We start from the raw sequence: 120,526 nt of genomic DNA on the forward strand, positions 1-120,526 counted from the left end.
TACAGGGACAGCAGTGCAGAGGCTTCAGAACTTGCCTTAGAATCCTTTGATTTAAACAGTTTCTTCAGCAGTAATGTAATCCAGTGATTGTTGTCAGGATTTCCACTGTTACACAGCAAACAATAATTGTTAATTATTAATTCGGCAATCTTTTTTTCCAAATTAAGACAACACTGCTGCAGTGTAACTCAGTTTAATGATGTAGCCTGAAGTGTCTTTCAAAGTGACCAATAACATCAGTAACCCGTCCTCCTTTGGGCTCCGCCCCCCAAACTTTCAAAAGTTGATTCTCTCTGGATTATGTTTTTCCTCATGCTTAGGTTATGATATAAAAATTATTCAATAGGTTTGCGCTAAACTACATTCTTCAAAAGCACTATCAAAACTGCATTTTAAATTGTGCCCAACATGATTTTACTATGTTGTTTCGTGCATCTAAAATAACAAGTCATGAAAAATATCTTCAGCACCAAAGCAGCAATTATAAATAGGAAAAAACTGAAATTAAATGTTTGGCACATTGAAATTAGTTTTCATCCTGTCCCATCATATTTTAATTTCTCACTGAAGTGATCATTCGCTGAAAAAAGGAATGTTTCCTTTCCTTCATAAAGAATCTTTTATCCCAACCAAGCATCGGGCCCTTTATTACTGTTAATAATACTGATTACTAAGCATTGATACACCTATAAATCTTTATCTCATGAAGATAAAATAAGACAGAATAGCTACACATGTTAAATGTCATATTACACTTGAAATTAAAAAACACTTACACTGAGTGTTTTTGCTTGTAATAAGAATGAAATCTGTGAGAGGAACAGCTAAAAATTGCTCGAGAATGTTTTAATTGTATGCATTTGTCAAAACACAACTAGTCCCTTATCAAATCATTATATCATACTACAGCAAATCTTTATGAGATAATCAGACTAAACATTAAATGTATATGACAGTTTTTTTGTTTGTTTGTTTGTCTTTTTCTACACATAATGCTGAGGTAGACTGTCCCTAGGTTGATTCAGTGTCACCAAGTGTTTGCTCACAGGCGGTCACCTGATTGTTGCGGTTTTCTCTATATTATTGTAGGGTCATTATTTAAAGTCCATTGAGGTGAATGTTGTTCTGTGATTTGGTGCTATATAAATAAAACTGAATTGAATGTACTTTTTTCTGTCAGGGGGAAATGCCTCCAGCGTAGAGCTGCAAGATGACCAACAGACACTCAATGAGACTATTACCAGAGGTAATGAAAAAACACTTCAAAACTTATTTAATAAAAAAAACAAAAATATGCAGCACCTGGAACACAAAAATGTGAAAATGGACAGGTACATAAATCAACAATCTTTATGTGGTGTGCGTGCGTTCATGTTAATGTGTGTGAGAGAGAGAGAGGTGGAGAGAGTGACAAGTGGGGAGTGTGTATGTGTGTGTGTCACAAAATGTACTTGAAAATAAAGGTGGGAATCCAAAATAATGGCTCCCAGGAGCCAGAGGCAGACAGAGATTGATCAAGGGGAACTGGATCATCTGCAGTCCACAAGAGTACTGAAAACCTCACCTTTAATGGCAGATAAGTTAGATAGTTACAGTTAGGTGGTCCATTTCCTACTCTGGCTCTGCTTGCTGGACATCCCGGATGAGTGACTTAATCTCCTGGGTGAGGGATCGGATTACACATGAGGGAAGCAAAATGGTCTCTTCCTTCACAGACTCATCGAAAGAAAATTTTCAAGACAAAGTATTAGGCTTCACATTGAGAGAACCTGGTTTATAGGTTATTAAAACCTATAAAACCTGCTATCTAAAACCTGCCGGTGTCCTGCAGGTTTTAGATATCACCCTGGGTCAACACACCTGAATCAAATGATTAGTTCATTACCTCTCTGGAGAACTTCAAGACATGTTGAGGAGGTAATTTAGCCATTTGAATCAGCTGTGTTGGATCAAGGACACATCTAAAACCTGCAGGACACCGTCCTTTGAGGCCTGGAGTTGCCCACCCCTGGGTTATGGTAAAGCTAAACTGAGTAAAAAATGAGAGCCCAGGATGGTTCCTCAGGATGAACCAGGATCATAGTAGAAGCGAAGCATTGTTTCAGGGCGTCGAGGCTTTGTCAAAACGAGTTATCCCAGTGGAAGGCAACCTTGAGGAGCTAAGTGGGTGAACAGCAAGGCAATCTCGCAAAAATCCAAATACTCACCAATAATAAATCGTTGGTAAAAAGGAGCAAAGCCCAAAAAGTGTTGAAGTTGTTTGCTTTTGAGAGGAACTCACTCAACCAATGGTTGGACCTTGGCTGGCTCTGCCCTTAATTGACCCTTCTTATTCATGAAACCCACAAAGGAAAACAGATTGGACATGAAACTTGCACTTCTTACTAGAGATGGACCGATACCGATAAGTAATATCGGATCGGTCCAACTCTACTTCTTACATTTTACATATGTCATCATTTATTGTGCCCGCCAGTATCTCTAAAGTTACTGCTGGGCTTAACCTGCTGGCACACGAGGCAGTTCGACAAAACTTCATCTCATTCCACAGTAGAAACACTCATCAGAAGTTAGGTATCTGTCTCTTCCCAATGGACAGACGAGCCTAACCGAGCTGCATGATGGTTTGCTCGCCGCTCTCTTCTGACTCACTCTCTCAGGGATGGAAAACTTCATGGAGGACTCCCAAAAAGTTGATTATGTTTATTTGGATGTAGCGTTTTCAAGTTTCATCACTTATCCAAATGACTTCTTTAGTCTCAGCTAAATGCAGTTTTCCTCAACCTTTTAAACAGTACATCTGCATAATGACTGAAACTAACACCATGGGCCAACAATGAATTGTGAGGTCAATTTCTTGGTCATTAATATGAAAATGTTCATGACATTGATCAACAACCACTGATCAAAGACAATTGATCAGCACCATTCACAGACTTGAGAAATGGCTGCAATAACAGCATTGTAAGATGGTGAAAGATGTACCCTTATGCCTCCTCTTCGATTCAGAGATGGTCTTTCCCTTTTTACAGAAAGCCTCCTTGAATCCTGGGCTGAACTCACTTTATTAGCTGATAAGACGCTGTGTTAGGGTTGGATCCTTTGTCAAAAACATGTCTTGGTCTTAAACTTGCTAAACTCCTCAAAAGACTGTTCAAGGTTAGCTTTTAACACTACAAAACCTAACACCTGTGCCCACTTCAAAGCTCATCCTTATAACACAATCATAAAAGTTTTCTAAGGTGCTTGGAAAGAAAAGCTACTGAAATTCTGTAAGATTCTTGAAGGTGGTTCACCTTTCATCCGAGAAGCTTCTTTAATTCTAAAACCAAATGGTGGAGAGTCCCAGGTCTGTTGCGGGAGTTCTCCCTTAAGATCATTTACCCATTATTGATCATGCGTCTCATTACATGAGCCAAGGTGTGAAAAAGGAAAATGAGTAAAGTCAAGGGTTGAAGTGAGATCTGGCATGCGGGGAAAACCTTAAGGCCATGTCCATCTTTTTCTCTCTTTTTTGGCTTTCCTTCCTCGCTGAGACGGCGTTTTCGTTAAGGAAAACGCTCTCCAAAGCGTATACATTTGAAAATGCCATAGGGTGGGCATGATTAAATTATGGTTGCCGGCTGTGACAACCAGCCTCTCCTGACACTACACCCTGCCACAGTGACCGACTGAGAATCACTTTAATAAAAATTAAAGCTCAGTATTATACAGACACAAAAACATTCCCCATAATATATTCATATCCATATATACCATAATATCCGAATCATATCTCACACATGCAAAATCAATTAAAAAAAAAAAAATCATGATTAATGAAAAAATGTTTTAGGAAGTTATTTGCTCTTGGCTGCCGTAAGTTGGTGCTTAGTTAACTTAAGCTTTGTGACGGCTCTGATCCCAACCGTAAAAAAAATGACTTGCTTCCTTTCTTATTTTCCAGTTTGTACATTCCTGATTCCTCTTCAACTCCTCTCCTCACATCTCAAGTCCTTGTATACAAAATAAAAGTCACAAGAAGGGAGAAATTGAAGCAATTAAAAATGAGGCTCTGAAGCAAGCATTTCTAATTTTGTTAAAGTGATGTTGGTTAATTAATTGACAATTGGCACAACTTGCACTGAGCACATGTCATAGATGTAAAGAGTCAGGAGGCCTTCATTTGACCATTGGAATCACTCAAGGAGTTCATGTAATGTGCATGAAGTCTCTTCCTGACAGTTCAGAAACACATGCACATGATGCTGTAGCCTGCTGGAGGTAATTTTGTAGGTTTTTTTTTAGGGCTGTTCCTGGTTGTATTTGAAATAGATTCACAATGGTTATGCCTCCTAACCATATAGACTGAGATCCCTGAATTTCAAAAAAATGTTGTTTTATACTGTGGCATGTGAAACCCCCAGCAGCATAGACTTATAGCAGCATAACGTTGGAAGGACTTAGGGTCACCTAATCCAGACAGGATGTTTATGAGCGTTTCTTTCTTTATTATATGTTTATACACCGCTGTGCATTTATTGATGGCAGTGTGTCTTTTGTCTTGTCTTCCTTCCGTCACCCCTAACCTGTTGTGACAGGGAAAAGGGAATGTCCACACACATGTTCCACTTCTCCAAAACCACTCTCCTCTTCAGTCACTCATGTCTCCGCACGCTTTGCCACTCAGTTGCTCCTGGGAACAATCACACAGGGTTACAGGAGCAGGTCCAGGGAAAATCTATTTACAAAGAAACACAATCAGAAACTGACTTGTAAACACAGAGTTTTAGATACTGCTTGACCGGGTAGACTAACGTAGGCTACTCAACAATCCGGCGACGAGTAGGACAGAACGGCCATTCTAAATAGTGCTCAGGATTGCAGGAGATCAGTGGCAGGTGTGATGATTAGCACAGGTGCGTGGGCCAGAGGCAAGAGCAGAGACAGAGGAGAGAGAGCGAGGGAGGGAGAGAGAGCACAAAACAAAACAAAAATAAACATGTTGCCTAACACCGAACCAGCCAGTGAGACACGGGGGCCATGACAGAAAAGGAGTTTTTCCTTACCACTGCTGCCTTACCAAGTGCTTGCTCAAAGGCAGTCATCTGATTGTTGGGGTTTTCTCTATATTATTGTGGTGTCAATACCTTACAACATAAAATGCATTGAGGTGACTGTTGTGATTTGGTGCTGTATAAATAAAATTGAACTGAATGTACTTTTTTCTGCTAGGGGGAAATGCCTCCAGCATAGAGCCTGAAGATAACCAACAGATGTTCAATGAGACCTTTACCAGAGGTAATGAACAAACACTTCAACAGTTCACAGAAATTCAGTTTATACATTTTAAAATGTTTTTTTCTGCCACTGTATTGTTTAATCAAGTCATAGAATCTAAGAAACTGAAGTGCTTCAAATAAAATTCTGCAAAAAAAATTTGGGGGCTGCAATTTATCAATATTTGTAATGAAGGGGAATTGTGAGATGAGTTAATGGGATATTATGAGAAGATAGTTGCATAAAATTATAGCTATATTGATAAGCAGGGTTTTGTCAAGGTGCAGCTTGGAAAAAGCAGGACTCAGGCACAGAATCTCTAAATGTAACAGTGAAATTTACTGTTTAATTTACTGTGAAATATTGCAACAACAGTTCAACACTAAGGCCTTTATAGAAATGACCACGGTTCAGTTTTTTTTCTTTTTAAGATCCCCTCTGGCAGCTTATGCAATCAGAATTATGATCTGAATGCACTGTTGTTCCAAACACATTTTGCTTTTCCAAGATCATCATATCATTGCTTTCGATCCCAACTTCATTATATACTGTATCAATAAAAAAATTAAAATATTTAAAGCATCGTCCTGGTTGTGGAACACTGGATCAGCATTTCATCCTCTCAAGGATACTTGAGGGTGCATGCGAGTTTGCCCAGCCAGTCTACATGTGTTTTGTGGACTTGGAGAAGGCATTTGACCGTGTCCCTCGGGGGGTCCTGTGGGGGGTGCTCCGGGAGTATGGGGTGTCTGGCCCATTGCTACGGGTCATTCAGTCCTTATACAACTGTTGCAAGAGCTTGATCCGCATAGCCGGCAGTAAGTCGGACTTGTTCCTGGTGGTTGATGGGCTCCGCCAGGGCTGCTCTTTGTCACAGATTCTGTTCATAATTTTTATGGATTATGATGCGCTTAAGATGAGCATGAAAGTTAGCGTTTTTATACCATTTTTATATTCATTGACAATGTGTCTTTATATCATTTCAGAAAATGAAGAGAATAGTACTAAAAGCTGCAGATATGTTGACATTATTAACCGCCTGAACTTGACCCAAGACAAGGATATGTACATTATGACAAGGCCTGTGGAAAATTACAGAGATGCTACACCCGTATACCATATTATGGGAGTTAAAGCCATCTTAGATGTGGTAAGTTGTTCTGGCTAATGTTGCTGCCTTTCAAATAATGAATAGGTCATTGTTCTGGGTCTTTGACCCAATGTTTTGTGTTTTTTGGACTTCTGAATTCTGTTTTCCATGATTTGTTTTCAGTGTGACTATTAGTTTCCTTACTGTTTAGTTTTTTGACATTTATGTATTTTCTTTTTAATTAAACCTGACAGAATATTTGTTTCTTTTTCTTTTATCTGTAAACGTCCCCTTCTAAAACAAACAAACAAACAAACAAACAAACAAACAAACAAACAAACAAACAAATCATGAGCTTTTTCCACTGGAAAATGTTGTCGTCCACATTCAGTCAACATTGTAGTGTACTGCCTCCACTTTTGTTTATATGCTGTATCATAAAAGTAGATTCTGAAAATAACACACACAACGTGTTAAACTGTGCAACACATCAAGGGTGTTAAGCTTTTAAAACACTTTTTCAGTGTTTACACATTCTTACACATTTTTTTATTCCTATCTTTCATAACTTTTATTTGACTATTTTTGGGGACTTGCTCACCCTTCCTTCCCCACATGTGGAAAATCAACTTTGAAGCCTGGCTGAACTAACAATATGTTTGTTTTCTTTGCTCACAGAGGAAAAATGACCAGAGCCTTGTTTCTTACATTTGGGTTCAATATGTGAGTATTCTCTTGGAAATACACAATTTTCCGTTGTTGAAATTCAAATGTGTTATAATCATTTCTTTTAATCCTTTCTTTCTGTTTTTCTCTGCTTGTATCTTTTTCTTCTCTTTCACACCATCCTGTGTAGCATTGGTGGAATCAGTTCATATCTTGGAACCCAGATAATTTCTGTGGACTTGAAAATATAAAATTTCCTGCTGCAAATTTGTGGATGCCAGATATAACTATTGAAGAAAGGTAAATTTTATATGGAAACGCACCCACACTTACAGATGCACATATAGTCACTAATGATGAAGACTAAGTATATATTTTTTAATTTATCAAATGAATTGCAAACTGAAAAGGAATATAGCCAAGACAAGGTTAGAATTAACAACTGCTAACTTAAATATTGACATTGTGCTTTTAAACATCACTCTTATAAATCTCAGCCTCACAGAACCTTGATGTTCTAGCTGTCTGTCTGTTGAATATTATTTTGAAGTATTTTGCAGTGTGCTTTAGTAAAGTGCCTCCCAGTTGTCAGTTTCATAGGCATTAATGCACCTCCATACCACACGCAGGTGTTTTGAGTTGAGTGCTGACAACAACCCATCCTTGTTCTCTTTAGTCCAGAATATGCTGTGTCAATGATTTTAGAAAAAGAATATAACCAGGACTTTAATGATGTTAAATAGCGTGTTTCTAAGCGATTTGAAGAAAAAGAGCGAACATGTGTAGGTTCAGTCCAGACGGTTCTCATATTTCCTCTTTTTCCGAGGTCGTCATTTAGGAACGTGGTGGGTAGCCGAAAACGTAATATGGTGACGATTTGTCACCTAGCGTAAAATGTTACTCTTTGGGAGTGAGAACGGGTTGTTCAGGGAGAAATGTGAATGCAGCATCTGGGAGCTCAGGCTCCGATGAGTTTTCCTCTCCACCCCAACCCGTTCTCACTCCCAAAGCGTAACATTTTACGCTAGGTGACAAATCGTCACCATATTACGTTTTCGGCTACCCACCACGTTCCTAAATGACGACCTCGGAAAAAGAGGAAATATGAGAACCGTCTGGACTGAACCTACACATGTTCGCTCTTTTTCTTCAAATCGCTTAGAAACACGCTATTTAACATCATTAAAGTCCTGGATAAGGTCAGGAATAAGGTTATGGTCAGGGCTAGGGATAAGGTTAGGTTTAGGGCTGGAATACAGGGCTGGAACGTCTACTACCGCGGGAGCGTCATTGCACTGGATTCCAGCAATAACCCGCCGCGTACCATAAGAACGCCGAAGGTCTCCTTTCGCGTTCCTCAGGAACGCCGCGGGACGTGACAAAACGTCGACATGTTACGCCTCGGGAGTGAGAACGCTCTGCCCTGAAGTACAGACTGACTCTGGGTTAACACTTTAAGTCCTCACAACTCTCTGGTTGCTTTGGAACTAATCCTAGACTCGGAGGCAGCAAGTTCAGTCACGCAAAAAACAGAGTTAACAGCCTCAGAGGGGATTACTGTCTCTTTGGACTCTGCTAGTTGAAAAGCACAGTGGGTTTTGGAATGATATTCAGAACTCCCCATCTTCCCCCACTAGAAACAGTCTTTGACATTGAATCAACAGGGTTTTCAGTAGAGTCAGATGCCAAATTAACACAAACAGAAGCAAAAACATAATCGTTAACGGCAGAACTAGATCACAGCATCAGAGTTGACTGTCTCCTGATTGGTGATTTCAGTACTGGAGCTAAACAGTTCAGAAATATGACCCCTATTATTTTCAAGGGAACGAATTCAGTCTTTGAGTTCATAACATAATCACAATCGTCATTGCTGCTATCCTGACCAGGAACGCTGAAACCAGGCGAATCGTCCATGTTGAAAGCAGCCAACCCCTACTCACTCTCTTGATTCTACATCTAAGGGTCTGGAGTAAATATCAGAAATACTCACTACTAGACGGTTCGTGGACAACAACACCACCGGTGGCGTTAGGTGTGTTGCAGCAGGGACACATGGAAAAGTTTCAGGACACCAGCCCTCGATGATTGGAGTTTGAGACCCCTGCGCTACACTATATGTGCGTACCATATTTTGTGCCGTAATCTGTTTTCATTTGCTCTCATACAGGACAGACAAGGACAAAGAGACTAAAAGTCCTTATCTCTTAATTCACTGGTATGGTTGGGTCGAATACACAAATGAGCAGGTGGTGACAACTGCCTGCAGGATGCGTGTCTACAAATTTCCCTTTGACATTCAAAGGTGCAACATCTCCTTCAAGTCTATCATGCATTCTGGTGAGTCAATATCAAGTTCTACTTACATGTGTTTTTCGTACTCTCATATATATAAACCATGAAATATCACAACACATAGTCCTTTGTTCATCTGCTCACATTTATTTTTCTATTCCATTTTAGATAATGAAATAGAATTAATTTACAACAAAAACAATGAATCATTGACAACTTTGACACGCAGCATGATGTGGACCCAGTACGAGTGGACATTCGAGGACTTGACACCCACAAACAAATCAAGCATTATGTATCCACATCAAACTGTAATTATTTACACGGTAAGTACTTCTTAACCTCTTAGGTCCTGGCGTCCACATATTGGGACATCACATTTTAGGTTTAGACCACAATACTAAATTTTGCAAAGATTTCCAAATAGCAAAGAGAAATTAAAAATGCATGCCATGAAAGGGTTTGGGTCTTAGGAGGTTAAAGCAGAAACACAGATGTGGAAATTGAGTCATTAGCCACATTTTAATAACATTTGTAATGAAAACAAAATTGCAGTTTGTTTTGAAAGGGTTTTAAAAACTCAGCAAAAAAGTTGTTTTCCTTGTGGTTTCGTTCCCCCTGAAGCATACACAGCATTTATTGGACAAGTACTAGATTTCTTTATCCTCCTAACCCTCTTTTAAGTACAATCTAAAAAGGCCTGCAGCCACTTACCACATCCTCAGCACATCATGGCTTATACTGTAAACTTGCTGTTCCATACAGAAGATTATCAAAGTTTACTCCTGCTATGCTGGAAAAAAAAACCACATCTGTATCCAATAAAACTTTAAAGCAAAGCATTTGTCCTTGTATTACAAACATTATTTTATGTTATTATAAGTTATTGGTCATATTTGATAAGTTCTTAGAGGAGACACAATTGCAGGCAGCAGAAGAAACCAACAACAGCTAAAAGGCAATAAGGAATTCTTTATTATTATTATTATTATTATTATTATTATTATTATTATTATTATTATTATATTTTATTGCACAGATCACGATGAGAAGGAGGTCAGTCCTCTACATTGCCAATTTCATTTCTCCAGTGCTCTTCTTCTTGGTTCTGGACTTGGCCTCTTTCCTGATCCCAGATGCTGGAGGCGAGAAACTCAGCTTCAAGGTCACTGTCCTGCTCGCTGTCACAGTGTTGCAGCTTATTCTGAATGACATTCTGCCCAGCACTTCAAAAAGGGTTCCACTTATAGGTAACAAAGTGGGGTTTATTTGACTGAATGCATTAATAAATTACATTACTGACATAGTCTGCTCTCCTCAGCTATCTACTGCATTGGGACTTTTACCCTGATGCTGCTCAGCCTCCTGGAGACTATTGTGATGATGTATCTGATTGAGAAAGACTCTGCAGCCCATCACAATGAGACAGATGAAGAGCAAAACCTGAGTGTAAATTGTGGAGACAAATGGTGCAAAGCCAACTTCTGTGTTAGAGGTGAGATTATCTAAACTCATGAAAACAGGTTTATCTTTAGTTATGGTTAAAATACCCACACATTAACATTAGCATTTACATGCCATTTAAATCTATCATTTTAATTGTGTACCCTTAATCATTTTGTCTTATATCCTCCCAGGAATAAAATCCAGTGACTGTGCATCTGTTTGTGATGAAAGTGCCGATGAAACACAATCTGTGACTGAAAAGGTGAGACTTTAGCTACACTTTAAAGGGCTATTTATTTAAAGTGAAGTATAAAAATCATTGAGCTTGCATTTGAGAAATTACTTAGAGAAAGAGATCAAGATGTTTGTTTGTATATTAGTAGAAAACCCTTTTATTTCAGTCACAATGGAAACAAACCATTGTGTCAAATGTAGTAGCAGTCAGTGGCCTAAATTTGTTGATAACTTTCTTTAAAATGTAAAAACAAAACTTTTGCAGAGAAGCAGCGACAAGCTGACAGAGGTGTCCCTTGGTCTTGAACAAGTCTCAGATGAACTGAGAAAGATTGGGAAAACAATAAGTCTGCTCAGCAGTAACGAGAAGGAAGAGAAGTTCGGATACTGGGCCAGAATGGTAAAAAAAATCAACAGGGCTTACTTCATTTTTTATGTCACAGCAGTCACTGTATTTTTGTCAGTTCTTCTTTCAAGGTGGACCAGCTGAAGTAAAATAAAATATGAATTCATTAAAAGAGACAGAACTTATGTATTATTTATTTTTTTCATAAATGTCATTCATTTCAATCAGTCCGAAGAAAACAAATGTCCCATTGAGTACAGGTTGGTAAGGTGTTCACTTCTTATATTTAGTGATCTATTTAGCATCATCAGAAATACAGACCCACAGCTGAAGAAAAAAATCAGATATTTAACAGTGATTTCTGCTCCACTTTACTGTGGTGGTTTCAGAGCCCCAGCGTAACAAAAGCTGCAAGGAAATGACATTGTTATTTGTCGCATATTGTGTAGCATCAAAATTGTGAAATTCAGCATCAAAGGTTTGGTTTCAACCAGTTATGAGGTAAACTTGTGTAGTAGTCTTCATGACTATTTTCAGTGCTCCTTATCGCAATAGAAAAATTCCAACATTTAAAACATTATTAAAATGTACATTTATATTTAAGGTGGTGCAGTATGACAAATTATATCAGATGATGATATTAAACTGTCTATTGTTTTATATTATACTTAATTCTTCATTTTGTGCTGTGTAAAAACAGTAATGTGATCCTTTGCCCTCCAGCCGAACATCTTCGAGTTTAACTTAGTCAAAATGCCAGATAGTTGCTGTGCTATCAGATGCACTAACTAGCATTTATTTAAAGCTGTCACAAGAACATCAAGTTCAGCAACAGCATATGAGACACCCAGCTAACCCTGCCTTACAGCCCCTATCACACAAATCCCTGCTTTTACCTGACACTGAAAAAATACTTGATCAACTTTATGTTATGGCACAACATTAATGTGAAAATGAATACTACCGGAACATTTCTGGCTATACAATGTAAATGTCCAGGTCAGCAAAATGTAAGATTTATGTGTGGTAACTGTTTAAGCTAGCTATGTAGCATTTATCTTTGCTTTAAAGATAAGCTGTTTCTTTTTCTTTACTTCCCACATGGCGATATTATTTACCCATTATTTACAGATGGAAAATATATGTAGCCAGGGCTGGACTGATGATCTGTGATATCAGGCATTTTCCCGCAGGACCGGCACACTTTTTATATGTATATATCTGAATTTACAGAAAATGCACTATATTTAATGTATGCTTTTATTGCAATATGAGACCATATCACACAGCTTTATATTTCTACTCCTTAGCCTTTAAATGATTTTCTTGTAATTATGGTGGACCTCATGTCCAATTTAAATTACATTTATTCTTTGCTTTTTGCAGTCAAAAATAATGTTTCAATATATATTTAGGACATATATACATGTTTAATGTTCAGTAAGCTTCACCACAAGCCTCTCAGAACCTACAGCCCCTTTATGCACCTGCATGCTTTTGTTTAAATAATTATTGCACACTTTCTGTAAATCCAATCAACTTCATTTCACTTCTGAAATATCACTGTGTGTGTCTCCTATATGATATATTTAACTGACATTTTTTATTGTAACAACCAACGATTTATACAGGAAAATAATGATTATTAACAAGGTTGCCCAAACTTTGGCATCCCACTGTATTAGTAAACTTATATCTTAACATATAAGGAAATTAATGTATGCTTAATTATTTCTATTTCTTGCTTCTTGGCAACAAATCTTATACTGCTCAAAGCTTGTTTATGTCCCCTGAAATGGTCCCACATTTGTAAGTGGGTTGAGCAGCAGAGTTGGTTATGTGGATTATGTTCAAACTGGGAGCACAGACACTCCTAGAGTGGTTATCTTATGTCTGTTCCAAGCATTCCACATTTGACTGATTTGTCCTATGGCCTGTGCCATTCAAGTTGATGTTCTGCAAAGCCAAGTTGCAGTATTATTTGGAGTAAGCCCTACAGATTTGCAGTCAAAGTTTACAGGACGACATGGCTGACAGCTCTCTATCCAGACAATTTGAAAGACACTGCACACAGTCAATCTCCGATCTCGTAGGGATGGCAGGAGGCCTGCCATGACTGCCGTTCACCATCAGGTTTATCCAGTGTCTGCAACATGTGCACTGGAATTAGAGATGGACCGATCCGATATTACGTATCGGTATCGGTCCGACACTGACCTAAATTACTGGATCGGATATCGGAGAAAGATAAAAAATGTAATCCGATCCATTAAATATCACGAAAGCACCTCACAAAACTTGCAACACGCCGTAACTCACCTCAGAACGTTAGCACGTCGGAGCAGTATGCATCACATGATAGAGCGGCTGTGGCATGCGGGACCTGTCGGTGGTCTGGATAGCATGTGGAGCTTCGCTAGCAACCCGGCATTTCATCTCCGACAAAGTTATCCCGAGAGAAGTAAAGCAAGTTTGTAAGTCCATCTCTGAATGTTTGTAAAGCATTCCTGCGTTAAGCTTAACAAGCGACTGCCTCTTCTTGCTGCTACTTCGATCATGAAACTGCTTAATGATCAGCTGATCGGCTTTTCTGTCGCGAGTCCGTGTCTCTAGTTTGCTTTTGGCCCACTTTGCACCAGAAAGAGGAAACCAGCGGCTGAACAACAGCAGCACGTTTAAGCTTGATCAGCTGTTGTTAGAATGTATTTAATATTAGTTTCTACTCGAGGATCTTTTTCTACGTAGCTGACGGCTGGTAACTGTGCAGGGGCGGATCTAGCAAAGTTTAGCCAGGGGGGCTGATAGGGCATTAACAGGGAAAAGGGGGCACAAAGACATATGTTAGAAGATTTTCTACATTATACATTATAACCAAATCTCTATAATACAATATAATCAAGTGAGCCTTATATTCTAACCAAGTATGCCTTATATTTTGTGTGTTCATATATTTTCACATAACCAAGCCTATTGTTGAAGAATTACCTAATCAAGTTTATTGTTAAAGGAAAACTGATACATTCCTTACCTAAGTGTCTGAAATGTTTGACAGCATGATATAATGATGCATTCTTTCCTATAGTGTCTGTGATGTCAGATAAAGCATGATATACTTCTGTATTTTTATCCCAGTGTGTGAAAGATCAGATAAGCTGATTTAATGTTTAACCTCTCGTCAACATCTGTTAAAAGAGGAAGTACTATGTAACCCATTTTTGCCTTATAAATAAAGCAAGCGAGCCTGTGCTCGGTGTGTGTGTCTTCTCAGAGAGACATTCACCCGTGCGCACGTTTTCTAATTACTCTCTGAGTCGGTCTGCAGTTGTCTCATTTCTCTTACTTGTGTTTTGAACAAATGTCTACCCCTGACAACATACTTTTCTTTCTTATTCTCATTTAAAATGTCTAGCTTTTAATAAATAATTATCTGACACCCAAAGTTTTAATTTGATGCAAAATGAATAGAAGTCCATTACTGTATATAGTGACTATTAAGTCTAATATATATACCCTAGTAAGCTATAGTACTTTTTACTTTGGGAAGGTACCATCTGTGCAGTCTGCAATTTTGTTGAAGAAAGATGTTGAATCTATTTAATATTTCTTGAAAAATAATTGATTTCTGTGCATTTTTTTCACACTGCATCAAATTAAGGTTGATTACGTCGATTAAGCATCATGAGGTGGAGCGTGAGGGGTGGGTCCCTATTTTTTATTTATTTATTTTTATTGTTGCTGGGAGTTGGAACCCTATTAGTTAGGTTGCTTAATATTTATGCTAAGTACTCTTTAAAATACCAGAATAGGGAGGATGGTGCAGGTTTAAGTTTATTAGATTGATCAGAATTGCTGAACTATGAAATATTTTTTTTGCATACAGGTATAACAGAATAGCTTTAGTGTAGTTGTTGTTTTAAACTTGAGTATGAACTTATACAAAATGCAGCAAGATATTTAAAAAACAGTTTTGTTGATTAAAAAACACTATATCGGATTCATATCGGTATCGGCAGATATCCAAATTTATGATATCGGTATCGGACATAAAAAAGTGGTATCGTGCCATCTCTAACTGGAATCTGAACATTTGGAAGAAAATTATGCTCAGCAATGATTCCAGGATGGAGAAGTGTGGAGAAGATGTGGAAAATGGAGTAACAGCTTTTGGCGGTGACAGTGTGATGGTGTGGGGCAGCATCTTCCTCACTGAATAAACAAGGCTTGTCATCACCGGAGGCAATCTGAATGCAGAGAGATATCGAGATGAGGTTCTGCAACCAGTGGCGATGGCATATTTCCCCAATCTGGGACCAAACTGATGACAGTGCTCGCCTCTGAAGAGCACGGCTATCAGAGGCTACCTCCAGAATTTGGGAGTGGTGATGATAGAAAGGACTGCCTGAAGTCCTGACCTAATACCTATTGAACACGTATGGGATCAGCTTGGGCATGCTGTTCTTTCCAAAATCACCAACTGTGGCTGTACATGGCTCTCATGTTACTGAGCCCCCCATTTGATAAATTAATGAATTATTAAATTGCCAGTATGTCTTGTTTCTCCAGACTTCAATCAGACAATCCAATAAACAACACCAAACATAGAGTCAATAGCAGAATAAACTGTTTTGGCATTGGTAGAGAGAATTTTGGTGAGTTTGTAATGGGCACAACCCAAATACTAGACTTTACAGCTCAATCCAAATCCAAATGCATTTTCCTTACAAACATGGCACCATTTAAGGGGAAACAAACAGGCTTTCCTAGAGTATAAGATTTATCACCAACAGGAACTGTTACAACATAAGAAATAATTAAGCAAAAATAAATGTATTTACTTTTTCTGCTAATTTTATATGCACACATAATGGATATTTTTGCATGTTTTACACCATAGATACATAACACATACTCATTTATGGCAACAGTTGCAGTAGTTAGCAATGTGTACCTCTTAAGTAATATACTGAGTGTTAATATTCTTCTGATCTTGATCTCAAATACACAATGTATATATTAAATATACTGAAAGTGTAGCTCTTTGAAGACTCGTAACTCATGTGTTGTGGGAATATAAAACAATATAGTTGATTCCTGTTGTAAATTCTACATTGACACCTGTAAACTATATAATTCATGTATTAGCATGATGGAATTAAAGTCATATTATTTGGTTCTAAATACATGTACAGAACATGTAGTCTTGAGTCACTTCTGTGTTATTTTATTTCTCTCATTCCAAGAGGCTAAAGAATTGTTTAGCTTTCTGAAGATCTTTCAGAGTTTTTCTTTGGACTTTGGCTGCTTTTCCACTTATTTTCAGTCCAGTCCTTAATGGACTGGTAGCTGATCATTTTCAGAATTAATGTGTTTTGTTAGTTTGCCACTTAATACTCAACTAAAAAAAAAAAAAAAAAACTCAAGGGGAGAACTACTGCTACATTTACATATAGCATAGAACTTGGCAAAGATCCAATTTAATTTTAAATTGTATATTTAGACCCATTGTTGCTAGCAGCCTGTTCTCAAAAAAAATGCTCCAGATAACAGTTTGGCAGGTGTAAAACAGAAGCTTAAGTAATTATGTTTTTGCCGAAAAAAGGTAATTCCCAAGAACCTAGTACTTGAAAACGTGGTATGGACAGACTTGTAAATCCAATTTTTAGATTGCAGTTGCTCAGAAAAGGTTAATCTTCCAGTCCAGTCTGGTAGTTAAAATCCAAGTGCAAACCTTTGATCTAAATATTTGTGTTCCTTTGTGTTTATAAATATTTTGATGAACTCAGACAAGTGGAAGTGGACAAAAAACAACAACAATCAACAATCTGACACAAACAGATGCATCAGGCACTTCAGTTGACCCATCTGCTATTTGCTGAAGTCTTATCTGAAATTGTCTCAGTGGAAGGGCAGCTGTCATGTCGATCTTAAATAGAAACAGGGAGAAGATAGTATGCCAAACTAAACAATAATATTTAGTGGAGCTCTATGCCGTGCTACCCAGAACATGTGTGACTGGCAAAGAATTCATTTTTCGACCCAACAATGATCCCAGTCTCACTGTGAATGTAGCAAATGCACACCTTTACAGGGAACGCACACAACAGAACACTATCAGTCCCAGATTGGTCTCTCTAGAGCACGGACCTAAACATTATTGAAGCAGTGTGGAATCATCCTGACAGAGAATTGACCCAAAAGCAGCCAACATCCAAAGAAGAGTTTTGAGTGCACTTCAATGGTAACTGGACTCTTTCTTATATAGCAATTATCTATCTCTATCTTAAAGCGATTTATACAACTTGCCTCATTCACCCATTTACACCCATTCATACAAGCACTGTCTTTCTATGTAAGTGCTTTCTATCTATCTAATATCATATTCATACTACGATGAATGTATTGGAGAGCAACTCGGGGTTAGTATCTTGCCCAAGGATATTCGGCATGGAGACTGAGAGTAACGTATTCTGAATACTTTGGATTACTTAATATATTATCATGCTTTCTACAACTTAATGAATGTACTATTGCTGTGTGATTTATTACTTTTACTGAAGGTTACTCGTCATACCAATACCAACTACATTTTTAAATCTTAATATAAAACGAATAACAGTAGGGTGGACAATAGGTAAGGCTGCACTTTTTGCAGCGATCTCGTATAGAAAACTATTCCGCATGTATATAAAACAGGTCTGTGGCTCCGAACCGTAAAGGCGTAAAACTGTAAAGGGACCATAAAACATGAGACGAGGTACTTTCAGAGAAAGAGAAGTACAACAAAATATGGCGCACACAGTCAGGAGACTACCAAAGTAAAACAGGAAGTAATGCACAGAGATGCAGACAGACACAGAGGCTATGTCCCAATTCATAGGCCGCATGCTTCGGAGGCTGCATTTCCAGTCCAATCCAATTTTATTTATAAAGCACTTTAAAATACCCAGCACAGGACCAAAGTGCTGTAAAGAAAATAAGTTAAAAACAATAGAATAAAAGAAAACAGCAAAATTAAATAAATAAAACACATAATGCATAAAATTAAAACAGCCCTATATTAAAAGAAAAACAAGAGAAAACAGCATCAAATCAACTAAAAAACAACTAAAATAAAAATAAAAATAAAAACCAACATCTTACGGTGTCACATTTGAAGGCCGATTACGTCACAGCCAGGCGACGAAGGCTGTCCCAATTCGAAGGCTGCTTCAAATGCGGCCGAAAAATGCATCCTTCCTTTCCCCGAATTTGAAGAATGGGTCGGGTGTATCCTTTGTGGCCCAACCTATCCCAGAATTCTTTGCGCAGCCCAGCCAATTCCACTTTCCAACAATGGTGGCAGCTACTTAGTTTCTGGGTCACAAAATAAACTTTTAATATATTTTCAGACGAGAATGTAACCTGACTCCTTAACTGTTATAGAAAACAGATTACACAAATTCAGTGTCCATTCAGATGAAAATCTCACACACCTTTTACATGTGGAGAATGTTCTACACGACAGCTTATTTCAAAGTCCCAAATAAAACATGTCCAAGGGTTATAGTCAAAAAATTCCCAGGGTGTGAAAGAAAATAGGATGAGAAAATGTCAGTCAGTGGTTTTTTGTACAACCAGCTGTGTGCGAAAGTGTGAGTGATACAGTCCTATCACACAACAAGGTGCAGCAGATCATTAAGTGGAAAAGAAGGGATTCCCAGTCTCTCTTAGTCCAGGTGGGAAGGCTCACCATGTAATTCACTGGAGGAATCCACCTCAGGAACAATCCAGCATAATTAATTCAAATATTAATTATGCTTTTCTAGCAATTAAAATACTCAAATTTGAAAAAATAAAACATCTCTCTTATATAACTATGCATTACTGCAATATATTGTCAAAACTCTTTTTTAAAAAATTGTAAAACAAACACTTTTCTAAATACAATATGAAAACATTACACCGTACTGATCAAACTAAGTTATTGCATATGCGACAATTATTACTATGAATAGGTTTGGCATTTGTGGATTTAAATGCTTTAGCGTCTTAATGCATCAGAAATGCTCTCAAGCAATTCTTGGAATGATTGCAGGAAATTGGTCTGATACCAAGTTGTATATTGCGCAACTAGTCATCGCTTGTTGTTTGCTTAAGATTATTATCAATTGTTTTGCTTTTATGTTATCATTATTGCTATTATCATTATTATTATCACGATCAGTAGTTAACACGGTTCAAGCGGAACAAGAGGAGTAAAACTGTCAATTCAAAAAGTAAAATAATATAAATGACTATTAGAAAACATACACAATGTGACATACCAATATTTCTGATTTAACTTGCTTTATATTAAATTTTCTTTGTATGTCATTAACCTGTGATTTTGTCAGATATTTTTCAGTTTTGGCCTAACTGATTTACTTTACAAAAGACAAAACGCCTTTAAACGTATGTGTGCTTTTCATCAACTTTTTATCGACAGCATCTGGATAAGATAATACAATTTTATAATTTTTACAGTTTCATACAGGCAATAATTTCTGCTGCTTTACCATTTAAGCCTTTTTTCTGGCCAAGAAGAGATGTGTCCTGAGTGCTATTACAACATGCACTTTGTATGTTGCAATGATGCTTGGGACACACCCTGTCTTTGTGGCTAGAAAAATGCTTGTGAAGCATGAGAGTGTATAAATCGAATTGAAACATCTTGCTTTGATCATAGTACAATATTTGACTACCATACAAAAGTAAGACTATTTGAAAAATTAAAAATTTTCATATTGTCCTCTCTTTTTCCTAATTAAAAAAAAAACTGAGAACCCATTAAGAGAAACTTGTTTGTTCTTAACATGAATATTACACTGAATTTAAATGTGAATATGTTTTTTTATGTATGTGTGTATGTGTGTGTGTGTGTGTGTGCATGTGTGTGTGTGTGTGTGTGTGTTTGTGCATGTGTGTGTGTGTGTGTATATATATATATATATACACACACACACCTTTTGTTTATGTCATATATTATGTCATGTATACCTACCATATGACACAAACAGTTTATGTCATAATTACATTAGAAAAGTAGTTATTTCAAAAACGACCTTAAATGAGGCAAGCCTGTAATTCTACAACAATTTTAAAATTTATCATCAAAGTGATTACGTTTATAAAAAAGTTCATAACATTTTTAAATAAATTTTATAAAAATGTTATTGCACTGTATTTTTGTGTCTTTGTGTGGAATAACAATCACCATTGTCAAAAAATAGTTTATTCACAATTACAGGTTGCTTATGTTATTTTATATTATATGTGCTAATTCACATATTATGTGTTAATTATTATTAATATAATTAATTGTTATTTCATGCATTTAAAAATAACAGAAAAAATAACAGAAATCTGTAATTATTTTATATTGTAAAACATATAGAAAATAATTACAGATCTTTTTTAGGATGCATCTAAAAGAACAATTGGTAATTGGAAATGTGATAATAAAGTACAATGAAATTTTTGGTAGATTGACATTTGGTACTTATTCTGTCCTCTCATATTTTGTTTTCCTGCTGGAGTAATGCTCCACAGTAAACTTTCCTTTTTAGATAAATTAATTAATGATAACTCCTGAGGCTGAGATGCAATAACAGACATGAGTGATGCAAACTGATTTATAGTGAACCTTCAATTTCTTTTGATTATTTTAATAGCATAATGATTTTATATGAAATAATAATCTTATTTTTTAATAATATCTTAATTGTTATTATCTTAATTATTAAGATTAATATATATTTTTAAACAAATTAAGATCCTAAAAAGGAGTACCAGATATGGTAGGTTGGTGCTGCTGGTAGGTTGATGCCCTACAGCTCTGTCCAGCTCTCCTTGTGTTATGGCTCACCTGTTAGTATCTCCTCCATGCTCTGTCAGAGACACAGACTGTGGAGGTAGCTGGACTACCTGTGCAACTTGAATGGGCTGCAGTTACCATGTCATGCTACCAACAGGGACAAGAACAAAAGCAAAACTAGAGAAAAATCAGTCAGGGGGAATAAGGACAGTGCAGCTGTCTGTAGCCACCATCTGCAAAACTCTTTCCCTTATGGGAATTCTCTTGTTGCATCTGCAGTGCACCTGTTGTATCTTTCACCTGCACCAAAGAAGATGAATTGGAGTCATAATGGTTTATAGTTCCTAATTGGACAGATTGATAATGATTAATTTAAGCTAATTGTCCTTAAGCTCTTCGGCAGGGGCATATACATATATATACACATATATTTACATTAGGGGTGGAGCCGGACCCAAATACTGTATTAGGAAAGGCACGTGTTACGTTCTAAGTCTAGGTGTGCATTGAACGCAACAAGAAATTGGCCCCACTCACGCACCACCCAGGAAAGAACACAAACAGTAGTATCTTTCAAAGTGCTAAGCAGCCCATTATTTGCTTCAGTAGTGAGCAATGCCAAAAATAACAAACAAAACTCCCTATGCTTTCCTACACACACACACACACACACACACACACACACACACACACACACACACACACACAGGAGGTTATACTTGCAAATCAACGGGCAAAGAAACAACGAATCAAAAACACACGCTCTTTGTTGGATGATGGAGGCTAGGAGAGAGGGGGACCAGGTGGCTGTCATCTGGTGGTTAAATACTGGAGGTGATCAACCAATTATTCAAGGGCGTAGATTTGGTTTTGGCATTGGTGGGGACGGATGATTCAACCACCGAACCCTGCCCTGTTTCTTTTTTTTCCCTTTTCGTCTTTGCTTCTTGATAAAAAAAAAAAGGAGAAATATACTTGCCTACATATGCTATTCTACATGCTTTTAAATACATTCATGAGATATACTACACCAACATCTCTTATACATTAGCACTAAGGGAGCACTGAATGACCTGGTGGTTTTTGTCCATAAAACTACTCATCTAAGATTACCACAAAGTAACAGATCTCTTAGCAAAATTATGCAACATTTTAGGCACACTATTGCCCCTATCAAGTCAGTGAGCTGGGATGTTTTACTCTAAACATGAACTACTGTTACAGCAACAGACATGGACTACTGGTGTCCCACACAACAACTCAATGTCCACTATGTGAAGGAGCCAAACACATGCCTGCTCCTCTAATTAACTGAGATAAACTGCTGGCATATTTGTTTTACATCTATGCTGTCCAGTCTCTCCTGGTGGACATGGCAACACGTTGTTCATGGTTACATACAATTTTAGACTGATGTGGGCCAAAGCCTAAAACGATGTGCCGGGAGTTTGCTGTTCTCCCCGGTTCAGATATTTGAAGTTTGCACAGCTACATTCTCGCCTGAAAAATTTTATACGTTTATTTTGCAACCCAGAAAGAGTAATAAGGGGGGCACTGAAATTCGGGATTGTCCGAGAAAAAACGGGAGGGTTGGCATGTATTGCCTTGCATAGCCTGTAACGTTATTATGATGGACAGATTTTATGAGTGAACTTGACTTTAAGTGACTTACAGGTTTCTTTGAAAAATACTTTCTTATATCCAGGTGTGGATAATAGCAAACACTGAAATACATTTTTTGCACGCAGCAATGAAGTTTGTTCACTCAAATTTAGCTTTTCTTCGCTCAAAATAAAATTCTCCTCAAAATGCAACACTTGCAACTGCAAATTTTTTTTACGTGCGCTCAAATTTGTTTTTACGTGCGCTCTGAATAGTAGCACAAAAATAACGCTATACTCCTCCCCCCTCTTTCCAGCGCAAAGCACAAGGCTCGCGTGCGGAGTGAAGCGGGAAAAAAAGGGTGAGAGAAAGGGTGAGAGAAAGAAAAAAAAAAAACAACCCCACGGCTCACGTCGTTCACTTCAAAGAGTTTCGTTCGCGACCGACACATCACTACGGCAAACTAAGTGAGAAGACAGTGCTACCATCTGGACTAGATATCTGTCAAAAATTAAAACTTACAGTAACGTGAAGACAGTATATTGATCAGGGCATTTATTCCAGATAGTTTAACTACACAGCTGTGACAATGATGCCGGGTCCTGGGGCAGACACTTTGAAGGCTCCAGGATGTGTACACACCCATCATTGAAAGAGTGTTCACTGGCCTGTAGGTGTAAATAGACTGTGGAGTCCTTTGTTGTGCCATGGTCATGACAGTTTGCATATTAATGATCAAGGAACTAACCTCCGAGCCCATTGTTCCTTCAGTGGCGCTAGTTTCAGTCATTATACAAATGTACTGTTTATAAGATTGGGGAAGCCTACAGTCAGCTGAGACTGAAGAAGTCACTTGGATGAGTGACAAAATGTTTCTCCCACTGAAAACGCTACGTCCAGATGAACAGAATCACCTTTTGGGGACATAGCTTCTCACATTTCTCTCTCCCTCTCTCTCTCTCTCTCTCTTTCTCTCTTTGTGGAACAAACACATGCAGCAGCATGACTGAGAGTGAGAAGAGGAGGTAGACCCTAGCCAGTGATGCTATACTCTCCTGGCTGTGCCTGATGAAGCCCAGAAATGATGAGCAGAGAAAAAGACTTGTAAATCCAATATTTAGATTGCAGTTGCTTGGCCAGGATGAATTGGTAAATGATAAATGGCTTGTATTTGTATAGCGCTTTACTTAGTCCCTAAGGACCCCAAAGCGCTTTACACTATATTCAGTCATTCACCCATTCACACACACAATCACACACTGGTGATGGCAAGCTACATTGTAGCCACAGCTGCCCTGGGGCGCACTGACAGTCCGGTAGGTAATTAAAATTCAGGTGCAAATCTTTGATCTAATCCATTCTTCAAGATGATCTTTCTACTGATCTGAGGTCTGGAGAAAAGTTCTTTATAACAGAAGCACCACTTTCTATATTATTCCAGTGATTCCTGTGATTAGGGACGAAACAGGTTTTAATTTTCTAAAATATATTTTTGGATTTTTCAAAAACACATTTACATATAATTGTTACACAAAGTTTTGGCTGTCTCACCATGTTTTGGTACAATCTCCCAGGTGTAACATTTTTTAATAATTTATGTTTTTGCTGGAGAAGTGCAAGGTTTTTCTGAACACCGTCAGACACAAAGAAATGCAAAAATATATATTTTAAATTAAGTTGTTTCAGCTATTTTGACTATTAGCAGCTTCTCTATTCTATTGTTTATGCACATATGTTTTCAAAGTAATTATACCACATTTAAAAGTAAGATTGTTTTGGCTTTTTATTATTAGAGTTACAGTCATACATATTTTCAGAAGCTTGTATTTAATCTGTATAAGAAACAGTCATATTAAGCAGGATGCAAATTACACATTTATTGAGAAAATTACATATTTTTATTGGAAGATCATGAGGGAGGAAACTATATGGTTCTCCAAAAGAGAAAAATAAACAAAAACTCCATATTATGGAGTTGACAAGGTGCTGACGGTGGTGACACACTAGTAGAAAACAAGATATTATTTCTTTCAAAATGACAATTAAACCTTAACAACCTTCGTAATATCACAAGACACATCATAATAATTCTGTTTTTGCACATGTCAAGTTCTACATCTTAATAGTTCACCAGCAAGTAGCTGCCTACTACTCCTTGATTCCTAAAGTTCTCTGTGGTTGTGTGTTTAGACCCTGCTGGACTTTCTCTCCTTTTGTCTCTGTGCTTGTTTCCAAAACCTTCTCTTCTGACTTTTTTCTCTTCCTTTCAGATCACTGGTGTTCTTTATTTTTCTCTTTTTTCCCTCTATTTCTCCATCTGTCCCTTTCCTTTATGAGAACCTCTTTCTTCAACTCAGGCTAGCTGTTAATTTTTTCTCTCTTTTGTTTTTGATCATCCCTGTTCCTTTGCTATTTTAGCCTGAAATGTACCATTTTGTAATTACTATCATTTTTCTGAACCTTATGCTTTTTCACAGATTAAGGATGGATATTCACAACACAATTATGCATTAAGCAATAGGAATGCTATCCGGCCATTAAGTTTGATGTCATTAGCCATTTCCAGGTCCAAACTCCGCTGCAGATCCCAAAGTCGAAGGAACTCTGTGGCATCACTGAGAGTTACAAAGTGTCTAAATTCTTTCATCTTTAATAAAATGATCAGTGTGGCTGCTCTACCAGGTGTAACATCCAGGCATCCATGAAAGCAGAATATATTCCTCTTCACCCTCTACACCACAGACTTCAGCCACTGCACAGAGACCTGCCATCTTCAGAAGTTTTCTGATGACTCTGCGGTGGTTGGATGCATCAGCAGGGATGATGAGACAGAGTACCGGGCTGTGGTCGACTCCTTTGTCACGTGGTGTGAGCAGAATCATCTGCAGCTCAACGTGGCAAAGACCAAGGAACTGATCGTGGACTTCAGGAAGACCAGGAAACACTTGACCCCTGTTTCAATCCAGGGGGTCAGTGTTGACATTGTGGAGGACTATAAATACCTTGGAGTACACATTGACAATAAACTGGACTGGGCTAAAAACACCACAGCACTTTACAGGAAGGGCCAGAGTCGTCTCTATTTTTTGAGGCGACTGAGGTCCTTCAACATCTGCCAGAAAATGCTGAGGATTTTCTATGAGTCTGTGGTGGCCAGTGCGATCCTCTATGCTGTTGCATGCTGGGGGAGCAGGCTGAGGGTCGCAGATGCCAACAGACTTAATAAACTGATCCGTAAGGCCAGCAATGTTGTGGGGATGGAGCTGGACTCCCTCAAGGTGGTGTCGGAGAGGCGGATGCTGTCCAAGATAAAGACAATGTTGGATAACACCTCCCACCCACTCCATGACATGCTGGTCAGTCACAGGAGCTCGTTCAGTGAGAGACTGAGATTACCGAAAAGCACCACTGAACGACACAGGAAATCATTCCTGCCTGTGGCCATCTCCCTGTACAACGCATCCACTTAACACACTGTTTGCTGCTACAACTACACATGTTTCTTTTCCAAATATTTATTTATAAGTGACTTATGTATGTATGTATGTATATATATGTATATATTGTACTATTCTTAGTTAGCGTATTGTCTGTCTTGTCTTAATGTTGGTTTAAAATGGAGCACTGTAACAAAAAATAATTTCCCCCAGGGATCAATAAAGTATTCTGATTCTGATTCTGATATATGAAATTTAACAGAGTTAGAAGTTAGATTGCTTGTTTCCACCTGAACATGATACACCAGCTCTGCTACCACTTCCAACATAAATGGAGACAGAAAACTAAACAGCAGTGACTTCTGTAGGGTTACTGAAGTTGGGCTAGCTGGTATATAGTGATGTGCTACGTGATCGCTAGCGACACTGTGTTAGCATAACATAAACACAGTGAAGCTGGAGGATGAATGCTAACTTTTTTCCACTTGATAAAGGTTAACGTGAGGGTTCCCGATGGTTAGGCTGACAGTGATCACTGGCTGTTTTTAGGGGTTTGTTCAGATGTAATAGAACAAGATAAAAAGCATTAAAACATTTTAACAGCACAACAGGCTTAATAAACACAGAGTAGTTTGGGCCCGGAAGCAGGATTCATACATCATCACTTAAAGAACAGCTCCCGGGGCACAGCTAGCACAGTAGATGCCACATGATAGAAAGGTTGGGCGTTCAAATCCAACGAACAGAGGCTATCCTGGATTGGTAGCTGCCCACTGCATCACTCAGTGAATGGGTCAAATGCAGAGGACTAAGCATTTTCCTACAGGATTAATAATGTATACATAAACAATGCACGGCATCTGTAATCATGACTTGCCGGCAAAAAAAGGTTGGCTGTTTGTCTGTGTTGTTGTTGTTCATGGGAGTCGGGCTGTGAGCTGGAAAGCTACAGCCAACTCAGTGTATTTGTAGCAGCAACCGGAGTACTGTATTTTTCAGACTATAAGGTGTACTTAAAACCCTTTAATTTTCTCAAAACTCGATAGTGTGCCTTATAATCCGGTGCGCTTTATGTATGAATTCTGGTTGTGCTTAAGCCGCACCGCTTGATGGATTGTTGGAACATTACGGCTAACAATCGGGAGCCTAGCGGCGTGCTATGTACTGTGCTTCAACAATTATTACTGTATTGTGTGTGTATAAGGACCCCAAATGGCACCTGTTAAGAGACATGCTTACGAAGTGGATTTCAAACTCAAGGCTATCAGTCACGCAGTAGAACATGGGAAGAGAGCAACTGTGAGAGATCAACATTTATGAATCAATGGTGTGTTGAAATGTTTCGTCGTTCAGACAAAATTTACCAGTCAGACTATAATTTACCAGTCAAGATGTGTTTATTTTCCTCTCACACACTAAGTAAACAACCTAACCCTAGTTGAAGAAACCTAGGGTTAGGCTGAGCAGAGAAAAACTCCTCAGTAGTCCTGCTTCTCATGTAATGGTCTCCCCACTGTTGAGAGCGTGGTGAATACGGTACTGCCTATATCTATTAGGGTACCTAACTTAAGGTAAGTGTAATGTTTCACTGAAAAATAAAATTTTGTGCATTTGGCTTTGTAAAGATGGTAAATAACCTGAATATTAGCATAAAAAACAACTGTTGTTCACTGACATCTGAGCGGAGTCCAGCAACAATAAACTCATTATAAATAACTTGGTTTTTGTTTTTTTTGTTTTTTTCAAACAGGATCTTTCTACTTCCTCTAATGGAGCACTTAGCAGTGTTTGTTCTCCAGACTGGTATCTCGTGCTGCCATGGTTAATGAATATGTGAAAATCTAAGAGCTTTCCAACCCACATCCTGTCCAACATTAATAAGGAAATGTACAGTTGTCTAGATATTTTTCAAAGATCTCTAAATAACAGTAACTTTAGGACAAGTTGTGCAATCTGACACATTTTTTTACATTATTATTTAAACAAATACACCTGAACATGAATTGCTTTTTATTTATTGTCTTTATTGTCTGGATATATCACAAATGCTCCAAAAGAGTGTTTGGATTACTGTAGAGTCCTCTAGTTTCATAGACAAGACCAGAACAATAAAGATTTATTTTTTTCTGTAGTAGAATAAGAAAAAAACCCAAGTAAATCTGTGACAACATCTGCTCAAAAAGACAATTTAGTCACTGTATCTTGAAGTTTATTGGGTTTTTTTTTTAAAATTTTGTTTTATTAAAAGCTAATGTTAATGCACTTCAGCTGTTTGGATTTAAATGAAACTGATGTCAGTCTGATTCATTCACTTTTAATGATTAACCCTACTGTCAAAAACAAAAGCATCTGAAACCTGTCAGAGTAGAGTGCGGACACTTTGGCAGAAAACAATTTTAAAAAATTTATCCAAAGTAGCAAGAAAATAAACTATTCAACCTGACTGATGCTAGGATGATAGAGGCTTGGGCTGTATATCAAGAGTTTGGTTAATAACATGAAGTCATTATTAGTTGCTGTTATATCAGCTGTTATGCTGATGCATAGTGTGCTGATCCCACTGTGTTAGGATCGATATGCGGGTAGAAACACAATTGGTCTTTACATTTGCTCTGAAGAGGGCAGGACAGTGACATCAATAGAGTAGGAAGAATCTCTGAACAGCGCAGAGAGGGTGAAGATGCTCTCTGATCACTCGAGGCTACAATGATTGCAGGTTTCTTCTTGCTGCTGCTACTTGTGGGTAAGCTGAGATCATTCGAATTTAATGCAGATGACAATTTGGACCATTTTAAATAAAATGTTGTATTATATTTTATTCAGCAACACTGTTTTTACTTGGAATAGATAAAACGTATTTCAGCAGAGGGGCTGCTTGGCTCTATAAGTAGCCAGTAAATACATCCTTTTTACTAAATTAAATTCCACATTTAATCAGTTTACTAAAACCAGCATCTTAGACTGAAAAATGAATAAATATTGGTGAATAAGTTGCCTGCCTTCTGATAACCCCGATAGATATTTTCTGTAAAATTTCTGCTGCAACCTCAATACAGGGATAATGAAAATGGTCTATTGGACAACACAAAGCACATAAATACCAACATTTTCAATAGCTCACCTTATGATATGTGCAGATTAGCAGTAGGAGTGTGAATGTTGTCTTTTTCCCTGTGTGCATAGACTACCGCAGTCTGGCGACTTGTGTATGATGCACACTGACTCTGGCACTATGTCAGCTGGTGTAGCCTCCAGCCCCACCAACATCCTGAACTAGATGTGTAAGAAAATAGATAAATGTTTAATTTGGTATGAAATCTTACATCAGTTGGAGTAAACCAGCTTAAGGAATAGTTTCACTATAAATTTTAGGGACATTTTTTTTAAAGAAACTGAAAATGCAACCGAAAAGAAAAGAAAAAGTCCTGCTGGAGCACAGCTTGCACTGAGATGAAAACAAACAAATATTCTGTTTATTCACATTAGTGGAACAATAGGAACAGAAGCCAGGGCAATAAAATCGGACCATGGAAATTTGGTTAATAGCTGGGAGCCAGAGGTTATGGCTGGTCCAAGCACAGGAAGGAATAGTTGTTCCTGTAGCTGCTGTAAGGTCCTATGTTGTGATCTTCACTGTGACAGCAAAGCATTTTATGCCTCAGGAAGCAAACCATCTCAAATGTTTTGAGACAAATATTGTCCTGTTTTTTGTCTAATATGGGATTCTAGCTGATAAACAGTCTTGGCTTTGCTATGTTGTATTAAATGTTCCATGGTGCACCAAATATTTTCATTCGGTGAAAAGTGTGGTCTGCATGGTTGCCAGTTCACCACCTGGATTCGTCTATCATTCTATTATGAATGATGTTATAGATACAATATGTAAACTTTTGAATATGTGATTGTGTTGCTGAAATATGTAAGGCTTTTCCTTGTAAAGCCATCATCTGGGAGCATACATTTCTGGATATTTTATACCTTTAGGCATAAATTACTGTACTCTTCCATGCCAGGTGAAAATGGCTCCAGTTCAGAGCTACAAGATGATCAACAGATGATCAATGAAACCACTATCAGAGGTAAAGAGTAAAGACAGTCTATCTATATATCTGTCTGTCTGTCTCTGTGCAAACGTCTGAACCACCCCTTAGTTTGACTGCTTTTTCACTCATTTTCAGTCCAGTCTTTGGACCTAACTATTTTATGAGAAATGTTCTCTTGTTTCTGTGAGCCCACTTACTACTGATCTATGACAAGGCCAATAAAGAGGCAACTTGCGTCTCACAAAAACACAGGATAACACAGTTGAGGACATAAAAAAAAAAAAAGTTTTCAGCAAACATACGAATTATTAAAGAGCTATTAGGCAAAGACATATGTCAGCATGGTGTGCAGTGTGTACTTAAAATCTGAAAAATTTGAAAATGAAACTGATCCTTCAGTCCAGTCTGCCATTTTGCCAAAGCCCATCAGAATGGTTTTAGTGGAAGATTGGCTTTGTTATGGTTTATGGCTGTATTTCAGTGAATGGTGTTAGGGATCTTGTCAAAACTGATAGAAGTATGAAGAGTACTGTTAGTCCTGATCAATGCAATGCAATCTGAATAGGCAACAGCTTCATTTTTCAACATGGCAATGATGCCGAATATCCTGCCAGTGCTGAAAAAGCACAACTGGATATTAAAAAACAAAACAAAAAGGGATACTATCAGTCATGGATTTTTGCCTTTCATGAGCCCAAATCACCAATTTATTGAGATAGTATGGGATCATCTTGAAAGAGAATGGACTGAAAGGCAGCAAACCTTCAGAATGCTTTGAATGTCCCCCAAGATGCCCTGATAACTATTTCTGAAGACTACTTGAGGAAATTGCATTAAGACTTGCCTAAGAGAGTCCAGATTGTGTTGAAGAATAAAGGTGGTCATACCAAATATTGACTTTCAAGCTTCTTAGAATTGGTTTTGTCTCATATAATGTATTCTCACACATGTTTGTAGTTGTTTCAATAGTATCTCCACCCATTACCCACTTTTTTTTTTTAGCAAAATATAAAGAAAAGATGGTGACTCAAGACTTTTGCACAGTACTAAGCATGTCAATAAGTGATGTAGTATTCACTCAGGATCTAATAATCAGCAATACTAAAATATAAAATAATTTTATGTAATGGAGAAAATAATGAAAATCAATGTCTGTAAATATCAATCTATTTAAAATATTTTTATTAAAGGATTGATTAAATAAAACTTAATCATGACCTTTTAGTGAACAAAAGGCCTCTGGATATATCAGGGTTTGATTAAAAGGTTCTGAGGTATTACTTCATCTGTTGCAAATACGCCAAAAGCTAATAAGCAATAATGATGTCTGGTGAGCAACAGACTTCTGAAGTTTGTTTTTTTTTTGTTGTTGAAAATCAGAAATGGGAGTTTCTTTGTGTTTTTCATCTCATAAAAGAAATCGCTGATATAGAATGTGTTTTGATGTCATTTCAGATAATGAAGTGGAGAAACTCTGTAATTTTCAGGCGATTGTACGCCGCCTGAACCTGCGCAAAGACAGTCTTAAGTACACTATGAGCCGGCCCATTATAAACAACAGCCATCATACAGATGTGTTGCTTGAAATGAAACTCTATGCCATCCTGGATATGGTACATTGTTTAAGCTACGTGCAATTGTGTGTTTTTCTCTGAATGATAATGAATATTTTCATTGCCAAATAGTTTGTGTGTGTTTCTTAATAATGGCAAAAAAACCCATCTGCCAAAGAGGAGATAATCATTTAAACCATTATGTAGTCCTGCTGAAGCCTATCCCAGATACCATAGGCATTAGCAGGGTACAGCCTGGACAGGTTGCCAATCTGACAACCATTCCCACTCAAATCTATGGGCAATTTAGAATCGCCAATTAACTGAACTAACTAAAAAAGAAGCTGGAGTCGGGTTGAAAAGCAGCTTGCAGATAAGCAGCAACAGTGTACAGGTTAAAGAAAATTTTATAGCTTACCCAATATGAGATTCAATTTAATTCACTTTTATTTACACAGCACCAAATCACAGCAACAGTTGCCTCAAGGCGGTTTGTATTTTAAGGTAGACCCTACATTAATAATTCACAGAGATGTATTTGCTGATGCTTTAGCTGAAGTGTGAAGCTACCTAAATGAACATTGTTATTTTTTTCAGAGAGAAATTGACCAGACCTTAATTTCTTACATTTGGGTTTATTTGGTGAGTTTTCTCTTAGAACTACAATTTTTTTCATTGTTTTGTTGAAATTTAAATTGCTTGAAATGACATCTTTCGATTTTTTTTCTTGATTTGATCACTTTCCTCCCATTGCCCTGTGTAGGAATGGACAAATGAGTACATTAAGTGGGACCCAAATCAATTCTGTGGAATTAAGGATATGACAATTCCTACTGCATATTTGTGGATGCCCGATATAACTATTGTAGAGATGTAAGTTTGACATATATAAGCATAAACTCACACTCAAAGACCCACTCAGTCTCTCCACTTGATTATGTTGAGGTGGGTTGTAATTAAGATGTGGCTGTTCAGTGCATCATGTCATTTGATTCTTGCAGGAAGCCAAAAGTCAAAAGTAGCATTTTTAGTGCTTACAGTCTGTCAATGCTCATAACACGGGAGGAGTGACCGAAAGAGAAGAAAAGAACTAAATGTCATGTATTTGTTTTGTCTTTTTCTGATGCTGCCATTCATAACATAATCAATTCTCATTTCTTCTCACACAGGACAGAGAAGGATAAAGCCTCTCCGAGTCCTTATCTCTGCGTCAACCACAATGGTGTGATCGAATACAGGAATGACCAGGTGGTGGTGAGCACCTGCAAGCTGCACGTGTACAAATTCCCCTTTGACTTTCAAAAGTGCAACATATCCTTCAAGTCTATTATGTACTCTGGTGAGGACGTAACAGGTTCTGTTAATGTATGCTGTTCATAAACACACACTACCACATGCCAGAACATATATTCTTTCCTTCTTGATCTTCTCACAGTAATTTTTTATGTTCGACTTCAGATGCAGAAATAAAGTTACAGCCCGACAACAGCAATAAAACAGTCACAGAGTGGTCTCGTGACTTTATGCAGACACAGTATGAGTGGCTCTTTGTCAACATGTCAGTCACCAACAGAACTGTCAATGAGTTTGACTTCAATCAGCTTATGGTTGTCTACACTGTAAGTATTTTTGGTAACAGAAACACAGAACACATGAAAGCTGTTCTGTTACCCATTACCCTGGTTTTTGTTTAGAATAGGATGACTCTGGATATCAAGAAGAGAAAGCAAATGAAGACAGAGGCAAGGATTAAATGGTAGAAGTTGAAGAAAGAAGAATGTTGCATAGAGTTCAGGGAGGAGTGGAGACAGTGGGAGAGAAGAGAGTTGTAAAATGAGTGAGAAAGTGCAGCTGAAGCGGTGAAAAAATATGAAGCTCTTTCTGCATCTTTACATGTATGAAGTAGGATGATTAACCACCTTATTTCACAGATTACCATGAAGAGGAGGTCTGTCCTCTACATTGCTAATTTCTTGCTGCCAGTCTTCTTCTTCTTGGTTCTGGACATGGCCTCCTTCCTTGTATCAGACAGTGGAGGTGAGAAACTTGGCTTCAAAATCACTGTGCTGCTTGCTGTCACGCTGATGCAGCTTCTTCTCAATGAGATCTTGCCCAGCTCTTCAAACAGAATTCCACTTATAGGTAAAGAAGTGTGGTGTATTTGACTGCATTTAATGAATAAATCATGCTACTGAGTGATCAAGTAATTTATCCACATTAATGCTGGCTGCTTTCCTCAGCTGTCTACTGCATTGGGGGGTTTTCTCTGATGCTGCTCAGCCTCTTGGAGACAATTTTGGTGATGCATCTGCTTGACAAAGACTCTGCAGCCCAAGATAATGAGACAGATGGAATCCAAGGTGTGCTTGATAATAGCAATCACTCTACAAATATTTGGATTTAAACTCTATCGACCACTTTTGCAGATTTGTGTTTAGTGGCAGGTTGTATCCACCAGTTAATTTTAATTGTGTTTGATTTATCTTTGTTTCTCTTACTCCAGACATAAAGAGAAATAGTCATTGTGCCTCTGTCTCTGGGGTATCTGCTGAGGAAACACCATCTGTGTCTTTGTCTGTATCATCTCTGACCCAAAAGGTTGGAATTCATTTTATTTAATTTCAAAAAAGTATAATATCAAAACTATTGAAAGGGATTATGCTAGCATTATCCTTAACTCTAGCATATATATCAGAAGCAAACACTTTTATTTAATCAACGTGGAAACAAACCAGTGTGTTGAATCAAGAGTTGACCTAAAATCTTGTCAATTACCTTTCTACAAAACCTCCTTTTTTAGGGTAGCAGCAGTAAACTGACAGAGGTGGCCTTTGCTCTGGAAAAAGTGTCAGATGAGCTGCGGGAGACTGGGAAAACAGTGACTCTACTCAGCAGCAACAAGAAGTCTGGCTACTGGACAAGAATGGTTAAAAAAATCAACAAGTATTTTGTGATTTTTTATTTGACAGCAGTCACTGTGTTCTTAGCAATCATGTTTTCAATGTGGATCGATGTTGAAGACTAGCAGGACTGAAGTTTGAAAAACAATATTCAATCATTAACATGAATATGATGTATTAGTCTCTCTTTTATACCTGTAGTTTCCATTGGTTACTTGTGGACTTCCTGCTTTGCTAAAAGGTTAAATTTTAGTTATAAAGACCATCACTAAAGTCTCCATTTGGGTCCCTTTGCATGAATTCCAATATATTTGCATTTTATTGGGTGATGAACATAAGTCCACGTTGAACTGATATTAATTCATTGCTTTTATTAGTAAAAATAAATAAAAAATAAAAAATGAAAGCCTACAGACAAGCCTACATAATATCATATTTGCATTTTTAAACATGCTTTTTTCACTTTAATGTGCTGTCCCAAAGTTTTTTGTTGTTGTTTCTTTCTCCCAGATAACTGCAATTCACAGGGTATTTTGTCTTTTTTGAACCATTCTCTCTAAACCAAACAGATGGCTGTGTGGGAAAATCCCAGTGGATTGGCAAATTCTAAAATATGTATCCATGTGAAAATATGTTGTAGAAGAAAATTTAATTTAAGGGATTATTAACTTTTTTCAGTCACAACTGTTAAAATTATACAACCATATGTAATTGACATAATTATACATTTCAGTCCTAACAGAGTTGTAGTTTGTCTATAGTAATTATAGGCATTTTCACACTGGCTTTTGTTGTTGTTTGTAAAAAAAAATTTGATCACGTAAACAATATACAAAGTTCATTTGGCAAAGAAAAGAAGAAAAAATGCTACACAAAATAAAGCTAATACATTTCAATATTGCTTTAACTGTGCTGATTCAGTTACATATCGAAAAAGAGTGAGAAGAAGTACACAGTTATTTAATCCCACAGCTTTGCCATTTAGTTAGCCTTCTTACTGGTTGTCTTCAAATCACAAATACTACTACTAATAATAGTAATAATATGCTTTTATTCCATTTATTTCTTTCCCGCTTATCCTATTAAAGGTTGCTGGAGCCAAACCTATATCCCTGCTTAGTGATCGAAAAGAAAGTATTTTTACTATCAAATTCCGGTCCATAAGTCTTCATTAATAGGGGTTTTTGACCAACAAAGATCATGCAAAAACTGACAACGAATAAAGGTCTGTTGTTTGATTTAATTGACTGGCTTCGAGTTATCTGGCTAACCTCCACACCGTATGCCCGCTGGACCTGCAAGCCGCTCCTTCCTCGCCAGACTGCTGTTACACTGCGCCTTCTTCACTGTTTTGTTCATGTGAACTGACCATGTGAGATCCTCCGCCAGATGTACACCTAGGAAATGGAAGTTGCTCACTCTCTCCACAGCAACGCCGTTGATGGTGATGGGGGTGTGTGCTTTTATACATCAGAAGTCCACTATCAACTCCTTTGTCTTTGTGACGTTGAGGGTAAGATGGTTCCTTCGGCACCAAAGTGTCAGGGTGCTCTCTTCCGTCCTGTAAGCCAGGGGTGTCCAAACTCCGGCCCGCGGGCCAACTGCGGCCCGCGATCCATTTTTAATTGGCCCGCAAGTAATTTTATAAATAGAATAGAATATGGCCCGCACTTCAACTTTTGCTTGAGTGTATTGCACTTCTTAGTTTTAACACCAGGGGGAGCTACTGTTGATCAAGGCAGTTGCTCCACCAAAAAGGACAATCACAGAAGAAATTTACCCCAAGTTAGTTACTAAACATGGCAGAACCAAAGAAGCGAAAGGTAGAAAGTGAATGCAGAAAATTTCAGACATGGTGGGAGAGTGAATATTTCTTCAAAGAATTCAAGGGGAAGTGTGTCTGTTTGATCTGTACTGAAATTATGGCAGTTATGAAAGAGTATAATGTACTACGTCATTATGAAACCCAACATCAGGCCTATGCATCCTACACTGGTGCTGAGAGAGAGCAGAAATTAAAGCACAGGGTAGCTCTCCTGCGTGGTCAGCAACAGTATTTTTTTCGTGCTCAAAAGGTCCAGGAAAAGGCTACAATAGCCAGCTATGAGGTCGCCCAACTCATCGCAAGCCATGGCAAGCCTTTTTCAGATGGAGACCTCATAAAACACGGCCTCGTTAAAGTCACCGAAATAATGTGCCCGGAAAAAGTGCAGGACTTCAACAACGTCAGCATGTCCAGAAATACAGTTGTGCGACGCATTGAAGACTTGTCAGCCAACATTAAACTGCAACTGTCTGATAAAGCTGTGCTTTTGATTTTTACTCCATCGCATGCGATGAGAGCACCGATGCCACAGACGCCGCACAGCTGCTATTTTTTTGCAGGGAGTGGACAGTACCCGTGTGTTAATGTGCAGGTACACATGCTTCAAATACCGGTATCAATAATGCGCATCAATTCTGTCACTACCCTGCTTTTGCACACCACTTTCTTATATGCGCTTTTCTTGTTAACACACAGTACACACCGCTGTGCACAGCGCACGCACACGCAAAATCAGCTGATCTCATCTGATGCAGATTTGCTCCTTGATCATTTGTCCGGATTTTTGGCACGAGTGACGATCAGCACCGCGGCTGGATGGCCCGATTTACATACCCAGCGCAGCTGATACTCCAGAATAATTTACTAAAATTATATGCACTCCTGCTATTAAGTCCAGTTCAGTCTGTTAATGTTGATAACGGTTTCAAACGAACGTTAATAGGTGTGTTGCTAACCCTAATAAGTTAAATAACAAACTTGAAATGTACCCGTCCCATTTTCCCCTTTGTTGTTTTTTCTCTGTGCTGTAAATCTTCTGTCTAAGAAGAAATCTGAGGCTGCTGTTCTGAGAATGAGCTACCAAAGCTTTTTCTGAATAAATCAATAAAGATCCATTTATGGAAAGCTTTGATGAAGGCAGTTTTGTCTTTAATTATATTCAACAATATAACATATTCGACCACTTTTAAGTGATTTTTCTAACTTTAATACACTAAAGTTAAGGTTATATACCTAATTTCTAGTAAGTGGCCCAGGCCCTCCTATATTATTATGTATGTGGCCCTCAGTAAAAAAAGTTTGGACACCCCTGCCCTAGCCTCTTGTGTCACTTAGCAGTTTTGTCTTATTATTGTCTTATTTTTGAAATGTAGGGACTGTGAGCACAAGCAGACGTATTTACTTTAGAAGTGAACATAACCTCATTTTCAGAGTCGTCTCTAACATTTAATGGTTGTGAAATTTGTCAAACATATGCACCATTCTTCAAGGGGTGTGCAAATGATGCCATCTCATATCATATTGCAACTGATTCAACTGTTATTGTATCCTTTCCTGTATAAGACATCTGTTGCTGTTGATAAACCAACATTATATGCTGATGCCTAATGGAAAAGTATTATTTTAATGTCCTTTTAAGATATTTGCCCAGTAACCTAAGTAGAGCTGATAATGTCAGTAATTGACTAAAGTGGATGCATTTATCATGGTGAAAGTAAATGGCAGCATGAAGGGAACTTGGAAATTGCCATGAAAGTTTTTGTGCTTGATGAGGGAAAAAAACATAGCTGTCTTGCCTTTCTTAAACATGACCCAGCTGCCTCTTCTGATGGAGCACTTAACTGAGGTCTCTCCCACTTCCCTGTTCTTTCATGTTGCTATTGTGACTGTATGAACTTCTGGAAGCTTTTGCCCACATCTTGAAATCTGTGGCTGAATAGATTTTGAAGTTCTGTATGTGGCTCAGGACCATCGACATGGACACTTTTTACAACCAGTTCCAAAAGATTTGAGACGTTGTGTAAAATGTTAATAGAATCCAAATTTGGAATTATCTCATAAATCCAACTAATGTTTTTCACAGCTAATGATAGAAAATATCATGTGTTTAAACTGAGAAACTGTACGATTTTAAGAAAAGAAAACTATTAGGTAATTTTAAAAATGGTGGCACAAACATTGCACAAAAAGTTGGTAGTTTTACTGTGTAATATTACAAAGAAACAGCAGGGGAAAAGTTCTCAAATTGTTAGGTTAAAGGGTCAGTAACAGGTTGAGCAGAGATTCAATCAGCAAGAGCGGTGTCTATAAATTATGGAACAGAATAATGATCTGCAATGTAAAATTGTTAAGACTCTGAATATATAATCTACGCATATTATATCACGGTACCTAATATCAAAGGTCCACTACATTAAAATAGGTATGGTTAACTGGGTATCAATACACTGGCAGAGAAACATTTCCAGACACCACTGGGCTTCATTCACTATTGTTCTTACAAACAAATTCGTTTTCATAGAAAAGCCATCATCAGAAACATGATCTACGTACAATGGCCAGTTTGGTTCTTACAGCTGTGCCTATGTTAATGAATGAGACTCATTCAACTCGATCCACAGGCCTATGCTATCTGCCTACAATTTCCAGTGTGTGCATCTGATGCCCCAAAGCTGACTCAGAGCCGTAACACCATCAATGGCTGCAGTATGGAACAGATGTGGGTGTGTCCTCATCTCCCAGAGGAGTCCAAATCGTCATCAAACAGCCCTACAGACACAAAAACGTGAAAATATAAACAACCAGACTAGAGCTGGGCGATATATCGAGTTTTTAAAAAATATCGATATATTTTTATACGAGATATAAGATGTGACCATATCCTTTATATCGATATAGTCTATGTTACGTTATAATTATACTTGCAGAGCCGCAAGTTTGCCTCTCTTTCGTCCACTTTCGTCTTTACGCAACGTTACTCGGCCTCGCCTCTCCTTCACTGAACACAACTCCCCCTCCTCCCCCATCGCTTCACCTGCAGGAAGCGACAAGATGGACACGGCAAATCTCCGTTAACGAGTTACTGCGCATCGCCCCGTGCGTGGGGCTGGACGGCGTCAACGTGTTAGCTAGCTAACCACGCTAACGAGCTAACCACGCTAACGCCATGCAGCCCAGAGGTGCTGCACGGACTAAAATCCTTTCATTTTCTCAAAAGTTGACAGCGCTCCTTATGTATGAATTCTGGTTGTGCTTGATGACTGCGAACCGATTTTATGTGGAACACGGCGCTCAGCAATCTGTCAAAAAATGTTTTAGTACGACTTTGGTAAGCTACGGAGCTGCACCGCTTGATGGATTGTCGGAGCATTACGGCTGAGCCTCGCGGAGTGATACGTACTGTGCTTCAACGTAATATTACCCTACTGTGTATAAGGACCATAAATGGCACCTGTTAAGAGACGTGGTTGCGAAGCGGATTACAAACTCCAGGCTGTCAGTCACGCAGTACAAGTTGGGAACAGAGCAGCTGTGAAATCTGTCTTTGTTATTGTGCTCAGCGTCTTTTAGTTTACATTTTGACTGCACATTTGTGAGCTTTTTGTTATGCACAAAAACAACATTGTTTTCTTTTATTTATGGAGCATTATTTAATAAATGCTCATAATTTATTTTTGAGTAAATTTTATGTACATCTGCTCTATGTTAATAAAATGCCTGTGTGACATCTGGGACACAGCTTTGACTAAGAACTCTCTTTTTGTTCTTACTTTATGGCTTTAAAAAATATATATCGAGATATATATCTTATATCGCCATCCAGCTAAAAAATATCGAGATATGAATTTTGGGTCATATCGCCCAGCCCTAAACCAGACTATAAGCAGTGATTTAACTACTTTAAGACCTCTGTGAAAATCATTTACAGTATATATCACAGAATTTAAGGCTTTTATAATCACAGAGCATACAGAGAAAAGTACTAAACTGAATCAATTTCAGCTTTTGTTTCTCATGATGTATATTGTATTAATAATTACATTTCATTATCTGTGTCTTTACCACACATTTGCCACACAGGTTTAGATACTGTAGGTTCAGTGAATGCTTAAATTGCACTGATTAGAATATACTGGACATTCAAAGCTAAGATTCAGCGCACTGTGTTAGAGGCTGGGATTTGATGACTTCATCATATATACAACCTTTGATCATCGTTTATGTCCAGTTGAGAATGAATCTGTGCACTCACATATTAAATGAACTGAAATCAGTAGTGTGATCTCCAGTCTTGATATAAGGAATGAGAGAACTTACAGCTGTTATTTGAATCAGCCTGTCTCAGTTGTTTTAACTCTAAGTATCACAAAGTAATGTGGTAACATCTGGACTGACAAGTTTACTGTCAGCATTTTAATCACTAGTTTAAAGGCTGTAGGTTGCAGCCATTGCTCTAACACTGTATAAGTGTAACAGGCCTCAGTGCTGGTTCTAATAGTCTGAGCTGCTTCCAGCTTTATTTGTGAAGAGCACAGCAGCTTACTAAACACGTAGCTAGCTCGTACAGCTCCGACGTAAAATTTTCATAAGCTAAGATGACCTTAAAATAACGGGGCGGTGATGCTAGCGTTAGCCATGTTAGCACGTTACCTTCACAGGTGGTCAGACTGCATAAACAGGCACTCAGTCAGAGGTTGGGCTCTCCGTTTCGCTGCAGGGTCCATTCATCCTTCACATATCCGTGTGAGCCGAGTGTAAATACCGAGGCTGAACGGCCTTTGTACAAGCACACACGCTTCTTAGCAGGCCGAAGATATGAGCTAGAAAAATCCAGGCTGGCAGACAGCCTGTGTCTGACCAACCAATCAGAGAGCTCCTTACATCCCACGCTGTGGCAGGATGTTTAAAATGAAGTTGTTAATCCAACTGCTAATCCACATCACCTGAGCGAACAGGAAAGGGAAATGGATTTTGAAATGCACAGAGCTACAGAGAGGTATACAGAAGAACTAACAATGACTTGATATTTGTGCTTTTGTAGTTTGTGAGGAACTTGCGTGTTTCTTTGTTTCCATACAGGACAGAAATGGAGAGGCTGAGGACAGAGAAGAAATAACCTAAACTGGGAAAATCTAACAAATGAATCCGAACCCTAAACAGGATTACTTGCAGAGGAACACAGAGTGGAACTTGGGACGATATGCAGAGGTAATACAGACAGACCAGTGACGAGCACAAGAGAACACACACTATAAAAACACATTCGGACAAGGAAACGAGGAAACTGCACACAGGACGGAGACATGGCTGAACCTACTTAACATGACGAGACAGGGAGGACACAAACTGAACACGCCAACATCAGACACGGACCTTCAAAGTAAAAGAGGAAAGATACACTGACAGAACTCAGAAACACGATACTAACAGAGAACAAAGGGAAGACATGGGCAGATATGACTAGACACTAAACCAAGGAAGCACAGTAACCAAAACCAAAGAACTAGAAAGTCTTAACCAGAATAAACCCAAAATCAAAAGATAATAATAATTAAAATAAAACAACTGAGTCCACAGTCTGTCCTGAGTCTGTGGACAAAACATTATTTTGACATACTCGACATATTTATAGAGTTTAGTTTTGCATAAAAAAATCAGCAAGCAAAAGATTCCAAAACATTTTGTATGAAGAGGAAAATCAGATATACAAATTAATTTTTGTTTATTTCAGCTGTGAAATACAAATATTTTTAAATGAGGAATCACTCACATTTGGGGCTATCCTCCAGTGGCCACTGAAGGAACTACAATTTTGTGTTGGCTTCTTTTTGCCTCTGCTTGATGTTGCTTGGGTGTACTGTTTATAGCTGACTGACGACTTGTGAACAGCATGTCTCGCAGGCAGAGAGCAGACTCAACATTGGGCGAACGGGGTGATACAGAATGAGCGACCTATGCTGTGGTGTGATGCTTTGGTGTCCTTTCATTTCCACTTCAGCTCAGGACATTCAGTTGCAGCCAAGTGACAACTCTACAGAAGCGACAGAGTGGTCTCCTGATTTAATGCGGACACAATATGAGTGGCTGTTCATAAACATGACAGTCACTGCCAACAATGCCAGTGATTTAGTTGGCCAAGACAATCTTTGCTCTGATGATGGTCACTAAACGGCTAAATATCAAGGCACAATTGTACACATTTTCAAACATACTTGTGAGGTACAACAAATATCAGCACTAACAGGTAGCGGCAGAGTGTAGATGTTACTTAGATAACTGAGGTGAAGATGTCGAGAACACAAAGGCAATTTGGAAAACACTTACCTTTGACCCGGTAACAAAGTCTGTCAGGACAGCACGAGTGGGACCAAGCAAATCCAAACAAAGTCCACAACAGAAACCTAGGAACAAACATGGAAAGTGATTTAAGAAGTGAGGAGAACTTACACAGGATCTGAACAGATAGACAGACAGTAGACAACAACAAAAAGAAATCACTGTCATTCTCACCTTTTCCAAACAGGGCCTCACTCCCTCTACTGATGGAGCACTTATTAAATCTCAGTATGCTGAAATTAAAGATGCAAACATGTAAAAGCATTTACCCACATCCTGATTTTACCCGAGATTGTGAGGAAATGATTTCCCAGATACATTATGAACATCTATCAACTGCAATTACTGCTGTTTTCAAGTCGCTTTACATAAATATCTCAAACACACAGCATGAACATCAGCCTTGAGTGGTTGCTGTGAATTCAAATACTTTTACATTTTAATGTATCATAAGTGCTCTTCAACGGTTGTTTGGATGGTTACTGGAAATTCTGTTATCCTCTTAGAAAAATGCAAGACATGAATGTCTGTTTGTTGCTTGAGCTTGTTATCTGATGTATTACTTTTGAAATTCTACTACTACCTCTACTACTACTACTACTAATAATAATATTAATAATAATTCTTATTTAAGTAGCCACTGAATTTCCATCATCCCCTGCAGTAATTCAGCCAGCTTAAATCAAGGGTGTCTAACTCTATTGCACAGGGGGCCGAAACTCAAGGCGCACTTTAAGTCCAGGCTAGGGATGCACCGATACCACTTTTTTGGAAACGAGTACGAGTACTTGCATTTCAGTACTCGCCGATACCGATACCGAGTACTTAATAAAAACATGATTTAAATTTGCAGGTAACAGCTTTAGTCCTATAATTGAACAAAAAACAAACAAACAAGGGACTAGTTTGGAATTAAGAACATTTATTTAAAATGAAAAACATGTTATATGCAACATATTACAGAATAAATAATTATAAAAAAACAAAATTGAATTTTAAATTTGTTCGTCTGTTTCTCTGTTTAGAAGTCTCACTAGCACAGTCACAGCTGGGATGACATCAGAGGCTAGTGCGTCGTAGCTGCTCACTCAGGGAGTTCGTGCACTCGCTTTTGCTCAATGAGGGACTGGAGCATGTAATACGTGCTGTTCCAGCGCGTCTGTACGTCCTGCTGCAGTCTCTTTATTGGCTGGTTGAGCCTGAATGTCCTCGAGGCGGGAGGAGGCTAAGGCGGAATGTTTAAAATGCCCAACTATTTTCCGTCCCACTGCTATAGCATCAGCTATGCTCCTCTGTGCTAATAAGCGTGGGTAAACTCTTTGTACTCGTTGTGTTGGGATTTTAGGTGCTTGATTAAATTGCTTGTGTTAAATGCGCTACCTTTAGAGCCTCCTCTGGACAATTTCGCTGAGCACAATTTGCAGTCCGCCTTTGTTTTCTCGTCTTCGTTCACTTTGAAATAGTTCCACACAGCTGATATGTCTCGCCTCGCTTTCTCCCCGCTCTGAGCTGCAGCCGGGGCGGGCACTTGGCGCCTATGATTAACCCCTTACATGCCGCTCAAACATAGACAGGTCTCAGACCGTGGTATCGGTCCTCGGTATCGGGGGACTTTTAACGAGTACGAGTACTTTAGAAAATGTGGTATCGAGGCCGATACCCGATATCGGTATCGGTGCATCCCTAGTCCAGGCCAAACAAGATGAACATTTATTGAACACACTAAAACAACGTTTTTTAAACATAAATATGAATAAAAACAGACAAAAATATTATTCCAGAATAAATAAACTTAGAAAAATTAAACTTTAACTTTGACTTTAAATGTTTTGCTCTCCATAAAAATATATCCTGTCAAATTTATGCAAGTTAGAAATATGAACATGCTGCCAAAACCCCAGTAAAAATAAATGAAAATTGTGCTTTTAAGTAAACGGTAAAGTAACAACAAATCAAAACAATGAGATTTTGTTGCTATTATGCCATTTTATAAAAAAAATAAATAAAATGTTTTGCTCTTCATAAGAGTATCTCCTGTGAAATGATACGAATTCAAAATATGAACATGATGCAAAAACAAAAACAAAAACTGGAAACAAATAAAATTTCTGCTTTTCAGCAAAAGTTAAAAGAACAACAAATAATAATATTCAGTTTTCTTTGCTCTTATGCCATTTGTTCAGAGCTGGATGCTTGGCATCTTTTTTGGCAGCAAGTTCGTTTAAGTTTGGTGTGAGGTCTTGTGTTGTAGAGATTCTCAGGATGGACTGCAGGTGTTCATCAGTGAGACAACTCCTGTGCACTGTTGTGTTAATCTTCATCACGGAAAACAGCTTCTCACACAGATGTGTGCTACCAAACATACACAAGGTTCGAGCCGCATGTAGACAGAGCTGGGGTATTGCTTCAGGTATGGAACGAATGAACTGTGCGGGCCCTTCAGTGTCGTACTTTGCCTTGAGTGTCCCATTACACTGCAGCTCAATCAGCTCCATCTGAATCTGCACAGGTGCAGTTTCCACGTCAACTGTAAATGGATTGCGAAGCAGTTCAAAATGGTCTTTTTCTGCTCCAAAGTCACCAAAGCGCTGTGCGAACTCAGTGCGCAGTGCGCTCAGTTTATCAGAAAAGTGCTCATTTGGGAACACTGTTGCGCCGACTTGGTTCAACATTACTTAGCAACGGGGAAAGTGAGGCAAGTGGTGCATTTGTGACTCCCATAGGAGCAGCTTGGCTTGAAATGCCTTCCCACATCATACATGCCATGTCCATGAACTGGCAGGTTTCTTTGCTGAGCTCAAAAACTCTATAAAATAACTTTTCCCCAACTCAGCCAACGAACCTCTGTATGATAAGGACTCTGAATCTATTTCCTGCACGAAAGAGTGAAATTGACGGTCATTTAAACCTTTAGCTTGGATAAAATTTATGTTTTGCATTACGTTACTCATTACATGCTCCATTTTTAGGAATTTACCACACAGCGTTTCCTTGTGCATGATGCAGTGATCTGCTGTTAACTCACCAGTTACTCGCATCCTGCCAAGTAGTCCACTTTTTTCACCGCACATTGCCGCCACTCCATCTGTTATAACTCCAACAAGTTTGTCCCAGGGCAGCTTCATGTCGCTACACTTTGACATACGTTTTCAAAAATGTATTTTCCTTTTGTTGTCCCGTGCGTCTATTTAATGTCCAATATTTCCTCTGTAACGAACAAATTGGAGTCCACTCCACGGATTAAGATAGCCAGCTGTGTAAGGTCCATAATGTCTGTACTTTCATCCACAGCAAGAGAGTATGCAATAAAGTCTTTGCTTCTTTCACACAACTGTGTTCTTAAATCAGTGGCCATCTCACAAAATAACAGCAATCGTATTTCTGCTCAGGCTCACTTTTGCCAAAATCTGCATTTTGTCTGGAGACAAGACATCGCACAGCTTCATCATGCAGCTATTTAGAAACTCTCACTCGGTAAATGACTGGGCTGATTTGGCTCTCAATATTTTTTCCAAATTCATGGCAATACATATCATAAAACAACACACAATATTTACTTCAAAAATACATGCCAATACACGTGTAAATTTACAAGAACACAGATAAATACCAACCAATAACACCAAAACCATACTCAAGCCTTTTTTAAAATTAATCATATCTTTAAAAGATCCCAAGGTAAAGGACTATTATTCTTCTGTTCTAGAGTTTTCCTCCTTCTCAAATCTGCAAAAATGTTCTTGCAAACAGCCACACTGCCGATCATCTTTTGTTCTATGACCACCTTGGCTCTTGTTTTCCAAACGTGGGGGTTGATAATGCACATGATCAGCCAAAAAAGACGACTTTTATTATCATACATTTTTTCCTTAAACAGTCCATACTTAATAGCTTTTATATTTTTGTCAATATCAAAGCCCACTTTAGCCATTTCCTGTCTAATCTCTACCTCCTGACCCGGCTCTGGAGGACTCGGGGGTCCATGAGCAGGATGGACCATTATTGTTATTAGTATTGTTGTTATTAGTAGGAGGAGGAGGAGGAGCGTGCGTGCGTGCGGGTTTAGTGTTTAACGGCTGCTTCTGTTATTGTCCTGCAGGTGGAACGAGGGACCAGAAGGGCAGCACGCACAGGGTGTGCAGAAACACAACTGCTGGGAGCATGAGCACGGGAGTCTAGGGAGCAAAGGGGATTTATTGTGCATCTGCTGCCTTCACTGTAAATAAAGTGCACTGTTTGCATCGCAGAACCATGCGTTTTGGGTCCTCATTCCCCCATATCCCCATGGTCTGCCAGCCAGACCGTGACACTACTGTTCTATAGCAGGATAACAGGAGGTGTTCCAAGGTTTGGCTCTCTGCTCTGCTAAAATGAAACTTGCTTTCACAACAGCTGCACTTTGTGATTTTGCTCTGGTGAAAAATGTCTGCTGAAATGTCAGATTCTTCTTTAGCTCTTCTACTTCCTGTATTTTCTGCTGCGCATTTAGGTTTTTCAGCTTATCCTGTCTCATAGCAATATATGTTTACAGACATGTATTGCTGTAAACATACAGCAATCTACGTGATTGACAGGTCACGTAGATTGCTGTATGTGCCTTATTTAGCAAGGCACTCATCTTCTTGAAGGTGTGTTTGGGGTTGTTATCATGTTGGAATACTATGGCCTCCAAAAGTTGATTCTGTTCATCTGGATGTAGCTTTTTCAGTGGGAGTAATGTTTCATCACTCATCCAAGTGACTTCTTCAGACTCAGCTGACTGCAGGTTTTCCCAATCTTATAAACAGTATATTTGCATAATGGCTGAAACCAGCCCACTGAAGGAACAATGGGCTGGGAGGTCAGTTCCTTAATCTTAATTATGCAAATTCTCATGACCATTGATCAAAGACCACTGATCAATGGTCATCTTATAATGTGATTGCAGCTATTCCCCAACTCTCTGTGAATGGTACTCATGGCCATTGATCAGTGATTTTTGATGTCTTTATATTTACCATAGTGCCACATTTAGACTTTCCTTTCAGAGGATATTATTAAATCAGGTCAGTAGGAGCAAAGCAAAAGCAAAAAATAAAGAAAATAAAAAAATATTATTTTGTTCTCATGGAAAGTTGTCCACAGTGAGCTAAGTGGAGCCAGAAAATGTCTGAACTGATCCATTTTAAAGTTCTGTACATGCCAGTTCCTTAGGGACTGTTCCATCAATACTGATGATTTTCCATCAGTATCGAAAACCAATTATAAGATAATTGGGATGCTAACCACCGTGGGATGCACGGTGGTTAGCACTGTTGCCGCACAGCAAGAAGGTCCTGAGTTCTATTCCAACATCAGTGTGGAGTTTGCATGTTCTCCCCGTGTCTGCGTGGGTTCCCTCCGGGTACTCCGGCTTCCTCCCACCGTCCAAAGACATGCAGTTTGTGGGGATAGGTTAATTGGATAATCCAAATTGCCACTAGGTGTGAATGTGCGAGTGAATGTGAGTATGAATGGTTGTCTGTCCTTGTGTGTTAGCCCTGTGACAGACTGGCGACCTGTCCAGGGTGTACCCCGCCTCTCGCCCTATGACAGCTGGGATTGGCACCAGCACCCCCCGCGACCCTGAAAAGGATAAGCGGTAGCAAATGGATGGATGGATGGATGTAAAATCTGAACAACAGAATGCAATGATTTCTTAATTTCATAAAGAAAACTTCTTTTATGCACAATAGAAAATGGAACTCTTCAAATATCTAAACAGAAAAAATACAAATTTTATAAAAAAGCATTACCTAATTTTGAGTATGACGGCAGCAACGTGTCTAAAAAGTCGGAAAGGTGCAACAAAAGGCTGGAAAAGTCGTACTCAAAAGAAAAAAACTGGGGGAACACTTTTTGGCAACAGTTAAGTCACACTGGGTATAAAAAGACCATCTTAGTGAATTGAAATATTTTTCTGTTGATTAAGTTCTATCTGTATCTGTGAGTTGTTATAATTGTCCTTTAATATTCATCATTAAATATGGTTGATTAGTATTAAAAGTTTGGTGCTTCAACTCCATTCACTATGTGATTTGTTCTGTAGTGCTGATATGGCAGTTTGGGGTTTTTTGCTTTTCCCAGTAGAATTTTGTAGTTAATGAATTTATTTAAACCAGTTTTATGTTGGTGTAACTAGGAGTACTGAGAATAGATAATATGGCCAGGGTAGGATTTTAGGGTTAGGGTCTTTTTTTTTTAAGAGGTTATGTAACTGAGATTAAACTCTGGGGGAATATTTATGCTTAAATATTTACTGTTGCCAATGTGAAGAAGGAGAGCAGGGTCCTGACCTGGAGATTGCATCCTCAGAGAGTGACATTATGGTTGATTTATTCCAGTTTATTGTGTATGTAACCCAGAGTAAAATCTGTTTTACTAGAATTTAGTAATTTCCTGCACTTATTTCCTGCCATTGGACGCATCACAAATACATGACTCCAACCACATGACTTTGCTCAGCCAATCGGATGGCATGTAGGTCATAGTAAGCCTGTCCCGGCTTTCTCCCGTCAGATGAGTGGAGGCAAGCCAGGTGACAGAGTTGTTGCAGGTTTATATTAGCAAACACTTGCTTTTCCGTTTTAATGCATTTTTTTTTAAACACCAGCTAACTTATTCGATTTGGACGCTGATTATTGTGAGCCAGAGCCACAGTGCTGTTGTGCACTGAACAGAACGGAATTGGTGAGTTTGAACTTTTAATTGACTGTATTGCTACCAGCTGACGCTAATTGGCTGCTGCCGGTCCAGACAATTTGATTTTGATTTTTTATTTGATGATAGTTGTTGAATAACAAATGCTGTGACGCTATATAATATGTATATAGCAGTTGAAATGTTTTAGTTAAATCCTTATTGGTTAAATATACTGTTTGTTTAATTATTTATAAATTGTGTACCCAGGAACAAGAATAACGTAATGTATTTAGCCTAACTGGCTGACATTTTTTTGTATTCTTGTGATTTCTTATTGGCCTTGTTTATTTAATGCAGGCCAGGTGAACCTTTTTGGGTATGAAAAAGGATGGCGAGCCAATGAACGGCTAGGAGCAGGACTCATTCTGCATTGAAGCTTCCACTGGACTGGTAGGAAGCTATCAAAGACGACGCTCTGTCCCGTAATTTCCGAATACACTGATTTCCACAATCATACACACCAGTTCCCCCGTTTATGGACAATAGCGCTTGGACATCTCTCATGGATATTCAGATAAAACTCATGGACTTCAGTGTGGATCAGTGTTTTCGATGTTAACATGTGTTATTTATGGGGAACTTTTTTTGAGAATCTATATTGCTTGGTATAAGCCAGAAGAATTTGCTTAGTTGTCTTTGTGCACCCCCACTGGGTTTTTCTATTAATTAAATAGCTACAGTAGGAATGATTATTTAAGCTTTCATTTTCTTTTCTTAATTTTCTTTGCTTTCGGTTAAATACATGGTACCTGCAAAAGCATTTTGTGTTGTGTGTATTTAATTACTGCCCATCAGCTCCAGTAGCATTCCTAAATCTTCTGATTAATAATAACCTAATATTTCACTCAATACCTAGCCTGTATTAATTCATTAGTGCTTCATCAGTGTTACATGTATTTAAGGGTATTTCACTTAAAAAGCAAGATGCACTGCCCTGACTGCTGGCTGGAGCAAATGGCCCCAAATGTATCTTTCGCTGCAGCTTCTCTCATTGTCATTTTATTTCTTTCTCATCTGAACTCTAAACTCTGATACATACAGAATCAGCTTTTCTTCATGTTTTCGTGCATTGTGTGGTTGAACTTGGCATAACTTTAGACACTGTCTCTATTGGTTGCGGTGAAGTAATACTGCACAGTGGTAAAATGCTCACCCAGTCTAACCTTTACCGCGACATGCATGAGTACCCCTCGCTGGCATGTTTACATTTCCGTCGCACTATGATTGGTTCATTTGGTAACTGGTTTAGGATGGAGCAAGCAATAGAAAAAGAATAGGTTTCAGAGCACAACGTACTGCTTTGTATGTTAAAGGGGCTTTTGAGATTTTGGAGAAGTCATTGATTATACTGAAAGTTTCTTGTAATGAGTTATGTGAATCTGATAGATATAATAAATAATTTGCATGGGACTAATTTTGTCTTGTGAATTCTTGTCTTCTGCTTTATTGCTGCAACAAATGGACAAAGAAGGAGAGAGAAAGTATTCCGGTCTGGTTCCCAGTGAAGTGTCAACCTTTGTATCCCTGCCCACCCTCTGCTGCTGTTTGCTAGATTCTTTGGACAATCCGTTTTTACATTTGCCCCACCCTCGTGAGGCATTGACTTAAATGGAGCAAGAAGCATCTTAAGAACCCATAGAGGACAAGGGTGCATACAGATCTCTGTAAGCAACAATGATCGCTGGTTTCTTCTTTCTGCTCATAATCACGGGTAAGCAAACATTATTATATTTTAATTCAGTTATTTCAGCATTTTATTTATATACAAATATATAAATATTAGGGTTGGGACTCAAAAAAATAATCTGATTAATCGCATTTAATCACAGAAGAGAACCTGCCGCAAAGTGCAAATGTTTTTTTTTCATTTAAAAGGGTTTTAGTGGGCAGTAGAATTAAATAATAGACATAAACATGAATATTTTAAACTCAAGCTCTTTTAATTTCTACATTTAAACTGCATTTCAATTCAAAACAGGGAAAGAAAAATAATATCCCTGTCCCACACTAGGCAGACTTAAAAATAAAATGCTATTTTAAGTACTGTAAGTACATTTTCAAAATGGTATTGTCTTTAAATAATAATAATAATAATAAGGCTAGGCTAAAACAGTGTGATCATGGAAGAATTTAGTACAAAACATAACAAACCCATTGGACTCAAAATACCCCCTTGCTTGTTTACTGTCCATCTCTCTCAGCCAGTTACTTAGGCAAACTAGCATGTTCACATTTTCAGAGCTCAGGGCAGCTCTCCTTTTTGTTACTGTGTGACCTGCAAGTGAGAACAGTCTCTTGCATGGGACATAAATAGCAGGACTAATCAAACGCTTGCGGGCCAGGACAGACACCTGTGGGTGGGTCTCTGCTCGACTGGACTACCACTGCGGTGGGCAGTCTGTCTCGCTGATAGTTGATTCTGCTCTGTACAAACTCAGGGTCCTGTTACACAGGGCTTCCTCATCTAAATCAGAGTCTGGAGACAATGAAGAGAGGAGGCTCTTTGTCTTTGCTGGCTCCTTTGTGGTGGCATCTTTAAAAAGTTCCTGCAGCAGGGCCTCAAGGCTGGTCCAAATCTCTTCTCGCGCTCCCCTTGCAATACACTTTAAATCCTTAAAACGTGGGTCAAGTACAGTGGCTCTTGTGGGTCTTGAGCCACTGATGGTTGGGTGTAGCTAACATTGGGATAGGGAAGGCAGTCTTAAATTTCACCATGTAGTGTGAGTCATCATCAGAGACCTCCATGGTGTCATGCAGGTGGCAGAAAGCAGGTAAAAACACTCCACATGAGACACATGTCTCACCTCCAAGAAGTTCAGTCACTAACCTGTAGTAGACAGTTCAAGAAAGTAATTATTAATCTACACAATAACTGCCACCTATAGAGCTTTTTGAAGAAAAAGTAACAGTAAGTTAAAAGTTTTAATTACCTGAATGGTTACATGAAAGTCATCAGCTTTTTGCGTTTTACCAGCTGTGATGAAGTTATGACTGGCTTTTGTTTGACTAAAGCAGCAAAAACAGCCTCTTGCTGCTTTAGTAGACGAGAAACCATATCCAATTCCACTGTGTGGAAACATCCTTCATGAGTGACTGTCTGTTGCCCCAGTGTTATGTTTATGTTTGGCACAAACCTGTTGCTGGAACAGCCAAGATAATTCTACTACAATGGCAAACGCATTGGACACCAGGCACAACTCTTGCATGAGGGAGATAAACGAGATGAGTGCTGTTCCTGTTGCTCAAACCGCGGTCACTCTCAGTCAGCTCCCCCGCAGCACTGCTCTTTATTAAGGTTACATGAATATTCACAGGTTCATTAACATACAACATCTTACACAGGCATACACATGAACAAAGAGTGCCCGTGTGTGGGTCAAGATATGACCCTGTGATTGACTCCCCAAAGCTGGTGTTAGGAGTCCAGCGGACCACCTACACAAAATGCTCTTATACTTAAACAGATACAGAGTAAGTGTCCTCCCATACCATAAATCAGAAAGAGAAGGTACGACCTCTCTAGGATGTGTGTGTGTGTGTGTGTGTGCGCGCCAGAGTGCTCTGGAATGCAGAGTCTTTGTAGACAACTAAGGATCAGACATCCTATCAATATGCAATCGATTATATATCTCTAAGCATATATGAGTATATGTTTCTAAGCATACATGACAATCCAACAATTTAAATCTGACACCCAGTCTTGCTTGCTCCTGGTGTAGTTATTTCAAGTTACTTTTCTCAAAATTTTGAGTTAATAACTCAAAATTTCAAGTTAGCTCTGCCAGTCAGTAATCTATGTGAATGACGTAATTTTCTTGTTAGACGGAAGGATCTGCCACAGAGGAATGTGCACTCAAAGCCAGATTGTGAGCTACCAATGTATAGCAACAAATTGGTGCTTTCAATAGTATGTTTGCTGATAGTAACACCATGTGAGTCAGCTAATAACACAAGGATTTCATCATTTGTGAAGGTCACACTGAAAATACTCAGCAATTTGTGCATTCATGACTGGCTGTAATGCTGGTAGCTTAGCTGTAGCATTTGTAACTGAGGGCTTCAGCGTCCGGGTAAAAAGGAAATGACGCAATTCGCGTAGATTACTGATTTGCAGTGTTAATACAAAATTGAGTTAAGGATTTTTTTTTTTTTTAATTTAGTGGTGGAAACGGGCTTCCATAGCATGTAAAGTGCAATTAAATGCATTTTTGTTTTTTTTTTTTTGTTTTTTTTTTTTTTTACACCAATGTTTGTTTGTTTTTTAATTTTGCCTTCATTAACAGAATTCAGACAAGATTTTATGTATTTACTCTTTTGGAAATCTGAATTGAAGGACTTCAGTTGTTTAAACTGGTATGAGATCTTATATTTTACTAACTGAATCAGTCAAAATATTTAACAGTTGTAATATAGATTTGATCTAGTTTATCTATCTGGTTGAAGAATATTGAGTAAAACACAACTAAATATTTCCGGATGAAACAGTTTGCAGACACTATGGCACAAAACAGACAGACGGACACCTAGTCAACTGTTTATTTGTATTAGCAACGCAATACTAATCAACTGGATTGGTCAAAGGAAATAGGACGCTGGGCTGAAAAACAGGACTCTGGTTGGTATCTGCCAGCCAAAAGTAAAGCTGATCTAAATACAGCAAGGTGTAGCATGCAGAAGGAAGCCACTGTGGAGAGAAATATAGGAAGTAGAGAGCAGAAATGAGAACAGAAACAGGTGTTGCAAGAGGTCTGGATGGCATCAGCTTGTGGCTGTGTAAGGGTTGAAGTGACATCTCAAGTACAGTATAAGTCTTCCTGTGAGTTCTTTTGTTACTGATTCCTCAGGACACTATAATATGTTATTGCTTATATATGTCCAGCGGTTGCTGTTTATTAAAATTCCCAGGTCTGTTTCCAAATCTTGAAATTTTTGGTTTGGTTGTTTGAGCCTTTCCATTTGGCCGAGTCACTTATTTATTTTAATTGTAAGCTGAAAATCTATTTAATTGTTTTTGTTTTTTTTTTAGGTTTGTTTTTCTCATCATGTGTTCTTTCAGTTCATCTATTATTATAACCAACACTTATGCACCTAATTTTGTACATATGTATAACTTCTTTTATGTTCTTTCATGTCAGGTGGATATGTCTCCAATGTAGAGCTACCAGATGCTGATAAGCAAAAAAGCAATGGGACAATTACTGGAGGTATTATTAATTTATTCTCTCAAAGCTTATTCGGTGGATTTCAGTTAAATTTGGCTTAAATAAACATGGATATGCAAAAACAGTATGTATATGACACATTTACTGTTTTTCCATTGTCATGTCTATGTCCCTGAGTTTATAAAGTGTATTTTTTTTAACAAAGGAACAAATGGTATTAACATACAAACATGTGACAAAGAAACCTGATACATTAAACCTTAGAAATGAAAGATGTTGTAGATGCTGTATCTTTTATTTTTAAGGTGTAACATAACAAAAAAAGAAAAATCATATAGTCCATACCAGGTTCTAACGTTAATTAAACAAAACATCAGATGAACAAAAGCACATGACATTACACCATATTCTGCTAACTATGAGGTCTGCCATAATGTATATCATGCCTTCCTGAGGTGATTGATCTAAAATATAAAACAATTTTATAAAGAGTACGTTACATGTATTCTACGTCCCATTTTTAATATTGACTGATAAGATAAACATTGCAGACATGGCCTGTTAGTCAACAAAAAGTTCTGTGCATATCAAAAGGTTCTAAATTGGTGCCTACTGCCATTTCTCAGGAATACTGCATTAGTGCAGATGTACATTAGCTTTGATGGATGTAAGCAGCCAGTGAGCATGTTTTTTGTTTTTTGTTTTTTTAAATTTAAAATCAGGAATGAAAAGCACAGACATTGTTTCTTGTTATTTCCTAAAATAAATCTCTAATGGAGAATGCATTTTGATATCATTTCAGATAACGAAGATGAAGAGGAGAAAGTCTGTAATTTTCAGGATATTGTCAATCACCTGAATCTGAAAAAAGACGAACTTAAATACACTATGAGCCGGCCCATTATAAACAACAAAAATTATACAGAAGTGTTTATTACAATAAGACTCTATGCCATCTTAGATATGGTAATTTGTTTGGGTATTCTTTTATTATTAATGACAATTAATTAATTAGTTTTCTTGCTCATGAAACATAATGTCACAGCACTCATCCACAAAAGAACAACTCATTATTATTGTTATTATTACTTACTCTGGCTTGTGTTTCTTGCCACGACCCGTTTTTCTGTTTGTAACTTACAGTTTCTTACATCAGTGCTGTTTCATTTTTATTTAGGTATTTTTTTTGTTTTAGTTTTTTCTGAGACATTTATTTGACACACAGTACAGAGATATAGGTTGAGTTATGACTCCATGCTAATACATGACAGGTATCACTGGATTACTTCTGCTGAAGAAATCTTGAAAAAATTTTAAGCACTACTGTCCATCACTTCCAATCAGACATGATATATGTAGTTAACTGTCTTTGGTTCATGTCTTTATAATATTATTATTATTATTATTATTATTATTATTATTATTATTATTAGTAGTAGTAGTAGTAGTAGTAGTAGTAGTAGTAACAATAATTATATTGCTGCATGAGGAGTTGGCTTGGAGGCAGCTTGGACTTCAGCAGAAACTGTCTATTTACCAGCAAAGGATAACTGCTGAGGCATTAGCTGATATGAGTTAACATTAGCTAACCTGCCTGTTGAGCTTGACATGTGTCTGCCTCAATAAACACTATGTTCAAATTCTTTATTTACAGAGAGAAATTGACCAGACCTTAATTACTTACATTTGGGTTGATTTGGTGAGTTTTCTCTTAAATATATCATAGGTATATATGGTTTTCTCTGTATTGTTAAAATTCTATACTACTATTACTATACTATTTTTTTTTTCTTCAATTATTTTATGTTTTTCATCATCTCATCTCTTTGCCTTTTTGTACCCTTGAGTGTAGGCTTGGCTCAATGAGTACATTAAATGGAAACGAGATGATTTCTGTGGAATTGAATACATAACAATTCCTACTTCATATCTGTGGATACCAGATATAACTATTGAAGAGATGTAAGTTTGACATATGCAATATGCCCATAAACTCACTCACATATAGTCATTTTATAATCATATTTATAAATATATGCTACTGTAAAAACCATAGGGTGACAGAAAATGTTTTCCTTATTGTAATTCATGAAATAATTTACAAATTGAAGAAGGAAAAATAGCAAAGACATGGTTAGAAATAACCATTTTTACTTAAAATAACTTTATTCAAACAGAGTCAGAGGATGTGAGCAATTATCAGCTGTCTGTTGAATTTATAGGTAATTCATCTCAAGCTGTTTTGAAGCACCTTTCACAAGTTGGATTGGTTTAATAGGCAGTTCACACACTATATTGCCAAAAGTATTAATATCATCCAAATCACTGAACTCAGTTGAGCCAATAACTTCCATTGCCATGTGTGTAAAAATAAATAAATAAATGAAGCAACTAAACAAGCAGACTGTTTCTAATCTGCTCTGATGAACTCGGTGAATTTCACCATGGTACCATAATAGGATGCCACTTGTTCAACAAGTCCAAATGAAACTTGCTTGCTACTAATTAATCCCCAGTCAACTGTATTATAACAAAGTAGGAACGACTGTAACTAAAATCACATAGGGAGGGGAGGTAAGCAGATGCTGAGGCACGTAGTGCGCAGATGTCACAACCTTTTATGCACATTAAATTGCTACAGACCTCCATACTTCATGTGGCCTTCAGCAAAGCTCAACAACAGAGCTTTCCAGTTGCTGCTTCCAGCTCAGCACAAACACAGGCAGCTCTCCTGTCGGGTCCCGGCATCCTTTCGAAATGGGAAAGGTATGACCAGGTGATGGAGAATAGCTGTGTGCATCAGCCTCCTCTGACACCACACCCCGAACCCACCCCTCTTTTGAACTTAAAAAAAAAAAAAAAAAAAAAAAAAAAAAAATATATATATATATATATATATATATATATATATATATATATATATATATATATATATATATATATATATATATATATATATATTTCAACAAAATCTATTACAATTGGATTTTAAATCATATTGGATCATATAATGAAAGACTATTCAGCATACAAAAGCAATGACAAAATATAACACATCTGTCTCTACTGCAATAGATCCAAAGACTGGTTGGAGGATGTGTTTGTGTCAGAAAGGGGGGGATTTTCTTGTAAAATAAAGAAGGGCCTAGCAAAAACTAAGTTTGGGAACCACTGGCCTAGTCAATGGTATCTCTTCACCTCTAGTACTAGCAGGTTTTACTAAGATAAAATAAGATATAGCTGCAGACATAATAAATAGTCATTTATAGCATGATGCAAACTGTTTTCCATAGTATGATAATACATTGTTTTCATTACAAACATATTCTTTTATACAGGACAGAAAAAGACAAAGCGTCTCCGAGTCCATATCTCAGCATATATCACAATGGTCGGGTTGAGTTCAGGAATGACCAGGTGGTGCTAAGCACCTGCAAGATGCATGTTTACAAATTTCCTTTTGACACCCAGAGCTGCAACCTCTCCTTCAAGTCTATCTTTCACGATGGTGAGTCCATAACAGTTTCTGTTTACATGTCCTTTGTATGGTCTTAAAAGCACAACATTAGATATTTTAACATATACTGCCCGGCCAAAAGGAGGGGCTCTAATTTTCTGTTTCTGCTTCGATGATCTCATGCATAATTTCAGGAAGGTTATCCAATGCCAAAAAACTAATTTTCATCCAAATTTGCACATATTTTGGGCCAACATCTTATTTTGATGATGTTAGAATTGGACAACTGTGTGAAAAGGAATTGGGAATTTCCAAAGAGTCACATGAAACCCTGGAGCTGCTATAGAGAGCCGTACACGTAAGCTGGATCCAGTTCTGTTTAATATTAGTTTTATCTTGTTAAAAACTCCCATTAGAAAGATTGGATGTTGCAAGTAAGCAATAAAATTTGAAATAGGCATTATACAAATGCTGGGATTTAATCAATATTCCACACAACAACTAAACAGAATGAGCATGTTTTTATAACATTTTAACTTTTAACTTTAGTGATATTGCTGTTTTTCTTGTAGTTGAATTAGCTGATCTGCAGTTTTTTACTGAGTTTGGATAAGAACTTTAAAGTCAGGTTAAGTGTCTGAGGTAGTGATGTGTCGGTCGCGAACGAAATGGCTCTTAGAGCCGGCTCCTTATCGCAAGCCGTGTTTTTTGGTTTTTTTTTTTTTCCCTTCTCTCACCCTCTCTCACACACTTTTTTTCCGCTTCACTCAGCATGTGAGCCTTGTGCTTGCGCTGGGAAGAGGGGGGGAGGGGCGGTAGTTACACTCGCAGTAGCACAGGAACAGAGCGGGAGGGAGAGAGAAAGGGAGCCAGGGACAACAACGCAGTGTTGCCAACTTAGCGACTTTGTCGCTATATTTAGCGAGTTTTCAGACCCCTTAGCGACTTTTTTCTAAAAAAAAGTCGCTAATAAAAGACGTGAAAGCGCGTATCGCTTTTACTCTCAACAAGCAGTGGGTGCTGTAACGCAGTCAGTTCTTCTTTTACTCTTATGCTGTTTTGTGGATCACAAGGTTTAAAACTACTTATAAACACACACACACACACACACACACACACACACACACACACACACACACACACAAAGTAACTCCACCAGAGTGCCTATTTCGGATCACTTTTGCCGGTCCAAGCCCGGGTAAAGGAGCAGGGTTGGAATTGTGGCATTGAATAAACAATAATTGCTAAAAGAAATTTAGTATATTTACGGTGGCCCCTAGAGACGTGTTTTGTCTCTAGGGGCCACCGCAAATATTTATATATAAACATATATAAATAAAACCAGGGGGTTTTTTGGGTTTTTTTTTTTTTTTTAAATTTTGCATTAGTAATTCCTTTTGTGCATAATTTTATATTATTGTTAATAATAAATTAATTAACGCAACAAAAAAACCTGAAGAGCTGGTTCGGAGCCGAAAGAGCCGGCTCTTTTTAGTGAGCCGAGCCGAAGAGTTCTCTAAACAGAGCTGGAAATCCCATCACTAGTCTGAGGTGGAACTGCGAGACAGTGGACAAGTAATCATCAATGAGTGCATCTGTCTGGATTCGTTAGGTTGCATCTGCTTCAAAAGTGAGACATTTTCCCTGAAACAATTAATAACTCCAACATAACAATCACAAGCGTTTATGGCTCAAACACAGATGACCGACCACACATTCTATCATAACTTCTTCACATCATTACAGGATTTCTCCACATCTGCCATAATCATAGGTGGAAACTTAAACACAGTTATCAACCCAACAACAAACTCACATCATACCCAAAACTGGCATTCAGCCCCAATCATACCATAGCATACCAGCTTTATTTATAAATCACTTTAATATAAAGCCAGGGTTCACAAAGTGCTGTACATATACAAATAGCATAAACAAAATAAAATAAAACATGTTAAAACAAGTTGATAAAACAAGTTGAGTCAACCCCTTAAAGAGTGCCAAAGGCTTCAGCAAATAACTATGTTTTAAAAAGAGTTTTAAACTCAGAAACAGAAGAGGCCTGCCTAACGTGCAAGGGCATTTCATTCCACAACTTTGGAGCAGCTACAGCAAAGCCATGGTCACCTCTAAATTTATACTTATTTTTTGTTACCTTAAGGAGCTGCTGATTGGTGGACCTAAGGGAAGGGGCGTAGTGTTGGGGAGTAACAGAATACATGTACCAGTGTTACGTATTTAAAGTACAAAATATGATTAACTGTATTCCGTTACAGTTACCGTTTAAAAGGGTAGTATTCAGAATACAGTTACTTTGTTGAAATAAAGGGATTACATGACGGTCTTTTCCTGTTTCATATGTTAGGCTATGCCCTCTCTATTGTTGGTAATTCCACGCTGGTGGAAAACCCAAAAAAAACATGTATTACAGTGGCTTGCAAAGGTATTCGGCCCCTTTGAACTTTTCCACATTTTGTCACATTACAGCCACAAACATGAATCAATTTTATTGGAATTCCACTTGAAAGACCAACACAAAGTGGTGCACACGTGAGAAGTGGAACGAAAATCATACATGATTCCAAACATTTTTTTTACAAATGAATAACTGCAAAGTGGGGTGTGCGTAATTATTCAGCCCCCTGAGTCAAAACTTTGTAGAACCACCTTTTGCTGCAATTACAGCTGCCAGTCTTTTAGGGTATGTCTCTACCAGCTTTGCACATCTAGAGACTGAAATCCTTGCCCATTCTTAGATTAGATGGACAGTGTTTGTGAACAGCAGTTTTCAGATCTTTCTCAATAACATCACACTAACATCAATACCAAAGCAACAGTTAGAACAACAGAATCTTAGACACCCCACCTACCCCAGAATAAGAAAGAGCACTACAAAAAATGTAAAACAATAAAGCACTTATTCCTTGTTGGTCTGCTCACATTTATATTATTTGTCCTTTATCACATTTCTTTTTATATTCAATTTCAGATAAAGAAATATATTTGCGGAACAACTCTATTGACAATTCAACGGTCACAGAATTGTCTCGTAAGATGATGCACACGCAGTATGAGTGGCTGTTCATCGACATGTCAGTCAACAACGAAGTTGTTGAAGGTTATGGATTCAATCAAACTGTGGTCATTTACACTGTAAGTATTTCTGAAAACAGAAAGGAAAACTCGTTCTTTTCCCTTTATCCATCTACTCTAGCCACCTGGTTTCAGGTCAAGCACTCAAGTTTTTTCCACAGCAGGTGATGGATGTGCTGAACCATGCTGCTGTGTTTGGCCCAGTTCAGTTGTAGGGCAATCTTTGAGTTGCCAAGTTTGCAGTGGACAATATGCTATGATGTACATCAATTAAAATAATTTTTATTCATCAGATTTATCAGCCGTATCATTTAGTTATCATAATTTGCAGTATATATTTAGGAGTGTGTAGGATCAGGTGGTCTCGTTGATTTTAACCATTGATATCAACGCGTTATCATTGTTAATGTGAGGTTTAAAGGACTTGTATTCAGCTTTAATGGAAGATAAGTCAGGTTTTACTTTTGATACTTTATACTTGGTTTTTAAATAACAGTTTTATTTGTAGTGATATTTTTCACAGTGTTGTTTATTTCCTAAAGGAGTGGTTTGAATTCCTACACCACTTGTCTCTGACAGCTAATAGCAAATATTTTTTGGTAATATATCAGATATTTATTTAACTATAGAAGTACTTTTTTGCAATTTTTCAGCCAGGAAGGAGTGCATGACGGTGAAGAAGTCCATGTAGAGTGCAGCAATAATTTGTCAAATGTCACTGCACGCCACTGCCTTATATACAGTTGTGTTCAAAATCATAGTAGTGTATGTTAAAATGTGAGTAAAGTTTGAAATCCATATATATTTTTTTAATTTCCCTTCATTTGTAACACTGCACATTATATTTTTCATCAAAACATGAAGGAAAAAAGTATCAATATTTCAATTACTTGTCTGCATTTTTTCATTACAAACTCAAATATTTACTCAAAGTGGAAAAAATGTTAAGATTTAGCCTTCCTGTGTATCACTAAACTAATATTTAGTTGTATAACCACTGTTTTTGAGAACTGGTTCACATCTGTGCTACATGGAGTCGATCAACTTCTGGCACCTGTAAACACGTACGCCAGCCCAGGATGATTTGACAACCTTCCACAATTCCTCTACATTTCTAGGTTTTGCCTCTAAAACTGCATTTTTAATGTCACTCCACAAGTTTTCTTTTGGATTAAGGTCCGGGGATTGGGCTGGGCACTACATAACCTTAATTTTGTTGGTCTGGAACCAAGATGCTGCTCACTTACTAGTGTGTTTGGGGTTGTTGTCTTGTTGAAACACCCGTTTCAAGGGCATTTTGTCTTCAGCATAAGGTAGCATGACCTCTTCAAGTATTTTGATATAAGCAAACTAATCAATGATCCCTGGTATGAGATAAATAGGCTCAACACCATAGTAAAAGAAAAAGCCCCTTAAGTTTTTTCCCACATCTCTCTGGTTTGGCTTTCTATTTTAAAGCATTGGAGATCATTTTAGCTGAGCAGCCTAGCATTTTCTGCACTTCTTTATATGTTTTCCGCTCTCCAATCAACATTTTGATTAAAGCATGCTGTTCTTCTGAACAATGTCTGGCACAACCCATCTTTCTAAGGTTTTCAGAGAATATTGCATGTGCAACATGTGCTGGCTTCATCCTTAAATAAGGGCCACATGAATGACACCTGTTTCTTCACATAATGAATGACCTCACTGGTTGGACTCCACACTGCTATTATTGTGAACACGGCCCTTTCACTTAATTATTCAATTGCACAGACTCAGGTGCATTCATATTGTGAATGTTGAGTCTGTTGGTTTCTCTGACTCTACTCACCTACTGGTAAATTATTTGCCATGTAATAAAATGATTCCTATCAAAAACACTGATCTGATTCATCATGTTGGACTGCTATTATTTTGAACACAACTGTACATCCTGTGGTGGTGTTACAGACACCCAAAACAACATTAATAATGCTGCATGGTTTGGCACATTTACACCACCCAAAACTTCTCACTTAACTCCTTTCTCTTTACTATTTGAATACAAATTCACATAATACTTCTTTGAGTGTAAATCTGTCTATTGTGCCTAACCACCTGGGGAAACAAATTCACAGATTACCATGAAGAGGAGGTCTGTCCTCTACGTTGCCAATTTCATCCTGCCAGTGCTCTTCTTCTTGCTTCTGGACTTATCCTCCTTCCTCATCTCAGACACTGGGGGTGAGAAACTCGGCTTCAAGGTCACTGTCTTGCTTGCTGTCACAGTGATGCAGCTTCTTCTCAATGAGATTCTGCCGAGCTCTTCAGACAGTATTCCACTTATAGGTAAGGAAGCGTGTTTGACTGCACATATAGTCAATACTTATTTGTCCACAAATTTAATAATACTGTCTGCCCTCCTCAGCTGTCTACTGCATTGGAATTTTTGCTCTGATGCTGCTCAGCCTCCTGGAGGCAATTTTGGTCAAGCATCTGATTGAAAAGGAAGATGAGACGGATGGAGACCGAAGCCTGGGGGAGAACTCTGGGAACAACCAGGGCGGCCACAACTTCTACAGCTGTTTTAGAGGTGAGCTTAATCATAGCAAACATTCCACAAATCTGCATGCAGTTTTAGTTGTGTTGCATTAATCTTTATGCCTAATGTTTTTCCAGAGATTAGGAGACTCAGTCACCACGCCTCTGTTGATGAGGTATCTTCTCATGAAACACCATCTGTGTCTCTGTCCCGAAAGGTTGGGAAAAAATGCACATTTTTTTTCTCTTTTCAGAAACTCCAGGAAGGGATGTTTGCATTGCAGAGATTATCCTGTATCTTAAACTGTATATCGGAAGCAAACATTTTTTTATTAAATCAATGTAGAAACAAACCAGTGTGTCAAATGTTAAAGCTATCATGAACCTTATTGGCCTAACATCTTGTTGATTGCCTTTCTACAAAACCACTCTTTCAGGGCAGCAGCAGTATACTGACAGAGGTGTCCTTTGCTCTGGAAAAAGTCTCAGATGAGCTGCAGGAGACAAGGAAAACAATGACTTTGCTCAGCAGCAACAGGAAGTCTGGATACTGGACCAGAATGGCTAAAAAAGTCAACAAGATTTTCCTAATTTTTTATTTGACTGCAGTCACTGTGTTCTTAGCATATATGGTTTCATTGTGGAACAGTGCTGAGGGTAAGTAGGGCTAAAGTTAAAAAACCTAAAAGAACTAAAGCAAAAAAGAAAACACACAAACGTATTTCTTACTCTGTGTTATATATTTGCAGTTAATTTCTATTTGTCCGAAACAAAAACATTTTAGAAACCAGAAAAAATTTCTGAAATTGTACTCTGATCTCGAGTGTTAGGAGTGTTGTGATCAGTGTCAGGTCATAGTCAAAAAAGTAATGTATTACATATATTACCCAGAACACTTTTCTTAAAAGTAATGCAATAAATTACTCCAATTATTCTTAAAAGTAATGCAATAAATTACTCCAATTAGAAAATAATTAATTATACTGGCATTAACATTATTTTCACCTTATTCTGTAAAATAACCTGAAACAAACGTTCATAATAACCATTTAAAAGTATAAACTGAGTCTACAGTCCACCACAGCAACACAAATCCCTATCGCGACAAGGACGCACATATGATCTTTCTCTTAGTATTTAGGTATGAACACAAAGCTGACAGTACAAGCAAAGATGAAAACCAGCACAAAAATTGTTAAAAACAAAACAAAAAACCATCGCCACAGTGATTCTAGAATTCAGAGAAAAAAGTACGCATTGTTTCACGATTTATAAGATGGAGCATTAGTTGTATATTCATAGTTTATTATTTAAGTGTAGCTCCTGACCTGATGCTTCCTTGTACAGTTTGCCCTTGTTGAGTTTGAGTGTATTAGCTAGTTCCAGTTTTATTTTTCCTACTTTATTTATTCTTGTGGTATTGTGTTTAGTTCCCTTCCTGTTTCCACTCTCTGTATTTGCAGTGTATTTATAACCTTACCCTTTCTTTGATTTCTATTAGAGTATTTTGTATCAGTATACTACCCAAAGAGCTTTATTTGTCTAATTAACATAGAAAAAATCACATCATTTAGTGGTCATTAAAGTGTGTTCAGATTTATTTATTTATCACATTTAATATATTTAACTTATTGATGATGATTTATCTCATAAATTGTGAAACAATGCTGACTTTTTTTCTTGGAATTCTGGATGAAAAAGACGTCCCCACTTTTTGTTTTGTTTTTTCCAATGTCTCCAGTTCTCTTTTGTACATAAGCTGGTTTTAAAAGTTAAACAATTCTAAAAAGTTCTAAATCACTAGTTTCAGCCTATCTGAATAAAAGACTGAGTATAACATGTTCTAATATGCTAGTGCTTTCTCAATAGAGAACACAGGACATAATGTTCAAAGTGAAAATATAGCAGATTGTTATTGTTACATATTTATTACAATATTATTAGAAGAAAATTAGCCTTTTCTTTTACAATTGTAAGAGAAAAGGCTAATTTTCTTCTAACAATATTGTAATAAATATGTAACAATAACAAACAAAACATACGTATACGTAACAATTACACATCAGTCATATAAAAAGGTTCTGTTCAAAATGAATCATAGGTGTTTTCATACTGGCTTTGGCCAAACTTTCCTTGAGCAGTGTCTTTGCATGTTTTATGTACTTGTATACATGTATCCCATAGTCCTTAATTATGTGTCTGTTTCCAGTAGTATGTTTAATATACTCATCTTAAGGATATAATAAAAGGGTATGATAATATTCACTTGATAAGAAATATACACACTGTTGATGTTCTTTTACATACATAATGAATATGTTTAAAGTATACTGTACTGGAAGTTTAGGCTTTTAATAAACAATTAAACATAAATACGTGGCAATATGAAGTAATGTACTTGTGTGTGCTGTATATCCTTCATTTACATGTGCATCCTACTAGAACATTGCAGTAAACGTTAGAAACATCTTGCTGCTCCTTTCATTGTATATTTTTGTGTGTGTGTGGCACAACCAACAGATTTAGAGTAATTAGAGTGTAAATTTCCATGAAATGAGGTGCTGCAGGTAAAGGCAAGTTTTTAAACACACAAATTGCATAATTCCTCCAAACTTAACTACCTTTCGTAGCAGTACATCCTGGTTTGAATCGAGGTGATGAAGAAAACGTTCATGTTCTCCCGGCTGCTCTGCTTGGAAAGTGACAGTATCATGGAGTGAGTGAGTGTCCGCTGAGTCTATGGTAGCCTGATTGTTCTATCATGTACTAATAGAATGATGGACTCACTCATAGGACACTGGGAAAAGGTTAACACAAGTTTATTTACAGAATGTGATGCGGAAAAAACTAAACTAGAAATGCACCGTCTCTAATGCTGTGGGTTGGAGGGCAGAGGAGATGCATCTCAGACAGAAAAAAATACAGGACAGTTTTCCAAATCTTTAATGAATGTATGGTTTTATGATAAAAGGCAAACATTTTCAAATGTGACAGCTTTTACATACTGTGTTCATGGATGTATTGTAGTAGGACATGAAGAGGCTTGGTGTGACAAGAGGATGCTAAGGATAGAGGTCCACATTTAGAGGTGCAACCTGCCCACCAAGTCTATTGTTACGAAATAAAAACTGTGTGTGTGACGTATAGCAGAACTATAGATATGTAGTTTGCCTGGCAAGGCTTTCAGAACTGGGGAACGTCTTCGCAGAGACGAAGACGTACCCCTGTCGCCAAAAGAATTCAAAAGAACGGAATTTAATACTATCCAGCAGTGGTGAGCCCATAATATGTTCTGTTTGCATGTGTTTTTCATGGTTTCTTAATCACATCTTCATATATCATGACATTGTTTATCTTACAGATGGAATATGAGTTAGAATTAGAATTCATTCAGATTTACCTGCTTAGAGCCTCGTCACATGATGCTGACGTAGACACAGCACAAGTGGTTATTCATCACCATGACAAAGAAATTATACCTGAACCCCCAATTCTGCCATTAGCCACATTTGTTCACACCCTACCAAGTTGTGATCACACATATTTCCAATTTAACCTTCATAATGAAAACAAGTTGCTAACAAAAGTTGCTATAATTTAAGTTAATTTGTTTATCCATTTTCTTCTTATTCAATTCAGGATTGTAGGCAGGCTAGTATTTAAATCCTTAAATACATCAAGGTGATGAATTCATGGATTGTAGGTGTGACGGCCAGTTGAAGGATGGGAAAGAGCCAGTCCATCTCTCCACCTAAGAAAGAGGCAAGAGAGATTAAACAAAAGGAAATAAAACCAGCCTGTCTAGAAAAGTCTATTCATTTTACAGACAAGCTGCGCTCATAAAATTTTCATACTAGCTCTCACAATGGAATTATCTTGTTATTATTAAACCACCAGCTTCTACCTGAATAAAAAAAACTTATAGGCAATTAATTTAGGTAAAAATCAGATAACTGCAAAGGTAAACAGCTAAAGGTAATATGTCTATCTGCCAGGTCATTTTTATTATAACTGCTTCGTATTTTAATGTTGAAACAACACTGCACTGCTTGCCACAGGAGTCACTTTTGCTTCCAGCAGCATGCAAGGGGCTGAGTACTGTATGACAGCTGCTTATTCAGTTCTACTCCAGGCTTTTTTGGTTTTGTTTTTACTTCAGTATAATGTGTCATTAATTCATTGTAAAATGACATTCTGTAAAAATACAGTACAGTGTACTGTATAAATGTGAAGGAATTTTCTCTGTTAATTATCTACAGGTATTGTATTTCTTAAATATTGCATTGCGGTAGCAAACCCCGAAAGGAGGCAAAAGTAAGAGGGAGGCCAGCCATTGCACTGACAGGCTTCATTTTAGTGCTAAATATTAAAGCTTTTATTAAAATAACGTTTTGTTTTTTTTTCAAAAGACTCAGTGTTTTTATTTAGAAATAATTGTTAATATCTTTGTTAACTGGATCTGCCAGATAAGTCTGGAATATTTTGCTGTCTCTTTTTGAAAATAATCATGATTTAAGTTTAATATGACTTAATCTTTCCATTCTAGCCAATAATACAGTTTTTTTATTTTATTGTTTATGATACCCCTAGTTTTAGCCGTGAGAGGCTGGTGTTCAGTCATTTTAGCATACAACTCAGAGTAGCATACATTGCATTAATTCGCATATGCATTGTACAATAATTTCACCATGTCAATAGGAGCTATCAGTTCGGCATACAGATGACAGAGAGTAAGTAAATTATGTTTATTTTAATATAGGCACATTCTTCTTTGACTTGACAGAACACTGGATAAAGCGCAGTATTCATAAATACTATATTTAGCTGCCTGCTTCTCTCTGGGCTTTAAACAGCTTTGACTGCTAGTTGGCTAATGAGCTAAAGTCAGTGTTGTAGATCAGTGTTTCCCAACCACTTGTTGTGCCGTGAGAAATGATCAGGTGTGCCGTGGAACATTACCTCATTAACTATTAATACTTATAGCAAAACCACTCACTGAGTTTGCAAAACTAAAAGCACAAACACTGCTTTGCACTCAGTTTGCCGTTTTGTAACACACACTTTGCAAAACTGTAGGTAAAATCCACTGCAAAGCACTCTTTTTGCAGAACTGTAAACACAACTCACTGCTTTGCACTCAATTTCCAAATGATCAACACACTTCTAGCAAAACTATACACATTTATGGCTATTATTTACACTACTTTGCCAACTGCCTGGCACACTGTCACATGTGAAAACTATTTTAGATAATTAGTTCACTTTGCAATCAGCCTAAGCACTATAAATAAGCTACAGGTAAGCTGTGTGTGTGGAGTACAATGGAGGGAGAAGGAAGAGTGAGAAGTAGAGGAGGCTGAGGAAGAGGACGTGGAGGTGAAGAAGTAGGACGAAGAGAACGACAAGGACAAGGAGGAGCAAGAGGAGGACGAGTAGAAGAAGAAGAAGAAGAAATAGAATTACTGATGACATCAGAGCTACAATAGTGGACCATGTAATCAACCATGGAAAGACCCTGAGGGAAGCTGGCCAACAGGTTCAGCCTTACTTGAGCTGCTACACTGTAGCAAGATCATAAGGACATTTCAAAATGAGAATCGGTTAGTACAGTCACTTTGCACAAAGACTTGTAGCACTGCCATATGCTAATGAGAAACACAACAATACCATAGATGTAAAATTCCAGAAGATAATTTCCCCGGTGCCTTGGACTAGAGGACATTGCATGTGATGTAGACGAAATTTTGTAGCCGGATCCAGAGAGACGACACAATGTAGACTGATTTGTTTTTTTTCCTCACTGAAATTACTATTTTGTTTTGACTTCGAAATAAACACTTGTGTTTGTTTTGATGTGTGTGACTAAACACCAGTACTTGAAGTTTGGATCCCTCTGTGTTTACGGACCTATGACAAAAGTATGACCTCAAACTGACATGGCCTACCTTTTGCACAGAAAAGCAAAAGCCAGATGTGGTTTTTATTCATACCATCAGTGTGTAGTTGGTGCATTGTGTGCTTATTAATGTAATGGCTTGTGTTAACTGTTTGATACAAAAATACCATTTTTACGAAGGTTTGGAGAGTTAAGCATGTTTATTAGCTTTTACAAGAAAACTACAACGTTTTGCTGATTTGGTGAAGGGTTTTGCAAAAATAGCCAATAGTTACAAAAAATGTGCTTAAGCCATCAGAAAAAACTGTAAATGGGTTGCCAACTGCTAGTAAAACTGAAGAAGACAAAGAAGAAATTACATAATAGTCATGCTGTGAGTAAGACAACGCAGCGCGTAATAACAATAGATACGTTTTTGAAAAGAAAAAGTAGCCAATCTGACCAGGGTCCTGGAGTAAATTCCGACCCTACCATGAGTAGTGGTAAGAAGAAAGCAAAAAAGGTATACCAGGGCAAACGCCAAGCCAATTCTGCTATACCTGGTCCGTGGGGGGAAATTATCAATACGTTTTTTGTGAAAAAATGTTTTCGTGGTGTGCCGTGTGATATTTTTTTTTTTTTTTTTTTTTTTTTTTTTTTTCAAAACACTAATGTAGATAACTGGGAAAAGTTAAAAATTCATGGTTCCACTTAGGTATAGACAGGAAGGAATAGTTTTAGGACTCTAATAACTTCTACAGTAATACTTCTGTTTTACAGTTGTCTCTACTTTAGACTTTTAAAGGGTTTCAGGCAGAGTTTCACTAAACCCAGTTTTAGCCTCAGACCTGCCTGGCAGATGCAGTTTTACCTCAGCATATTTATCATTATGTCCATGTTGTAGCACATAGAAATATTTAATTAACATTTTCAAGCAGACACATTTTCTCTGCAACTATTTCTTTGTCATGGTCGTTGACCCAGCATTTTGTGTTTAATATGATTATTGTCTTCTGTTCTAGTTTATTCTGATTTTGGTATCCTGTGTCCACCCCTTGTGGCCGGTTCGTGTCCCTGAGTTCGTGTTGTGGATTTCCTGTTTTATTTTGAAGGTCTGTGTCTGTTGCTACTGTGTTCAGCTTGTATCTTCCAGTCGTCTTTTCTATTAGGATCAGCTGTGCTTCCCTCCTCTGTGTGATTACCCGATTACCTTGTGTGTGTGTGTGTGTGTGTGTGTGTGTGTGTGTGTGTGTGTATATATAGTGGGTGTCGGTCTGTGCTTGTTGTCGGCTCGTCTGCGTTTCATGGTGTTTGGTTCTCTGTTTTCACCCTGCCCTTCACCCTGCCCTTCACCCTGTTTTGTCATTATTTTCAGGTTAGCTCTTAGTTTGCCCAGTTTAGGTTCCTTCAGTTATTTGTCATGCCTCCTTGCCTGTTTTGTCACTCCGCCACTTTGTAAATAAACATCACTCATATCAACAGTCTACTGCCTGCATTTTGAGTCCTCATTCTCACAACACCTCACGGCTCGCCCCGGCAGCCGTGACAGTCTTCATTCTAACTTTTGTTGAAATGTGTTGTTTGGTATAGTAATCTGTCTTTATCTATTTTTATTTTAATGTTTTATTATGTGGTTTACTATTATATGGGGAACAAGTCAGGCTTGTGTTGAGAGGGCTGTGGTCAGCCATCTGTTTTGTTCTAATAACCCAAATTTCAGGAGCGCCTTCTTTAGTTGTTCAGTTTTATAATTTTCCATTGTATAGTTGAAGTAAATGTCCATAAATAGTACAGAGAGTGTACTGTAAATCTACAGAACTTTCCATTTTACCACTTATGGAAAGGTCCGTGAACTATTCTAAAAACATCATTTTTTTATCTCTTTTTTTTTTACAGTGTAACATATGCACCATTCTTCAAGGGGCATGCAAATACCATCTCATATCATATTGCAATTGATTCAACTGTTGTTGTATCCTTCCCTCTATAAGACATGTTTTGCTATTAATAAACCAACATTATATGCTGATGCCTAATGGAAAAGTATTATTTTAATGTCCTTTTAACCCTCTCAAGGCAGGCGTTGCCGATTTGCAACGAACAACCGGATTACCCCACATACATATTTTATGAGGTTTTTTTTACTCAGAAGTACCACTGCAGGACTTGGTTGTGCATTAGCAACACAAAGTTTAATTTGAGCCTGAGAGGGTTAAGATATTTGCCCAGTAACCTAAGTAGAGCCAATAATGTCAGTAATTGACTAAAGTGGATGCATTTATCGTGGTGAAAGTAAATGGCAGCATGAAGGGAACTTGGAAATTGCCATGAAAGATGTTCTGCTTGAGGAGGGGGAAAAAACATAGCTGTCTTGCCTTTCTTAAACATGACCCAGCTGCCTCTTCTGATGGAGCACTTAACTGTGGTCTCTCCCACTTCCCTGTTCTTTCACGTTGCTATTGTGACTGTATGAAAGCTTTTACCCACATCCTGAAATCTGTGGCTGAATAGATTTTGAAATTCTATATGTGGCTCAGGACCATCGAAATGGACACTTTTTACAACCAGTTCCAAAAGTGTTGAGACGTTGTGTAAAATGTTAATAGAATCCAAATTTGGAATTATCTCATAAATCCAACTAATGTTTTTCACAGCTAATGATAGAAAATATCATGTGTTTAAACTGAGAAACTGTACGATTTTAAGAAAAGAAAAGAAAACTATTAGGCCATTTTGAAAATGATGGCAGAAATTATTGCACAAAAAGTTGGTAGTTATACAGTGTAATGGTACAAAGAAACAGCAGGAGAAAAACTTTGCAAATTGTTAGGTTTACTGGCAAAAGGCCAGTAACAGGTTGAGCAGAGATTCAATCAGCAAGAGCGGTGTCTATAAATTGTGGAACAGAATAATGATCTGCAATGTAAAACTGTTAAGACTTTGAATATATAATCTACGCATATTTTATGATGGTACCTATCAAAAGTCCACTACATTAAAATAGGTATGGTTAACTGGGTATTAAGACATTGGCAGAGAAACATTTCCAGACACCACTGGGCTTCATTCACTATTGTTCTTACAAACAAATTAGTTTTCATAGAAAAGCCATCATCAGAAACATGATCTACGTACAATGGCCAGTTTGGTTCTTACAGCTGTGCCTATGTTAATGAATGAGACTTGTTTGACTCGGTCCACAGGCCTATGCTCTCTGCCTACCATTTGTATTTTATTCCAATTCAAACAGTAGGCAGTGATTTAATAATTGTTGATCTCTAATATGGAACATTACGTCTGCAGCATAAATAAGTATGATGATCTACCCCAGTACCCCATCTTTGTGATGTTGAAAGTTACCTGTTTAACATGAAATCCTGCTGCATAGCACAGACCTCTCAGTGCTGAAAACTATATAAATCACTTTGGCTCGCTTTAATACAGATCTTACTTGCTGTCAAATCTTGTTTATTTAGGGGTTAAGTTAGCTTGGAAGTTGTAGTGGGGTGAGCTAACTTATCTCAACTGTTTATATTTGGTTCTAGGAGCAGGCAAGTTATTTACTTGGAGGTCTTTCTTTTTACCTTTCTTTATCAGGTATGTCAAATTTTGTGTTGGTGTTTTTTCATCTTGTGTCAAATATGTTTCATGTAAGTTTGTACTTTATGTTTAATGTAAAAATAAATACGAGCCCTTTTCTACAATTACAATTACCCTGCGGGAGAGGAGCTGGAACGGGCAAGTTATTGACTTGGAGGTCTTTATTTTTATCTTTCACCGTCAGACACAACCCAAGAACACATTGGTTACATCCAGATATCTTTTTGGGAGAAATACCTTGCTATTTTACAGAGACAATAGTAAACAACAGTGATGTGCAATACTGCAGATCTTGGTAATAATTTAGCACCAGATACCAAAACTGATACTTATGCTTTTAACTTATGAAGGCAGTTTATGCAGGGTACCTTTCAGGTTTTCATGCATTTAGAAACTGGAATTTTTGGAGACCTGAAATGTAAATGTACCTGTCTCTAAAGCACAACTTATGCTGTTTAAATGCAATACACCTCACAGTCAACACAAAAAGATTTAGACATTTTTCATAACTGATGTTTGAGCAATTTTTTTTCATAAAAAAAAGCTATTTTGCACAATTCAGCAGGCTATATATATGTGTGTGTGTGTGTGTGTGTGTGTGTGTGTGTGTGTGTGTGTGTGTGTTCAATACAAATACCAATGTTAGTTACGATACTATCAATATTTTAATTGATCTGCCCGCCTCTAGTAAACAACATGCTTTATCTATTACAATAGCATGGCCTCTTAATAGAAGAGTCAAGGTATTGCAGAATCCAGCAGCTAGAATTCTTTTACATCCATTGAACTTTCACTATGCTACCCCAGTACTGAAGTCACTTTATAAGTATAATATATGAAATGCACTATATAAATAAAATATCCATTGGACAGTCCTGCCCGCAGTCCAGACCTTTCACCAAGTCAAAACATTTTGTGCATCATGCAAAGAAAAGGCCTTGAAAGAGTCAAGAGTGTTAAGAAGATAGAATCTTATACTATGTCAGACAAAAATGGGACAACATTCTGCTCCCAAAAGTCCAATAACTGGAATTTTCAGTTCTTAGATTGATGGACCTTTAAGTGGGGACACTATACAGTGGTAAACATGGCCCTGTCTCAGCATTTGAGTTGCTGTCATCAAGTTCAGTTAATGGATCAAATGCACTGAAAAGGCTGTTTTGTTGGGATCAATAGAGGACAATTACTGTTGTTTTTTACATTTGCCCTGCCCTCTTTTAGGGCAGGGCAAATGTAAAAAACAACAGTGATAGAACAGCAAGCATCTCGAGAAACCAGAGGACGAGGATGCTCATTAATCTCTGAAAGCCATGATGATAGCAGGTTTCTTCTTTCTGATCTTCTTCACAGGTAAGCTGATAATTCCATCTAGCTTCATAGAGCTGACTTATGGTGCTTTTAAAATATAAGTAATCAACACTTTATTTTAACTTCATAAAAGTAAGTAGTAAGTATGTAGTTCAGTATGAAGTCTGTTTTCCTCTGAAACCAGTCATTTACCACCAAAGAACAGAAATATCCTTTTGATAAATTACACATTTTTCCGGCTCCTACTAAAACCAGATTTTTAAAAAAGAATATTAATGGATCAGGGCTTTTAAACACATTAATAAAAACAAAATGCATTTATGGGAGGAAGACAAAACAAAAAGCAAGATATTTGATTAAAAATTCAAACATGTGACAAGAAAGTAACAAGAAAAAGCACAGAATAATGGCATGGAAACACATAGGGACTTACTAGATGCTTACTGATTACACACAGAGTAATCAGTAAGTGAGCAGGGGGTAAACAATACACAGCTGAAATCAACAGACAATGGCAGGGGAGGAAATAGAACTCCATGTAAGACACCGAGGACAAATAATTATGAACATTTTTCAAAAGGATGTAAACAACCAAGACTTTTTTTTTTTTTTTTTTTTTTAAATGACATCAGAAACAGCAGTATGCGACATTACGTGATGGCAGAGCTTCAGTTCATCCTTTGTCATTTTTTTTTTTTTTTTTTTTTTAATAAATAGGACAGGGGGAATGAATGAGAGAGAGAGGGGGAGAGAAAGAAAGAAAACCAAAGAGGAGAAGAGACGGTGAGAAGGGGGGGGAAGAGAGAGAAAAAAAAAAAAAAGAACTCCTGGGTCACCTGTATGGAGAAAAAAACAAAACAAACAAACAAACAAAAAAAACAAACAGAGGAGACAGCAAACAACAAAGAGCAACATAATAATAGAGAAAACAAAGCACCATCACAATAAACTAGCTAGTCATAGATATCAATATTTACTAAATAATAAACGATATTGTGCAGCACGCAAGATAGACAGCGCACAGTGTGCTTTGAGGCAGCAGCCAAGAAAGCTTTAGTCCGTGTCTGTGAATACCCATGTGTGCATACCTGTGTGGATCAGCATGCTTGCATTCCAAAGGTTTCTCCATGTAATGATCTGCTAGGGAGTGTGGGGGGGCCACAGCCCCGTCCTCCAGGGTGTGAAGCGGGTATGGAGGAGATCAAAACTCCAGACATCCAGAGGCCCCCAGAACACAAGAGACCATGGAAGACCAACAGAAAAACAACCAAGACTAAATAAAGCTTATCTTAACCATGCTGTTTAAAACAAGAGATAGTGTACACTTGGGAACAAAGCAGACATGGAGACAATTAAAGCAGGGCAGACATTCACGGAAGAAAGTGTGAAAAGTCTTTGTTTTGTCTTTGTTAATCTGTCTTTGTCACTGTAATGCTGGGGTTTGTCGATCACTTTAAAATGGACGGTGTGGAGGAGGGGTTGTTTAATTGAGGTGCACAAGTGGTTCACCGAACTGACAGGCTGAAGTTAACTCTGTTCCCTCTAAATGTGCTTTTTGTTCAACAATTTAGCTGTACAGACCAAAAGTGGAATCAGCTGTCAAAGTATATCTCTACAAGATGCGATCAGTACTATTATAAGCAATTTTAAGATATCACTTAACCACCATTTATATCAGGATTAAGTCTTTTGCTAGTTATACCCAACCAGTTTATAACATAATAGGTTACTACATATAACTACACAACCACCTTAAAACTCTACAATTTCTTTGTCTCCAGCTTTGTCTTTTTCTCCCCGTATACCAGCACTGATTTAGAGCTTTTGTCTAAATGACAACATCATTCAGGACAACACTGCAACAAGAATATAAGCCTTCATTGGAGAGTATCACCATTAAATCAAGGTTGCCTTTTCATTCAGCTGCCTCTCAAACGCACATAAAACCTGAAAGAATAAACTTATGTTGAAACCAAGCACACCATTGTTTTTCTTGTGACATTACCAATAAGTTTGATGTGTCACATGGCCCTCTTCCTATTGAAAACTTCTAAATGGCAACTATGGTCACCACCCATCTTGAGGAGTTTGCCCCCTCACATAATGTGCCACAAACAGGACTTTAATATCACCAACCATTCCCATTTTACTATGGTGTATCCATAGTATATCCATAGTATCCATATAAATGGCCCACCCTGTATAACGCAAATGGAAATTAAATGAATCATTAAGTGAAATACAAACTATAAAGGTCCAAAAAGAATAACTGTGTAAAGCTATATCTTCCTTGGCCTGTTCAACAGCCAGGTCTGGCTGGAGTTAAGAGAATTCATGGGGTATATTGTATATTGCAGCCAATATTTCCACTGCCTTTAGCACTGGCAAAGGTCAGTTAAAAATTGCGTACATTTGAATGAATTCAAGGTATAAATTCATCACCAGTAACACAATAGTAAACCCTATTAGAAGTATGAGTTTGGTAAGTGGGGGCATCTAGAATTGTATAGAAATATATATATAATGTTATGGAGGGCCTGGCATCATCTTGTGCTTTATTTGTGTAATATTATATCATGTGATTTCGCTACAAGAAGTAGCACTGTGTATAATGAATTAAGAAATGTGATGAAGTGAAATATTCCATGAGTAGGGTTTACTTTCTTTTTTTTACCTCATCCTATAAGTTATATATTTTATAAACTCTAAAATTACAAATGTTACAACATTTAATGCAGTAGAAGTGTATGTTTTTAATCACTATTTAACGAAACATCCAGATTTCATTAATAAAGGGGAAGAAACTGACATGTTCTTGTACTCTTTTCTGCCAGGTGGAAATGCTTTCACTGTAGAGCTACACGATGATCAACAGATGCCCAATGACACCATTACTACAGGTACAGAAAGAGCACTTCAGAAGTTGTCAGGAATTATAAATATATGCATTTTAAATTAATTATCTAGCCAGTTAGCTTTTCTGTTTTACAAATGTATTCATTACTTCTTTTGACTATTTAGATTATAGATTATATTTATTGTTTATATTGTTAATTTAGTACTTTCTATAGTAAGAAACAGTATATATGTCATGAAGACAATACATGTATATGAGAAACCTGTTTGTCACACACATATATTTCAGATCATCAAGCAAATACAACATTAACATTACACAACAATAACCAGAGTAACTACAAAATGCAGTTTTTAAATGATGATTTCAGGAGGGGGGGGGGGGGTGTAAGTTATGGACAACCTACCTTTGTCCCACCCTCAGCAGCAAGAATTGCAATCAAGCGTCAAGCAATCACTGTGGGGGAATTTGGGTTCACTCTTCTTTGCTGAGTTGTTTTAATTCAACCACACTGGGGTCTGATTTAAGTCTGGATTTGCAGTATGCAACTCCAAGTCTTCATTTTATTCTTTGAGCCATTCAGAGAAGTTGGATCAAATACTTCACAGTCCAAGTCTGGTGGCTAGAAATTCTCATTTTGGGTAGAAAAGAGAATTTATGGTTCTATTGATGATGACAAATAAAGCAGCAAAGCAGCCCCAGACTGTCACACTACCACCACCATGTTTCACTGTTTGTAAGATATTGTTGGAATAGGACCAGGTTTGTTCAGAGAACCTTTTTTCCCCTTGATGCATTTCTTATTTATTCAGGTTACTGATCAGAAACAAGTAAGTGTGACAAATATGCAAAAAACTAAGAAATAAGATGGGAAATAAAGACTTTTTCATGGGATTCTACATACATACAGTTGTTATATACACTCATCATATGCAACAGTATCTATTTATTTATTCCAGGTGGAAATGCCTCTGGTTTATTGCCACAAGATGTTGATCAGCAGATATCCAACGGGACCTTTAACAGAGGTACAGGTCTATTTTTAAATACATGTGCAATAATTTGCTTTCTCTGCCAATTTATTTTTGATTCATTAAGCAGACTATCTGAAAATAAACTTCAGATTCAGTCAAAGATTCACTTAAATTTTGTGAAAATAAACTCTATTTATAATTTTCCATATTTTGTTGTACATGACTATCAACAATGAAGGGTAATATGCAGAGTGGTAATGATTAAGTTGATTACTAATCCTTGCAATAATCCTTTCTGTCATCGTTGTATTTTTACTCAGTTGTATATAGTATTTGTATTTGTATTCTATTTTTATCTTATTGTATATTTATTTTATTTTATTCTACTGTATATAGTATTTTATTTTATTCTATTCTGTACAGTTGTGTACTGTATTTATTCTTATTGTATTCTAATTTTTGCCTCATAACTTTTGCACTGTCCACTTCCTGCTGTGACAAAACAAATTTCCCACGTGTGGGACTAATAAAGGTTATCTTATCTTATCTTACTAAAGCCAAGCTATTTCTTCCCCCCTAAGGACCTTGAGAAGCTGATTCATGCATTCATTACTTCGAGACTAGACTACTGTACCTCCCTTTATTTTATTTTGGTCTCCCACACTATTTTCTTAACTGTTTGCAATTAGAATAGATTGAATGCCTTTATTGTCACTATACACTTGTACAATGAAAGACAGAGCATCTCCTTCTCAGTGCAAACATGCTCGGGGGGTCTGCAGCACTACATACATATGGACAGTATTAACAGAGAAAAAATATATGAAATGTAAGAATATAGAAGCCAGTTTTAAAAAGCAATATGTAATAAACAGTGTTATGTATATACAGTTGGGTTACATAGAGGATATGAACAACCAGGTGCCAGAATGAATGATCATATTACTCCAGTTTTAACTAGCTTACACTGGCTTCCTGTGAAATTTCGTATTGATTTTAAAATTCTTTTACTCACTTATAAAATTTTAAACTGTATGGCACCTAGCTATTTAACAGGACTTCTCCATTTGTGTAACCCAAAAAAGCACTAAGATCCTCTAATCAGATGCTCTCAATGAAACCCAGGTCTAGCCTGAAAGCCAGAGGCGATCGTGCCTTTGCTATCGCTACACCTAGACTATGGAATAATCTCCCTGCACTGAAAAAAATATGTTGTTGGATTTACTTAATTCAATGGTGGACATTTGTTGCACACAGATGTTTTGCTTTGGCAGCAACTTAAACAATTGAGTTAAATTAACACAATTTATTCATGTTCAATAAACCTGTGCAATTTGTGTTGATAAAATGTGACTTAAACATGTTTTGATGAAGTAATTTGAGCTCTTGAAATATTTTAATCCTTCACAATTTTCTCACTTTATCCCAACACGATTCAATAACTTTTACCCAATACTACTTGGTCACTTAAATACTACATGTTATCTTCAAATTACATTTTGCTATTATATTCTAGTATCAAATACACAATTTTCAAATGGAGGCCTTATAACAGATTATATTGTTCTCTTCCAAGATGGTTGCTGGCATCCACCAGTAACCTTTCAAAACAAAATGTCTAATTTCACTGCATTGACAGTAGGTAAAGAATTAAACTGACATTACTCCACTACTGAATCTATATAAATCAACAGTTAAATAATGTCAGTTCTTCCGTGTTCTCTGGAATCAATCACAGCAAAGAAATTGGACTGTTTCTTTTGAAAAATGTTGGGAAAGAACAAATCAAAACATTCTATTTAAGGCCTCTGACGTCAAGATTCAGTTAAACAACAATTATGACTAAACAATTTGAGGTAATGTTAGTTTCCATTAACATTAAATTAGGTTACTGAATTGGCAAACACCTTCCTATTAACATTACCCATTTTACCCCAATAACTAAAGAAATTAGCACTTGCAGGTCAAAACCTTTATTCAAGAGATGCAAAAATAACATTGATACAGTGACTGTCAAAAGTTACGGCACTGATCATACTGTGACATCTTGGTTCAAAACAGCACACTTAGAAATATTCAACATTCCTTACTTCAACTGAATGAAACTGAAAATACCATTTCACACGGCCCATATGGGATATTTAGACTGCATAACTGTTCATGCTACATCTCTTCACTAGTAAAAGAAAGAAAAAATACAAAGAGAAATTTAAAAATGCTGCCAAAATGCTGTACAGAGCAAAAGGAAAAACAAACAACAACAAAAAACGGCTCGTCCTCATGGCAGTTGCAGAGTATATAAAAATGAACCCTGCGATCTGTTCCTGGAATTGAGCTTCAAAAATGCAGCAGAACAAGTGTGAGATTTAAATGTCCTCTCACCTAGAGCTGATCAGCTTGCATGCATAACAGTGAGCTTTCCTTGCAGGAGCAGTTTTGTCTTAGTTGTGAGTTTTTCTTGAGAGCTGAGTTGCTTCCAACTCCATTACCACCCTTTGAATCACCTCAAAAGTGTAGCAGAGTTGTGATGGGTAACTCATGTTGAAGGAATAAAAATGGTCCAAACAGCATGGCTACTGCAAAGGTCACGTTATCCAGATCTTGAAGAACTACTATACCCTCGATGATGATGCCAACGTCAGAAAAGTCATTGCCTGGTGCATCCTCTGGAGACAGATGTTCATTGTGGTTTTCTCAATCTGTGCAGTGGCCTCAGTCAAGTCCTGGTTAAACACAAAACATTTCTTTAAGATTCCTTTTTAAACTCATCTCTTTTGAATCTACCAGTTCTAATGTTAGAGTAATTTAAACCAATGCAAGCAACATAGTAAATAGCTATAGCCAAAGAGTGGCCTGCCATGCTGCCATTCATGGTCTAACAGAGTTTCTAAGAGAGGGTGAAAAACATAATAATTTCAAATGCTTTACATTAGTTTTTCTTAGAAAGACACCGGCCCATCAGAAATCCAGGTTTTGTCACTCAGAAGATGTTAGAATTTAGACTTTCAGCCCCACAATTTGGTTAGCTGTTGGTCTTTTTTTTTTTCAAACAAAAGCTAATGTAAATATTGGTGGGATTTTCCTTTGTTCACTAGAATGACAAATTTAAAGTTTTTTCACACTGATGTGACCCCTAATACAGGGGTGGGGCCTCAAGGGCCGGCGGCTGAGTTCACTACCAGGCCTCATGTGAACTTCAAATTATTAAAGAGGACTACTGGTCCTAACTGTTCCAATGAGGATCAAGTGGATAACTAAATGCATTTTTAAATGTTGCAAAGCCACAATCTACTCATAAAACACTCACCATGAACTCCTGCACCAAGATGTTGCAATTGTCTTTCACACAGATGCGGAGCACTTTGATGAGGGACTCCCTTCGAGCATTAATGTCATCCTAAAGTATTATAACAAAGAAAACAGAGATTTGTGAACTTTTCAGTAGCACAGAAGAAAATGATCCCAGACAAAAACTTAAACCAGTCAACATGCAACACCAGCATCTACAAAGCAATATCAAAAGTTCCTGTTTGACATCAACTTTATGGATATATAGTTTCCAGAACATTTATTTTTTTTAAAAGATCAATTTTTCTCAGTGGGCCAGTAAATGCATGACGAAAATTATGGCATCCTTTCGGTGGAATCAGTACTCACGGGTAATAGTTGACTGTTTCAATGGATGCAGCATAAAAATCTTTTACTGACCTAATGCAATACATATACACTTTGTAGTTAAAGAATTTTAAAGTTCTTACTGTCATTATGGCAGCTACATCCTTTAGCTTTGTGCCCTGTTCCCCCGATCACTTTGCAAACACTTTCAGCAGACTGTCAGAGAGAAACTCAGCTCCGTCAGAAACCTGTAAAGGCATGGTTGGGATGCACTGGAATGCTGCATTTTATCTGAAATGACATAAAATTATTTTGAAATAACAGCAGGCACTGTGCTTGGTTAATAATCAGTAATGTTTTGTTGAATAAAAACTGTGTTTCCAGATCTTATGGGATTAAAAAAATCCAAAGATGTTTATTTCTGATTTGCAACCCAAGAACCCACAAGTTACAACCTCATTTTAGTTCAAGTGTGCATTAATGTGAGTCCAGTAATCACCTTTCTGACGATACATACAGGTATAAGTTAAACCTATGGCAGATTTTGGATTTCTCAGTTGTATTAATAGGGTGGTCTATTTGAGTATGCATGCACCTAATAATTATAAAAAAAACCTATTATAATTAAGTTACAGAAACCTTAAGCGAAAATAGAATATACTTTCTTACCATAACACCTTGAACCCACAATCCATCAGCTGACTCCTGGTGAAATGCAGAATAGATGTGGTCTCTCAATGTGCATCAACAAAAACAAAAACAAAAGGACAGCAGGAGGGGTAGGGATGTAAGCTAGCATAATGCCACTGATGATATTAGCTAAAGCTGTTCAATGTCCAAAATCTCACTAACACCACGGTGCAGTAAATACACAATGTAACTGAAGAGTCAGTTGACAAATGTATTCACACAGAAAACCAAATTATGTTATGAGTGCCTCGTAATTAGGTTTAATGTGATATTATGGCTCTTGTGCCAAAGACAAATTCAAATGAAAAAGCGCCAATTCTTTGACAACAGATAAAACAGCAAATAAGCTAACGGCTCTTTTTTAGCATGTTACATGGCGGCACTTTAGACGTTTAACTACATTTGGCTGAAATATGGTAAACATTAATTCAAAAAATCAAGACATACCAAAAAACGTAGAGTTGGCTGCTTGACTTGACTGAGATGGATGCATTTTTTAAACCACGATCCAAAGCCCGCGAGATGAAATCACGCTTGGTTTCACGAGATTTAACGTTGCTATCTTATTGACTTACTTCACCTGAACATGATATGAACAATTTAATACACCCTTTCTGCATATCATGTAGTTTTTACACTATATAGTTACATTTATCTTTAAAACATGAGGCAATTGTGTTAAATACATGCAAGATGCTTACATAAATCCAAGAGATGGCCAGTCCCTTTTTTTCAGTGTGTTGCCATTCGTACTTCTGATACTATTCAGTCTTTTAAATCTTGCTTAAAGACTCATCTATTTACTTTGGCCTTGACTCAAGTTAGTTGATTATCATTTGGCAGGCTTCTATGTTTGTCTTGTGTTGCTGTTGTCTCACTGTTGGTTCTTGCTCTTAATTTGTGAAGCACTTTGATCGACATTGTTGTTGTTTTTACATGTGCTTTATAAATACATTTTAATTTTAATTTAACTTAAATTGTATGGATATCATCATCAGAGTGTCTTGATGCTGTTTCAGAAAAAGAAGAGAACAATAATGGAAACTGTGGTTATAACGATGTTGTAAAGTTTCTAAACTTGAACAAAGGCAATGATAACTACACTCTGACAAGGCCTGTGAAAAACTACAATACTGTTACAGAGATATCACATCTAATGAAAGTTTTTGGGATCCTAGATATGGTAAGTAGTTTCTATTTTTGCTCATGAAGCATCATTCCCTTCTGCCAAACATTAATTCTTTACTCTAGTTATTTGCTATTATTAATGCTCTATACTTATAGTTATTATTATTAGTTAATACTGTTGTGGGTTGTCTTCAGGTTTTGGTCATCTGCTTGCACTCTGAAGTTTAATGATGAGAGATATACATTGCTATGTTTTTAGAGCCCTACAAATTTTGAATTTGTATTTTATACAAGGAAAGGTATTGTGTTTTACATAAGGATGGGTATCGTTTAGGTTTTATCCGATACCAGTGCCAAACCAGTATGTTGCCGGTGCTTAAACGGTGCTCGAACCGGTGCTTAAAGAATGGAGAACACAAACTTTGTCCAAAAACCTCTCATATTTAGCTGTTTTGTGTAAAAAGATAACAATGTTAGCCTTTTCTGCAGCTATAGGGCATATATGGTATCACTCTTGGCTGGAAGCAGTGCTTAAACAATGGAAAAAACACAAACTTTGTCCAAAAACCTCTCATGTTTAGTCGTTTTCCACTTTTTCTTTGGTCATTTTAGCCTTTTTGGTCAGGGTGAAGGGAGTATCTGCCATTAAAACAACAAGACAGCCACATGTAACTATGACGGTGTTTGCTAGTTCACCTTACATGCATTAATTTAATAACGTGGTTAGCCTACTCAATGTAAATTACACACGAACAACATTAAGCTACTCCCCCAAAGAAGAACAGCTACTGCTGCATCATCATCCGTCATCATTTCTGCTACACTGGCAGGGCTACGGGCCAGGAGTCTCCTCTTCGGGTTCTTGGGGGATGTTGATAACTCCGGGTCCGATAACAGGCACCACACCCGCAGTATATGTGCTCGTCGTTCGTCGTCAGATTCGAGGTGTTACCTCCTTTGCACAGTATCACAGTATCACCTTAAAGCACTTGTTGCAGGCTGCTGAGTTTGCATGTTTTGCTGTGAAGTACAGCCAGACTTTTGACCGCTTCGCCTTGGGCATTTTTAATCTGTAGCTCTGCTCTAAAAGAACGTACGCACCTGGGCCCGCCTACTATCCTTGCAAAGGTAAAATGATTGGCTAGAATCCAAAGTGCATGACATCTCAGGAAAAAAAGGACCGAAATAAAGCACCAAAATGTGCGCTGCTTTTCGGTCTGGTTACTACTGTTTATGTCAGAACCGATACTGGTACTCATCCCTAGTTTTACAGCACTTTTGTTAGCTACAGTTTGCTAATTGCATCGCTGGCAAGATATAAGATCCACTATAAATAAAGAATTGTTATTTCCATCTGGAATAAAAATTATTTGGGTCTGTTTTTGGGACCTCTTCACCATTTCTGTGACCACATATGGAATACTCAGGCACCTAGTCTAATCTAGCGTCACCCTTGATTTCTTTGCACACAGAAAGAAACCGAACAGCTCTTCATTTCTTATATTTGGGTATTTTTGGTAAGTTTTTCATTAGAAATACACAATTTCAAGCTATTGTTGAAATATGGATTTCATCTGTTTTTCTTGCTTCCATCCCTCCCTTCTCTTTTACAAAACCTTGTGTAGAGATGGAAAAATGAGCACATTTCTTGGAACCCAAAGGAATTCTGTGGACTTGAATCCATAACAATTCCTACTGAACTGTTATGGATGCCAGATTTAATTATCGAAGAAATGTAAGTTTAATATTAATATGCTTAATATTCATATTCTATCCATACACTCTTAGATGTAGAATAGGAGAACAGAATAAAAATAATCCTTTAATTGTCCTACAAGGGGAAATTTGGTTGTATCAGCAGCAAAAAAAAAAAAAAACACACATATACAAAAAGAACAGGACATAGGACAGAAAACGCAATTTTTACATATTTACATCATGGACAATAGTTACCAGAGCAGAGCAGAGTACAGTACAGTTGTTAAAATTAGCGTACAGATAGTGTGCAAACAGAGCAGGATAGTGAAAGATGTTTAAATAGTTACGAATATTTAGAATAATTAGAAAAGTGCAGATTGTGTATTGTACCTGTGCATTAAAAAGTAGACATGTAACTTACAATAAGTTAGTGTATATATAGGCTGAGAAAAAGTAATGTGCAGTTATAACAGGAGAAGCACTGATGTAAACATCTGTGTTTGTTGGGAGCAGTTTTGATTGTACAGTCTGACAGCTGCACGGAGGAAGGACCTGCGGAAACGCTCCTTCATGCATCTAGGATGCAGCAGTCTGTCACTGAAGGAGCTCTGCAGTTCAGCAACATTTACATGCATGGGGTGGGAGACTCTATCCATCAGAGATGTTATTTTGGCCAGAGTCCTTCTGTTTCCCACCACCTGCACTGAGTCCAGGGTGCATCCCAGAACAGAGCTGGCCTTCCTAATGAGTTTATCAACACAATTGTCTATAAAATTCTGAGCTCCACCTAGGGGGGCAGTAGTCCACAATAGATAAACAAAAACAAGAAACACAAGAACAACTATTAAAGAGAAGTGGTAAATGGCCTGTATTTGTATAGCGCTTTTACTAGTCCCCCCTAGGGACCCCAAGGCACTTTACACAGCCAGTCATCTACCCATTCACACACACTGGTGGAGGCCTACATGCTACAACTGTAGGCACGCTACAGTTGTAGCCACAGCTGCTCTAGGGCGGACTGACAGAGGCGAGGCTGCCATATCGCGCCATCGGCCCTTCTGGCCTGGTAGGTGAAGTGTCTTGCCCAAGGATACAGTGACCGAGACTGTCCGAGCCGGGGCTTGAACCGGCAACCTTCCGATTACAAGGTGAACTCCCAACTCTTGAGCCACAATCGCCCCGCGAATAAAAAAGGACTCGGTCACTTGGTCGGAATGTATTCACATTCACAGACCCACCAACAGTTATGGTGATGCTGTAACATTGTTATTTCATGGAAAAAATATGAAAACTGTGCCTACACTTTGTGTTAAAAAAGAGGGGGGAGACTGTTAGAAAAATTTTTTATTTATAAAATGTGCTGCTTGCTTTTGCTTTAATTTCATTTCTCATGGTCTATGATAGATGCTATGGAATTGCACTATACCTCGTGTAAAATTTGTTTTTCATTTTCATTCAGGACAGAGAAGGATAGGGCTACTACAAACCCTTTTCTGACGATTTATTCAAATGGCAACGTCTCATTTAGGAATGATCATGTGGTAGTAAGCACCTGTAAGATGAATGTGTACAAATTCCCCTTTGACATTCAGAGCTGCAACCTCTCCTTCAAGTCAATGACACATACTCGTGAGTTCATAACAGATTTTGTTTTTCTTGGTCTCAGGAATAGACATCATCAGATACCACGGCATATTTTTCTTCCTTACTGATGTGATTACTGCATTTTCCCACTTCAGCTCGAGAAATAAATTTGAAAACACTGGAAAATGATAAAGTGATAACAAGGTGGTCCAAAGACTTGATAGAAACACAGGATGAATGGGAGTTCCTCAACATTACAGTCAACAACCAAACCAGTGATTTGGACTCATTTCAATCTATGCTTGTTTACACTGTAAGTATTTTGAAAACATTTATCCACTTTAGCCACACAGCATCAAGCCAAACCATATTTCTAGTTTAATTCATTTGTCATGAAAACAAAGGTAATCCATTGTGTAGCTTTTTCCCCCCGGCAGCTTTCAATGCCTAGGTTTCTTCACCACATTTATGATTACTGACACCTACTTCGGTTGCCGCGTTCTTAAGCTCCAACAAAGTAATCTTTGCCCTGTTGATAAAAAAAACTGCACTGGATACTGAATGTACCAAATGTTTATTTATTGCTGATTATTACTTTAATGATTATGGGAAGAAGTATATTGTCAGAGAAGTCATTGTGTTCTAATAGTATACTGCAGCAATTCTACAAAACCAACTAGATCAGTATCAAATAAAATGATTATTATAAGATTTTTTTTAATCCAAAAATATTTTAATGTTATTGAACCTCTCCCAGATGGAGAGCAAACAGCTGGCAAATAATCTCATCCTCACAGAGGATGTGATCAAACAAGGTATTGTGCCAAAACGTGATTGTCTGCCAAAACATTAGTACAGGAATGTTGTTTGTAGCTCAAGAATCAATATAATTCATCAGAGATACATTTGATATTTGTTTCACATATTATAGGCCAACAAGTCATTAAATACAGGCAATCACGTTTTGACAGATGATCGCTTTTGGGCGATAGCCTGGTTTAGCCTGGTTAAGCTTTCAAAATAAACTCAAGATGTTGGGTTAGTTGTTAAATATGCCCAAGGCTAATCTAACAACTGGTCCCACAAGAAGACCAACCATATGGGAAATCATTTGGTAAAGCTCAAGCAGGGAGTTCAACCAACAAGGAGCATTGTAACAAAAAGTGGGAGTAAACTTAGAGTGATTGGCCTGCAGGGTACAATCCATTTGACTAATCTGCTGTGAAGTTGGCTTTAGTTGCTGGACCAAAGCACCGAGAACTTGGTCATACTCACCTAACATGGCCCCATGACGGGTATATGGACTGTTTCCAAGTCTGCTGGGCCTGGAGATTGGCCGGGTTGTTCTATCATGGTTACTGGTGAAATAGACTAAGAGTTGGGTTTATTTACAGAGGGGCACATTGGGGCATAGGCAAGAGATACCAAGGGGCACCAAATGGGTGCTGGCAGCCAAGGAAAGTCTGTAAGAGAAGGAAATAAAGTGTTCTGGTGCCAACGTGGCTGCAGGAGTTGGTTACATCCATTCAAGATATTTGCAATTCCTCTAGATGCTCCGCAATGCATTTCAGCAGTGTCGCATTAAGCAAGTCTCGCTTCATGTGGCTTAAATTACAATCCGGTCTATTTTTTATGGAAGCTGAAGAAGGGCAGGAAGCCAGTCATAGGGCATTGAGAATTTGGTGATTTTCAAAATAAAGGTGCTATACCCATGTATACTATACTATACTTTCTCTGGCTTTCTGAAACATTCTCAGTGTAATTTGAAGTTGTGATGAGGACAGAACAAAAGTCAGTGTCATAAGCATGAAGGTGATTTTTCTCACTCAGCGTTCTCTGCATTTGCATCTTTTCTCTGTGCACACTTGTTTTTCCTTATTTACTTTTTGTGCCTGCCTTAATAGTTAATGCAAAGTAGAAGGATGATTAACCACTTGACACATGATTTCACAGATTACCATGAAGAGGAGATCTGTCCTCTACATTGCCAATTTCATTCTGCCGATCCTCTTCTTCTTAATTCTGGACTTGGTCTCCTTCCTGATCTCAGATAGTGGGGGTGAGAAGCTCAGTTTCAAGGTGACTGTCCTGCTTGCTGTCACCGTGATGCAGCTTATACTCAATGACATTCTGCCGAGCTCTTCAAACAAGGTTCCACTTATAGGTAAAGAAGACGAGTTTATTTGATGGAAGACATTAGTTAATCACATTAACACAACCTACTCTCCTCAGCTCTCTACTGCGTTGGGGTTTTTACTCTGATGCTGCTCAGCCTCTTGGAAAGCATTTTAGTGATGCATCTGCTTGATAAAGACTCTGCTACACAAAACAACAAGACAGATGGTGACCAAAGCCTAAGTGAGTAGCACTTAAAACTTAAAATGCTGTTTTTACAGGTGAGCTTAATCATAACAGTTATTCTACTTTTGGATCTAAAAGATATCATGTATGCAAGTTTAAATTTCTGGTTATGGTTTCAATTATGTTGCTTTTTGTGTTTAATATGTCATTCCAGGGATGAAGAAATGTTGTCACTGTGCACCTGTATGTGATGCATCGCCTGATGAAACAGAATCTGTGACCAAAGAGGTGAGAATTAACACGTTTTTAGGAAGAAAAAAAACCATATAAAAAGTTGTCATGTTGCATGAAAGTTAAAATGTGTGTTTGCATATCAGTTAAACTATTATTCCAGTCACAATGGCAACAAACCAGTTTTTAAAAAGTACCAGCAGTCATTTCACCATACATGTACTGCAGGTAAAATATTAAACACATCACCAATTTTCTAAGTAAATCTTTTTTTAAAGGTATTATTGATATGAAATTCTTCGCAGATGTTGGTAACAACCCATCCAATCTAAACTGTAGCTGCCCACAAATAAAGTTATATATTTCCTTAGAGATATGGTTATGTGTAAATTAATACTTAATTTATTTCTGTATATAATTTGCAAGCTTGTTCATTTCCTTCTTAAAAAAATAAATCTATACTTTTACAGGATAGCAGCAGCAAATTGATGGAGGCATCCCTTAATCTCAAACAAGTCTTAAATGAACTGGAAGAGAACGGGAAAACAATGAATCTGCTTGGCAGTAAAAGGAAAGACGTGAAGTCTGGCTACTGGACTAGAATAGCTAAAAGAATCAATAAGATGTTCTTAATTTTTTATATCACAACACTCACTGTGTTTTTGGGAACTATGTTTTCATTGTGGAACAGTGAAAACTACTAGGGCTGAAGTAAAAAGCAAACAAAAAAAATGAAGTGATTAAGATCAACATGAACTTATTTTTAATGTGTTAGTTTATCTTAGCTAACTAGTGACAGAATTGATAACTTGGAGGAAAATAAGGACACTAAACCTAAAAATCAGTTTAAGGGGATCAGTTTCAGGCTGCAAGAAACCAAGGATATACTGTCCACTTTGACTGTCTTTGTCTCTAGCAGTATTTGGCTCCTTGTTATTTGACTAGTTGCACTGAAAAGGGAAAATCCAGTGGTTAGCTGTAATGTAACTAACAGCTAGCAGATACTGCATGTTAGCTGCAATGTAATATCAGGTCCTTAAGCTTCTTAGTCATTATTTTTAGTTTGTATTCTGTTTTTGGTTGGTGTTAGAGTTGTTCTTTATATTTGATTCTTTTCTTTAGTTTAGTCTAGCCTCTCTAGTATTCCCTCCCATCTTATTATCTACTCTATCTCTGTCTTAGGTATTAATGTTGTGTTATTTACCTTTAATCCTGCTGGCTTGCCTTTAAAGTCTGTTTTGTTTTTTTTTAGCTCCCTTTAAATAAGGTTTATAACATATTTACACAATGGGTGAAGTTAAGACAGTCTAACACGTTGTTTGTGTTGTCTGGTATGCAGTGGAATGGTGAATTAACTTCTCCACTTCTTTTAAAGATTTTCTTTAAGCTCAGTTAAACTTTGTATTCGTTCGGACAGGAACTTGAGCAATGTCTGCCTATAATGGAATATTTCATTTCATTAATTTTGACACCAATTACTGATCTATGTACATGTTTGACAAGTAATAAACAAAATGCTAATGTTCTGCCAATTTTAACTAATGAATATATTTAAAGTACAGTGTATTGGAAGTGTAGATCTTTTATGACTTGTGTCAAATATGGTAAATGGACTGGATCATAAATAGTACTTTCCTAGTATACCTGAGCAATCAAAGTGCTTTATACAACTTGCCTTATTTAGGCAAAAGAGAAGGCAACTTGGGGTTAGGATATTTAGCATGGAGCAGCCCTGGATCGAACCACCAATCTTCCAACTAGTAGATGCTCTACCTCCTGCGCTACAATAGCCACGCTTGCTTATTTCTGGCAACATCAAGCATTGTAGCTCATGTTTCCTGTAAATCTATTTGCTTCCTAGATACTTTGTGTATTAGCATGAAATAATCAGTCCTGTTATCTGGTTCTAAAAATGTAAAAAATAAATAAATAAACTTCTCCTTTCTCTGTATGTTTCTTGCACAACTAACCCATCTTTCCAGCAAATTTAAAATTACCGATGAGACTGTCATGTTAAAGTGGCTAGCTTCATCTATAAAATTAACATATTTACAGACTAGTCCAAACTTTTGATGTCTATAACTAACCCCACTTCAAGGCAACTATTTAAATTGTTAAAAGTTGGCTAAGGTTTAAATCTGGGGGTGGGGACACTTGGGGGGCATTGGGCTGGAGGCTGGCTATACCCTGGACAGGTATCCAATCTGACATCAATTTGTAGTATGACCTGATTAAATATCATGCATTCCCCTCCAATACTTTCCAATCATATGAAGCTGCGTCACTATCATCTACAAGGGCATTTTACACCTCACACATGGCTTATGTAATGCTTCAGTTCATGAAGAACAGTCTCTGCAACACCACTGAGTCCATAATCCTCAGATATAGTATAACCACATCCATCCTACACTCCTACTCCTACAAAGCACTTCAGCTGAGTCAAGTGCATCCTTTAAATCACATAGAGGTGGAAGAGGAAGAGGTTTCTTTATTACAAGTATCCAGAGGGAGAACTGTGGTGTTGTCTGTAAAAGAAATCTATACACCCACATATCTCTCACATGGTCTCTATCTCTCTCTCTCTCTCTCTCTCTCTCACACACACACACACACACACACACACACACACACACACACACACACACACACACCACCTACCATTTGTCGCTGCAGTGCTCTCCAGTCTTCCCACTGAATAAAAATCAAGGATGACAGGGTAAGGGTTCAACTTCCAGTTTTATGGTGGTCCAGAAATAGTGACAATAATCAGCTCCTACCAATATCCACCCTCCTAGTGAGAGTGCTTTAACTTTTAACTTAAAACACACCCACTGGGAGGAGTCTTGTGACCTAGGGGTGGAGCAATACAAAAAGGAAAGGGCAAAACAACCACACACTCATGTGGGGTTTTTTTTTAATTATCAGGTGACTTTTTTTTCATTATGTCTCAATACATAGCACTTTACTGTGCAAATAGGCTACACATAACTGTATGAACACAAATCAGTGTAAATACATGTGACTATGTCATTTGGATCTCTGATGACAACCAGCGTTCCAGTGTTTTTAATGAGAAAAAAATAAAAGCATGGAAATTGCTTCATTGTTTTAATGTCTTGAATTTAATCTCCGACACAGCATGCGTGATATGATTTCTGAAGAAATGGAAATGGAGCAAAGACAGTCAGAAGACACCTATTATGAACCACACTCATTATATTGCAGAAGTAATCACTGAAATGAAACCATTGATTGATTTTTTGATGGTTTTCATATTGATATTTCCTTTGCCAAATATTTTGTGTGTTTCTTTTGCTTATAAAACCAATGAGTGTTCAAGGTGTCAAGAACACATACAACCATATACCACAAAATATATATATTCCTTCCTGATCTGCTCAGTTATTTTTACATTCCTGTTTACATGTAGGAATATGATAGTGAGAGTATCTCCTCATTAACATGTCAGTCACTAATAACAGTGTCAACCATTTTGGCTTCAGTCAGTCTATAGTTGTTTACACTGTAAGTATTCCTGGAAATGTCATTGTCCGTGTTCTACCTACTTCACTGTAGATGCAAAACCTAATTGCATACCTTAACATCCATTCAGCATGGTTGCACTACTCACAACTCTGAATGTACGAATGTGTACTGTTCCTATTAGGGTCAGACTACACTGTCACATAATAATTCTTTCTTTTAACATAAATGTATTTGTTTTGCTTTTTCCTAGTGCAAGGAAAACACAATTTTCATGCTTGATTTTTTTTAAAGCACTGATAATGGATAAAAATGAATGCTGACATTGGAACAGCAGTACGTAATGAACTTGAATATTTTCAGTGTCTGATCACTGATTACTGATAAAGCAACAATAAGATCACAGTTATCAACTTTCTCTTTTTGCCAAATGGGACCGAACTGCGTCTCCTGATCGAGCACTGAAATATGTTTTCTTCTCCTCACATTCATATTTTGCTGCTTTGATTGATAAATATCTGAACATCTGAAAGATGATAAAGAAATGTGTGGCTATCTAGATATAATTCAGTTTTGTATATTCCGGTGACATAGGATCTGTTGTTTGCAAGTCTGATACAGTTTTACAACATTTACACAACCTGGACATGAATTGTGGATTCACATGCCTTTATTACCTGGATGCTCTAAAATGCTCTAAAATCATCTGTAGATTCTTATAAAGCACACCAATTCCACAAACAAGACCAGTACAATGAACATTAGTGAAATTTTATCTGTAGAAACATCTATTTAAAGACACATGCAGAAGGAAATAGACAATAAATTTAGAAAAAATGTTTTGTTTTCTTAATTCATAATCATCCATAATACCAGCACATTTTCAATTGTTTTCTATTAATGTTTTTAATTAAAAGCCAGAGTTAAAGCTCTTCTATTGTTTAGATTGGTATGTAATCAGTCTGATTCAATTACTTTTAATGATTAAATATTGATACTGTTTAAAAAAAAGTTAACTTTTATTCAAAATAGAAAGAAAATACAATAATCAACCAGATTAATGACAGGAACGTAAAAGTTTGAGCTGGAAAATAGAATATTAAGAGTTTGGTTGAATGCAGGAAAAATATTAATTCCATGGCTTTTTTTAAAAACAAAAGCTTAAACAAATTAGTGTTTAAGCTTTTGTTACCACTCTGTTAGGATAGATACAATTTGCCCCACCCTCTGTTGGGCAGGGCTATGACATCAATAGAGGAAAATAGAAAACTCTCTAGACACCACAGAGAGGGTGAAAAAGCTCTCTGGTCTCTCAAGGCTACAATGATTGCAAGTTTCTTCTTCCTGCTGTTACTTGTGGGTAAGCTCAGATTATTCTAATTAAATGGAGATGACAATTTATACCATTTAATTTACTTTATTTTTTATGAGTATAAATATATTTTTATATTTTATTTTATTTTAATCAGTAACGCTTCTTTACTTGTAATAGATTGCATTTCAGTGCAAGAACAGGTTCCTCTATAATTTCCCAGTAAATATATCTTGTTTACTAAATTAAATTCCACTTTTTTGTAATTAATAGATCAGAGATATAAAATAAAAAGAAAGAGAGAAAGAAAGATAACACATCTGGTATCTAGTAACTCAGATGGATTTAAACTTAAGTATATTAAGTATATATTATAAGTATATATTAAGTATATTTAATAAAGTATATTCAATATGAAGATGTACAAAATGTTTTCAGATGGACTGCAGGCAGGCATTTTGGAACCTGGACTCTTTAGCTACAAATGTGTTGCTATAGATAAGTCTTAAATTCCCAGAGGTTTAAGATTCTTAGAATCTTTTGATGATATTATGTCCTGTAGATGATGAGACATTCAAAGTCTTCACAATTTTATATTGAGGAATATTATTCTGAAGTTGTTCTACTATTTAAAATACAGTTTTTTCGTAGATTATTGATTTTCTGCCCAGCTTTACTTCTGAGAAAATCTGCTTTGCTCAGACGGTCTTTTTACATCTAATCATGCTCACTGGCTTCCTGCTATTAACCTAATGGTTTGCAAAATGTTTCTCCAGCTAGTTCTTTTTTGTTATTTTACTTTTTCAGCCGTTTTTTCCCCATCCATCTTTTTTCAGATGTGTTGCAATCAAACTGAACTGATAATTGTCAGTGTCAACTGTAAAATGACTTAATTTAAACATTTGTTCTCTAGCATATCGAGACTATCTCTCCACACCTTTACATATTCCATATGTACGGGGTAGGAGCCCTCTTGGTCGTGGCGTGTGGATATTTCTTTAAGACACTCCAGCACGCCCGGCTACGCCCCATAGCTTATGTATAAAACAGCTGTGCGGACGTGACACCAGTGTGTGTGTGTTTGTGTGTGTAAGTGAGAGAGAGTGTGTGTGTGTGTGTGTGAGAGAGAGAGAGAGAGAGTGAGTGAGAGAGAGAGCCTTGAGAGTGGGGTATGAATGTGCGTCCGTCAGGAGCGTGCTTCGGCATCCTCCGTGGGCGCTGCCTCTCCCCTGGTAGATTCCCCCTGTGTGCCCTGGTGTTCCCCGCTATTCCCCTGGTATCCCTTAGCTTGGTACCCCCTAGCTAGCCCTTGCTTTCCCTTGGTTGGTCCCCCTTCCCTGGCATATCGCCTCGAAAAAAAAACCAGGCTTAAGTGCCGGCCAACGCTTCATTCATTTTGACCATTCATTTTGTGAAAAAGTGAAAAATTAGTATCATTACATTACCATTCAGTTTGGGGGTTACAACAGAAAATTATATATTTATTGCTCACGGGGTATCAGATGGGATTATTTTAACAAACCATTAACATTTTGGCTGATAACTATTTTTATTCTCCTGTAACTTTACTATATAAAGAGCTAAATCCTCCAAAGTTTCAGGAGTAATGCTTCATAATAAAAAGTGTTTGTGAACTAAAAATCAGCAATGTGGGATACTGTTTGTCCGTGATTTACATAGGGGGAACAAATTGTGTCAGGATCAGCCTGATATTATTTGTATCCCACTATAACTTCGTTGTATAAAGAGCTAACATCTCAAAAATGTCAGGAGTAGTTAGTCATTATAAGAAGTGTTTGTAAACTAAAAATCAACAATGTGGGATACTGTTTGTCCGTGATTTGGACAGTCCAGCGTGTGCTCCCGACGCAGGGGAAACAAATTCTGTTGGTGATATCTAGTTTGGCACGACACCGGCTACCTTCCTGGTTAGCGTGTGGCCCCGCCCCCTTGCTTGGTAGAAGAAGTATGGCAGCCCACCGTCCCAAACATGTCTGTGAATGGCATTTTGCCTTTTTACGGTAGGCACGAGCAGTGTGGCTGTGCCTGGCTGTGTCTGATTTTTCAGCCGGCGAGTGAGTGTTCTCCAGCCTGCCGCACTGTGTCTCATTTCGAAGTTCACACCTGCTGCTCCCCTGTCTGCGGACAGCGCTTGCGACCGCTTAGCCCTGGGGCAGACCTTTGGGTTAAGTCCCCGCTTAGCCATCAGCGGGCTGGACTGCCAGCCCCCCCGTCTGTGGACGGCTGGGCGGCTCCGTGGTTGAATGGACCCTACAGGTTGCATCCCTGCCTTGGCCCTGCGTCTTGCAGCTGTACTGCTGCTGCGGGCTGTGTTCCTCTGGCGTATAGCCCACGGTTCGCCGACTCACACGCCAGTCGGACCTTGCTGTGTCTGATATGTCAGTCGCTGAGTGGGTGTTCTCCAGCACGCAGCGCTGGCTCTCCATCTAGTGGGTTTCCCCTGTATCGTGGGTCACATGGCCAGCAGGTGCCCGCTCAGTGAGTTGACACCTCCCGTCTGTCCGTTAGTGTCTCATCAGGCCCCCTCTGCTGGCCCCCTGTCTATAGACTCTGCAGAGTGGCTGCTATGCACTGGTGATGAACCTTGGGTTGCTCCTCACTTGGGCCCTTAGTGGCCTGAGCCACCAGCACCTCCCCTATCGTGGTTGGTGCAGGTCAGCTGCTCTACTCCTGGGACAGGCCCTGGGCCTCGTCCTCCCTGGGCTAATCCACTGAGTGGCCGAGATGCTTCGACAGGCTCTTTCTCCCTGGCACTGTGTCACTGCCTAGTGCCAGGCAAGTCTCTGTTGTGGCTTGACTTCTCTAGGTGGTGGCTCCGCCTTCCCTTCTGGGGCATCATCTGCATATCGCGGGCTTCTGTCACAGCGATAGCCAGCTGCTGTGCTCGAGTGGCTTGGTAGGCTGTGTTGCCCTGGTGTTTGCCCACGTTCGCCGGCTTCCACGCCAGTCGCACCTCGCTGCGGCGAGTGGCATTCTACAGCCTAGTGTGTTGCCCGCAGTGCGCGGTTCACACGGCCAGCAGGGCTCCTGTCATTGCTCGAGTGGGGCGGCTTCTCGGCCCTGACTGCAGCTTCAGCCTCTGCTGCTGCTGCTACTGCTGCTGCTGCAGGCTGTGTTCCCCTGGCGTATTGCCCGCGCTTCGCCGGTTTACGCGCCAGCTGGACCTCGCTGTGTCTGATGCTCAGCGAGTGAGTGTTCTCCAGCCCACAGCGCCTGGCTCCCTGCAGGCGGTTCACCCGTTGCGTGTTAGCCAGGCCTCGCTGTGTCTGATAAGTCAGCCAGCGAGTGTGTTGTGCCGCTTGGCCCTGGGGCGACCTGTGGGTCGCGTCCCTGGCTTGGAGCTCCTCTCCAGCGGCTGCACTACAGCTGCTTGCTGTGTTCCCCTGGCGTGTAAGCCAGCGAATGCAGCAATAGTCGGGCCTCGCTATGTCTGATACGTCAGCCAGCAAATGTGTGTTCTCCAGCCTCCTTGGCCAGTCTCTGTCTGGCATATAGGCTGCTGCGACTGCAGGCTGTGTTCTCCTGGCATGTTGCCGCATTTGCCGGCTTGCCCGCCGGTCGATCCTCGCTGTGTCTGATGCCTTAGCAAGCGAGTGAGTGTCCCCCAGCCTGCGATGCTGGCTCCCTGTCTGTGCTTTGCCTGTGTGTCACGGACTTACACGGCCAGCACGGGGACGCCCAGTAGCTGGGACTTTGTGTATGATCTCGAGTGTCTCATTGCGAGTTCACTCTTGAGGCTCCTCTGTCTACAGACAAGCACGTGGTGACGGTGCTGGGGGTGGACCTTCGGGTCATCGCCTTGCTCAGCCCTCCACTTATGCCGGCTAGGCTGCCAGCCCCCCCCTCCCTGTCTGTGAACAGCTCGGGGTGGCTTCGGCTTTGAGGATGGACGGGTCACATCCAAAGCTTCACCTGCGGTTGCTGGCTGTGTTCCCCTGGCGTGTTGCCCGCTTCGCCGGCGTACACGCCAGTCGGACCTCGCTGTGGCGAGTGAGAGTTCTCCAGCCTGTAGCGCCGACTCTCTGTCTGGCATTGCCCTCATGTCGTAGGCCTATGCGACCAGCGGGATGCTACTTGGTAGCTCGGTGTGCTGCGTTCCCTGCCGGTCTGCCTCGCGGTTCCCGGGCTGACCTTGAGCGGCCAATCACTTGCGGTCCTGTGTCCTGCATGACCGGTTCAGAGCAGTCTAGCGTCTGCAGACTGCTGCCTCCACCCCCTGGCTCGGCCTTCGCATTGCGAAGCCCTGACCAGGGTGGTGTCTCTCTTGGTGCGTTGTCACTGACTCCCGGCACCTTCACTCTCGGTGGTGCACTGTCTCCTCGCGGGGTGTCTTACAGAGTTACCCCGTACATATGGAATATGTAACGGTGTGGAGAGATAGTCTCGATATGCTAGAGAACGTATGGTTACGGTGTAACCTTGGTTCTCTTAGTGAGAGACTATCTCTCCACCGTGAGGCCGCTCGGAGATGCGTTCTGATCATCACCGGTGTCACGTCCACACAGCTGTTTTATACGTAAGCTGTGGGGCGTAGCCGGGCGTGCTGGAGTGTCTTAAAGAAATATCCACACACCACGACCAAGGGGGCTCGTACTCCGTACATATGGAATATGTAACGGTGTGGAGAGATAGTCTCCCACTAAGAGAACCAAGGTTACACTGTAACCGTACGATATATTTTCCTGTGATATCTAACATCCATTAGTGTCATAATCCCTGAGTCTTAAACCCGAGTTTTTCAGTTTTGTGGTTCAAGGTTTGCTTTGGGCTTCGTGAAAGGATTTTATCAAAGTTGTTGTTTATGATTTTATTCTTGTGCTTTTATGTCTCTGATATTTTTGCCTTTACTTCTTTGCTCATAATGTTTCCTTATATTTGTTAGTTCTCTTTCATGACCCCATTCTGTTCCTCCAGTCTTAACTCTGTGGTTGTTTTTGGACACCAAGACACCAAAATCAAACAGATTGGTTTCTTGTGCTTTTCATTTCATTTCATTTCCTTTGTCTCATTTTCACCGATTTGTTTCCCACCTGTTTTACCTTGTGTAAATATTCTCTCCTCTTGCCCTTTTCAGTGTCATCTCACTTTGCTGTGTGCTCCCCTGCTCTGTGTTTCTTGGTTCCATTATTCCTAGTTTTTAATTTTCATATCTCGCTCTGTGTGTGTTTTTGGACTTCCTTTGTTTGTCATTGTTCAGCAATTGAATTGAGTTCATACTGTTTCCAGAGTTTTGTGTTTGGTTCAGCATCCTGCCTGCCACACAGTTATTCATGACACTGCATTTTTAAATAAAACCTCAAATTAATTCTAACCACATATTAAAGTAAAGCAAGTCATATTAACACATTTTTTATTTTTAAAAATTAGTACACTCATTGTCAGCTGAAAATGCATCCAGTTCAGAGCTACAGGAAGATCAACAGATGACCAGTGAGACCACTATAAGAGGTACATAGCGTCTCTCTCTATCTCGCTCTCTCTCTCTCTCTCTCTCTCTTAAAGTCTTTTGCCACCTCTTATTTCCAGTCTCTCAGTTTTTCTCTCCTTGGGAGTCGTTTTCATTCCAGCACTTCCACCTAACCATTTTCTTAAGCCTATGACAGAGGATAACACAGTTTGACTGACATAAAATAGTATTTTTGCACCAACAAAGCAATTCTCAAAGAGCTATTAGTCAAAAACCTCATCCGAACATGAGCACACAAACAGTATCTCAAGTTCATGGCTTTAAGAAACAAAAAACAATCCAACAAAGATCTGATACAGGGCTAAGAGATGGATCTGGCCCTTCAGCCCCACCTGCCATTCACCAAAGCCTCAACAGAAATGGTCTCAGTGGAATGGAGGCTGTCAAGAGGCTCAGGGTGAAAAGGCTGAGGTATGTCAAATTACACAAGAACTGATAATCAGTCGCAACAAGTTTTGTAGACTGAAGAATCCAAAATTTGTACTTTTGGATTGAAACCTTTGTCTATATGTATAGAGGAGCTCAGCAGAGAGGTACCACAGCCAACTGTGAAACATGATGGAGGTTTTGTTATGATGTGGGGCTTCACTCAAGCCAGTGGGGTTCGGGAGCCAGTCAAAACTGTTTGAAGTATGAATGCAGAAAAGTACTGTCAGATTTTGATCAGGTATACAGGAGCAGCTGATCAGCATCTTTATTTATTTATTTTTTTTAGCTTGGCAACCACACTGCTAATGCAGTAAAAGAATAAAATGGATACAAAAGCACAGAATGGAAAACTAACAGTCAAAGATAGACCTCGAAATTAATTAAATAATGTGAAATCATTATGACAGATAATAGAACAAAAGGCCACTAACATCCAAAGAAGAGCTTTGAATGTCCTTAGTGAAGATTAGAAAACTACTACTGAAGACTACTTTAAGAAATTACAAGAAAGTTTGCCTAAGAGAGCTCAGACTATGTTGGATAATATTGTTTTTTATACGAAGTGTTGAATTTCAAGCTGGAATTGTATAAATGAAGTTTTTGCTTCATATACAGTAATTACATGTATGCTTGCTAACCTTTCAATTAATCTCTTCACTTTTAATAGCAAAATGTAAAGAAAATAAAGATGACTGAAGGCGTTTCCACAGTACTGTACATGCCAACAAGTGATGTCGTCTGTTTTTGTTGTTTGTTTGTTTTTTGTTTTCTTGACACAGTTATCCAGACCTGCAATAAATTGAAAATCTGAAATGAAAGCACAGAAGCTGCTTTATTGTTTTCATATCATAACATCAATGTCAAGAATGTCTTTTTATGTGTCCTTTTAGATAATGAAGTGGAAGTGGAGAAACTCTGCAATTTTCAGGCTATTGTACAGCACCTGGATCTAAGTAAAGACAGTATTAAGTACACTGTGAGCCGGCCCATTATAAACAACAGTCATCATACAGATGTTGTGCTTGACATGAAACTCTACGCTATTCTGGATATGGTAAGTTGTTCAAGCTACTTGTGTATGTTTGTGTGTTTTAGTTTGAATAAATGATAATGGACATTTTTGTTACCAAATAGTTTGTTTCTTTCGATAATAAAATAATGTCAAAAGTCTGCTCAATTGGTGCATATTTGTCTGCTTCATATGCATAATTTCAGTTTTCCATGTCATGTATTCTCTCAGTTTGGTATTCTCTTAATTATGGAGATCCATAAGCTTCATCTATGAATACATCAATGTCTGTCTTTTTGTGGCCTTCTATGCTTCTGTTAGTTGTCTAAGACCATTTAAGACTTCCCAGATGTTGGGTTTTTCTTGTCTATTGGAGGCTGCATACTGTTGATCTTACCCAGGTCTTTCTAGGATTACTGTGGCACAAGTCAGGCTCAACCATTTGAGCTTGAACACTGCTTGATTTCTTTGTTCACAGAGAGAAATTGACCAGACCTTAATTTCTTACATTTGGGTTTATTTGGTGAGTTTTCTCTTTCAAATACATCAATTTTCACAGTATTGTTGAAATTGAAATTGCTTGAAATTACGTGTTTTCATCTTTTGTCTTTTTCTCCTTGTTTGTATCTCTTTCCTCTTATTTGTATCCCTCTGACTAGTCATGGAAAAACGAGTACACTAAGTGGGATCCAGATCAATTCTGTGGAATTAAACAAATAACAATTCCTACTGAATATTTGTGGATGCCAGATATAACTATTTCAGAGATGTAAGTTTAACATATATGCACATAAACTCACACAGACCATACAGTCACTAGCAATAAGGCATTAAGCTACAGCTAAAAAAAAACAAACCCAAAGCTGAACATTTATAATTCATTATTAGAAACGTATATGCTGCTCTTCAAAATCTTAACATCATTAATTTTTTTTATCCTTGAAGATATTGTATAATTCATTAAATATGTTGCAAATTGAGCAGCAAGCCCTTCAAGTCCATGTGGTCATGTTGAGCCCTCCAAGACATTAATAAAGACTATATCTATGTTGACCATCCCATTAAAAAAGAATAGCAACTAAATGCTGTCCTGGATAATTGTTTTGTCATGGCGCAATCAGCTCAAACCAAGCAGGATTCATGAGGTACATGAGGTGGCTTTGAAACATGAAATGATAACCTTCCTTTTCCAAGATCCATTTTGTCCAGCACATATCTATATGGATGCACCTGAATATTCAGTTATTTGGATATCCCTCTGTCATTTAGATAATCTCGCAGTGATATTCCTGCACTTGTTCATCCTTGTGTTGCTAAAGTTTTAGTGTTTTAGTTTTAGTTTTAGTGCTAAATCCTTTGCAACCCCCCCCCCCCCCAAAAAAAAAAAAAACAAACAAACAAACCTATGGACAGATTGCTTGCCCACTGCTCTATTTCTTTTTACACACCTAAAACAACACATCCAAAAGATATTGTGTTAGATCTGCCTTTTCCTACAGACCAGTGGCTACTTTTTCAATGATGAAGAGTTACACATCCTGCACAGAGAGGAATGCAAGTTAGAGTAGCTCCTTTACATGAAAAAAGAAAGACCATGTCTGAATCAAGGAAGAGGCCTATGGGTACATCTTTCACCATCTTAAAGCTATTTCCCAACTTTCTCTGAATGGTACTCATGGCTTATCCAGTAACTACAGATTAAATCCTTAGTTTTTCTTATACTACGAAAATGGGTCAGTTCTTAATGGGGTACATTCTCCATAGTAACAGATGCTGTATTCTCCAGAGCAGAGATGAAAAGGTATGATTTGCTCTTGAGGGCAACAAAGGGCAAAACTTCTGTGGTCCATGTGTGGGTATTACCAGTTGGACTCTGTGTGGAACAGCCCTAGGGTTCATTTTTGTCCCACGCAGGCATGTTTGTGTGGGTCATTCGTATTGATCCTGGTGGTCTGAGCTTGATGAGGTGTGGATAAAGGCGTGTCTGAGGACAATTGGGAGGGAAGAGATCATTGGTTACCAAACTTTGTCAGAATTTCTAGTCCATCATTTCTAGCTGAAATTATTAAGTAATTTAACACAAACTCTTGTGTAAGTCGCCACTTGATGTTGCAGGTTTTATCTGGATTCTAACATAAGTAATTAAGACATGGTGGCTTAATGCATTAATCCTCCTCAGCTGGAGAGTAAGATTTGAGTAGGATTCTGTCTACCTATTTGTCATAACTGATGCTGCTTTTTTGAGTGGCTATAACTGATTGTAATTTTCTGTCTTACAGGACAGAGAGAGACAAAGCCTCTCCGAGTCCTTATCTCTCCATTGAAAGCGGTGGTTTGGTTGAATACAGAAATGACCAGGTGATCGTAAGCACCTGCAAGCTGCACGTGTACAAATTCCCTTTTGATGTTCAGAGGTGTAACCTCTCCTTTAAGTCTATCATGCACTCTGGTGAGCCCATAGCATATATGCGTGCCGTTAATGAAGTTATAAACCCAAACCATCAGATACAAAAATATATATTTCTTTCTTGCTGATCTTTTATTTTTATGTTTCACTTCAGATGAAGAAATAAAGTTACAATTCAACGAAACCAATAATACGGTCACAGAATGGTCTCGAAATGTGATGCAGACACAATACGAGTGGCTGTTTATCAACATGTCAGTTACCACCAAAACTGTCAATGAATTTGACTTCAACCAACTTATGATTGTTTACACTGTGAGTATTTCTGGGAGCAGCTGCACAGAAATGGGGAAAAAAGCATTAATCAATTTCGCTGCTTTTTCATTACTTTCCTTTTTGTGACCATAATACATGTCCAATATAGAGTAGGAGTAGGATGATTAACCACTTCACATGCAAATTGACAGATTACCATGAAGAGGAGGTCTGTCCTCTACATTGCCAATTTCTTGCTGCCAGTCTTCTTCTTCTTGGTTCTGGACTTAGCCTCCTTCCTGATATTAGACAGTGGAGGTGAGAAGCTTGGCTTCAAGATCACTGTCCTGCTCGCTGTCACAGTGATGCAGCTTCTTCTCAATGAGATTCTGCCCAGCTCTTCAGACAGTATTCCACTTATAGGTAAAGAAGAGCATATTTGACTTCATGCAGTGAATTAATCAAGCTATCAAGTCATTAAGTGATTTGTCCACTTTCATGCTGGATGCCCTCCTTAGCTGTCTATTGCATTGGGGTTTTTGCTCTGATGCTGCTCAGCCTCCTGGAGACAATTTTGGTGATGCATCTGATTGAGAAAGACTCGCCAGCCCAGGATAATGAGACAGATGGAAACCAAAGCCTGGTGGAGTGCTGTGAGGAGAAACAGGACATATCCAACTTTCACAGCTGTTTTAGAGGTGTGCTTAATTGTAGCAGTCGTTGTCTGTCACCTATCTATGTAATTCTAGCTGTGTTGCATTGTTCTTCCCGTCTATTTTTTTTATTCCAGACATGAAGAGATGTAGTCATTGTGCATCTGTTCATGATGTATCTGTGGATGAAAGACCAACTGTGTCTACATCAATCAACAGTCTGCCACCACTGACTATAAAGGTTGGAGTTAAATTGGACTTTTAAGTGTTTTTCAAGTGAAATATAAAAACTGATGAAAGACATCATGTTGCATGAGAGAGAGATTATCCCAAACCCTAACATGGGTGTTGAAAGTAAACACTTTCACTAAATCAATGTGAAAACAAATCAGTGTGTGAAATGTAGCAGCAACTAGACTATAAATGGCTGTATATGTAATGTTATTGATTACATTTCAACAAAACTATTTTTTCAGGGTTGTAGCTGCAACCTGATGAAGATGTTCTTTCCACTGGAAAAAGTCTCGGGTGACCTGCGGGAGACTAGGAAAACCGTGACTCTGCACAGTACCAACAAGAAGTCCGGCTACTGGACCAATATAGTAAAACATATCAACAGGGTTTTTGTCATTTTTTATTTGACAACAGTGACTGTGTTTTTGGCAATTATGATTTTATTGTGGAACAGTGCTGAAGATGAGTAGGCCGAAAGTTACTTTACTTTAAATCATTAGCATGAGGATTAACTTTACTTAACTAAAAGTTTCTGTTCCTTTATTAAGTCCAAGTCTAAAGTATGCATTTAGACTAGGGGTCGGTTTTGATTATCGATTTATCGATTAAAATCGATTCTGGCTTGGATAACGTGATATCATTCATTAAAATCCTGAATCGATTTTTTAATATAAATATATTTTATTCTCATGTTAAACCTCACAAAATTTCAACAACCACCAAACAGCTAAAACAGTAAATGAGAGCAGGTACACGGATTCTGCACAAAGACGTAAAACAAAGCGCGGACCGTGGATCAGAATCAGTGAGATGTCGCCTTTCTCACCCGACAGCACGGACACGGTCGGGGCTGAAAGCCGACAGCTCGCTGATTCTGATGTTTCGACCGGTCCGCGCTCTGTGTTTAGCGCTAGATTCTAAAGCTGTTAGTTTTATCTCTCTCCAAACAATATTGACCGAACCAGCAGCAAAAGAAGACCCAAACTAGGCTTCACATAAACATCGTCATGAACTCCCTCTTACTTTTGCTGTTTTGCTTCCACCAGGATAAAATCACACTTCATGCACAGCGCTCTCTCTCTCTCTCTCTCTCTTTGTACTTCAAGAACAGTTTCCCGTCTAAAAATCTGTTTTCTGCATTATTCGCTTGCTTGTTATGCACTAGTCTACCGTTGTTTACAGCGCTGTCCGCCGCTGTTTTTTTCCTTTTACTTTCTTCTGAAAAGAAAGCCTAATTTCTCCTGTTCAATAGGCTACTGAACAAATTTAATCTTTTTAAATTTATGCAAAATTGCAAAATGCTTAGCTGTGTCCCTGACGCTGCTTCACTTCAGCAGCATCAGGTAATGTTCATATGTTGATTAACGTTTTTCTTTGGTTTTTGATCTACGGCAGAATATTTTTATAACATCCGAGGCCTGGAAAATCGCCTTCATGTTTTTCTGTGTTTTATCCTCATCTACTTTGACACAAAGGCTTCTGCTGTGATGCTCACACCTTTGATAAAGTCTTGAAAGTGTCAGCTTTCTTATTATAGATGTAAAAATATGGAGATGTACCGATGCATGATCTGAATTATAATATTTCTGCCTGTCTGAGGCAATCTCAAATCTAAACAAATCAAATTGAATCAAATCGTGGATCGAATTGATTCGATTCGGACCTTGTGAATCGGAATTGAATCGATTCTAGAAATCAGTGACGATACCCAGCCCTAATTTAGACCCCTTTTCCTACACTTTATAACATTTGTACTGTGTGATGGACCTCATATTTCGGTCCACTTTGAACTCACATTTATTCACTGTAACTTTAGTTCACATCACATTATATGCATGGCAATATAAAGCAATGCAGTTCATGAGTGTTGTATATCTTTCATTTACATCTGTATCCTGTTGGAATAAACATTAAAAAGCTTTTTATTTTTTTCTTATGTATATCTTTGTGTGTTTGTGTGTTTGTTGCACAACCAACTGACTCTTTGAATTATAAAGTGCACTCCATGTAAAGGTAATGATCATGGAAGTTTGTTTCCCATTTCCGCTCAGCATTTCTATAACTTCTTCTATGATTATATTGGAATCACAAATATAAGTTGAAGAATTTGCAGATGGGACTAGTCTAGGGTCAAACCCTAGACCAGTTCTTTTTTATTTTATTTATATTTTACATTTGAGCCACCTCCTTAAACTTTTTATTAGTATGCTTCACCTAACAAACTAAAAAAGGTATCTTACCTCAGTGAATGTTTAATTATCATCAAAGATTGGATGTTTAACTTCATTAAACTTTGAATGTGGCAAAAATGTCAATAGGCTAAGGAAGCCAGTCCCTTCAATTGCAAAAAAACCATATAGTTAAGCTTTTCCCACCTTCCCTTCAGCTGGTCCAAAATAGATTAATCTGGCTGCTAAAAAAAAAAAAAAAAAGAAAGCCTGGTTGTTGCATTTCGGTCCATTAACTTTCAAATCAGGACCAGGAGTTTAACCCCTATTCCTATTTCCTTTTAATGACTAAATGACTGACAATTAACAAAAAATTTTTTTACCTCTAATTCAGGTCAAGAAGCCTTCATTAAAGGGTTTCCAACAGCTTCCAACAAGTGTGCAATCAGTTTAGCAGAAAAAAAATGTCAGTTTCAAATGTTGAAAAACATAATTTGCTCATTTGTTATGTAGATCAACTACTCAGCACAGCTAAGAGGGGAAAAATGGATGTACAAACTTCACAAAAATCTTGCTGTGTTCTTTTTATGTGTGATTGTGAGTATGTTGGGGTTGCTGTGGCTCAGGATGTAGAGCAGATCACCTACTAGTTGGAAAGATGGTGGTTTGACCCCTGTCTGCTCCAGTCTGCATGCCAAACATCCTTGGACAAGATAGAAATCACTTACATATGAAAAGCATTTTTAAAAAAGTGCTTATATGAAAGGATGAATGAGGCAAGTTGTATAAAAAAGTGCATTAAGCTCTATGAGTAGAAACGTGCTAAAGAACCAGTCAATTTGTGTTTGTGTGTTTCAAGGTAACTGTATTTATACCCATAGGCAAGGTAAATTTGCTTTACAGAAAAATGATAGCATTTGGCATCCCTTCAAAAACACACATACCTAAAAGAAAAATATAAACCTCACTGTAGAACATATATAGTAATTTAAACGTTTTGAATCAAAAACAAAAGCAGTTCTTATTTAATTCAGTGACAGCAACAGGGACAAAGCTGTTTTTATAACGCTTTGTCCTGTAGCTTGGAAAAAGAAACCTCCGTCCTGTGGAAAGAAGCTGAAATTCACCCCTTAGAGGATGGGGACCATATTTAAGGATTGTTAAAGCCATCCTCTGTACCTGTTTGGAGTACAGGGAGGCTAAAAAACACTGTGGCTCACAAGACATGGGTGGTTTGTCATGAAAGAAGCTACAACAACGGCTCTGCTGGGTCTCAGTTACACTTTTTTTTTAATTTTTTATCTTTAAAATGTAAAAAAAAATGTTTCAGTGTTTGCTACAGGCAGTACTGTTCACTGACTTTGTAACAGCAAAAGTTGGCAGTTGCTGCTGTTTTGACTGTTGATGGTGATTACTCTCTAAGGATGGATGTGGTAGGCACACAGTTGGTGATTACATTTGCCCTCCCCCCTTTCCAGTATGTGGCAGTGACATTAGCAGAACAGGAAGCCTCTCCAGACAGCACATAGAGCATGACAGGGCTCATTGATCTCTCACAGCTATGATGATTGTATCTCTCTTCTTTCTCCTCATCCTCAAAGGTAAGTTTCACTATTTCTGTACAATGCATGCAGCTTATCATTTAATTCAATTAAGAAACACTGTTTTTGCTTTGACCAGTAAAATCTTTTTCAGTGTAAGACAATGGCTTATGTTAGCATCTAGTAGCTACCAGCTGACAACCGTTAATTAAATGCTTCAATTTACTAAATCTGTTGTGTTGTGAGCTTCATTCTTTAACACAATTTTAATTGGTTATTAGGAGGATCGGGACAACATAATGATGAGGTGGTAACATTTAGATACTCAGCTTTACCAAGAAAGTTTTATTCTTTTCTTTTTTTCTCCATAGAAACATTTATTTAGTTTGAATAGAAGCTCTCCTGCTTAATCTGCTTGATATGAAACTCATATATAAAACCTACTGTCCAAATAATCTTCCTACTTTTCTCAAACAATTATAAAACACAAAAAACATTGTGGAAAAAATTAAAACTAATTAAAAACAACCTGGCCATGGTTGAAGAACCCAGAAACTGAGAAGGAGATCACAAAACATGTTATTTCAGTCTTTATTATCACAAAAAGAAAACAGGAGAATCTGTGACTGGAGATGAGCTGGGACGGTGCAGGCTGGACAGAACACTTGGGTTGGTACAGAGGAACATTTAGAGTTAATCTTTGCAGTAATTGGAAACCAGAAGTGAGACTCAGGGAAGCCAAGCAAGGATTTATCGATGTTGCCAGGTCTCATATTGTTTGAAACCTAGCCCAAAGTATGTATTTTGTTACATTCTTGCATGTTTTCCCCCATTTGTACCTTCTTGTTTTTTTGTGAGCCCTTTTGTGTATATCCTTTGCACATTTAGGCATGTCGGGCCTATCCAGCATTTTTTACTTACCACCAGTTAGCTGACAGCTGAACTGTTCTCTTTACTTGAGTCTCCAGTACATCCAGCTGCACATCCGATGGTGCAATGTAAAACTAAACTTCAGTCTTTGTCTGACGGTTTTGGGTGCCAAGTGAGCTTTAGCAACAGCCTTATGGTCAAACAGTGATTAGTACAGAAGCTTTATAATAGAAATAGGAGATAATAGGAGAGAGGAAATGCTGAGTGGAATAGAGTCTAGCTCTTCTACGGCTGAGTTGTTTCAGAACCAAGCTATGAGCAGAGGTCAGATTAACTAACTTTTAAATAAATAAATAAATAAATAAACAAAAGTCAGCTCACCACTGCTGAATACAAATAGATCCACATAACACCAAATTTCTACCATTCATCGTGTAACTGGTATGCCCACTGGAGGGCAGGCTCATGTTGCTATTCCAGTCTGGATCCAGCTCAGGCATGCAAAAAACACTGCGGGAACATTAAGAGGGTAAATCTTGAGGTGATTTTTTTTTTAACATTTAATAGCCCATACCTCTTGTGAAGATTATCTGTGGAAATTTAAAATAAATAGTGTTAAAAGATGACATAATATATACTGCAACACAGTAGTTGTTAAAAAAAAACAGGGGTACTATTTTCTTTCAGGTGGAAATACCTCCACTTTAGAGCTACAAGATGATGCTCAACTGATGCCCAATGAGACCATGACCAGAGGTAAGTAAAACTAACTTTGAGTTCACAGAAGTTATAGATGTGTGCATTTATATTTTTCTCTTGTAGGCTGATCACCCGCAGGAGGCACCATATAGGTCAGGTGCAATAAGTGTTCAGTGGCAGTGCAGGGCACTTGCTTGTTGTTAGTTCCTGGAACATGAAACATCAGCACTCTTGTGAGAAAGGAGCCTGACCTAACGAAAAGGTTGAGAGACGGTGACTAGATATAGTCAGGCTCACCTCAGTACACAACTTCGGCTCTGGGAGCAATCTGGAGCTGTCTAGTTTATGTTTCCAATGTGGAGTCGCCCTTGGTGAGAGGTATGTTTGTTTGCTGCCAGTATGTTGGGGTTTCCCCCAGGGGTTATGGAATAACCAAAGTTAGTCAGAGGACTAACCAAGAAGACTAACTTACTCTATGGACTAACCATAGTTGGTCCATAGACTAGTCCAATGTTTCCCAACCACTGTGCCGCGGTACAGAGGTGTGCCAAGAGAAATGATCAGGTTTGCTGTGGAAGATTATCTGGTTTCGCCTGATTGGTACTCTAAGCGACCGGCATGAGTAACGGGCAGAACAATTATATTATCTTCCTCTAGAGGGCAGTATAACGTCTTGCTCCAATTAAATGGGTTGCCAACTTACAGTAAAACGGAAAAAGACAAGGTAGAAATTACATAATAGTCATCCTGTGAGTGAGATGACAGCGCGTAATATCAATAGATAAATATTTGAAAAGAAAAAGTAGTCAGTCTGACCTGGGTCCTGGAGATAATTCCAACCCAGATGAAGGTCCTAGCATGGGTAGTGGTTTGAAGAAAGCAAAAAAGATATACTGGGGACAAGCCAAGACAATTCCACTATACCTGGTGCACGTGGAAAAATTATCAATATGCTTTTTGTAACATTTTTGTTTGGTGGGGTGCCGTGTGATTTTTCTAATGTGAAATATGTGCCATGGCTCCAAAAGTGTAGGAAACACTGGACTAGTCCATATTTACCTTATGGACTAACTAAACCATAGTTAGTCCATCTATGAATATGAGGTTACCCTATTAGGACTAACCTATCAGATCAACTTAGTCTATGGACTAAACATGTTTGAGCATAAGGGTGTTCCTAAGTTCACAGGTTGCTGATTGATTTAGTAATAATGTCATCAGTCCAGCAACCACATTTCTTGGACTTGGTTAGAGAGACAAGCTGAGCTGTCAAACAGTCACCACCTGGTGTTCAGTTGGATCAGGTGGGGAAGGATGCAGGAGACTCCAAACTTATTATGAGGGTCACAAGACTCCAAGACTCACAACACTTTGATCCCAATCCAACAGAGACATCGTCTGTGATTGTCCAATGTTCACAATTCCATTGCTGAAGCAGCTGTAAGAAGCTGCAGCTGTAAGATGGTACTAATAGCAGGCGGACGGGGGGCAGCTCTGACAGTAGCTGTGGGGGGAATATGGTGAGGCCATGAAACAAGACTTTTGTTCAGCGCAATTTAACGCAATTTAATTATTATGCCAGGGTTTTGTTGTGTATAGTATGGAGTTCCTGATATTAATTTTAACATTAATAAGAAATAGATTATTAATGAACCCTTTCTGAATGTCTGTATAGATCTTTATATTTCAAATAATGGAATTAGAGAACTGATGAGACACATCCTGCAACCCAAGCCTTTTAGTGGCCACAAGAATCAGGATATCGGCTTTCATTTGTGAGTCAGTGCTTTTAATAGATTGATAAAAGGTTTCTGAAGCAGTCAATATCTACCCACAGAGATTACTGTGTTTGTCATGTTTAATACGACGTATGTTCAGCAGATCTGAAGAGAACATATATCAATTTTAAAGCCTGGATAATCACCAGGACACTGCAGTTCTTATTGAAAAGCATAATTGAGTGTGTTCAAGTTTCCTTTTTTTTTTTTTTTTTTTATGCATTCCTCTCATTGCCTCACTAATACAAAATCTAATCTCATTTCAGATAAAAAAGTAGAAATTGATGAACTTTGCATTTTCCTGGCTGTTGCAAACCACCTGAACTTGACTAAAGACAATAATAAGTACACCATGAGCCGGCCAGTTAGACACCACACTCACCCTTTGACAGTAGTGCTTGAAATGAAAATCTATGCCATCTTAGATATGGTAAGTTGTACTTCTTTAGAGTTTTTTTTTTAATGATTTTTTTTTCTATAATTAACGTATTAATTTGACAAATGACATTTATTAAAAATAAATGTCGTGTGTGTATTTTCCATGCAGCCATTTAACAGTTAAATGGGCAGCCGGAAAGCTTTGCATACATGTTGTATTGTATTTGGGACCACTGCGGTACAATTAAAAGAAAAGTATTTTCATAAGCAATAACTTATATTTGTATGTATATTGTATTTTATTAAGCTTGACTTGTGACTTCTTTGCTGACAGAGGGAAATTGACCAGACTTTAATTTCTTACATTTGGGTTTCTTTGGTCAGTATTCTCTTCTTTTAAAATACACAATATTTTACTGAAATGTGGAAATTCAAATTATTTATTTGAAAACGTGTCTATTTGCCCTCTTTCTGTATTTCTCCTCTTATATATCTGGTACATCTTCATGGGTAGAAATGGAAAAATGAGTACATTTGGTGGGACCCATATCAGTTCTGTGGACTGAAATACATAACTGTCCCTACCGGATATTTGTGGATACCAGACATAACAATTGAAGAGATGTAAGTGTAATATATTTGCACATGCACTCACACTGACAGATCCACATGCAGTAATGAGAGAACATTCATTTATTTTTAAAAATGTCAACAAAGCTAAAACATTATTGATTCACTTGTATAAAACATAAAATAATACACTACTGCTCCAAACTCAAAAAAGCCTATCCATTTATTCATTAAGGTGCATACTGAATCTAGAATATGGACAATACCAGATTGTATAAAAACTATTATTTGAAATATTTATTTGGTCCAAACTAATAGCTTGTCTTATGTAGATATGCTTAAGCCTGTTCTTTGGCCTACTTGCATGCTGTACGTGCAAACTGACAAAAATAACAACTTTTCAAAATGGTATATGTTACCCTGACACCTCTTTCGGCAATTCATTTAGCCTATAGTTTAAAGTGATTAACTCACAACTCCTTATCCAGATCTAAGTACCAGTCAGTGACACCCTGGCAACCAGAAAAAAAATTGTGTATTGTTCTATTGATCTAGTTTGTGTTTGTTGGGTTTTTTATTACATCTTTAGATTTGCCTCCTGGAGCTTTACATTGTAAACTGCATCTCACACCACAATGTTACTTGTTTTTCATGGTCTGTAAAATGGTAAACTACAAGTGATCTCATTTGTCCCATATTTGCTTTCTTACAGGACAGAGAAGGACAAAGCTACTCCGAGTCCCTATCTCAGCATTAGCTCAGCTGGCTGGGTTGAATTCAGAAATGACCAGGTTGTGCTAAGCACCTGCAAAATGCATGTTTACAAATTTCCCTTCGATATTCAGAGCTGCAACCTTTCGTTCAAGTCTATCCTGCACACTGGTGAGTCCATAACATGTTTTGTTTAGGTGAACTCACACCATCAGATATCATATAGGTACAATATACATTATATACAACATATTTCTTCATGTTTGAGTTGGTCACAGTTATTTTTATATTCATTTCAGATGAAGATATACAGTTACACTACCAGGAAAACAACACTTTGATCACACGGTTGTCTCGGGAAGTGATGCACACACAGTACGAGTGGCTGTTCATCAACATGATAGTCACCAACAAAACCAACCGCTTGAACTTCAACCAAACTTCTGTTGTTTATACTGTAAGTATTTTTTCAAGCAGAGACACATCAATGGAAACTGTCCCGTTTGCCTATGTTACAGGCCTTCAACTGGGTCTGTTTTACACAGAAGAATTAGCTCAAATACATCTCATAGTTCCAACTAAAAACCAGTGCATTTGGTATGTAGGCTCTTCTTCATCTGTTTAAGAATTTTACACCATCCTTTTCTGTTTATTTACACATTCTTCTATATTTTCTTGATAGATTTGTCTTGTAGCAAAAACCACAGGTTCACATCTTAACCCTACTTGCTGACCTTATTTTTGTATGCATCAATATACAATTATAATCACCTTATATCTATCACGATTTGTGAGGGCAGATCATGTGGAGAGAATGAGGTGTGGACCAAAGCGCAGACAAGCAGAGATGGAGGTGGATTTTTTTTTTTAAAGCAAGTCTTTATTGTCGGCTGCACAAAACACTGCAAAACAAAAGGCCACGGGGAGCTGAGATAAACTAAGAAAAACCTAAACTGGAAAAGCTAAATATGAAACTTCAAACACAAAACCTGAAATATAGAACTAGAAAAACCTGAAACGTGGAAACACGGAGGGAAGAATAGCAGACAAAATGCAGAGGAAATGCAGAGGGAGATACACAGAGGAGGAGGAACAAAAGACAACATAGACCATGTATACACACAGAGGGTAATGAGGAAATAGGAAAGAGGAAATACACGAACATAGAAACAAGGATGACTAGAAGTAACGCAGAGGACACAAGGAAGGCACAGAAACAAAAGCTAAAGACTAGAAATCAGCGAAACACTAAAGGATGTTCCCAGGACAGCTGAGAGATCTCTTCAGCATGTCATGAGGCTCCGCCTGGACCCCTCCAAGTAGGCTCTACCCAACAAACCTCACCTAGGAGGCATCAATCAAACACCCTGTTCGGATTCCCAAATCACCCCAACTTGCTCCATTGAGGAGCAAGTTGTTAGTCAGTCTGTTAGTCTGTCTGTAAGGCTGAGCCTAGTAACCCTTCATATGAAGCTCATTTCCCCACACGTACCCAAAATCTTCTTATATCAGTCACCAGAGCTAGTTAACGTAAACGAAGATAAGAACAAAGACCAACAAGTAAATCAACAGCTTCCCCACAAGAAACTTTAAGATGTGATTGAATGTAGTTTTCAAGTCCACAAAATATAGACTATCCAGTACAAATGGAGGTGTTTCTTTGTTATGAATAACTGATTAATTATCCCTAGATAAATATGGAAAAACTGCTTTTTTGATGTAATTGAATAATTCGGTTCAGATTGAAAAAAAACCTGCTTCTCAGTAGTTATTTTAAACATTTAGACACTATAGTATATCGTTTAATATGCACAATTTTGTTAAATTTCCCCTTCTGGTAATCTTAACATTCACTACTCTTAGTCTGGTCATGGTAAAACCTTAATCCACAAAGAGCTAGTTTATACAGGGTAAACATGTTACAGTCAAAAATATAAGAGGATAACCAATATATCTGATTAACCAATTGAACATAATTTCACAGATTACCATGAAGAGGAGGTCTATCCTGTACATTGTGAATTTCATTCTGCCAGTCCTCTTCTTCTTGTGTCTGGACTTGGCATCATTCCTCATCTCAGATACTGGGGGTGAGAAGCTCAGCTTCAAAGTCACCGTCCTGCTGGCTGTTACAGTGATGCAGCTTATCCTCAATGACATTCTGCCCTGTTCTTCAAACAAGGTTCCACTTATAGGTAAAGAAATGTATTTAACTGCACATAGTTACAGCAGTTGTATATTCATGCCACAGTTAATTATAAGGATTTACATATCAGAAGATCATCTGGTCCTGACCAGTTAGTAAAATTAAGTTAATAGAACCCCAGATGAACAGCAACACATGACATATTTCACTGTCATTATTTATCTGCTCAACTAGGAAACTAAGCCAGTAGCTTGTAGTCCCCCCTTTAGCAGCCAGAACTTAAAGTAATCGTTTTCTCTCTGACTTTATCAGTCTCTCACATCATTTTGGTGGAATTCTGGCTGATTTACTTACATCATTGCTTTAGTTCATTAATTTATGCATAGTTCTCCTAAGGTCTTGCCACAGCATTTCAATCAGGTTGAGGTTTTTGACTGGAACATTGTAGCACTGATTCTTTTTCACCCATTCTGTTGTAGAAATGCTTGGGATCATTGTCCTGTTATCATTCAGTTTCAGACAAGATCAAACTGTCAAACAGATAATCTCATATTTGACTCTATAATACTTTGGTATACAGAGGAATTCATGGTGGACTCAAGGACTACAAGGTGCCTTGGTCCTGTGGCTGCAAAACAAGCCTGAATCATCATTCCTCAACTGTGTTTGACAGTTGACACTAACATGCTCTGTTTGTTCATTTTCCAAATGTAGTGCTGTGCATTATGTTTAGTATCTCCACTATGATTATACTGGCCCAAGGACGGTGTTCCAGAAGTCTTGCGGTTTCTTTAGATGCAACAGGCTTTCTCTTGGCAACCATTCTAAGCTTGTTTGGTCTTTTTCTGACTGTACTCCCATGAACTCATGCTAACTGAGGCCTGTGACTGAGTCTGAGATGTAATTCTTGGGTGTTTTGGCAGTTTCTCTGAGCGCTACATTGTCTGACCTCGAGATGAATTGGGACATCCACTCCTGGCAACACTGGCAATTATCTTAAATGTTTCCAATTGTAACTAACATTTCTTACTTTAGAAAGTTGGACTTTAAAAAGTTTTTTCCCAGACTGATGGGCAGCAGCAATTGCTTCTTGTCTGTATTTACCCTCATTCAGTCGTGGCAGATGACTGCCCCTCCCTGGTTTCCTCCTGTTACAAAATACATTTTTCCTTCCCACTGTCACCAAGTGCTTGCTTATACGGGGTTATCTGATTGTTCGGGTGTCCTCTGTAATATTGTAGGGTATTTACCTTACTTTGCAACGTAGTGCAACATGTCATGCATTATTGTTCATCTGAACCATTTACCTAATTTTAGCACCTGATAAGAACCACATTACATTTTATTACCCTCTGTATGTAAAACCTTAGAAGAAACCATGTACTTTCTTTTTACAATGACTGTATATCCACATTAATGACACAGCCTGCTCTCCTCAGCTGTCTACTGCATTGGGATATTTGCTCTGATGCTGCTCAGCCTCCTGGAGACAATTTTGGTGATGCATCTGATTGAGAAAGACTCTGCAGCTCAAGATAACGAGACTAGTAGAGACCAAAGCACAGATGTGAACTGTGGTGACAAATCCAATCCACACAGAAACCTTGAAATTTCAGGTATATTTTGGATGTATAGTTATGGTTTATATACTCAAAGACACATTAATAATGGTTCATTGTACAACTAATTATTTATATAAATTTAAATTGTGTTGCCTTTATCTTTATGCCTAATATGTTTTTTCCAGATAGTCACTGTGCATCTGTCTGTGATGCACCTGCTGAAGAAATGCAATCGGTGATCAAAGAGGTGAGGATTATATTACACTTTTAAAGGATTTTTAAATTATTATTTTTTTTAAGTGTAAAAAAATCTTAACAGACATTGTGTTTGCATGGAAGAGATTATTCTTAACATTTTTGTATATCTGGAATGATCTCTTTTGTTCCAAATGGAGTGGGGAAAAAAACATCTGCAAATATGCACTGCTAATGTTAATTATCTTTCTCCAAAACCGCTTTCAGGGGAGCAGAAGTAAACTGACGGACGTGTCCTTTGCTGTGGAAAAAGTTTCAGATGAACCAGGGGCAACTGAGAAACCAATGAATCGACTCAGCAGTAACAGGAAGGAAGAAATGAAGTCAGGCTATTGGACCAGAGTGGTTAAAATCATTAACAGGGCTTTCTTGATTTTTTATGTCTCAGCAGTCACTCTGTTTTTAGGGGTTATGTTTATAATGTGGAACAGTTCTGAAGATGATGATGGGTAGAAGAAAAACCCTCTCAATAAATAAATTGCTAGTTTAAAAACAAAGTTAAACATTTTGAAATCATTATGCACCGTCTGTTTTCACACCTGTAGTTTCCATGTATTCAAACCAAAGAAGACAGAACAGTCATTGATGCAATGTAGGCTGGTGAGAGTTCATACTGGCATGTTACAAAGTAATCCAAAGATGTAAACGTGGAGTCTGATCCACACTGATAATGTAGTTATGTTTAGTTATCTATTATGCATCATCAAATTTAAAATGACCCACTGTAGAAAATACTGACTTTTAAAGCATTATTACAAAACAAGTCTGTTTAAGCTTCTAAAGTTCAAACTGGTTGCAAGTTTGTTATATTTATTAATTGCTTTTTACAGTTAAAGTTAAAATGTACCAACTAGATTAATATGAAATATTATTTTAAAATATTTATTTTTAAACTGTAAGTTGTTGTTTTTTTTTAACATGTTGTACCGAAAGCTGATATGTACACATTGGGTCGAACCCAGTCTGACCTCAATGATTATTTTGGTCATTGGAATTTTGACTGGTACTCCTCTATATTGTACTTTCATTTTCTTTGAATTCATTTAAAATGTGTATTTATTTTGATGAGAATTTTAGTAAAGTGACATCTGTTGCTGTAAGTCTGGAAATCATTTGATGGGCTGTTAGTTTGTGTATGTGTATGTGTATGCATATTTTTATGTGATAATGGCTTTTCTTGCTGGGTTAAGGTTAATTATATGATTGGAAAAATGATTTAGCCAAATACTGAAAATGAGAATTTAGCCATATACAGTACTTCTTGTGGATGAGATTGCCTTGGCTTCAAAGTTACACTGTGAGAAAACCTGGAGTCATTTTTGCCCAGGACATCCTTTAAAGTTTTGCTTTCTAACTGTTTTCTTTCATCTCTGCCATATCAATAAAATTAGAAACATTCAATCTCAGAATGATGCTAGTTCAACCTAGTTCATCCGTGAATCACTTCTAGACCACACTGTCATAATTCTGTATTATTTGAATATTCTAGAAACTCCCTGAAAAGCCTTGGATTTTCAATCAGTTTCTTTTTCTTGCTGTAGCAAGTGTACTAACATGGACTAGAAAAGAGAGATCATATTTCCCTCTATTTCTGTTTACTCGGTTAGGTTAAGGTTAAATCCAGAAATGACACACTCTCCATTGTTATCAAAAGGATAAAACTTTCGGTTTTCAACCAGACTATTTCTGGTTACATAACATATATCTTCTGATGTAACTTGGACAGAGTCATCAAGACATCAGACACCCTCAGCCAGCCTGTGATGATGAGGCCCCTGGCTTGTGTCCAATTCATCTTCCAGGCTTCCAGACCTTGGAAAGCTTCCAAACCCTGCTCATCCTGATGCCACTTTTCCCATAAACTTGCTTGTGCTGCAACCACAATTCAACCTGGTTGACTGCCCCATGTCTTCCACTTTTAGCTGGTTCTGACCTCAATGCCTGCTGCAGAGACTTTGTTGTTGCTGGAGTCCCTGTATAGCATCACTTGCTTGGCAGGGTGACCGTGAATTCTTCCAAAACACAAGGTGAAGGGAAGTTTTCAGCTTGTTCTTGCTGCGATAAAGTTCAATGCTGCTGAGACAATCTGTGCAGGTAGTGCCTAATCCTCCTCTCAAATCCTTAACATGGGTCAGTGGAAACTCATAGACCTGCAGTGGCCAGAGGAGCTGAGTTGTATTTAGGTCTGGATTAGGTGACCCTGAAACACCTTTAGTTATTCTGGTTTTTAGTTTTCACTGCTTTTCACTTTCCATGTCTTTATATGTCACTGCAATAAATCATCTCTACTCTCTCCATAGTATGTACTTTGTCTTTCTCTCCGTGCTAAAGCCACTGCTGAATTTGCACACATGGACTATGACAATAATTATTATTACAGTGGTGTTACATTCAGTGGTGAACTGAAGGGCTGCCCCAAGACCGAGTATACGATAAGTAAAGATTATTTTAAAATGTAAATCATGTAACTGACACTTTTCAGTCCTAGAAAAAAATTAAGACTATTTAAAAGGGTACACCGAAGAGTGTCAAGAAAGCAGGATTACTGAGCATGCATCAATTTATAGTAGTAAACAAACAAAGTGACTGTAAAGAGTGATTGGCCAGTTGTATGGAGATGAGATTGTAGCCAAGCATTTTACTTCTCCTTCTTTCTTTTCCATCCACCTTTATTGCAGACAGAGGAGAAGCTTTAACTATTATGTTGGACTGTTAAAAGTGGAAGTCCACCTTTAAATTTATTACTTTGTGTTTTCCAGTTATGACCTTTAAGACCACGCTGGTGCAGGGCACTCTAACTACAACAAGGTAATTGGGAATAGATGCAAACAATGATAAACAAATATCAAGTGGAGGGAAATGAATTCGCTTTTTTATCTTTTTGAGTTTGCCCCCTTCAAATCTTCCTCTGCTGGA

At 38.0% G+C, this 120,526-nt stretch overlaps 6 protein-coding genes and 2 long non-coding RNA genes across 9 annotated transcripts in view; 7 read left to right on the forward strand and 1 right to left on the reverse strand.

Annotated features, from left to right (window-relative positions):
• Positions 1-14,594, forward strand: part of LOC146568769 (5-hydroxytryptamine receptor 3A-like) — a 16,467-nt gene extending 1,873 nt beyond the window's left edge. Inside the window, exons 2-12 of the mRNA XM_085285059.1 lie at positions 1,181-1,246; positions 5,215-5,280; positions 6,246-6,409; positions 7,028-7,072; positions 7,206-7,315; positions 9,186-9,355; positions 9,479-9,636; positions 10,350-10,560; positions 10,632-10,805; positions 10,948-11,018; positions 11,256-14,594. Of these exons, the coding sequence (XP_085141185.1) occupies positions 1,181-1,246; positions 5,215-5,280; positions 6,246-6,409; positions 7,028-7,072; positions 7,206-7,315; positions 9,186-9,355; positions 9,479-9,636; positions 10,350-10,560; positions 10,632-10,805; positions 10,948-11,018; positions 11,256-11,480 (1,460 nt within the window). The 3' untranslated portion in view covers positions 11,481-14,594. The remainder of the gene's footprint in view (positions 1-1,180; positions 1,247-5,214; positions 5,281-6,245; positions 6,410-7,027; positions 7,073-7,205; positions 7,316-9,185; positions 9,356-9,478; positions 9,637-10,349; positions 10,561-10,631; positions 10,806-10,947; positions 11,019-11,255) is intronic.
• A 14,291-nt stretch (positions 14,595-28,885) lies between these two features.
• Positions 28,886-35,878, forward strand: LOC146568770 (5-hydroxytryptamine receptor 3E-like). Its single transcript, XM_085285063.1, has 11 exons — positions 28,886-28,950; positions 30,221-30,286; positions 31,706-31,863; positions 32,401-32,445; positions 32,567-32,676; positions 32,973-33,142; positions 33,262-33,422; positions 33,735-33,945; positions 34,044-34,163; positions 34,307-34,401; positions 34,604-35,878. Exons 1-11 carry the CDS (start codon positions 28,914-28,916, stop codon positions 34,826-34,828), a joined length of 1,398 nt encoding a protein of 465 aa, XP_085141189.1. The 5' UTR covers positions 28,886-28,913; the 3' UTR covers positions 34,829-35,878.
• A 5,558-nt stretch (positions 35,879-41,436) lies between these two features.
• LOC146568771 (uncharacterized) lies at positions 41,437-47,055 on the forward strand. Its single transcript, XR_014893644.1, has 3 exons — positions 41,437-41,524; positions 41,608-41,736; positions 46,964-47,055. It is a non-coding gene; the product is annotated as an uncharacterized LOC146568771 (long non-coding RNA).
• Positions 47,056-48,953: 1,898 nt separating this feature from the next.
• On the forward strand, positions 48,954-65,720 carry LOC146568772 (5-hydroxytryptamine receptor 3A-like). The gene is made up of 13 exons (XM_085285061.1): positions 48,954-49,572; positions 49,882-49,974; positions 51,053-51,295; positions 54,720-54,788; positions 55,549-55,712; positions 56,401-56,445; positions 56,599-56,708; positions 58,085-58,254; positions 61,193-61,356; positions 63,396-63,606; positions 63,686-63,850; positions 63,937-64,016; positions 64,236-65,720. Exons 3-13 carry the CDS (start codon positions 51,259-51,261, stop codon positions 64,461-64,463), a joined length of 1,443 nt encoding a protein of 480 aa, XP_085141187.1. The 5' UTR covers positions 48,954-49,572; positions 49,882-49,974; positions 51,053-51,258; the 3' UTR covers positions 64,464-65,720.
• Positions 65,721-74,547: 8,827 nt separating this feature from the next.
• On the forward strand, positions 74,548-91,627 carry LOC146568773 (5-hydroxytryptamine receptor 3A-like). The gene is made up of 12 exons (XM_085285060.1): positions 74,548-74,623; positions 77,416-77,481; positions 78,398-78,466; positions 83,737-83,900; positions 85,318-85,362; positions 85,471-85,580; positions 87,003-87,172; positions 87,283-87,440; positions 89,081-89,291; positions 89,360-89,485; positions 89,643-89,716; positions 90,130-91,627. The coding sequence occupies exons 1-12, from the start codon at positions 74,584-74,586 to the stop codon at positions 90,361-90,363; spliced, it is 1,467 nt and encodes a 488-aa protein (XP_085141186.1). The 5' UTR covers positions 74,548-74,583; the 3' UTR covers positions 90,364-91,627.
• LOC146568774 (uncharacterized) lies at positions 80,170-83,177 on the reverse strand. The gene is made up of 4 exons (XR_014893643.1): positions 82,697-83,177; positions 82,171-82,318; positions 81,720-81,809; positions 80,170-81,135 (listed from the first exon to the last, which is right to left on the reverse strand). It is a non-coding gene; the product is annotated as an uncharacterized LOC146568774 (long non-coding RNA).
• A 2,831-nt stretch (positions 91,628-94,458) lies between the features above and the next one.
• LOC146568775 (5-hydroxytryptamine receptor 3A-like) lies at positions 94,459-106,817 on the forward strand. The gene is made up of 11 exons (XM_085283422.1): positions 94,459-94,505; positions 99,846-99,926; positions 101,265-101,428; positions 101,862-101,906; positions 102,043-102,152; positions 103,663-103,832; positions 103,945-104,105; positions 104,258-104,468; positions 104,564-104,743; positions 104,836-104,939; positions 105,175-106,817. The coding sequence occupies exons 1-11, from the start codon at positions 94,469-94,471 to the stop codon at positions 105,400-105,402; spliced, it is 1,491 nt and encodes a 496-aa protein (XP_085139548.1). The 5' UTR covers positions 94,459-94,468; the 3' UTR covers positions 105,403-106,817.
• Positions 106,818-108,557: 1,740 nt separating this feature from the next.
• On the forward strand, positions 108,558-119,006 carry LOC146568776 (5-hydroxytryptamine receptor 3A-like). Of its 2 annotated transcripts, XM_085283424.1 has the most exons (12): positions 108,637-108,701; positions 110,199-110,267; positions 110,334-110,588; positions 112,255-112,418; positions 112,701-112,745; positions 112,881-112,990; positions 113,649-113,818; positions 113,947-114,104; positions 115,632-115,842; positions 117,233-117,409; positions 117,541-117,602; positions 117,818-119,006. In XM_085283424.1, exons 4-12 carry the CDS (start codon positions 112,341-112,343, stop codon positions 118,061-118,063), a joined length of 1,257 nt encoding a protein of 418 aa, XP_085139550.1. In that variant the 5' UTR covers positions 108,637-108,701; positions 110,199-110,267; positions 110,334-110,588; positions 112,255-112,340; the 3' UTR covers positions 118,064-119,006. The 2 variants fall into 2 exon arrangements, with proteins under 2 accessions (XP_085139549.1, XP_085139550.1); XM_085283423.1 differs by lacking the exon at positions 110,334-110,588 and having other exon boundaries at positions 108,558-108,701.
• The last annotated feature ends 1,520 nt before the right edge of the window (positions 119,007-120,526 follow it).

The sequence above is a fragment of the Mchenga conophoros genome, linkage group LG8, assembly GCF_057382185.1.
Source record: "Mchenga conophoros isolate Kocher_MC1m ecotype Shallow Benthic linkage group LG8, M_conophoros_male_GT1.1, whole genome shotgun sequence".
Classification (NCBI taxonomy): domain Eukaryota; kingdom Metazoa; phylum Chordata; class Actinopteri; order Cichliformes; family Cichlidae; genus Mchenga; species Mchenga conophoros.

What these genes read in the sequence shown, in the direction of transcription:
- LOC146568770 (XM_085285063.1), top strand. Translation starts at nt 28,914, where the DNA reads ATGATTGCAGGTTTCTTCTTGCTGCTGCTACTTGTGG. An exon ending in CTTGCTGCTGCTACTTGTGG is followed by an intron (nt 28,951 to 30,220) that starts GTAAGCTGAGAT and finishes CTTCCATGCCAG; the next exon opens with GTGAAAATGGCTCCAGTTCA. An exon ending in GATATAACTATTGTAGAGAT is followed by an intron (nt 32,677 to 32,972) that starts GTAAGTTTGACA and finishes CTTCTCACACAG; the next exon opens with GACAGAGAAGGATAAAGCCT.
- LOC146568772 (XM_085285061.1), top strand. Translation starts at nt 51,259, where the DNA reads ATGATCGCTGGTTTCTTCTTTCTGCTCATAATCACGG. An exon ending in GATATAACTATTGAAGAGAT is followed by an intron (nt 56,709 to 58,084) that starts GTAAGTTTGACA and finishes TCTTTTATACAG; the next exon opens with GACAGAAAAAGACAAAGCGT. An exon ending in CTTCTACAGCTGTTTTAGAG is followed by an intron (nt 63,851 to 63,936) that starts GTGAGCTTAATC and finishes ATGTTTTTCCAG; the next exon opens with AGATTAGGAGACTCAGTCAC.
- LOC146568773 (XM_085285060.1), top strand. Translation starts at nt 74,584, where the DNA reads ATGATGATAGCAGGTTTCTTCTTTCTGATCTTCTTCACAG. An exon ending in TTTTTGGGATCCTAGATATG is followed by an intron (nt 83,901 to 85,317) that starts GTAAGTAGTTTC and finishes CTTTGCACACAG; the next exon opens with AAAGAAACCGAACAGCTCTT. An exon ending in AATCTATGCTTGTTTACACT is followed by an intron (nt 87,441 to 89,080) that starts GTAAGTATTTTG and finishes ATGATTTCACAG; the next exon opens with ATTACCATGAAGAGGAGATC.
- LOC146568775 (XM_085283422.1), top strand. Translation starts at nt 94,469, where the DNA reads ATGATTGCAAGTTTCTTCTTCCTGCTGTTACTTGTGG. An exon ending in CTTCCTGCTGTTACTTGTGG is followed by an intron (nt 94,506 to 99,845) that starts GTAAGCTCAGAT and finishes TTTAAAAATTAG; the next exon opens with TACACTCATTGTCAGCTGAA. An exon ending in CAGTGAGACCACTATAAGAG is followed by an intron (nt 99,927 to 101,264) that starts GTACATAGCGTC and finishes GTGTCCTTTTAG; the next exon opens with ATAATGAAGTGGAAGTGGAG.
- LOC146568776 (XM_085283423.1), top strand. Translation starts at nt 108,662, where the DNA reads ATGATGATTGTATCTCTCTTCTTTCTCCTCATCCTCAAAG. An exon ending in GACATAACAATTGAAGAGAT is followed by an intron (nt 112,991 to 113,648) that starts GTAAGTGTAATA and finishes GCTTTCTTACAG; the next exon opens with GACAGAGAAGGACAAAGCTA. An exon ending in AAACTTCTGTTGTTTATACT is followed by an intron (nt 114,105 to 115,631) that starts GTAAGTATTTTT and finishes ATAATTTCACAG; the next exon opens with ATTACCATGAAGAGGAGGTC.